Raw genomic sequence first — 125,052 nt, 5'->3', positions numbered from 1 at the left:
GCACCTGGCAAGCCCTGGTGGTCACCTCTCCAACTTTTATCCAGGCTCAAACCTGCTTGGCTTCCAACGTCCGATGGAATTGGGCGCATGTTGTGTGATGTGGTAATAGGCTTCGGGCATAGCCTTAAACAGGCCCAATCTCGCCACTGTTCTGCAGTGAGAACATTCACAGGCTTCAGGATGACAAATCAGATGTGTCTGGCACAGCAATCATCCAAGGCGCTCATGGCTGGGCCAGGTCTACTCAGAGAGAGCAGAGCAGTTGATCCCTTTAGCTACCACCATGGATCCAACTTTCCCTTAAAAAAATACTTTTCATCTCAATGCGCTCTCAGCTGGTTTTAAATATAAAGCACTTTTTATGGCAAACACTTAATAATGGACTCTTCTGAAAAATGGTCCTGAGGCTCAATGATGTTTTCGTATGTAAATATAGGACACTTACTCACATTAAATAAACGTATTGATCGATTGAATTCTGTTAAGGCCTTGACTTACTCATCATCATCTGCCATGATCAATCCTCTGCTGGATGAGGACGTCCACAAACCATTGCCACCTCTCGAGGTCCCATAATCTAACAATCCACCAAGCATCTGCACACGAGCTAAATCCATTGCTCCTTCTCTCCACTTCATGTTCTCTCAGACACGTTCCCTCCCTTGTCCGCTGATACTGCATTAGTCTCAATCACCGGTCATCATTCGTACGAGTGACAAGTTCTGTCCTAGGCCAGTCTCCTTAACAGTCTGCTTGCAGCCAGCTATTGTTATCTCTTGTGTAGTGCGCAATGTATTCTTGTTAAGCGTGTGGGCTCTGGGTGTCTATCTGGAATGGTTGCTGGTGCTAACGGAGTGATGAGCAGATGCTGTTGGGGGTGTCGTGCCGCGCTGAAGGCCTCGCGTGTGCCCATGTGCCGCCGTCCTCTTTGTGGCCAGGACGCCGAGGAACGTCGTTCCTGTGTGCTGCTCCCGCCGCGGCCATCGCCACGACTGCTGAGCCGTGTGACGAATGGTGGCAGGAGTGATGGCTGGGCTTGCACGGAGGCAACGTGAGCTCCACGTGTTGCACCTGTAACATGGCCGTCTAAGCAGCAGTCCAGGTGAGACCCTCACCAGTGTCATATTAGTAATAATTTGTATCGCCATCATCAGGGCTTAATATTTTTACTGCATAGTTTCTGGGTCGCTGGTAGACTGGAGGAGGCACGGGACATGTCGTAGCCAGAGCCATAGTGAGAGGTATCCTGGATGCAGACATTTTACCTGGGTCGCTAAGCCATCATGTAATTTGTAAGAGGCTGATACTAGTGACATTGTTTCACCAAACGCAGGTGCTACTGGTATATGTGTGTTTCACCGTGTGTCCTGCATTATATACTGAGCTTTAATCGCGATTTACAATCAAAGCCAAGAGGCCATCGATGTCACCGCTACTCGCCATTTCTTTCTGCCGTCTGCCACATTCCGCAGATCTAAAGCCGAGAGCGGTGCTCCAAGGTTCTTTGTTACATCTCCCACCGTCTGGTTTTTGGCCTCCCCCTTGGCTGCCGACCTCTGGGTGTCACTCTGATGCCCATCTTGGTCACCTGCCCTCCTGAACCCTGCACACATGTCCCACCCATGGCCACCTCATCTGATCACATCGACAACGCCTTGTTGAACTTTCAAGTTGCTTATCTAGCCCTTCCGTGACATTCCTAGCCCTTCCGTGACATTCCTAGCATTGTCCTCAAGCACCTGCATTGTACAGGCAGAAGTTCATTAAGTAGTTTTATTGTTGAAGTTTGGCTCTGTAACTCACGGAGTAACACAGACGTTACCCCTGCCTCAACTACTCTTATAACACTAAAGCTGACATCTCTGTCCTTTGCAGAACCATTTTATTCACAAATCACCTCAACCACAAAGGCCACAGAATTCACAATCCTTATTATCGGCAAATATGGATCCCTGAGTCTGGCATTAATTCCGCGCTTTGTATTCGAGAAATGCTGCTGTCTTGTAATGGTCAGCACACCAGCCTTGCAACACAAAGGTCGTCGGTCCACCCTCCACTCCCCCCCGCGCCCTGCCACTGTCTACGCGGCAGTGCAATTGTGTACACCACAGTCGGTCAGCAGGTGATGTGTGGTGGGGTAAAATGTCGATATTCTCACCTTCTCTAAGACATCTGGCCAGCGGGGAAGAGTAGACGAAACATACCTTCTCAGGAGGGCTCTCCTCGAGTGTTCTCCTGCAAGCAGTGGCACGAGCCAGCCACTGCAGGGCTCTATACCTTCATTGAAGCGTCATTTTCCTTTCACGTCGCCCTGGTCACACCGCCCTCGAGTCGCTCCTCCCGAGCCGTCATCGTGTCTCGGCTGAGTGGTGGAGTGGTTGCTCAGCTCCCCCGGTGGCCGTGTTTGTCTGTGGGCAGTAGTGGCAGGATAGGCTGAAGCAGGACACGGCCACCGTCCCATTGCGTGATTGATGCACGGGGTCATATTAATAGACGATTAATTTTTGCCGCATCTTAAGTTTCCGGGCGTTTCCGATGGCGTCCTTGTCGGTGGGGCCTCCGTGGCTACCATCATCCTGGTGAATCGCCGTGCCGCGTGGCTCGTGGGCCTCGTCTGAGACGTTGGAACGGGTGAGCCGGGGCCTGACGGGGGCAGCCGGGACGTGGTCGGGACGGTTCGTGCGTCCGTGGTTTTGTAAACGCGACGCAGTCGCTCCGGCCCAGCGCCGCACGGCGCACATCAGTCACGCCTTGTCACGGATCGGCAGGGACATGTTTTTGTTAAGACAACATTCGTTACAGCTGGATCCGCGGCTGGGAAGGTAACTTTGAGAAGAGAGCTACTGATTACTCCTTATATTTGTATATCGTGTTTTGTAGGAATATAATATTGCGTTATGTCGTATTGATTGTCGCTCATATGACGAATGACATTTTGTACGTTAATTATTCGGTAAAAAATTACATTCGACTGTTATCCATTTCTTCGACCCCTTTTACAAATGGCAGCTGTCCAAACACTCTGAAGTCGCGAGATTCCCTGCCAGCCACGCCATGCGTGACACGGCTGGTGCTGGCAGGAACCTCCTGGTTACACCAGCCCACAGGGGATTATTGTGTCCGTCCGTCGTGCAGGGAAGGGCTGGGAGGGTGGGGAGGGGCTGGGTGGGGAGGGGCAGGGTGGGGGGTGGGAGGGGAGGGTGGGGCTGGGTAGGGAGGGTGGGGAGGGGAGGGTGGGGAGGGGCTGGGCGGGGAGGGGCTGTGTGGAGGGTGGGAGGGGTGGGGCTGGGTGGGGAGGGGCTGGTCAACCCGTGGTGCCCTTATAAAACTCAACGTTTAACCTACTCACGCCGGCTGGTGCCCGCCCTCACAGTCGGCCATATTTGCGGAATACAGCACGCCGCCGTTGACCCTGGCCATTGACCGAGCAACCCAACGTGTTCCGACCAGCTCCCTCCGCAGGAGGAATGTGTTAATGACTTGACCAAGACCTGTCCATCACCTCCCGTCAAGTGGCATCCATGGCAACGAAGCTGTGGCTTTTCTGCAACAATATTCGTGTAATACGATTAGCCAAGCAATGGAATGGACAGTGGGTAGAGTAATCTCTTGCATGATGGGATATCCCAACTCTCTGATGAACTCAAAACATTTGTCAACAACACTATGTCTTTGAAAATATCTATATAATGGGGAACGTTTCAAGCAATGGCCCATCTTTATCGCACATACATAAGCCAGCGAGATAATGAGTAATAAGAGGTCGGGACTGTACTTTATACCATGGTGCCTGATTAAATATCTTTTTATTAAATGTATCTTAACTTGGCATACGAATAATGACCTATTAGTAGCTATTGGGTAACATACACACCCGTCAATAAGCAAGAAGTATGACTACTAAATAAACTAATTTATATTAAAAGCACAATAATTTTTTTTGTAATTGCATATCATATTGCATTGTGGGAAGATTGTTTTGTGTGGGCACAAGGCACAATCCACTTGGCAACGCGTTCCTGGGCCCGGTGACGTTATCGTCACCACAGACGTGGGAGGGGGCGTGGTCTATCGTGGTCGCGTGCACAGCCGCCCAGGTTGACGTTACAAACACACACACACAAACATATACACAACACACACACAGACACGCACACAAAGATAAAGACAAAGATCCCCCGTATAGCCTTAACAGACTGTAGGGGCAAGTGCTGTTAGCGAGCACCTATGAAGGCCAGAACGGTACACGAGGGGGTGGGTGGCCAGCACCACGCCCGACCGCCTTTGTCTCCCCAGTGACGATGTTTACACACCTCACCAGGTACTCATTTGAGGCTGAGTCGACCTAGGGGAGGCCGGGACCGGTTCAGATAATCGTCACTGGTGTTGGCCGTGAGCGGGAATCGAACTCGTGTCGCCAGGTTCATAGCGCACCGCTACACTACCGCTCCCCACACACACGCACACATACACACATACACAAACACACACAGACACACGAACACACGCGCACGTGTGTGCGTATGTGTGTATCCCTTCTCAATCCACTGCTAGATGAGGGCCTCGCCACTCCATGCTGGGCATTTTGGTTATTGGACGAGACTTCACCATGCTGGCCATTGTGGTTTGGCGAAGCTAAGGAACCATAGATGTGGCAGCATAGTACAGTTCAACAATGTAATTTGATGGCCTGCCCTGCAAACTGCCTGTGACAACCTGACTTGTATGATGGTCGCCCATCTGAACATTATCCTGGCGCAACGTTGCTTAGCTCCACAGATCGTATGGGTTTGGGAGTATTCCGGGTGAATTCGTACGTGCTGTAAGTTACACGAATTAAAATTGATTCTTTCACTCACGATTCAGGCGTCGATTCATTAATTTTATAATCCAGATATTCTAATGGTTCAAATAAGACTGAACATTCTAGAGAGACATTACAACAATGGCTTACAATACAATGCAATGTGGATTTACATTGTGTCTAAATGCGAATGCATCTCAAGATGCTGTACAGAAACAATGGGCATATTCATCTCATCGAGGCAGTAAGTCACAGGCACAGGGGAAGAGGAAGATATTTTGCCTGAACTTGAATAGGGGCAGAGAGTCAGCATGGACTGCTGTGGGTAGGGAGTTGCAGACTGGGAGCAGCAGATGAAAAGTACAAAATAAGACAAAGGAATAGGCTATTCTTGAATCAAAAGTGTTGTATTGCTTTCTGCCCTGTCTCCTGTCTGCTCATAGACCCGTGAAGGGTCTGCCGGTGAGCAGAGTGGGTCCGCCGCGTTTGATGCGGAAAATTCACGATGGGGTTCGTGGCCGTTTTCTCGCTCGTTCGCTCGCACCACAACTTTTGGCAATTGCCCGCCGTTTGAGAGAACCTCTTGACCTTTTGCTTCAGCGGTATTGTGTGTTTAAACTTGGATTTAATTCCCCGGGGAAATCTCTTTAGATTGTTAGAGGACAAATAACGGGAAATCTGCGAGCAATGCGGCCTTTTGTTGATTGCTGGAGAAGACTCCACCCGCTTCCTCCTCTCGGCGCTGCGAGGAGACATCATCGCCACGCGCCCCTCGCTCGCTTGGCAGCGGGCCCCCTCCGCTGCCGCTGCCGCCGCCTCCGCTGCCGCTGCCGCCGCCTCCGCTGCCGCTGCCGCCGCCTCCGCTGCCGCTGCCGCCGCCTCCGCTGCCGCCGCCTCCGCTGCCGCCGCCGCCGCCTCCGCTGCCGCTGCTGCGGTGTAGTGGAGACATTTTGTGCTGGGTAGCGGCGGCGCGTGCTCGTGCGTAGGTGGCTTCTGGAGCAGCGTTTCTCGGGTGTGTGTGTCCGTGCATCTGTGTGTCCGTGCATCTGTGTGTCAATGCAGGCATGTGTTGACAGCAGCATGGAAACTGCCTTTACGGGTGATTTAAGACTCCACAGTGCTTTGTTGATCCCCAGATGGATGAAAGCTTCCCCATGCTGTCAGCCATCAGGGTAGTTTGATGATACTTCATTAGAGCAGTCAGTGCGAGTTGGTGATGAGAGGCACCGTGATCCAGTTCAGACATCACTCGCTGCTGATGGTCGCCATGGCCGGGAATCGAACCCAGGTTGCTGGGTTCATAGCATTGTGAGCTAATAGCTGTGCCATCGCTCTGACCTTTGGTGACCTTTCCCTTTGTTGTAAGTCAACGTCTCAGGGTCACGGCTAACATAACGTACCCTCAGCAGTGCTGCCCACAGTCATGCCGTACTCCCCTCCAGCATCACGAGAGTTATGTTCAAAAGTCACAGATAGTTATTTATTTATAGCCAAGCGAAACCCAACGAGATAACAGATCTCCTTTGAAAGGGGGGGCTGGGGTGGTAGAAGGTATATTGCACAAGAGGGAGCATCAGCTGATGATATTGCTATTCTCAGGAGGGTGCTCTTGTTTTTGGATGTTTGGCCAATTCTGTCAGTGAGTGTTCAATTTCGTGGAGGAGCAAATCAGTGCATACAAGGAGGTAATCCTCAAAGCTTCACACAGATGGATTCAACAGTCCATTGTTATACTGCTATCTACCGGGAAACTTGGGGCGATTACGTTGACTGGGTTTCTTATCATTGCCTCCTTGCGTGGGATTTTATTTTAAAGTTTTTTGGGGTATTCTACCCCAGTTCTATCCCAATTGTGCTACCGACATTACATTGTCACAAGATGCGGTACTCTTGTAAGGAAATGGCCCAATGAAGCAGATATCACAGAGCTACCTCTCAGATCCCTTCCAGCGACCTCTGGTCTGCAAAGTAGAGGGCAGCACCTTCCAACTGCATATGAGACTGAGGTTCACTGCAACAATCAAATTGACACTATAATTCTAAGAGCTTGGATTTAGCAATTGAAGAGCAGAACTAAATAAATGTGAATTTGTGTCAATACTTGAGGACCCCGTTTAATCACAGGCAACTGAATCCTGGATTCGAATCCAGGATCTCAGCAGTGCCAGCTCAACGCTCTGACCACTGGTCCACTTGGTCGCCTCTCCTTGTGTAGGATTCTAATTGTGAGCCAAGGGGCCGTCCTTCACTGGTTGTCTCCTGGCTGCAGACTCGATTGCCCTTCGGTCTAAAGTCTCACTTGTCTCGACCTAATCTCAATCTGCTCACGACCTGCCCGATTAGATACGGTGGTAGTATTGTCAAATGTGTGTTTTCATTGTTAAATATTAAACACCTGGCATGCTTATATTTTAACGTGCTTATGAAATGTATTCCCATTCGACCACTGATAGTGGGGAAACGTGCACCCATTGGGGGGTGGTGTAAGCCAGGGTCCACCACCAGACTTCCCCGGCAGAACCGACGTAACTTGGTTACGTGACGCAGCGGTGTTTCCCTTTGCCGTTTTGAAGCAGCTCGAGCGAAAGAAACAGTAATCACTGGAGTTGTCAGTCGGAGAAAGAGTCATAAGCTGGTGTCATCGTTCCAAACAAGAACATGTTGGCCTCGGCCTGTGTACTGAAGGCACTCCCTTTAGTCCATGAGCCCAGCCCAGATGCCTCCTCACTCGTCGGTGCCACCTGTGATGGCAGTTCTTTGGGGCAGTGGCTCTCCGAGTTTGGTTCACGGATCACTGGCGGTCCGCGACGATTCTCCAGGTGGTCCGCGAGCTGATGTAGATGCAGGTTGATCTGTAAATAATGGCAATGTTTTTACCTTTTGTTTCGGACATTAATTCGTGTTTTACTTATGGTATTTAATTTTTAAAATAAGTTAGGTAAACTCCCCTCTTCAATCAAAATCAGAGTATTTATTTATACTGGAGGAATCCGATGAGCTATAAAGTCTTGACTTAAAAGTTTCGTGACTGCAGGAATTCATATTGCATGGTTCTTTCATCTCAAAACCTTTATAAACAGCTTGCCCTCAGAGGCTAACCTCCCTGTTCCTGATGACGACCGCTTGTGTTGCGATCGAAACGTCGTGATATTTAAATTATTTTTTATTCACTTATTTTCATTTTTATTATTTTATTGTTATTATTTTTTATTTTATCTACGTGACTTTACCGAAAGAACCATAGAATAGCTATAAAGTCCTTTTTCAGAGATGTCCAGTAGGGGCGGGTCAGAACGTTACAACAACAAACAATACAAAACATGTTCGGAGCGCAAAGTATCCGAAAGTAAAAAAAATCACTAAACATTTTTTTTCAAATAAAACTAAACAATGTTTTTTTTAATCTTACTTGGTAAGGCCCACTGAGCTATAAACTTCCTTTACAGAAGCAGCCTGGCCATGAATTATAGCTCAACGAAGTGGCTTCGCACGTGGAAATTTATAGCCACAAAATAATCTAAATTCTCTAAACACACGTTTCTAAATGTGGAGAGAAAAACCAGAGGGCCAGGAGAAAAAATACACGCAACCATGTGTAAAAAACGTGTTTTTGTTCCTGTAATATAACTCATATAATCTTTGGTTCTTTCGGTAAAGGCACGTAGGTATCAAATAAAATAAATCACGACGTTTCGGGCGCAACACAAGCGTCCATAATCAGGTGGGAAAGCATGGTCTGCTGTTGAGGCAGAGTGTTTTAAAAAGAAAGAACCAAAGAGTATGGATTCCTGCAGTCACAAAAGCTTCAAATAACTCATATAGTACGAGTGGTATTTAGAGAGACAAGTGAAGGGTAGGAGGCTGGGTGGTTTGCTGAAACGTTTGCACAGATGTGGCCACAGCGGTGTTGGGCAATGAGCTGTGCGTTGATTTCATTATTAGCGATGTGGTTGCAGAACCAATTGCACAGGTGCGGTCTCGGCTTAAGACCCTTGCAGACATAGTCACCGTGAAACTCTCCTGTCATACACTACTCCTGTAATTCGTGTCCCCAATTGCTCTGTAAATTCCCCTGATATCCGAGGATGGTATGTCCTATTATGTAGAGCCTGATGATCTGATTATTTCAGTCATCGATTCCTCTACCGATTTTCGATTTGATTACTCGACTAATCGGATAACACGAAAATAGTTATGGGGAAAAACTCTGACATCTGTTCTACCCACGTGTGCCGCTGAACGGGAGTTGATGGGCGGGGCTCGGCAACGCAATCGGCATCATTAGCCGTGTCCCGCTGTGCATGGCTTGGAGTGGGTTTCATGCAGCAGTATGTCTGGGTGACCATCGTTTTAAAAGAGGCCTGAGTAGTCGATCACAAACACGGTCGATTGTAATTCGTAGCTGATTATTTGATATAATCAACCGATTGTGCTGGCTGGTCTCTTATATGTGTAGTGACATCGCAGACGTCACTGTGTGGTGCCGGCCCTAGAGGGGCTCTGTGAGCGCTGATCGAGAGCGCCGAGTGGCACCACGCTCGGCGTGCAGTGCTGTCCCCTATAGGAGGGGGTGTGAGGGTGCCGGCCATGAACGGGGTTAATGTAGGCCATGGCACTCTGGTTGACCCCAGAAGGCACGTGACGGGTAAGATCTACACAGGGGCCCCAAGCGGGGGCAAGGGGTGGTCACGTGTCGGGGCGAGATCCTGCTAGAGGATTCGAGAAGGTGGTCGTGGCCAAGGGCAGGGCCAGCCACGACCAGTGAGGATATAAGCCGGGTCCCCAGAGGGACCGGTGTGCAGCGTTGCTGTTGTTATCCTGAAGATGTATGTTCTACGTCCGAGAAGAGTCACCAACACGTGGACCTGGACCCAAGCCGGGGTCCTGTCCGTTGCAGCTACTCCCAGTGTGATTAGTGTAGTGAGCCTGGTGGTCCACCACCATAGGTTGTTATCTGGTAAAGGGGCAGTTGCCCCTTTGTGTTGGTATCAAAAAATGTGTTGCCTCCAAGGAGTATCTCTGCGACTCAGTTGAACTCACTGCAACTGGTGCCGGAAGTGGCGAAACGCTATTTTACTTAGCTAGCCATTTAGACAATGTCTACGCGGTGCAGACTACGTCCCAGGACGTCAGACGACGAAGATGAAGATCTTATCCCCAAATCAGCCCCGGGGATGGCGACCCCGGAGGATGGAGGTGAAGCGCTGCCGGCGCAGCAGAGCGCCGGCCGGGCACGCAACAGCTCGATGCCGGCAGGGAGGGAGCACACGCCTGCCTCGCAGAGCTGCTCCTGGCTACGGCGTCCATCCTCGCGGAGCTCCACCCCGCGGAGCCAGCGGTGGAGAAGGGAGCAGCGGAGCGGCGCAGCCCCCCCCCCCTTATCTATGCCCCACCCCTCTCTATCCTCCTGCCGCCGATCTCCCCCTTGTCTCATGCGCAGCAGTCGTTTATGACTCTTGGGCTACGCCCATTTCTTCCCTTTGGAAGCAGCCTGCATCAGCAGCTTGCCTCCTCCTACCTTATATAACCTCTTGTTGCAGCAGCTCTTTCTCCTTCGTCAGCAGTTCTCCTGCTGTGTTGGTCTCACCGGATGACGGTTGCTTGTGTTGCGATCGAAACGTCGTGATCTATTATTTTTATACCTCCGTGACTTCACCGAAAGAACCAAAGAGTATCTTAAAACCTGTTTTATTGCCAGAAAGGGTAAAACTGTTATCATTGTTTTTCATACTTTGATACTGGCAAATAATGTTCCATGATATGTGGGAGAGCTGCTCAGATGTGAGAGTGTGTCGGCCTGTGGAGGAGGGTTGACTGCAGCTGCCATATTTAGGTTAATTATAAAGGTTAATTATAATTTTATTACGATGCTTGTTTACTCAGGAGAGCCTCACCGTGTATCAAGACTAGTTTGTCATGAAGGTCCTCTCAGGTTTTCACAGTAGGGGATGATGTTGCTATGTGCAATCCCAATTACGCAATTTTAAGGAAAATTGGAAGCATTGGAATGTTTTGCCAAGACTAGATACGTTATGTTTTAGCTATGGGAGGAAACTGGATAACCCAGAGTTGCACCCATGCAGACCGGGGAGAACATACAAACTCAACACAGAAAGGCACCCGAGTCGGGAATCGAACCCAAAAACTTTTTGCTGAGGCACAAGTGTTAACACTGCGCCACCCTGCCACCCATTTGGAAAATCAAAACACTGAAGCCACGTGCGATGAAACAATGTGCCGACTGTACTCGGGGTTCCGTCCCGGGAGCTCCGTCTTGGCGCCAGGTTCTCACAAAACGAGGTAAACTCTTACACACAGTCAGCTGTTTGTGATGGCCACAGACTTTTACATAAACACTTGGACGTTCACCAATTACGTGTTTTGTTACAACAACAAAAATAATAACTTTCACTTGCTAAAATATTTCTTCAAAACCTGTGCTGTAGAGCCCTGCTCTAAACAGAGGTAGTGTGCGTTCTGGACAATGCGGTGTGTGTGGCGCAGTGCAGCTGTGGACGACTGTTGTGGCGATGTGCGACGGTGGTGCTGCCTGTGCTCTATTTGTGCCGTGTGTACGCATTGCGCGCAATTGTTCAGCTGTCCGTGCCAACACCGCGCATGGCTGCTGTTTCTCTCGTGTGTCCACAAAGGGCCGGTGCTCCATCGTTCGCGAGAGGAGCGATCTATGTACGTACTTACGTTGCTGTATCTATGTACGTACTTACGTTGCTGTGTCTATGTACGTACTTACGTTGCTGTATCACACTGTCGGCGATGCGCACAGTCGTCACAATCTGGGGTCACGATTCAATTCCAGAATGTATTCTTCGTGGTTGTCTTGATATTAACGTTTAGTTTTTTTTTCTTGAATGAAAATTCCCATTGGTACGTTTTTGCTGTCGCTCCGGTAGCCTAAAGGGCAACAGGGTGGCGGCGCAAGTGGTAACGCTCGCGCCGAACAGCAAGAAGGGTTCGATTCCTGGCTTATGCGCCTTACTCTGTGGAGTTTGTAGCTTCTCCCCCTGTTTTGCGTGGGGTTCCTCCGGGTTCTACCCATAGCTAAAACACACACACACAATGTAACCGGTATTAGCCAAGCATTCCAATGCTGAAAATGTACCTCTAAATTTCTCAATGCCCCCAGAAAACTTGGCAGGACACTCCTGACAAAGAATCTTGACATTCAGTAAAGCTATTCAGGATGAATATATAATTCTTATTTACGGTAACATTTGCTTTTATATAATTTCTTTATCCCAAATTATAAATTCTCTTGCACGATGCAAGTCGCATATTGTTACACTAGAATCATGATAATCAAATAAAATGCAGTCGCATTTAGACGGGAAGTAAATCTAAATGCTTTTATACTAAACACATGAAACATTTATTGGTCAGCTGTTTGTGCCGAAAAACGGGAATTCTGGAGCCACAACATGCGTTGGCTTAAGGCTGGTGTTCATCATTCACCGGAGGAAGGTTTTATTATGCGATGATTCCCTTTGTCTGCACCGCGATGTGGCGAGATTAAGCCCCGCACGGGAGAAGATGAGAAGGACAGATGCAAGTGCTGCCTGACACGCGCTACTCCCGTGAAACATGCAGGGCCGAGCTGCTGGCAGGATGCCCTCTCCCGTCTCCTCGCCACTCAACACCACCAGAGCGAGTGGGTGGGATGGCGAGCGAACGCTTTCTAATCAACTCCCGAGGAGCAACGCTCACTGCCGTGATTAGCAGTGATGAGAATCCGAGGCGGCGGTGGCGGCGATCGAAACCAGAGAAGGCCTTGGGACAGGGGTCGCCACTCGCGGCACGTAAATGGGAGTGCCTCGCTTGACAAGCGGACTGACGCACTCCCTTAACGAGGGATTCCACGGGCCCCGCAGCTCCGGTCGGGGGGCGGGGGGCACGTCCCGTGTTTGCATGGCTGGCGATCAGGGCAGCTATTTCTATGGGCACGCGGACGCGCATGTGACCCGCGTGACCCGTCTCTCCGATGGGCGCGTGGCCCAGTGCGCATCTCGAGAAATGGGAAACGTGTGGACAAAGGAGCATCGCTGTGTTTGTGCGCCGTGCCTGTCTTGGCTAGAGTGGCGGGGGTGTTGCGTGGAGGCACGCGTCTCTGATCGCTTGTTTGGTTAATGGCACGTCCTGGAGCTCGGGTTTGCTCCTGGTGATCTGCGCGAAAGCACTCTTACTTTTTTTCGCGTTTTACTTACATTGGGTTTGGTGGAGGACTCCAGCAATAACATCCTCCTGGCAGCAGAGGGGAAAACAAAAAACCTCTGCCTTATTAATACACTGTTACTTAAACACTCCACCACGGATTGTTCGTTTCAGGAAAAAACAGAGAGTGAGTGGACTGCACGGGATTGGGGTGCGTGGAGAGAAGGGATTGGCAGCGAGAGGGGCGCACGGCCACCAAGTGCTGGCGCTGGGGGAATGAATGGGATTCACCAGACCTGAATTACTAGAAACAATGACTTCGCTTCATTTCGATTTTCAATTTCTAATTTCATGCAGTTATTCCTCCGATTACCGTTTGTTGCATTTTATTTTATTTGCTTGGCTTTTCTTATTTTGGTGACCACCCAGGTCGCTCTTGCAAATTAGACTCCTATCCTAGTCTCTCGAGTTCTTATCTGGTCACACAAACTTGACTTTACTTATTCGAATCAAAACATGGTCATATAAACTGATTCACTTATTACTTATAAAACAAATGTAACTGTCTGTGATTGCATGGAATATGTCACTTGTAGCTTGCTTAGAATTCATATCTAGCTATGTGAATGAATGAGTGGGTGGGTTAGTGAGTTAGTTAGGGAGTGATTATGTAATTGAATGAGCAAATGTGTGCATTCACAATTGAGCGGGTGAGTGGATTTGCGAGCAGGTAAGTGAGTGGGTGGGTGGATTAGTGAGTCAGTTGGTGACTGAGTGATTGGGTGGGTGGGCGTGCATATTAATGTGTGGATGGGTAGCTTAGTAGGTAAGTTGGTGACTGAATATGTGGGTTTATTCATAAGCGAGTTGGTGACTGAGTAAATTAATGGGTGGGTGGGCAGGTGAGCGAGTGGGTGAGTGCACACAGCGACTGGGGTTCCCTGTGTGAGATGCGTGCGTGTCTTGAGTGAACGCTGCTCTTGTGCTGTGCAAAGGCAGCGGTGTTTGTTTAAGAGCTGCCTGTAAGGGTGGAAATGCCTTAGTAAAACAACTTCCTTATAGCTGTAAAAATTTTATATTCACATTTCCCTTCATTTAATCCCAGCTGCGAGTGTGCTGGGATGCTGGCGTTTCGCCCGCTGGACATCGGGATTCGTTAGGCTGCCCCAGCTGACCCCCCGGTGGGTAGGGGGCACACGGGAGCTGGGAACGGGGTCAAAGGTCAAGCTGGTTGGCCCCGATGACAGCCCACCACTGCATGAGAGCCTCCCCATGCTGTGTGGGTTGTGGGGGTTATATGGCCATACTTCATCACGGGTTGGTGAAGGCAAAGAGTGTAGATGATGGAACATAATACAGTACAGCAATGGAATTTTCGGAAATGGCCTCTGTTGACAACATAGCCCCGCAGCAGTCCATAACACCCGTGGTGCATGGCGGTCACTCATCCAAGCGCTATCTCGGCTCAGCCTGCTTCGGATGCCTTCTGGGTCATTTGGTCACATGAATCGAGTGTGAATTGAATAGCTCGAGTGTATGGATGGGAATAGAGTGAGATGAGAGGGGAGAAGTTGGAGAGTGTGTGGAGTGGAGTTGAGTGAGATGAGAGTGGAGAGTTAGGCAGGGGTGAGGCTATGGAGGACCTTGAAGGTGGCGAGTGGGATCTTGAAAATTACCCTAATTGTGGAGGGATGGGAGTGTTGGGGGGACCTGGTCTCCTGCCATCGTCCCACCCACGCTGCCGTGCAGGGGAGGGGCGTCGAGCGTGTGATCACGACGACCTGCATTCAATTCCCCTCGTTCCAATAGCGGTCGTTAAATGATCGTACCAAGCGATAACAATCTCCAAGTGTGCACTGTGTCCTGCACACTCGATCCCTTTGGAATCTAATTTCAGATTACCGTAGCAACATACAGCGCGTTACTGCATGCTAAGCACACGCAATCACGGTGGGTGTAATCTGTATGACCTGCTAGGAACACTGCGCAGGCTGCTGCTGCATGGGATACGCTGTGGGGCCCAGAGGGCAGTTCACCAAAATCTAGTGTTGTACTCTACTTCTATGCTTCCCCATCTATGCTCTCCGCCTGTACCGGAGAGAGGGGAGAGTGGTTTGAGTACGTTTTGAGAGGGGAAAGAGGGGTGTGAATAGAGAGAGAGAGAGAGCGGCCAGCGGGGATGGTAGGGAGAGAGTGGTGAGCGGGGAGTGAGCTTGGAGAGAGGGTGAGCAGAGGGGTGAGCGAGGGCACGAAGAAACCCTCATTAGCAGGGGCGCTGGGACCTGGCAGACGACACTGGGGGCCCTGCCAACGTCACTCCTCATTCACTGCCCTCGGGCCTCTAGAGGTCATTATAATTCTTGCTGCGCAACGCTATTAATGAATCATTGTTTAACGTTTGTGGTAAAAAACGAGAGTTCTCTGTCCCTGAATACAAGTCAAGACGTCAGCCAAGAAACCATCCACCGAGCGGTGGTGTTGTGTCCCCTGTGTGTATGCAGTGTTGGGTAAAAGGGAGTCTGTTTTGCTGATGGGGAAAAAATAGATTGTATTTATTAATTGTCCAAGAAAAGTGATGCCTACGTTTTGTGAATCATTCTTGGGTCAAACGGCTGCAGGCTGGGATTCTACTGCTTGAAGAGAAGTTTCCCACTTGCTTAAGTGAGACGGCAACATTGACCGTTGCAAAAGGTTATGGTTGTTTTATATTTAGGGAAATAGCTTTCCTACTGATTTACAATAAAAACTGGATTTTACACATGACTTAAGGGAACATTTTGAATGTGAGGCAATGTTCCGAGTTGGTTTAGAATCCCAGGCGGTTGGAGCGCTTTCAGTCTGGGGTTTAGCCGCCCATGATTCGACTAGATGCTCAAGTGTGGCGAGTTGATGACCTCAGCCCAGAGACCAATAATTTCACAAAAACACGAAGTTAAATTTGATTTTCACTTCAATTTGCGAGCATTTCTGCTCTGAAAATGTTAATAGTTTAGATTGAATGCCGTATCCTCTGTGCAGGGCGTGTGTGGACAAAAGAGGCCACTTGAATGCTTATCAGAAGTTGTTCTGTGATATCTCCTTCCTCGGACTGTTCTCTAGCACAGCATGATACATTGCGCTGCGAGTGTTCCAAAGTGATACTGCAGCTTGTGGCATGACGCCATTAACACAGTGGGGATTGACTTGGGAAATAGATGTTTTTACTGTAATTGTGGACTTCAGATTTGCTTTCTTGCTGAAGGTGGTTTCTTGAGGTCATCTCTGGGCAAGGAGGTGCTCCACGATCGTCTTTCCGCCTGTCAGACACAAAATCTCGCATAGGCAATGGGCACGTGGGCCGATCGCCCTGACTTGGAGTCTCCAGGCTCTGGTAAAGCCACTTGTTCAAATCTGGCAAACGTGCGGCTGGAGTTTCTCGATTTTGGGAATGTGCCCTCGGTGGCTACACACCGCGCTCTGAGCTGCCACTTTGCCAGCGCAGAGTGTTTGAAGTCGAGCACGGAGAGCTACACTTTCGCTCCAGTTCTTGGATGCCGTGTGTCATGATGTCATGCGGAACGTAAAGGTTCCTTTTTTCTTAAACTGCAGCAAAGCCAACAGCTGGTGCTGATGTAAGTGATGTTTTCCACGGAGCGGGCTGCGGAGCAAAACACGAGTATTTTCCCCACGCGCGGGAAGGAACTCGCGCCGCGCCACACTAAGATGCCGCGGAACCCTGCGCCGCCGCAGAGATTGCCCAGGAAATCTTAATCACATGACAGCACTTACAGCCTGAGACGCTGGTGGAGGAGGGGCCACCGTGCCTGCGAGCGAGGGCAAAGTCTGAGGCACACTCAACTGAGCGGAATTGCTGATGAGACTTCACACAAAATCCCCACGCTGGAGCACGGCGTGGCTATCAGAGCCGTGCCAGGTGCTGTGTAATACGCGCACACACACAGGTTCCGCACAATGAGACATTGTGCGCTTAAGAAATTTACCCTATTTAGCAGTCTTGGCACACGTGTGCCTGCGGGGTTTATATTTACTGCGCGTGTATATATATTTTTTCCGCCGTCTCGTCTGGCAGGTCGGCGTGGTGAAGGCGGCGGCGGTGCTGGGACACGGCGTTGCGCCCTCACAACTGAGCCGGGGTGGCCTTCATCATCGACGTCGCTGAGAGAGAGAGGATCTCCCGACCTGGACACAGCAGCCATGGAGGCCAGCAACCGCTCTCCACAGCCGGCGCTCAAGTACGAGCAGACTCTGGTACGTGCCGAGCCCACCGCGAACGTACTCGCCGCTGGTGCGGGGGGCCAGCGGTCGTCCTCCCCGCCGCTACGTTGGCTTGCGAGCGTGCTCGGTGACCGCACGGGCTGATGCTGACACTCATGTAAGGATCCTGGCAGCTTTAGCCTGGGAGCAGTTTTAATTTTGCTTTGTGAGGTCCCGCTGCTGCTGTGTCTGGTGAAGATGTTGTTAATGCTGCTACTGCCGCCACCTCTTGAGCAGCTGTAGGGAAATCCTACGTGCTGGAGACGGTTGGTCCAGTATTGGAGCGACGCGACACGTCGAGTGCGCATGCCGAGGCAGGTGGGAGATGTTGCCTGTTCCTGTGCCACGATCTGCCTTCAACATGGTGCCCATTGGACTACAGTTATTTCTGAACACATGACCGCGCTGGTGGCTGCATGTGTTGATGTGTTGCATAATCACTGCTTTTTTTTATTATTATGCTGCAACCTTCTTCTTCGTCATTATGGCGTTTCTGTCATTCCTGTGGGGCCAGCCTTACTGTTCTTCTTTCTCCACACACTTCTGTCCCGTGCCATCATCTCCACATCCACTCCACACTCCGTCACATGCTGGACTCAGCACCTCAAACCACCTATCCCAAGGCCTGCCTCTCGGTCTCACCCTGGTACTGCTAATGGACAAATCGTTCTTGCTGTACCATCATTCATATCTTCATCATTATTGTCACAATTGTATGTTTTGATTTTGTTTTTATTCATTGTTTTGTTTTATAAATACAAGCACCCGGCATTCTTAGAATGTTTTTGGCTTCTGGATTCAGTGAAAATTCCAAAGTCCCCGGAGACCTCAACTAGGGCACCCTAATGATCACGATTCCCCCCGCACCGTCCACAGTAGAAGCATTCAGATTATAACAAGAAGCGGCACGGCAGCGTGAACCTGTGTAAACCCTGCGCAGCGCTCGCATTGTGGGATTGCGAGGGATCAAAGGGGCTTGTGACTGCGCACCCGGGGTCGTGGGGGAGACAACGGGAGACACGACGCTGTCCAGAGACGCCCCGTGCACCGCTTGGGAACGCGAGCCTAGGGGGCAATACCTTGGGTCGGCTTGTAAACGCGACGGCTTAAACTGCTGCGTGTGTTCGGGCTGCACGGCATCGTGGGAAGGGACCACAGTTCCATGTGGTCTGCGCAGACCTCACAAGCACGCACGCATCTGTGCAAAGCAGCATAACATGACCATGTGGTATGGATGCCCACGACGGGGAGAAGGCAACGAGGGACCATAAAAGTGCACGGATGGAGCAAACCGAACAGAAGTAACTCTGTAGACATTACCCAACCACAGATGCGACACAAGACTGTTTATATAGAGTTATTCATTTTTGTAGTGAGTCCAACTGAGTCGCAAACGTTGTCTTTGGAGCAACACTATTTATTTCACCAACTCAACACACAACATAACTGGGGCTGGCTCCGCCCCTCGCCCCGCCCACCTTCCAGATCTCTCGAGCTCTTTCCCGAAGGCTCCCGAGAGCTCCTTTATACCACGTGACCGTCCAGCGGCTCCCGTCCACCGGTGGCCCCCCTGCAATATCATCCGGTCACGTGTCGGCAGGTCAACCGGCGTATCATGCCCCAAGGTAACCCTGGCTGGCTGACGCTCCCTCTCGCTCCCTCACCGGGAGCCCGCACCGCACGCTGCTCGCGGTGCCTCCGTGCTGACCAGCGCTCACCCAAGCCCCGCTAGGGCTGGTACTACGCCCAGTAACCGGGCTGCGCATAATGACAGCACATTATCCGCCGTGGCTTCGTAAGCCCGGCACCACACAGTGACGTTCACAGTCGCTACATATATATAGACCCACTCATAGAGTCAGTGTCTGTGAAGTATGCAAATTGCTGTGCAGCCAGCATTGGTCACATTAGTCACATGCAAACACATTCACTTTTCCTGCTATGGTTTTTGAACTCGGTCAGCTGTCATCAGTGTTTGTAGCAATGGCCATCATGGGTGTTTTGCATGGGTGGGCTTTCTCTTGCCCTGAAGCATTCTCTTTCCCTGGAGATAATCTTTGCCTAGTTTTCTTAATGCCATAAAAAAATGTTGAACAATCCTCGCTTAGTGACATCATTGGGTGGATTCAACTTCTGACAAAATCGCCAAAGCAAAGTCGTTTTGGCGATTTTGTCCCATGGCTGGTGATGCATGCACTCCAAGCATCGGGGATATTTACGCACGACAAGATGAGACTGTGGCCCCACACAGTTTCAAGTGGAATTGAGGTTGTGCCACATAGATAAATGTGACCCGCTATTCACAACGACTTGTCATAGTGACGATCTGTCACACAATAATACTCCCAGTTTCCTAAGCAAGCTCAATTCAGCGTGGTTGGCATTGACTCCTGGTGCAAGGAATGAAACGGGGGCCATGCCTGACTGATTTTCTACGCTCTTCATTTCCTGGTGAATGGGTCATTCCGACTTGTGGCCTCCAGTGCAGTTGCACCACGTGCCGCCTGCACACTGGCTGTGCCACTTGTCGCATGGAAACCGAGCGAGCTGGCTTCCCGTTTTGCCAAGGGAGCGACTCCTGCATCTCGCTCAAACGTCCACATGTGACAATGTCGCCCGCCACTGCGTAGGCAGAGTGGGAGGGCAGAGGCTTGAGCGTTCATAACTCATGCCCACGCAAAATAATGTTTTCACGCATAAAGAGAGAGAGAGAGATTGGTGGAATATGCCGGCCAAGTAGACAACAGCATGCTTATGAGCGAAGACATCTCCCACATCTGGTTTGTGTTTCCCGTTGTTGGAAGCATTTCCCGTAGGAAATTAGTGCATGGCGAAGCGGCGGCAGTGGCGGTGCGCGGATTTGTCTCGCGCGCAGACATCGCTCATGGCGCCACGCGGGTCTCAGCAAGAAGGTTAACGCTGCACCGGGCAGTCTAGAGCTCCTCCATGTGGAGGACCTTCCACCATTGGTGCCACAAGCCAGCGATTATAACACTGCACCTTTAGTTGCTTTACTTCTTCACCGATTCCACGCGGCTGGAGCTCGAGATCGCTTGGCTGAGCGACGTGGGAAATTTTACTCTCATGAGTGATCGATGGGTGGAGTGGTGGTGCCACGGTTAGCGCAATGCGCTATGCAGCCGTCAGTCCGAGTTTGATTCCCGGCCAGGGAAAACATCCGTGGCTACTGATGAATGAACTACTCCTGTGTCCCCCCCACTTCTCCGACCCATACTGAGCAGTGCGGCGAAGTATGGTCAACCATCATGAAGGGGAGGCCTTCATCCAGCAGTGGATTGAAAAAGCGCCATCTTCTTCTATTAGCTTGACCTTTGCTAATAACACGCAACAACTTAATTTTATATCTTAGAACAAAGTAGAATCTTGACATTGACCCCATTGAAGGGGTCAATGTGGTAATTATGAGTAAATGATGACTAAATGTGTTTTTTTGTCCACTATAAAGAGCAATTCATGGCAAACAGAGATGAACAGCACTTGTTCTGGGAGGCCTTGACTTTTGCAGTTTGACCCCAATCTGTGCTTAGATAACCTTATTGTGCACATGACTGTCGCACAGCGTCTTGATAAGCGATTGCGTTTGGCTGCTTGTAAATCCTGATTGCCCTCACATTTCATTGTATGCTCACCAAAGACACGATACCCGGTCAAACGTGCACTCAACTGCCTTGATGTGTGTGTGCGTGCATGTGAGTGCATGTGTGCGTGCGTGCGTGCGTGTGACTACGTGCGCGAATATGGCCACCAACCCCCTTGTGTGCTATGCCATGCTTCATGGGTGCTTATTAACAGCATTTGCCCCAACGGACTGTTCAACGTTGCATGGGGTATTTTTGTATGTGGGTGTGTGAATGTGTGGGTGAGTATGTGGGTGTGTGAATGTGTGGGTGAGTATGTGGGTGTGCGACTGTAACAACTACAGGGGCATCTCACTCCTCAGTGTGCCGGGTAAGGTCCTGGCAAGGATTATTCAACATCGCCTTGCTAGGCACGCTGAGGAGAGGCTTGCGGAGCCCCAATGCGGTTTCAGGAAAGGGCGGTCCTGCACAGATGCCATATTTTCTGTCCGTCTGCTACAGCAGAGGTGTAGGGAATTCCAAAAAGACCTACATATCTGCTTTATTGACCTGGTCAAGGCCTATGATACCATCAGTAGGACTGGGCTCTGGGTTGTTCTTCGTGCTTTCGGAGTCCCTGACCCTCTGCTCACGATCATTAAGGACCTTCATGATGGTGAGCGGGCCCGGGTAAAACTACGTGGCCGGGAGTCGGAGCCTTTCCCTGTACACCTTGGGGTGCGACAGGGATGTCCTCTGGCTCCCACATTATTTAACATCTATTTCGATTGCGTAGTTCGTGAAGCCTTCAATAGCTGTACCGGGGGAATTTCCATTTGGTACAGATATAATGGGAGGCTGATCGACGCCCGGGTGCGATCAAGGGATGGCTCCCTATTGGTCAACCACGTTATGTATGCCGATGATTTGGTAATAGCTGCTCATTCAGAAGAGGAGTTGGAGACGCTGCTGCTGAGACTGGAGCGTGCCACTAAGAGGTGGGGCCTTACCATCAGCCCCACCAAAACTAAGCACCTGCCTGGGTATTTTGTACCATCGGACACTCCACCCCCACAACTCCCAATTGGTGATGGGGCAGTTGTGGAGAGAGTGGAGAGTTTCCCATACCTGGGCAGTGTGCTTATGACCGGCTCCAGTTTATCAGCAGAGGTCTCACTCCGAATCAGTCGAGCGGCAATATCTTTTCATCGGTTGCGTAACGCTGTGTGGAAGCTACCTGGTCTGTCGCTCCGCACGAAGCTTCAGGTCTTCTCGGCCACGGTCATTCCCTCTCTTCTCTACGCTTGCGAAACGTGGACCCCCCTAGTGGAGCATCTTCGCCGGTTGGAAACATTTAGGCTGGCCTGCCTACGATCCATCCGTGTGTGAATGTGTGGGTGAGTGTGTGAGTGCGCCAGTGGTTTATGAACTGCTCGACGATTTTAGCCACCTGGGTTCATTTCCCTGTCATAACCATCATTGGAAACTGGTATCTTAACTGTGGTGGGTTTTCTCTAGGACAAGTCGGCTCAGGTAAAGGTGGTTGGGTGTGGTGCTGGCCACTCTGCCCACTTGTTTGCCATGCCGGAATCTTGTTTGCCATGCCAATCTCAACAGGAGCTTGCCAGTCGCACTTACTCTATAGCCTCTATCGCTGTATGGGGCCTGTGAGTATTTGTACGTGTGCCAGTTATTCGATTGGCAGTGTCGCGTGTGTTGGGATAAAGTGTGGGTACTCCCACTTCTCTAAAGAAGTCCAGTCAGTGAAGGAGTGTAGGCCAAATACCCTATAAAGGCCTCTCTAGAGATTCTCTCCAGTGGAGTCTCTTCCCCCAGCAGTGGCGTGAACAAACTATGTCAGGGCTGCCCATTTACCTTTAACTCCTGTTCAGGCAGCACAGACCTTTGGCCAGCATTCTACAAGGGTCGTGTGAGAGGGGTGGCTGGGCTCGGACCTTCAGCGTGAGAGGGGCACTCTGTCACGTGCGCAAGTAGGTGTTACCTACTCGTGCACAGGCGTCAGGATTGGGATTGAATCCACCAGGCGAGGGAGATGGATAACATCTCTTACCACTACATCTCCTACAGTCCTGCTCAATAATAATCCACCCAGCACCTGCACACGAGCTGATTTCATCGCTCATCTCCAGAGTGGATATCCTCTCAGCGTGTTTTTTCTCTTAGCTGCCAATCGATTGATCGTTTTGGAAATGTGATCATGGGGAGCAATATCACATCAGTTTTACCATTATTACTTCCATATAATTCCTGCATGGGGGAAGGGCTACCCCTCCCCACCGACAGCCGTGCGTGCAGACACGGCGGGAGGGGGGCGTCCCGAGCCGTGGCTGCGGAGCAGCGCCACGCCGGGAGCTGCACCGCACGCTGTCCCGCCAACCTGACTCCTGCGGCGGGGCGGACTCCCGGCGGTTGCTCTGCCCGTGGCGGCAGCGGGGGGGGGGGGGGGCTGGAGCGGGGGGGAAGTGGGGGGGGGAGCCCACCCCGCGCTGTCCTCAAAAACAATGGGCCGTTCGCCGCCCTCGCGGGGGCCACACAATAATAAAACCCCGGCGAGGAGCGACGCCGCCACGGCCCCACACCGGCGGTGACCTGGCAGCCCACCGGGACGTGACACAATAAACTCGGTGCACGGCAAGCGCAGCGCCAGCACCGGGGAGCCGCGGGTCTTCGAGCCACGAGCGTTGCCCAGCGGCGGCAGCGGCGGCCGCGAGCGGTGCCGGCGGCGGTCGCGCGGCGGTCATCGATAACCGCGGCGTTCGCGGCGGTGGCGCTTCCCACCATTTCCCAGCACCGCCGAGCGGCGGTGGCTGCGAGCGGGCTCTCCTTGATGGACGGCGTGGCATCGCCTGCGCGCCGCAGGGATGCGTGAGCGTCTCGGCTGGTGGTGGTCGGTGGCCGAGCCGCGTGGCGGCAAAATGTCCAAGGTGTACGCGCTCGAGCTGCTGGGGCAGCAGGACTCGGGCTCCGAGTCTCAGGTGCGACTCGAGTACTGGCTCTGCCTGGACGGGCGCGACGCGAGGTCTCCCTTCCCGGCCGCCGCGGTGGTGGCACGCCAGCCCCTCGTGAGTAGTGTCAATAGTGCCTGCCGCCCGCCGGCACTCGGCCCTGTGTGACCTGCCGGGGCGAGCGCCGGGAATTGGCATCTGTGTTTGGGTGGCAATAATTGATTTACACCGAGGTCTGGTGGCATTGCGTTGAACTTTTATCACAGTTTGCGGCAGTGTCGATAGGCAATTGCGCGGGTGACTCGGATTGTGCTGTGTAGCGAGTGCTGTAGAGCTGCCATGGAAAGGAGCTGTGATCGTGACGGTGTAGCCTGGCTGCTCTGTTCATGCTACGCTCATACCAGACCGGTGACAGATGGCCAGAGAGATATAGACAGACAGGGGGCCGAAGATAGATAGACAAATAACCTCATTATAACAAGGTGAGAGACCGGCGGGATAAGACTTTTTAAAAGAGGCCTAGAGCACAATGAAGACAGGAAACAAATGCCGATATTAAACAGTTGATGCAGGATTCATGAAATTAACTCGCACATGAAACGGACAGATTCTACATGTTCACTAAACAAAGGAGGTCAGAGACAAATAAAATGCAAGATCGAATAAATACATAATATTTGTAAGAAATATATAAAAATGTAAAATACTAATTAAACATAAATACAAGATATTAAATTTTGTAACATTCAGATTCAAACGGGGTAACATTGTAAGATTTGGTTAGATATTCAGAGTAGTAATTATTATGAATTGTTATGCTTTTTTACCCAGGAAAGATTGAGTCTCAAGACATTTTTTTCTGGAGGGTCCTGCCAAAGTTTGACAGTAAGGAGCGATGTTGCGGTCTTGTGTAATCCCAGTTGATTAACTTTCAGTCGATGTTTCAGCATTGGGAGGCCAACGTGAGTTCCACTTTGTGCTTGTTTAGCTTAAGAGTTGTGTATTAAGAATGTGAATTCATTGGGACCCGAGTTCCAACCCTGCGATAAAAGCAGGTTAATTAACGCGTAGGCTTTTGCGACCAATATTATCCATAATGGAGATTTCTGGGTTAGATCGCGGAAATATAAATGTGTCATTAAACCCGCCACCAGCAGACACAGCCAATTAGTAAGGGTTTGTCACGTAAGCAAAACATGCCAATTCGTCACTAGTTCAGCACTAACCGGTGTGTTGGAGAGTAAACCCACAACATTTACAATTCGAGTACGACGTTTCGCCGGTAATTACAACCGGCCTCATCAGGCGAGAACCAAAATTGTGGAGAAATCCTCCTGTTTCGGTTAAAATAGAGGGATAGATGTGATAAATAAATGGGGTTTACGTGATAAACTTTACTAATTGGCTGTGTCTGGTGGTGGCGGGTTTAGCAACACATTTATATTTACAACATTTAATCCAAAAATATATATTATGTATAAACTAGGTTATATTTCATAGTATAAGCTGTGCAGCAAGAATAAGTGCCCTCTTGTGGTTAGGGCAGGAGAGGCAAGTGAAGGGACATCTCTTGAGCTGGTTCTGTGCGGCCGTTCCACATCGAACGCCATTACCACTACCGCCATCATCGTCATCATCAACGCGTATGACCAAAGCACCTGGAATGCATCCGATCTCATCAGATCTCGTAAGGCAAACGGTGTTGAGCCTGGATTGTTCTTGGATGGGTGATCACCGTAGATATCACAGTTGTGATAGGCTGCTGCAGGCTACATTGTCTGCAGAGGATAGTGCAACAAAAACCATTGTTGTACTGCACTATGCTCAAATATCTATGCTGCTCACTTTCAGCTGCCCACACTGAACAGCACGGTGAAGTATGATCAAATAACTTCCATAACTCATGCGGTATTGGCAGACCTCATTCAACTGCAGACTGACATTAGGTCTGTACATGTAGACCATCATCATCACCGTCAGTTGCAGTAGCTATCATCTACCCACTGCTAGATGAAGGCCTCCCCCATGCCATCACCATTTATGCTTGTTACATACTCGCATGCATGCATTTCAGATGTGGCTTTTACTGCGTGTGTAGTTTATGCAGGATGTGTCATTCTTGATGTGAATTTATCCACGGACACGGCCAGGTCAAACAACCGCCGTTGGCGGCCGTGCCAGGTACAACACCGCCAATGGACCTGGAGGAAACGCACCAAGGTAGCTATTGAATCAGCCACCCAGCATAATGCAGCCATTGAAACGTGACGGCCAAGTATAATGAAGCTGTTGTCGTGAAACTTAGGTACAATGGCCGCTCCTGGCAAAGGTTGCGGCCTTAACATTGTGCACAGCTGCTTGGTGGCGGCTGAGGGTCTCAGATGGCACCCCTAGTTGTGGCATATGGCTGAGGCTAATACATTTGTGCTAGACTCAAAACAGGGACACATGGTGAGCTTGGAGCACCTCCGTCAGTCCCTCCCACTTTTACAGAGCCACGCCAACTCGACCATGGCTCCACCAAGGAGGTGAGTGGCCTCTTCTCTCTTTCTGACGTCTTCGTGCCCACTGCTCATTAGCCCCACTCAACTCCTCTGCCAGCCCCTCCCACTACCCATATAGACCCGCCCATTACTCAAGTAGCCCTGTCCACTACCTGAGTAGCAAAAGCTTCACAGGGGTACATAAATCTGTAATTGAATGCTTGTCAGCATTCAGGGCCTGTAGCGGTCTCCCAATGCAGCACTGCAGGGGGAGTTTTCTGCCTTTGCTGGAGAGGTTTGGGATGTCCTGGGGAGACCTGGGGTGTGTAGGGAGGTCTGGGATGTGCCTCGGAGACCTGGGTTGTCCTGGGGGGACCTGTGATGTATAGGGAGACCTGGGATGTGTTGGGAGGTCTGGGATGTCTTGGGGAGACCTTGGATGTGTAGGGAGACCTGAAATGTCCTGGAGAGATCTGGGTTGAGCAGGGAGGTCTGACGTGCTGGGGGTTTTAAATTGTGCTCGGGAGTCCTGGGATGTGCAATGGGAACTGGGAGAGCTGTGCTGCCTGTCTGGGTTCTCCGTCCGTCGCACGCGCGAGGGGCGCTGCTCAGTCTGCCTCGCTTCCTGAGCACGGGGAAGCTAACAATGGCTCCTCATGTTATTCCCAAACAGAGTTTTCCCCACCGTGTTGTGACTGCTCCACCAAGCGGGGATGTGCCGCCGGCGTGCGCGGGATTATTGTTCGGGGGAAGCTGCTGAAGAATTCTCGTGGTGTTTGTGCTGCGGCGGTCGCTGTAGCTGGTTTTGCGGTTCTTATTGCGAGATAATCACGCTGTGTTTTCCCCTGAAAACGAAACCACGCTTTGTTAGTGTTGCCTGTCATTGATTTGCATTTGCGGCTTGTGTGTAAAGTATCAACAAAGCTGGTTAAACAAAACAAATGCGATGTTTTTATCAGCGCATTGCACATTCCTCTCTGCCCCGGGGACCACGATTTATGTAGAAACTCATGACATGGGGGATTGTAGTGCCGATGCGCCTGTACACAGGGGCTCCATGACATCCCAGTCGTGTCGGTGCCCTCGTGCTGGCAGCAGCGCTATCCTCAAGAATAGTAACGGAGTAGTAGCCAAGAGATTGAGCTCATCCAAGAGGACGTCCAACTCAGAAGATGGAGTGTTGAAATCAGAAGCAGAATCAGAATCTTTATCTATCCTGGAGAAATCGGATGAGCTTCGAAGATCTTTTTCACAGATGTCCAGTAGGGGTGGGTGAGAATGTTACAACAGCAAACAACACAAACAACAGCAAACAATACAAACAACGTAAACAACGATTGGAGTGCAAAGTATAGGAAAGTTAAACAAATCACTAAAAATAGTTACGTTAAATAGATAAAGTATATAAGTACAAATTGCAAAAGTATATACATTCTTGTGGATGTTTCAACAATAAATGCAAGCTTGGGCAAAGCAGCAAGACAACAACAACAGTCCCAGACCACAGCAAGACTACCACACTCCCTCAATAAAATTGCACATTAAAAATGTAATATCGATAGATGGGTAATTATCAAAGTTACAAATCACATTGGCAAACGTGGTTGCATGCAGCACTAACCTTCTGCTTCATGATATTTTCCCAAGGAAGATTTACGATGTTAAGGGAGGAAACAAGTTTGTCGTTCCAAAACATTGGCGCTGCAATGGCAAAGGCTTTGTCACCTATTCCAATTCTCGTTCTTGGAATAGTTAACAGGCAATTAGATGGACGTCTTGGATTTCTTGGGTTGGACAGTGGGGTTCATGAAAAAGCGAAGTATAGTGCAAATTTGCCAATAAGGAATGTATAGATAAACAGGGCCCATTGTGAAATCAGCTCGTGTGCAGGTGGGGGGGCTCGTTTGCAGGTGCTTTGGGGGGGGGGTTATAACGTTGCAGGACCATGAGAGGTGCTAGCCCCTTGGAGAGGCCTTGAGCCAACAGTTGATTGGCCGTTGGCTGATGATAATAAAGCTCAGCCAATGTTAAACAAGCAGCTGTTAAACGCTAAACAGAACAAGTGGGGTTTGTTGCCTCACATGCATTCTGCCCTGGCTCTCACACCCTACCTATATATTATACAAACGTTTGTGTAATGACTGAGATTCGTATTGGGGGGTGCAGGGGGTGAGCCCTCAGCCCCCTGCACCCCCCCTACCCACACGGCTCGAATCGGCATCGTCTCCCTGCAGCGCCGGGCACACGCATCCTCCACGCATTTTATCGTGCGGAGGAATTTGCAGTTCACTTTTGTTGTAAAGCATGCGACTAGAGGTGCTCCGCTGGGGGCGGGCGGTGGGACAGGAATAGCGCTTTATGAAGAGGAATACTTTGTAAACATGTGTAAACAGAGCCTTGGAGGATCAGCGGGACCCCGGGGAGGAGAGGGTTATAAGCGGAGGCTGTAAGTGGAGCCCCTCCTTGCAGGAAGTGCGCTCTGCATGGGTCGCTATCTCTCTGTGCTCTCTTCCAACCTGCGCTGGCGAAATTGAAATAAACCGTCGCGACGAGGAAGGAAGAATCCCCTCGACCCCCACGACGCGGTGCCGCCCATGTGACTGTTTACCCTGGACACCCGAGCAATCGAGACGTTTTGTAACAAGTGAATATTCACCTGCATTGCTGCTCTGGAGTCAGGAGCTGACTCACGTAAACGCGCTCTAGTTTAGTTATTTGGCACCTGCACCTCCAGGTGGCCTACAGATGTAGCTTTTTGTCCCACGAAGGAGAGGACTTGCTGGTCACATAACCTCGTCGTCGCCCCTTCTGTGCCGGCGATGACGATGCGTCGAGAGAACATCGACGTACGCCATCCTTCAAATGGAGCCGCCGAGCCCGTTTCCCTCAGCGGCATCTCTCGCAATGAGTAGACCATTGTGTTCTGGTGACTCGGCCAAAAGTCTGTGAAAAAAATCACGCAGGGCTGAATGATGGCACAGAGCCTCCTGGCAAAACCCAAATGAAGGAGCAAAGATAAAGAGAGAGAAAGAGAGGAAGGAGCCTTGGGGTTTCACTACGTTTCATCTGCGGCTCTGCGGTAGAGGGAATGTGCGCAGAACGCCCGCTCTGCGGAGATGAATGCTGCTGTGGACAATGGGCTCCTGTAACACTGGCACTCGGCCGAGCTGTGGCTGGCACGCAGAGAGGAAATCAAGCGACGTTAACTTGAGCCGAATGCTTTGACGTGGGGTAACTCCCGACTTGAGAGCAGCGACGCAGGTGAACGGGTTTCTGCGTCTCCGCTTGATTAGGTCGATACAGTATTATGGCAATACAATGCGGATTTATATCGTCAGCAGTATCAGCCATTGCCAATCCACTGCTGGATGAAGGCCTCCCCAAGTCAGTGTCATAGCTCAAGTTTCTGCTGTATAACAATCCACTCAGCACTTGCATAGGAGCTGATTCCATCGCTCAAACCCCTCCATGGACGTCCTTTCTGATGCGTTCTATATTTGGCTGCCACTATGTCACTATTCTTGACCATTGGCCATCATCCTTTTTGGCAGCTTGTCCTGCCCAAGCCCGCTTCTTTAAAATGCAATCGCATCTCAAGGTGCTGTACAGAAACAGTGGGTGTGTTTATTTTCCAGAGAGAGGGAGCAGTGGTCGCTTACAGGTGGAGGAGAAGAGGAACGTCTTGAGTCTGGACTTGAACAGAGCCAGGAAGTAGACAGCACGGATGGCAATGTGGGAAGTCTGCTCCAGTCGATGGGGGCAACAGCCCGACACAGAGGACTTCACTTGGGAGTTTCTTTGTGTTGGCTTTGAACATCCCTGATGCTGTTGTCTGTGGGTGTCATGCACGTGTGGCCGATGGAGGCCGTGGCGTTGGGTGTATTGAGGGGGGATGCACGACGCCACTCTTGCTCTGGCGGTGCTGTCTGTGTGAGCCATCCATTTGCTCCGGCAGCCTCACAGTCTCAGTTCGACCGCAGCTCAGATTTCACTCGAGTCTCCTCCGCCTTACGGCGCCACAGACAGAGGCTCGCACAATTGCTGCGTGCGCGATTCCGCCGTTGGCCCGTCGCCACGGATAGGAATTGTTTGAGTAAAGGAAGGCTTTAACAAAGCGGTATTTAATTCTCACTATGGGAAATCCACAACAAAAGGCTCCGCACACTCACTCTCACCTGTTGAAGGCCCGGCCCTCGGAGTCCTGCCAGCCGTCAGAGGCCGCCACTCGTAACAGAACCACGCCGTCTTTGCCCACCCCTTTGTTTGCAGCGTTTTGTCTGCGGAGGACATTTCTAATTAAAAATGGAGAGGCATGGCCCTGCTGGCTTGCGCCACTTCCCGTCGTATGGCCACCGCTATAGTCAGCTCCAGAGGCCCTCTAGAGGGTCTTTGGGTTATTCCTCAACACTGGAAAGATGTCTTGGAACAGGTGGGAGTACCCACACTTTGCCCCACCACATGCGACTGCCGATAGACGGATCTACTGTGTATCCTTCAAATGTATTCTTCAGTATACGTATGTATGTTGAACTTCTTTCACACCGTACGTAGCCAACCATGCCAATCGGAGGTGCGGGGGAAGGACAACAAACTAAAGGCAAAAAACTGTCCTATAGAAACGAGTGGCTTCCTAACATCGGAAGAGCATTCCAGACGGCCGCAGAAGCGCATCTGAACATTCCAAAGCTGCTGCGAGGATGACCAGAGTTCGCATGATGGTTTATGCTCCTTGACGAGATCAGCAAGTGGTGTTGTTGCGTTGCAGCGCAGAACGCGGTCACATTGCATTGGGCGTTGATATGACGTGAAGAGGGGAAAATGCTGTCCAATGGAGGTCGTGGGTTCCATCTCAACCCTGACGCCTGTATATTTGGAGTTTGCATGTTCTCCCCGTGGTCGTGCGGATTTTTCTCCGGGTCCTCCGGTTTTTTCCTCCACATGTAGAATCAAACATACATTTATCTTAATCGGCTGCTATACATTTCCACGTGATAAGCGACTTCGTTCAGTTATCATTTGTGTCCAGGTCGCTTCTGAAAAAGAGCTATATAGCTCGGTGGACCCTACCTGGTAAAATGCAAAATATTGTTTTAACATAGAGCAGAAGGCGTGAGGTGTGGTGGTGTGGTGCATGGTGCCCTGTGCTACAAACGCAGTATACGCCCGAGTTCGATCCCTAACGATATCGCGCGATAACCACGCACGGACCTGTGGCCCTGCAGGGAGCTTACAACAACCACGGCTATTCATCGCGTCCCTCACAGGGGCAGGAGGACAAGCGAGGGAGATGCGCATAGTTCAGCTGGAGGGGTTGAACAGGGTTATTGTCAGCAACACCGCTCCGATGTTTTGTGTCACTGGGTTTGACCGGGAGTTGTTCGGCATGGTGATCGATGTTTCACTTGAAGTGCTTCGGTTCTTCAGTTCCTCAAGAAGATCCCAGCATGTGGAGTGAAGCGTCAGATATCATGCGAAACCGCATGCGGTATGAGCCAATGACACATGGGAGAGCTGCCCAGTTATGTCAGGGTCTCGTAGTCAACATAGAATTATCATGCTTGTTTATCCAGGTGAGCCTCACGGAGTCTCAAGACTTTTTGTCAGGAGGGTCCTGCCAAGTTTTAGTGGTCATGGCCAATGTTGTTGTTTGTAATCCAAATTGAGTACCTGTAATTTGCAGGTAATTTTTCAGTCGTGGGTGGTTTTTCCAAAACCAGTAACATTGTGTGGGTTTTTGTCACTATGGGAGGAAACAGGAGAGCCCGGAGGAGACCCATACAAAACATGCGTAGAACCTAGAAACTCCACACAGAAAGGCGCCCGAGTTGGACATCAAACCCAGCATGAGTGTTACCACTAAGATACCCTGCCCAAATACACATCAGGAAATTGTAATGCCCTCATATAGTGGGGTTAATTCAGGGCTCCATATACGGTTAAATTGAGATATTGATTAATCTCTGGAACCAGACGAGAGACTTAGAAAGCTTTCCCCGCATGCTGCGCTGTTAGTGAGGCTGGTGCTGGGCCACACTCTGAGAGACTTCACAACTTTGACTGTGGGAGAAATTGAACCTGATAGCGGGACCCCGGGGTCCCGAATAAACGGAAGTAGAAATCGTAATTAATTTATTTACTTTTGTTGACTCCGTCCCACCGCGCACATAAACGCCGCGACCCGCCTGGCGCGGATCGTTCTGTTGTCATGTCGTGTCCAAGAGCAGCAACAGCGAGGACGAATGCGCATAAGAGCTGAACAAGTGAATGCTCTCCATGCTCGGTATGGGAAGGATCATAAGTCTTATCCAAAGCTTCTCAAACTGCCTACACGACTTAAGTCTTTTATCTGTCACCACGGTATGCATGATACAGCGAAACTGATCTGTTATGTTCATTATTATTTGTGACCTACCAATTTCTGCAGCCAGGATCAATCGATGACAAATCCTATTACCTGCAGATATTTAACAGATGAGCTGTGTTGCACCATTAATTCCTCCTGTTTGATAATGTTTCTCTTGTCCGTATGCATCTGTGCAGATAGGGTTTTTTTGCGGCGTGTGTTCACAAATCCACACTGAGAAACACGATGATTGACAGAAGGGTGTAAATAATTTTTTCAATAGTGTATTTAAATAGAGGTACTCCAGGTAAGTAGTGTTCAGTTTTAAAGGCCTAGTTTAATAAGACAACTCTTGCCACCATCCTTCAAACCCATTTGCGAAAAAGAGCAAAGTTTTTATTTACATTATAATATACTGTTTATGCGAGAGCCGGGGGCTCATGGGACCCATGTGTCCCGCCATAAGGTTCAATTGCTGTTCGTGAGCAGCATCTCTGATGACCGGCACGGTGCACCAGGGGATGGTGCGGTGAACAATGTGCTGACTCCACACACGCCGCACGAGGGCGACTGTCGGGAGTCCACCGGGAACAGTCGTGACCGTGGCGTGGGAGGGTGGCAGTGTGTGTGTGTACTTGGGATGTGCGTATATGGGTGTGTATGTGGGTTGAGCAGTGGCGCAGAGGTTAGCTGCAAACCCGACGACCCGTGTTCTATTCCCGCTCGTGCCCAATAACAGCAGAGAATATTTTAACCGGTCCTGGGCCTCCCCTAGGTTGGTTTAGCCTTAAATGAGTACTCAATGCGATGTTTAAACATCAACACTGGGGAGACAAAGGCAACCGGGCATGGTGTTGCCAACTCCCCTACTTATTTGCCGTGACCACCTTCATAGGTAGCATATGTTATAAAGAGTATGGATTCCTGCAGTCACGAAAGCTTCAAATCAAGATTATAAAGGTCCCCTTTATAACATATGCTACAGGCCCCGCAATAGCTTAATCCGGCACTGGACGGAGTGGCGGTGGCGTCTTCGAAGAAGCAGTAGACCCAAGTAATAATGATTTAAACAAAAAATCCTTGTTTTTAAAATATCTTTTCATGTTTTCTCAATGTTCTCCCAGTGGCGCTAATCGGCATCACATTACAATTAGACGAAGGATCCTTGAGAATCGCTCAGGGAGCAGTGCAACCCTTCGTGTTACAGGCCACAGAAGTAGATGTGACAGAGCTACCTCTGAGATACCATCAAGTGAAGACAAATTGTCGAAAAAAACAAACTGGCGGCCTGTGCGCCAGTGCGCCAGTGCGCCAGTGCGTCGGTGCTCGCTTGCTGTTCATCGAGGGGTTTCCGGGTGAAAGGATTGAAATGTGCTGAATTCAAACAGAGAGATCGGATCACAACCGACATGGCTTGAGACAAGTAAATTATTTCTGCATCTAGGTAATAACTCAAATGGAATGTTAGTTGAAACACAGATAACAAAGCCTTAAATATAACGCTTTGGCATTGAAAGAGAAATTGTTATACATTTTAGATATTATTTTGAGATGCCACTCGGTCTGCATTAAGAGTTGAGAGATCCCTCAAGCTCGGTAACCACTGGCTGTGGCTTAGAGATTCGGCTTTGTAGAATATAAAAATTGGCAGTGAAATGCATTCTCACTCCCGTGCTGGTCTCCTCTGGCCCTGCTCTCCGGAGTAGGCAGCGTGTTCTGTGCAGTGGTGATGCTGGGACAGATGCAGCGGAGGAAAGTCTCAGGATGAGACACCATATGCGTTACTGTGCACGGCCGCAAGTTTTGGTTTCATATTTTACCGTATCGTATTTTACTGTCTCCTAGTTTAGCCCTATCCTAGTTTACCGTATCATAGTTTACAATATTATATTTTACCGTATCGTATTTTACTGTCTCCTAGTTTAGCCCTATCGTAGTTTACCATATCATAGTTTACAATATTATATTTTACCGTATCCTATTTTACTGTCTCCTAGTTTAGCCCTATCCTAGTTTACCGTATCATTGTTTACAAGATTATTTTTTACCATATCCTATTTTACTTTCTCCTAGTTTAGCCCTATCCTTGTTTACCGTATCATAGTTTGCAATATTATATTTTACCGTATCCTGTATTACCGTATCCTATTTTACCGTCCCAAATGATGAAGTCCACGCGGGTCGCAGAAAGCAGGCGCATGACATTTCTGCTTGTGGTGTGCATGGTTTTCTCGGAGCACTCTCCGCGCGTTCGCGATCTCCCTGCCACGGGCGGGTGTGGCACACGCGGGGTGACCGATCGGAAGCAGATTCACGCCGCGTGACTTGGTGCTGTCCATGCCAAGATACGCCCCGCGCCATCCGACACCTTCCCCGCATGCAGCTCGCCGGCGCATGGCGCCCCACCGAAGCAGAATCTCTGGGCTCTGGCTCTTGGTTGAGCGACCCTTGGCTACAGATCCAGGAGATCATCTCACTGAGGAAGGAGAGGGATAGGCGAGGGAGGTGGTGGCACAAAGTAATAGGATGATGCCTGTATGTCTGTAGTGTCTCTAAATTTCCACGTGATAAGCAACTTCATTGAGCTATCATTTGTGGCCAGGTCGCTTCTGAAAAAGAGCTACATAGCTCAGTGGGCCTTACCTGGTAAAATAAAACGTTTTGTTTCATTACCGCAATGGTAATTATGAAAGTGGGTCTGCCGGATGTAACAGGATCAGTGAGATATTCCCAAGGAGATCTGCCACCAGGGTTGACTGAGATGATCAATGTGAAGGATTTTGCCTGAGTAGAGAGAGACCAAGAGAGGAAATTCAAGGTGCCTACTTTGAGAGAAAGAGTAGCCATCATCTGCTCACTTATAATGGTGTTGGCTGTTCGAAATTTCACACCATTTTCTCAAAGCCAGACTCACTCCTGCGATAATCAGACACCAACGTAACTCCCGTGAACACGGCTACCCGGCGCTGGAGAAGGTAGCCGAGGCGTGCGATGCCTGCCCGGGGGGGGGGGCCTGTGTGTCTCCTGGAGAGGTGCGCATGGCCGTAGGTAAGTGTCGCATTAACCAGGCCACGTCCGTAAAGCTGGCGGGCCACAGCCACGTGCCTGGGGGAAGTGATGGTGGCGCACGGAGGCTGTGACGCTGTCCGATTGCAGGCTCGGTGTATCCTGACAGGGCGACGCAGTGCCAGGAAATATAATTAGCTCATCATTAGACCTGAGAGCCGATGGCCACTGCTCCTGTTACGGGACGCCTTGAAGCGGCTGGGCTTCATGCGGGCGCTTTCCCGGCATACTCATCGTCTCTCGCCGGCCACAACAGCGGCAGCAGCAGCAGCGTGAGGGCGCATGGGGCCGAGCGCTGGAGCTGGCCATGGTGACGCAGGGCAGGTAGCAGCGAGGGCTGCCCCCGCCTGCCCGGCAGCACAGATGTGATAGCCAGACGGCCGCATCTTGTCGCTCAGAATAGCTCTGAAATCCATACCTTGCCATCTGAGTGAGTCTCTGGCACTCGCTGTACCTGGATTAGCCGCATTGGCGGAGCAGTGCATGCACCACGGAGAGTGAGGAGGAGGCGAGACGTGCGGAGACATGCGAAGAGGCAACTCCACCGCGCCGCGCTCACTACGGTGGTGAGCGGCCGGGAGCCACCTGGGGGCCATCATGGTGCAGCCCGACGGCCTTCCATGATGGCTACGGGGGCCGGCGTTGAAGAGATAGAGCGGTGGGCACGCGGCGAGGAGAGCGGAGAGGAGGAGGAGGATGGAGCAGCGGTGCGCTCGGTGAGTGAGTGTCCCCGGTGCTAACGGCTCTCACGTGCATGCGTGTCTGCGTGCGTGTTTGCTCGTGGAGTTGTGCATGTGCGTTCATATGAGCATGTCTATGTGCATGTGTGTGTGTGTGAGAGTACGTGTGCATGCGTGTGTGCGTGCATGTGTTCATGGGGGCCGTAGTGTCGCGGTTAGCGCGCTGCGCTCCGAACCTCGCGACCTGAGTTCGATTCCCGCTCACGGCCAACACCAGTGACGATTATCTAATCTGGTCCTGGGCCTCCCCCAGGTCGACTCAGCCTCAAATAAGTACCTGGTGCAATGTGTAAACATTGGCACGTGATGTACATACATTATATATGTTGATTAACTGTGAATAACCCAACCAATAATCGATATCCATTGTAATTTATATTAACCCCTCCCCTTTGGTCTTAGAGGGATAAATGGGATAAATACATTGAGTTTCCACGACAAACCTTCCTAATTGGCTGTGTCGGGTGGTGGCTGGTTTAACGACACATTTATATTTATGTGATCTAACCCAAAAAAGCCTCTATTATGAATAATATTGGTCGCGAAAGCCTACGTGTTAAACTGGGTGTGATGTTGTGATTGGTGGTTAAACACAGCATGGATGGGACAAAACAGTGGCTGGTATAGACCAAGTCCTCAATATGGGAGGAGAAATCAACGAGTGAAGTTCACAAGAACATGAAAAGTCCACAGGAACATGAATGTATAGATGCAAGTGTGTAAGTTGAACTTCTTTTCCATTTTACGTCGCCAACCATCCTAATGGTATTAGTGATAGAAGAGCAATGAGGCGACTGAGCGCCGCCTGTGCGTGACAGAGCGAAGTGAATCACTGAGCCTGAGTAATACATGTGGCTGCATATTTTTCAAATTTTTTTAAATTTTTAAGTTTTCAGAAAATGTGGAATTTTCCTTCTTTAGGCAGAAGTGGAGAGAGCCCAAAGCGCCGCTCGGGTTTGGAACTTCACCGTCTCATGCACCTCCTCTCATCGTGCTCCCATTGTCTCGTGCTTAGTGTCTGACGGGTGCCTCATTGTCAGAGGAAACAATATCGCCTATTCATTACAACACAAATGAAAGCATCATTGTTTGATAGATTTCTGCAAGCCTTCTGTGTTGTGTTCTTAAATAATTTCCTGTAATTAATTCTCTCAGTCATGTTATTGTGTCATCAGCAAGTCTCACATGGTATGTTTGTGCTTTTATTTAGCCACTCCAATTTTTGGAGAGAAAAAAAAATCGAGTGTCGTTTGTGATTAACGTCGACAAAAGTGTGGCTCCTTGACTGACCCCTTCTAACCCCTTCTAACCAGGGTCAAATCAACTGATTCATTGGTGATGCCGCTGCTGCATTGGCACAAGTACAAATAATACTAACTCAACACCTTCATCAGTCATACTTTGGCCTTAAAAATAAAAGTATATTTATCTTACCTTCTATCTAATATGTGCGTTGAGTTAATGTATGATTAATAATTAGTTTGTTTTGAGTTAGATCATCGTGTAGTCGGTGTGATGTCAGCGTTAACCCCCACCACCACCCAGTGCAGAGCCAATCGTGGCGTCTCGCGAGGGCAGACGCCCCAATTGCGTTGGGTTTGCAGCAAACCACCGGATTGTTGAAGAGTGAGCAACATGTTTTAGTTTTTATTTATTACAGCCAGCATCATCAGGTTTATACAAAGCTCAGCTCTTGCGTGCGTTTGTGTTTTGCTCTCGATAAATATGAGATAAACAGAGTTGTGTACAATAAGTTCGTTTAACGTTTGAAGATGTCTGTCAGAGAGGCACAACTGGGAAACACATTGTATGGAGTGCGAACACTGAGGGCTATATTGAAGTCGGGCCGGGATTTGCGTGATGACGTGTAGATGTGGACATGAGCAGCTTGGAGTACTTTTGTAAAGCTGAACTGAATGAAGATGAACAAATCGATGTGCCCAACGGTGAAAGTGTTTAATGAGTGTGCATTACCTTCTTTGACATATGGATTAGAAATAATTTAATTGACAAAATACATGGTACAAAAGCTGAAAAGTTTGCAACGAAGTGTGGAGAGGTACATCCTCAGAATGACAGTAAGAGGTAGAGAGAGGGGCATGTGGATCCGAGAACGTGTGCACCGTCATCACTTCATATTGCCAGTTCGGAGGCATCATATTGGGCAGGAGACGTCATGTCTAGAAGGGATTAGTTCGTTTTTATTATGCTTGTTTACCCAGGAAAACCTTTTTTTCAGGAGGGTCCTGCCAAGTTTTTGCAGTAGCAGGCAATGGTTGTTATGTAAATCCCGATTGAGTAATTTGCGGAATAGTTTCTAAAGCTTGGTAAATTTGGACCGTGACACTGGCACACAATGGCCTACCCTTGCGAATGACGTCATGGGGATCATTAGCATTCACTGTGAAGCAGACGGCGCTCAGTATCAGATGGTTCATCAGGGTGGCAGCTAGATTCAAAACGCGAACCTCTGCAACAAACAGAGCGCGTTACCTCTGGGCCATGACATTTGCTCGTGTGCCGGAGCTGGATGGATCGTTACATCGCTGCAACACGGGCGGCAGTGAGAGGCCTTCATCCAGCAGTGGCTCCATCACGGCCGATAATGATTGAAAGTAGAAGTGATTTTTACAATGCATCAACAAACGATTAACTTCTCACAGCCCCTTTGAGAAACCATTAAGCGTAAAACGTTAGGAATTTGAGTTTAAAACTCAGAATGGCTGCGCCAGTCAGAGCCCGCGTGAATACCCAGGCCGGCCTTTCTCCTCGTGTGAGCAGCGCTCTCAAGGGAGTGCGTGCGTGTGACACATCCCATGCGCGAGCTTCAGCCATCCCATTCAGCGCGCCTTCTAATGTAACGACGTCAGAATCCAACGAGAGGAGAAAATGCGCTTGCCGGGCTTCCCATGATAATGGAGCGATGCGAGCATTTCTTGTTGCAGACACGCGTCCCTCTGTGGCTGCGCTTTGTGAGCGTGAGCTCGAGTCTCCTCGTTTAAGGAGCCAGCAGCCCCTGCGGTAGCGTGCGAAGCAGAGAGTGCGTGCCCCAGGCAAGGCAGAGGGTGTCAATTTACTAACACAACTTAATTCCTTATCAAATTATTATTTCAACGCTGCTCACACACTGAGACATGGTAAAACACAATGTGTCTGATCGCAAAAACTTCACATGCACTGTCTCTCACCGTGTTTGTGAACATAAGGCAGATCTGAAACACGGTAGGACCAACACTTGGGCCGTGACTGATCATTGTTTTAATGCGGTGGGCTCACACGAAATTTATTTCTCTAAGACGAAGGTACTTTGAAGCCATCCATATGTATAGACAGACACATTTTCAACTGAGAAGATGGGTACAAACTGAGCAATCATTGGAAGGACGTTATTAACCAGTTTAAGTCATAAGTGGCTGTGATGTTTCCATCCTACCTTTCGATGTTAGTAGTTATTTTCGTTACATTAACAGATTAAATTTCTAAATGTCTCACTCACACAGCCACCGTTGCTCGTTTTCCTCGATGGTGGCTCTCCGATCTTACATTTACATGCCAATTGTTCACTTTAACATGACTAGCCCTGCCCACTTCGCTTTTGACACGGGCTACACCCATTGCAAACCTTTAAAACAGCCTGCCTCAGCAGCTTTCCCGCTGATGACGATTGCTTGTGTTGCGATCGACACGTCGTAGTTTTTTGTTATTCTTTGTTATTTTCTTTGAACCTATCTACGTGACTTTACCAAAAGTACCAAGAATAATAACAAGAAAATACATACTATTCTCCATAAGTTAAGATCTGTATGTTGCACTTTTTTTTCCATCATCATCAGCAGCAGCCATAGCCAATTCAACGAAGGCCTTCCCAAGTCACTGCCACTTCTCGTGATTCTGCAATGTGATAATCCACTGCACACAAACTTCTCACTTCATCTCCTCGGTGGAATGTTTCTATTACCTTGTCCGAACAGTCATATGTAGACCCGAAAACAGAGTGCATGGTTAAGACACATGGACGCTACAGAACACCAACATCTATTGTGGACTCAGAACTCTTGCCCCATTTCCGTGGCCACTCGGAATGTCAGCCCAGGTACAGCCGAGTTCTGGCTCAGGATCAGCACCAGTGCCCAGGTCTGGGTCACCACACCCCATGAGCTGCAGAGGCACCCATGGGCCCAGCTTCTCCCCGACGTCCCTCTTCTTTCTTCCTGCCCTCCGTGGCTGGATTGCAGTGGGATCTGGACAGCGATCTTCAACAAAATGTAGTTTAAGGTCGGCATAGGTTGGGTTAGTCTAATATTAGATACAATCTTCAGTTGAAGCTTCGTGACTGCAGGAATCCATACTCTCTGGTTCTTTCGGTAAAGTCACGTAGACTGAAAAAATAATGAAATAAAAGTATGTTTTATTTTATTATTTCCATTCTACGTGACTTTACCGAAATAACCAAGAAGATTAATCCCTGCAGTCACGAAAGCTTTAAATCGAAAAGTAAACACGACGTTTCAGTCGCAACACAAGCGTCCGTCTTCAGGTGTGCGACCAAAACGTCGTATTTTCTTTTATTTCATTATTTTTTCTGTCTACGTGACTTTACCGAAAAAAAAAAATTTTTGGACTTTTCTACTGTGTAACCTTAACACAGACTGGGAGTTGAACAAAATGAGTGGCAGAATCTTGCTTCGGCATTCACCCCGTGATGTCACATCTGCTTGTGAGATCGTGGAACGGTTTGGAAACCCAGGGGCCCGTTTCTGGAACTGCAATGGGACCACTGTGGGCATGCTGGGCCACCATGGAGATTTCGGTCCTCAGACCCAGCCTGGTGCTGGCATTTTACCAACTTGCTTCTCCAAACCATAGCAATGAGGCCTGAGATACAGACAAGGATAGTAGTCTTAGTTTGTGAGTTCAGGGCCAAATTATTGGCGTTTGTTGAGATTAAGCCTTGATCCGTTGCATTACTCAGCTACTTTACACTGGACCTTACACAGGCAACACACAGGACATCACCTCTTCACATATTCAGCTACTCACGTTGAATTTTTAACGTGCAGTGAATTATAATATAAATAAAAATGTATAGCCCTTTGACAATCCACTGCTATATGAAGGCCTCCCTCTGCCATTTTGGTTTTAGGTGTTGTTTGACCATACTTCCCCATGCTGGTTAGTGTGGGTTGGTGAAGCGGCCACCCAGAACCGCTTTTTATACCACTGATCACTGGTGTTATCCGTGGCCAAATATGTAACTCAGAACACGGAGTTCACAGTGCAGTAGTTATGGCGAATGCCAATGGTAGTGCATTATCTAGAGACGCGAATACATCAAAGTCGTACATCTCGTCACATTTGAAAATGACATAACACTCATCGTTAATGTTGCGTTAAGCTCATGTCAGTTGCAGGCTACACTTGTCTTTGTGTTTGCGAACGTGCAAATGCGTTATTAAATCTTAAACAATAAACCTTCAACTATCTTCATGAGTGGGTTCATCTTCGTAAAGGGTCTCCCCATCTTCATTCTGAGTTCATGACGCTTGCAGTCCATAAAATCTGGATGCTTCCGTGGCTTGTAACGAAACAGAACATAATACTTAATTGGAAAAACAGTCAATGTTTATTTTTGGTGTTTAGGAAACTTGGCCGTGGGCGGTTTGCGATGCGCGCTGGTCACGCGGGAGTGGGGGTAATGTATTGATAGCGAATCGGTTTTAAATAGTTGGGTCGTGCCATCCGCCGTGCTGGTGCTGAGCATGAACCAAAGTGGTCCTCCACTTTTGATTGATCGCGGTGCATTGCTGTTTTTTCCCCGTAAATAGAGCCATTTGTATTTTAAAACAACATGTCCATGTGTGTAATACACGTTGGGAACGGTGGTATCGTGGTCAACGCACTGTGCTACGAATTCAGCGATCTGTGTGATTCCCGCTTACAACCAATAAGACTGATGAATAGCACCTCCGATTAGCATGGTTGGCTACATATGGTGCGAAAGAAGTTCAACATACATATTCATATTTTACAAGTCCCGAGCCTCCCCTAGGTCGACTCATCCTTAATTGGGTGCCTGGTATGGTGTGTAAACATCAGTACTGGGGAGACAAATGTGCTGGCCACCCACCCCTTTGTCAACCATGCTGGACTGCATACGTGCTCACGAACAGCCCTTGCCCCACAGTATGTTAAAGGCAACATGAGGGATCATTGTCTTTGTGTAATATATACCTGCATGTGTACACACAAATATACCCATGTATATATACACACAGACATAGACATATTGCTCAGGATGGCTATCCAGCCCAAAGGTGGAGTTTTGCTTTTCCTGTCTGAAAAAGAATTGTTTTAAATTTCACGTTCAAGTCAGTGCCAGTTTTGATATTGTAACATATACACGGTCATTGTCTAGGTAACATAATTAAAGCCCAGCACGCAGAAGCTTGTAAGTTAATGACTACATTACATAAGAGTGTTTTTTCAGCTTTCATGGTTTCTTAGTGTTCATACTCAGCAGGCTGGTTTAATAGATGTAACCGCCGCGTCTGACGTACCTGCCTGTTCCTTGACCACGCGTGCCGTATGTATATATGTTGTGCTGATGTTAGCTGGATGCGTGTGATCGACTAAGAAGCAACAATTGCACTCAATACTATGAGCATATAGGAAATAATTAGCACTGCCATACGACAAAACGATATCGAGTAGTCCGACGTTTCAGGTAATTGTCAACCATGCTGGACTTCAGATTCCAAAGAACACAGGATGAGATGTTACCAGGCCTTTAACTTTCCAGGTAGCTGGGTGTTGTCGATGGACTGTAGGCTACTACTTAAGACCAGGAGCAAGTGAGGGCTTCACTATTCTGGCAAATTGCCCGATGATGCTGGATGTAAATACCAGCGAAACGTCGTGCTACTAAAACATTGTAAATGTTGTGGATTCACTCTTCAACACACCGGTGGGCTAAAGCAGTGAACTATTTGTCTTTTGTCAACGTGACATTTTTTTACTGATTGGACGTGTCGGGTGGTGGAGGGTTACGACACATTTATAAATAACGCGATCTAACCCAAAAACTTTATTATGATTACAGTAGTCTTTTTGGTTAAACGGCGTCTGTATTCCATATTTCTTCTCATGATCGTTAATGTACAAATAGTTTACCCATTCGTAAACTTCAAACGTGAAGTAAACCATGAGAATGCACTAATAAACCAATTCGAAATAAAAGTAACATATTTTGTTGTGTGTTCAAGTAGCCGGGCAGTACTTTTTATGAAAAGTCAACATTAGCGTTTCCTGGAGGTCACCGTTGCGAACGTGCGCTGGGCATTAATCGGTGAGCGCGTTCACGCAAGGTGGCCGCGGGCTCGAGCAGGGGGGAGACATTGTTCGTTTTGTTCGTTTTGTTGGTCGCGCCCGCGGTGCCCGTCCTGGGCCCCCTGCACGCCCTCGCACCGCGGCAGCTCTAATTGTTTATTGCGCTATTCTTAATTCTTTAGCCCTCGCTCGCCCCAAACAATGATCTGTTTGGGGAAAGCAAAGGAACAAAGACGCGCGTAATCGCGGTCGTCCTGGAAATGCCCGCATAAACCCGCGTCGGGCCGCTGTGAGCGCCGTCGCCGTGTAATTGTCGTCTAACAGCAGGGGCATTGTTCTGCCGAAAATTGCGAGGAAGCGCACCTCCCTGTCCTTCAAGAGCGCAGGCGCGCACTGCTTGAAAACGACTCTGCAGGGCCAAGGGGCTGGCACCTAATGAGGCCTCACCTCCACGGGTGGGGGGCACACGGAAGCTCACTGAGAACCCTCGCTTTCCGTCCTAGTCGGGGGAGACATTTCGGCAGGTGAATAACGGGAGCATGTGAGAGCCAAATTTAGCGCGAGTGAGCGGCGCGCTCACCGACGCGCTCACCGACGCCTGGCAGCGCAGATGCGGGGAGAGCTGCTCACACCGTGGTGGCTGTTCGTCTGAGGAGCCGCTGCCCGTGCTGTGTCTTCTGATCGCCAACGCTTTTTAGCTGCGAAGTTTCGGCGGTAGAGGCTGCGCTGTGTTTCATTTTCGACGCTCGCCATCTGAGATTGATTGATCGCGGGCAGCCGTGTCGTACGGCAACTCGCGATCGATGATAACCCTGCGATGGGCAGTGCTGGGCGCGCACCAGACTCATCACCACAGCTCAAGCAAAGTACTCCTGGAAATGAGTTTTAAAACTCCATGAGGTTGTATTTCATAAAGAGGATTGCTCTTTACCAACTGATGATTTTACACTTTGTATGTATGTTGAACTTTTTTTGCAAGGTACGTAGCCAACCGTGCTATTCGTGAGTCCCTAATCCAGAGAAAGACAATATATTTTGCGAGTGTAGGCCATAGTAATGTTTCTGTTGGATGTAGCTCAGGACGCAGCTATTTAACCAAACACCATCTTCATTTAAATCACAAGTAAAAATAACTGAGAGCTCTGGACTGATTTTGCTCTAGACTGAGCTCTGCTTTGGACTGATTTCTTAATTTAACCGTGTGATTGCCCGCTGAGATTAATTTCTTGCTCCAGGGAGGCACGAGTAAGGCACAGTTATTTTTATTTGTGATTGAAATGAAGATGGTGTTTGGTTAAATAGCTGCATCATGAGCTACGTCCACCTCCAAGAGAAACATTACTATGGCCTACACTCGCAAAATATATTGTCTTTCTCTGGATTAGGGACTCACGAATAGCACGGTTGGCAACGTACATTGCAGAGTAGAGCTCTGGACTGATTTTGGTTCATGTTTATTATAAACAGCAAAAATCCTTCGCTGTGATGGCGATTAGTGCCATTGCTGGTGGTGAAGGCAATTGCTCCTTTTCTCTGATTACTGCACTAACTGCACTAACAGATACCGTGTTCAGCAGCATGCAGATGGTACCCTGGCTGGCTTGGCACTGTGCCATATTTTGTGACAACGGTGACAGCACCGACTTCGTTCACGTAAACTCGGCTCATTTACACAGCCGCCCTGGTGGCTTCGAGGCCAGTGCAATGGTCCAACAGTGCTGAAGTGAGGGTTCGCATCCGGGTTTCAGCTGTACATGAGAAAAACCAGGTCCTCAAGTGTAACGACTCGATTGTCTGAGCCTTAACACCGATGACCGTACTAAAACCATCTCATTTAAGTTGGTTTTAAACACAATTTTGCCAAATTCCACGTCTGAGAATTAAAATAATCGGGTTGACTGCAACTTACGGCTGAGTGGCATGCCACAGCGCAGTGACCAGAGCCACACACCACGTCACGGCAGTTTAAGCCAAACTCTCGTTCGTGGGATTATTTCATCATGTTTCAAGTTTATTTAGTTTAGCTAGCTGTGAACTTAAGTTACCAGGATCGTCTCATTTGCAAGGGTGACCTCGGTCACCAAAATTATAAAAGCTGAACAAATAAACTAAAGTACATCAACAAAGAAAATTGTTATCAGAACAATGAGAGCTGTGTCGTGTGATAAATCGAAATATTGCAGAAACATAAATCAATGTTAAATAATAACATTCCTATGCAGGAGAGAAAGTTTGTGTAGGGATCTTCTGCCCATGGGGGTTAGGTAAGAGGCCGCTCGGATGGATTACATTTCTCTAACACATGATGCAACACCGATAGCACAACAGGACTAAAATTGGAAGATTTGCTTAATTTTTAAATAAGTAAATTTAATTAAGTTAGCAAAAAAAGGAATGAAAACAACATCGACATTCCCGGTCAGTGCCGCCTTGAGAGGAATAAGACTGACCACGTGCTGCTGTCCCGCTCATTAAAACATCCTTCCGACGACTCCGAATAGGGGAAAGGGAGACAGGGGGGGGTTAGAGACCACAGCAAGGGGATTCGCCAGGAGAGAGCTGGAGTGTGGAGGATGTGAAACAGCGATGGGGATCTGCGAGACGATGGCGGTGTGGTTATTCCATCGCAGGATCGTGAGAGGTGCGGTGGCTTGGGAAGGCCTTCATCCAGCAGTGGGTTGACCATAGCTGATGATGATAACCCTGATGATGAGTATTTAAGGTTTCGCACAATACAGTGATTGACCTTGATTACGTGTTTTATTGTATTGTGAGTGTAACTTCTGTCTCCTTTCATAGAGAGCTGGTTAGCCTCCATGGGCTTTCATCTGGCTTTAACTAAGCATACTAATTAAATAATGAGACGGTGTTTTACTTCGATTTCCCGTGCCACGAAACTACTTCTGCACGTGAGAACACTGGGCCCATCTCACACCGCGGCTCACCACCCACACCACGAGTGCTACGCCGCTCGTGGCGATGAGTTGGGGGCGTCCGGGTCAGAGGGTGGCACTCCCCGCAGCGAGCGTGACTCTCCGCTGGCCGAGACCGAGGGAGCAGGGGCTGAAGTGGCAGCCCCGTTGCCTCGGGGCAACGGGGCTGCCGCCGCCGCCGCTATTAATAGCTCAGCAAAGGCCACTGTGCCCGTGGGAGTTTCTTCCGGCGGGTGCCGGGAACTTGACCTTTCCTCCGCCGCTGTGTTTCCATTCCCGGCGAATACCTTTAGTGGAAGTGCGCGCTTTAAACAAAACACAACAAGGCTGACGCGCTGGCTTGAAGAGTCACGTGCGGAGGGTGAACAGAGGCAGCCCCGAGAGTCACGGACTTCGAGCACAGGGCTGCTGACGCTACCGCCATCATCACCATTGCCATTGTTACTGTCATTATTGTGATCATCTTCAATTATTGCCATCATAATTAATTCGTAATATCATCATCAAACTATTAATCATCAAAACTGTCATCATCTATCAGTCAATCATCACCATCATGATATCATCAAATGGAATTTGAAACCAGTGTCCGGTTGCATAAAACACCACCAGTACTTCGTTTTGTCCTTTAAAATAGTCCAAATTAATGGGGATTATCCCTTTCTGTGTTTTATACAAGAGGGCATAGACAGTTGTGGTTACAAACAGGCACCCACACTCGGCTACCTTGAGCAGCCTCAGAGTCTCGAGGGGTGTGCACCCGTTGCCTTCGCAAACCCATAGATGGGGTTGGATGTCAAAAGTCGAGGTTTCCCACACACGATCTCATAGCGTCAATGGGTATCACCATCAAATCAGTGCCTGCGGAATCCCATTAATCTCTCGCAGCCATTATTAGACTACAAATAAAACTCGGTGTTCTTGCCTCTCAGCCAAGATGCTTCTGTAAAGTTCTCACCAAACTCACCCCCACCACGCCAGCCACATCATCACTTGTGGCAGCAGTAACAGCAGCAGATAGAGCAGCAGACACAGCAGCTGTAGCAGCAGATGTAGAAACAGCAGACAGCATCAGTAGACACAGCAGTAGCGGTAGCAGCAGCAGACAGTAGCAGAAAAAGCAGCAGCAATAGTAACAGCCTCCACAGCCACAGCAGCAGCATCGGTGGTTACCACGCCAGCGGCATTTTAGACAGAGAGATTGCCTCTCATTCCTGAGAAGTGTATTTCTCAAGTAAGAGCTCTGAGTGACTGCACTGGCTTGCCACTCTGCAAGGCTCACATCGCCACAGAGACCCCCTCTGTGGCGATGATGGGGCCCTGCTGGCTGCATGCGCGGACACCGCACTCAGACGACCGGGTTGAGGGACACGTGACCATGGCGGGATATTTGCGAAAATGAGCGGTGAGCGCTGCGCAACCACAACGCACCGAGAAGTGGCCATACCATACTAATGTGCTTGCTCGCTCATTCGTTGGCTCGCTCGCTTGGAATTCCCACAGCGGAATCCACTCCAGACGTGAGCGGGCACGGTGCCGCGAGCGCACGGGGTGACTTTCACGTGGCCCCGTGCATCCCGGGGTAATCGGCCAGCGCTGGGACTCGTCGAGAAAATTCCGGCACACGGCCGGCGCGCCCACAGAGGTGGCTCCCATCGTGCCGGGAGGAGCGCGCCAGCCGCGGTGCAGCGAGCGAGCGAGGCCCTTGGCATGGGTGCCCGTTTCTGCGCGGTGCGCCGCGTGACGGATGGTGCCAAGGGCTCACTTGAGAGATACGATGACTCTCAAGAGCTTGCACGCCGTTAGCAAAGCAGGACGCTGACAGCATGTGCCGGTTTTACAAGCATTGTGCGGTTAGACGGGCTGTGTACGCACACGCAAAGCAAGGGTACTTGCATCTCTACAAGGAGAACGTGTGAGGTCGGCCAGGAGTGCACGAGGGATGTTTGGCGCGTTTAACTCTGTACGAAGTGCGTTCCGCCGTCGAGGTTATATCACGCGTGCACACCGCCGACGCCACTTAATTGAGCACTTTTTAATCTGAGTTGGTCTGCTGACCTTATTGTGCACTGCGGTTGAGATTTCGGAGATGCATCAAATGTAGGAGGCAGTGCCAGGTCTCACCTGGTCTGCGATCCCCAGAGAAATTGGCCACTTTGCTACTTCGTCTGAATGTCTTGGATCAAACAAATGAACGAGGAGTGTAATTTGGTGTAAAACGATGGGACGATGGAAGCCCTTTGTTTCTGGGAGTGAGGGGGTGTGAGCACCGGCACGATGGCCTCTCCGCACAGCCGCGCTCCCCGCTCTCGGACACCACTGACGCACTCGCATTCCTACCGCCCCTGCCTTGGATGGGCTCCAGTTCTTTTTATAGGTAAAATTGGTAATTTTTCTTGCAAATTCTGTTATTGGTCACGTCCAGAGCACAGGGCTGCACTTCCCAACAAGCAGACTGCTTCCTCCCAGATACTTCTCCTTGCTGAGCCCTCATTGGGCCTCGACGTGGTCCCGGAGACCTTCCCATATTTAATTTTTCCCAGTTGGACAGAAAACATTCTTTATTGTTTTATTCGGTGGTTTTCGAGCTTCCTGTACTTGTTTGAAAAAAAAAATCCACTGTTTTGATTATGGGTCGAGGCTGAGCATTTTTCATAAATGGGCTCTGCTGGGCTGCACTGTGGGAATGGCGAACCGTCACGGGGAGCGTCGAGGATGGGCCTCCACACTGCCACCGCCGCAGTGGTGGTGTTGGCGGCGCTGGCGGCGATTGGACGGGGGTCGCGTGCCCCCTCTTGGGTCATGCCCCCTGCCGCAGCCCTCGCGGCCGGGACACCGTCGCTCGGAGCCGTGAGTACGACACGCGGCGTCGCCCCCGCTCCTGCCGAGCGACGCGGGCCGCCGTCAGGTGAACGAAAGCACGTCCCTGGGAGGGCGGTGTCCTGGGCACCTGCTCTCAAGGGCCGCGTAAACTTGTGCAATACGCTTCCGAATAATGTGCAGATGCAGAATTAGATTAGCGGCATTAGCCTTAAGCTGTCTAACCCATTTAAGTGTTCCTTGTGTGTGTTTGATAAGTATGTTAATGCTGGAATTTTATGAATGTGTTATTGTTACCTTGGTATTGTGCGTTCCCTTTTAGATTTGGTAAAGCACGTGCATCTGCGTTGCGTAATAAGTGCGTTATGTTGAGAAGAGGGCAAGCTCAACAGGTTTTTAAGTTCATGAGATCGCCCCGTTCATAACCCTATGATGACATGAGTTCACTCTGTCGCTAGGCAGGAAGGAGAGAAATTCTCCATTCACATGCTTCTATTTCTTCTGCATATAAATAATCATTGCTGTGAAATTGATATAATAATGTCAAAAATATGTGCATGTATATACAATATTGAGTATTATTTCTAAATATAGCAATCAATCGTTAGGGTGCCACTCAAAATTCATGTTTTTTTTTTCAAGGTCACGCCTGGTTTAATTTGTTTACTCGTGAAACTGAAGCCCTTGCAAGTTTAAAGACAATCCCTCAATATTTTATGGTTGCTGAAAGGAGCAAAAAATGCATTTCAGTCAAGACACACTCATAATAGAGGCACATATGTAGAGGAGAGGTGGAGGAGGAGAGTCCTTGGCAACTTGTAGTGGCTATGAACAGAGGAGAGGTGGAGAGTCCTAAACATTACCACCTGTCACCAGTCATCACTCGTTACCATTTGTTACCAGTCGTCACCAGTCGTTACCCATCACCAGTCGTTACCAGTTGTTACCAGTCGTTACCCATCACCAGTCGTTACCAGTTACCAGTCGTTACCAGTTGTTACCAGTCGTTACCCATTACCAGTTGTTACCAGTCTTCACCAAATTTAGACTTAAAACTTTCGTGACTGCAAGAATTCATATTCTTGGTTTTTTCGATTAAGTCACGTAAATAGAAAATAAAAATAATAAAATAAAAGTAAAATGTTCTATTAAAATAATGAAATAAAAATAATAAATTGAAAATAATAAAAGCAAAAAACCTACAATAAAAATAAATTTCTTAAAGGTTTTAAAAAATATAGTAAAATAAAAAAAAGTCACCAGTCGTCACCCGCGATCACTCGTCCGTCTAGAGGCCGACCGAAACTGAGTTTCTGGTTTCGGCCAAAACCGGCCAAAACCGAAACCAGACCGAAAGTAAAAAAATTTACTTTCGGCCGAAACTGAAGCCGAAACCGAAAGTTTAACTTCACTTTCGACCGAAACAGAAAGGTACATAACCGAAGTTACCGAACACAAGATTTATGAATTATGTCATGATGCAATGCTACTTTAATTAAAAAGAAATCTAGAACTATTCATTCAGAGCTTGCAGTAAGAGTTGCTAAATATCAAATCTTTAGGTGTTACTTGCTTAGTAATTATATCCAAACAAACGAATATTGTAGTTAAGAAACAACAGTTTTTACGCATTCAGCCAGACAGGCTGCCGTCTGTTGACCGGTCGTATATACATTAGCAGACTGTGGTTGCGGCTGTAACCTCGCTCCCAAGCTGTTGCTGCTGACGTGTGTGTGTGTTTGCAGCCTATCGCATTGGATTGTCTAGCGCCGACTGACCGGCCGATAGGCAGAGTGAAAGTTTCAGTTTCATTTATTAGGTATAGCCCTGTGAGCCATTCGGCTCTTGAATCGGGTGCAACTGCAACAAACAAAAAAACTTGAACAAGAAAACATCTTAAAGTGATTATGTGACTATGTGCAAACATAAAATCTAAGAAAAGACAGCAAAATATTGCAGAAAAAGCACCGTACACCAACGCTGTGTGCAAAAATCCCAGTGGGATGCAAGTCAAACAACAACAACAACCACAAGACAACTTAGATTAAGACCACCAGTCTAACTCCGCACAACATATAAAGCCATAAAAGCAATGTAACAGTGTTCATAGGAACTGTGACCGAATTTTCACAATAAACGACATAAACAACATGTACCACCAAACCCTGCAGCCATAGCTGGCTGCATGAGTCACTCCACAACAGCAGAAGCATCAGTCGGAGTATCAAACATTTTCAATGCACCTTTAAGATCAGCACACTAAATCAAAACACAGATCATACTTTGCAGCGGTCATCCGGAGCGAAACATTTTATTTTATTTTAGGCCACTGAATAGCAGTGGCAGCTAGGGGTGTACAACTCCTCTAGAGCAATTTTGAGTGAAGATCTCATAGGTAGTGATTCAAGTTGCAGTTTATTGGCAATATCATTCCAGACCCTGGGGGCATCAATAGCAAAGGCTCTTCCTGATAGATGTAGCACTAGCATTATATTCTAAAAATAGATCTTCAGTTGATGAATGACCGAAAGTCAATATCAATCCGAAACCAGACCGAAAGTAAAACATTTACTTTCGGCCGAAACCGAAAGTATACCAAAAGAGGCTATTTGCCAACTTTCGGCGCCGAAACCGAATTTCGGTCGGCCTCTACATCCGTCACCTATTACCACTCGTCACCAGCCATCACTCGTTACCAGTCGTCACCCGTTAACCCTATCGATGGGATGATGAATGGCATACAATCCCTCGCTTTCTCTTAGCCTTGTCTCTCTCCATGTCTATGTTGTCTCTCTCTCTGTATATGTGTCTCTCTCCGAGCTAGAATTCATTCACACCTGATGACGGTTGCTTGTGTTGCAATTGAAACGTCATATTCTATTACTTATTTTATTTTATTTCCACGTGACTTTAACGATGACTATGTTTTAGGCCCAGACTGAGCTGCGCTCAAAATGGACAGCAGCAGCATCGGCCAATCGGGGGAGCCTCAACAAAACTAACATGGCTGCTTTAGCATTGTGAAGAATTTGACCACGTGGCCATAAGTGGCCAATCAGGAATCTGTGACAAAATTCTTGACTTAAAGCTTTTGTGACTGCAGGAATTCATGTTCTTTGGGTCTTTCGGTGGCTTTACAAAAAGACCCAAAGAATATGTGACAAAATGTTTTGCGTATACATCCATTGCTGGATGAAGGTCTTCCCATGCCATGCGAGTTGTGAGTTTATTGACAAACCATACTCCGCTGATCAGCCCAGGTTGTTGTGAAGCTGGCAGGATAGGCGTGGGAGCATAGTACTGTACAATGGCAGGTTTTGCTGCACTGCCTTATATTGCCCATGTCATCTGCTACCTGCCTGCAATACACGATGATTATGATGATGACCGACGATGATGATGGTTACAACAATGATGACGATGGCATTGGTGATGAAGATGCTGACGATGAGGCCCTCGTGTGCATGTGCAGATGTATGGGAGGTACACGCAGGAGCTGGGAGAATTCGCAAAGACGGAGGCGGCACGGATCCGCGTGAACGACGCCCGGCGTGACAAGCGGCAGCTGCGGACGCGACATAGCAAGGAGCACGACACGCCACGATGGAGACGTGAGTCACACACGCACGCACACGTACATACGTCCATGGACGTACAAAACAAAGACCCCCCCCCATATAGCCTTTAACAAACCGTTGAGGCAAGTGCTGTTGGTGGCTGGCACCTGTGTAGACTGGCACGGCACAGGCCCCTGGCCGGCTTTATCTCTCCATTGTTTATATTTACACACTGCACCAGAAACTCATTTAAGGCCTAGTCCACCTAGGGGAGGCTCAGGACCAGTTAAAATATTCACCGCTGTTATCTGTCATCAGCAGAAATCGAACTCGGATTGCTGGGTTTGTAGTGCAGTACGCTAACTTTTACACGGATGCACATAGATGTACATATACAAACACATGCGACAAGGAAATCTGGAAGCTCCAGTACAGATGTGAGCCACTGACATGAGGTTGAATTGAGACAATTATATAAACCCATGTGCTTTTGTATTTTATTGCTCCATCTTTAAAAAGCTCCACATGGATCTTGCCTTTAGGTCAGGTGATTGTAGGCTACAGAATTTACAGAGCAGGGCCGGACTTATTTTTTCAAGGTGTGAGACCGTCACTCTTCGTGTACACGATGACAATACCGCTGCGCACCGAGGCTGCCGTTGGGCCAGCCTCTCCGGCAGTCAACGTGAACCGTGACGCGCATGGCGATCGCCGGGCGGGTCACGATTCGCGCCATTCAACGGGAATCTCAGCTTGCGGAGCTGTTTTTTTGCAATGCAGGAAGCGCCCCGGCAAAAACACAGGGAGCCATGTGCTCAAAATAAATGTACGGGCAGGATTAATGGACGTATCCTGTTGCTGTGGAGCCATGGTGTTTCTGGACGTGTTTGTGACACCAGCTCGGAGTGCCGGCAGTGCACCTCGCCGCTGTGCGATGCTATTTCTAACGCTACGCACACAGCCACTCACGCCGATCCAGAACTTTATTGAAGCAGCAAGTCGTTATGTGACACTGGCAGAGTTCAGATAGAAATATTAACGCCACTTACCGACAGACAAAGGGTAAAGGTGGGAGTGACGGCTCGGTGGTTAGCGTACCACACTTTGAACACGCCGAGTTAGATTCCCTACCATGCCTACCACTGGAAGTGAGTGACATCTAAACTTTGTTCTAGGTCTTCCACATTCACCAGCCCGCACTGGTGAAGAATGGTCAAACAAACCCCACGACTGAGACTGTGTGGGAAGACCTACATCCAGCTCTGAGTTGTCAATGGAGCGCAAGTTATCTCTCTGTGTAAATGTAACTTCCCTATTCTCCTGTGCAATGATGGCACCGACTCTGAGCAGGCAAGTGCCTCGTCAGAGGATGGCACACATCATGGCACTCGAGCCAGATCACTATCCTCTTACTCATTGTAATGCAACGTCGATGCAGTAGCTGGCTGGTGGTGGCGGTGCACGCCAGTAATCCAGCTCAAAGTTGAATTTCGATTTAAAGCTTTCGTGACTGCAGGGATTCATCCTCTTGGTTCTTTCGGTAAAGTCACGTAGAGAATTGTTTTATTATGTTTTATTTTTATTATTTTATTACTTCCCTTCTACGTGACTTTACCGAAAGAACCAAGAGGACAGCTCAAAGTTGTGAAACTCCCTTCCTGTGCGTGTCGAGGAGGTACCATACCCAGGCTCGACAGCGGAAGGCAATACGGCAAGTGGACTATCGGCATCAGGTAGGTTAAAATAAAACAAATACATTAAATCACGACGTTTCGGAGGCAACACAAGCTTCCGTCTTCAGGTGAAACCGTCACAGCAAAATTGCTGTATCAAGTGAAGATAAGTCCCAAGAGACCCGACCTTATATGTACTGGTTGAGGGGGGAGGAGCCAGGATGGGCCGCGGGAGAGGAGGGGTTGTGAGATGGTCAGTACGGCTGCTGGAACTGAGCCTTTGTCATGTAGATGGCAGAAGTAGATAAGCAAGCTAGGGTTAAGCCGCCTTTTGTTATGCTGCTGGGTGGGTAAAATTCAAAGCAGGCCACCAGCATGTGAAAAAAGAAGCTAAACATGATAAACAACGTGTGGTGATGTTGATGGTGGTGCGTGGAGCTGGGGGTAACAGACTGGTAATATGGATATGTTTAAGAAGATACATCTAAACTGGCTGTCTATCAGTAAACTGCACGGTAACTAAAGTTTAACTTGGTTAATTACATCTTTACAATGATTGCTCAATCTGAATCCATCATCTCGGTTGAAGTTATGCAGTTTACTGATAGCCAGTTTTGTTTTTATCATGTTTAGCTTCTTTTTTCACACGCTGGTGGCCTGCTTTGGATTTATTTGTTTTCTTTTAACCTACGTGACATTACCAAAAAAACCAAAGAGTATGAATTCTTGCAGTCACGAAAGCTTCAAATCTAGAATGATCGGCATCAGTTTCTATCTTTCTGGGGCTAGAGTGTTGTGTGGATGTTCTCCAGGTGCTCCGGTTTTCTGCAGTTGTATAAAAACACATCAATTGGCTAAAACATCTTAAAATAAAAACCTAATGAAGCAGGACCATCCTGAAAAAGAGTACTGCGACTCAGTATGGCTCTCCGTGATATAAAAAGTAAATTATATTTATTTCAGGTATCCAAACTGCAATTTGAAAGTCTTATTTTCTCATTTTATGAAGTTTAATCCTTGTGATGGACAACCTGGTTACACACAGTCTAGGTATGTGCCTACCTGTGACACCATCAGCCAAATCACAGACGAGGCCATGAGCAGCGATTTAATATAACCGAGCGCAGCATGGTTACAGTGTGGAGCTTGCTGTGGTTAATGTGGCGGTGCTGACATTGAGCCGGATTAGCGTGCAAGGGCATTGTTCCTGAGGAATTCTACCGCTCGACGCGGCTGGTGTGGCGGCCCGTGTCCACCTCCTGGGTCGAGACACGCGCAGTGGTGACTCGAGGTTCCAGGTTGAGGGGGCTACATTCTCCACTCGATGTGAGTCTATGGGTCTCGATGTGAGTTCATGGGTCTCTGTGTGAGTCACTGGGTCCCTTTGAGGGAGCGCTGATGATGAAGCCACTGCCAGCATATTGCAGTTACTCAATTACTCCACCTGCATGACACGTTTTCACCTGAGACTGGAAATTCCAGGGTACAGTTCATAACCTCCTCAGCCTGGAGTCCCGAGATGCGAGTGTGCCACCTAACCAGGCCCTGCGGGCGAGATACACCTCAGAGTTCAATCAGAAAACCCGAGGCATTTTCATACAGCTTGTTATTATTCTCAGAAAGCCTCATAGAGTCTCATGACTCATTTTCAGGAGGATCCTGCTAAGTTTTCGCAGAGGGAGATAATGATTGCTGCTATGTATATTCAAATTGAGTAATTTACAGGTTACTGTGACATCACACAATGGCCTACTCTTGGAAATGACGTCATGGGATCTTTAACGTCCACTGCGCTGCTGACGATGCATGTCTTCATGTTTAATTCAATGCCTGCAGTGTTAAGAAGGTAGCCACTGGGTTCTACAACAAGCGGCGACCGCGCTTCCCCTGGGAAATGTGGGAGCGCATAAACGTGGGCTGTACAAGTGCATGAGGAATTCCCAGCCTGGCTTGCTCCATGTGTTCCTTGAGATGCAACTTCAATTGTATTTAGAGGTTGTATGTGTGCTGAGTGTCATGTGAATCCTGTGTACTTGCTGTGAGGTTTCAGGTAGGGGGTTTATGTGATGTGTGTGTAGTGGTGTAACTTTGTCCACTCGGTTTGGGAACTGGAGTCTGCGCGGTGGCATTGCACAGGGGTGAACGGCCGTGGCCCTCCAGTGGGTTTTCTTGACGTGGTGCATCTGAAAGATTAATCGTAACTTGTTGGCAGTCAGTTTGAGAGTAGTTGAGTAAAATTACAAGCATTAACAATGTTTCACTGTTCTCATAGGAAACAATTGAGGAATGAATACAGTCCACATCTTGATATAGCAATTAATTTATTTGGAAAAATATAATTAATTTACACATGAAACAACGCTATTCACGAGGCCATCATATCTGGCACACTCATAGTCTGAGTGTTTCTAGGCTGCACAAATCAGAACCTGAAGTTATTTAACTGATTGCTGACACAGGGCTGCAGTAAATAAGCATTTGTCACAACTGGATTAAGTAAAGCTTCCAAAGCTTTCCATAAACAAACTCTCTCCTCTCATTGTCTCGTGTACCCAATCCTCATCTGCACCCACGCCTCGAACTACCACCTGTAACTGCACAATCAAGGTGTCCACCTCTGGGGGTCGATCCCTCCGATCTGGAAAGGCTGCTGGGATAAAAAGTTCAGTCAATCACCATGGGTGTGTAAGCGAGCCATTGGAAGCGGTTCAACTCCCCATGGAGTTGAACCGCGTGTGTCTCTGTTTGTCTCTGTGTGAGTCTCTCTCTCTGCTTGTGTGTCTGTCTGTCTGTATGTCTCCGTGTCTATGTTTTGTCTTTCTCTCAAATTTAGCAATCTTTGGAAGAACGTAATCAACCAGCCAGCATTGGTATAAACATGGGCATTTTCGTTCCTTTGTTCTATCATGTGTATCAGACCTCCCCTCCCCCTCTCTGTCCATTGTGTTGGCGTGTGCAGCAACCGCGTCCAAGCCGTCGTCCATTTTTTTGCCCCCCCCCCTCCGGCCCCTCTCCCTCCAGATACGTTCCATTCATTGGCTACCACATTCTGATGAGCCCCCCCCTCTCCTCCCCCCTTCAACTTGCTTATAAGGGATTACATCTTGAATCATTGCCTCACTTGATGCAGCTAATCTGGCTGTGACGGTCCCACCTGATGACGGAGACTTGTGTTGCCTCCGAAACGTCGTGATTTTTGTTTTATTTTATTTTATTTTCATTAATTTTGATGTTTTACCTACGTGACTTTACCGAAAAAACCTAAGAATATGGGGTGTTGACTGTTGTGTTGGCCGACTCTCTGTGTTGTATTGCATTATATTCCTAAGTTTACTATGTTTGTTTTCTCATTCATTTGTACCTTATTATGGTTGCTTGTGTTGCAATCGAAACGTCGTATTCTATTATTATTTTATTTAATTTATTTCTACATTACTTTACCGAAAGAACCAAAGAGTTATCCCCATGGAATCTCCGGTACGGCACAAGGGCTGCGTCACAGAGGCCACGGCACTTCCGCAGTCGCACGCGTCGCGCAGAGTCGGTTTTAAGAACCTGTCGTCCCACCTGAAGTGAGCGGCTTGCTCGCGAGGTCGAGTCCGGGATCTCTGGTGGGGGGGGGGGGGCGGCGGGAACGCAGATCGGAGACGGATCGGAGCTCCGAGGCTCCGGCTCGGACTGCGCATACCCTGGCTTGCTGGAGACCTGTAAACAGCCAGAGCATTCCTCCCCCACTTATTTTAGAACAATTACACGCACAGCCCGTACCGGGCGTCCTGCGCCGCGTCGGCGCGGGGGTCGCGAACCCGGCCGCTCGGCGTGCCTCCCCGCCGCCGCTGCCACGGTGGGGTAGGGCGGCCGCGCTGGCGGTGCCAGCCAATGCGACCGAGTTTCGACAGGTCCCGGCCGCATCGCGCCGCTCGCTCTCGCGCGTTCGCCCTGTGTTCCCGCCAGAGCCCAGGCGCTCGTCCGCACCGCCGTCGTCCTCGCCGCAAATATCGACGCCGCGTAGCCACCAGAGACGGGCACGGCGGCGTGTCTGGGGGATGCGGTGTGCGCGGGCCGGAGGTGAGCGGCCGTGCGTGCGCGGGGGAGGGAGGGATTGAGGGAACGGCGGCGGAGGTTGGGTCGGCGGGCCATGCTCCTCCGGCTGCCGGCACTCGTCCTGCTCAGAGTGCTCATGTGTCACGATGCCCAGCGCACGCCCAGCAGAGGTGAGCGACACGTGCGGGTCACGTGCGTGTGCGGTGCGCAGGTGGCTCCGAGTGGGAGACTGCACAGGCGGTTCAACAGGCGGTGCGTGTATGTCTGTTCAGGTGCCTGTGGTTAAGAGGGGTGTGTGTCTTAAGAATATATGTGCATGTGTGTTCAGGTGTACACTTGCCCCAACAGTCTGTTCGAGGATATACGTGGGACCTTTGTCAGGTGTTTGTGTGTTAAACAGGTGTCTATAGTTAGGAGGGGTGCTTGTGTAAGGTCTATATTTAGTAGGTGTCTGTGTGTGTTCACGACGTGTCCACAATGTGTGTGGATTGATAGGAGGTGTGTGTGTGTGTGTGAGCTGTGCTTGGGAGTTACATGTGCTGGAGGTGCATCTGTTCAGCAGACACATGTGTTCAAAAGTTTATGAGTTGTATTTGTCAGTAATGTGAATATTTTCAGGTTTCTGCGTTTGTGAGGTGTGTGTGTTCAGGTGCTATCTGGGTTCATGAGGAGTGGGTCTGTGTGTGTATGTATAGTAAGTGCCGGCATTCATAGGTGCTCACTGACTATACTTGCCCCACCAGCCTGTGTAGGTTACACAGGGAACATTTGTCTTTGTGTAGGAGGTTCCACTTCTCGCTTTTAATCCATCACGCTGCTGAAGTCGTTACTTCCTTTATTATTAGCACCCACAGAAAACAGAGAGGTCCCTTCCCTACAGCGACTAGCAGTTCACCAGCATTGATTTATGAAATTCTAACTGCTGATGAGACACTGCATATCAAATACCGGTCCAGAATTTTGCTTGTATTGAATCAATGCTGCTGAAATTATGCACTTACAGAATGCCATTGGGTTGTGGAAGAGATGTTTGTATCATTTTGCATGGACTCGGATATGTGCAGGAGACAGGTTGTCTTCTTATCTATGCTGCCACTTGGTTCTCAGCACCCACGCTCGTGCTTGTCTTGTTTCGTGTTAGCCTTCATGATTCAGTTGCCTAGCATACCCAGGGCTCACTGTTGTTACCAGTCAACACAAACTCAACACGAATGTCAATAACACCATGTCTTTAAAATAAAAAAATATATAAAATCAGTGACGTTTCTGGCATTGGCCCTTCATCATAGAACATAAATGTGCTACGAATAATGGTGGTTGCTTGTGCACCACTGCCAACACAGACAGCATCATAAAATAAGTTGTTAGCAGTCTGTTTGGTTTCAGGTGATTTACTTAAACAGTACATTTTCGCAGAAACAACAATAATCGTGAAAACAGAAGCAGCTGAAAGAGAAGGTGAGCGGGCAGCTCAGGGGACTCACACTTTCCCAGCTGATCTTCCGAAGCAACAGCGCCGAGCTGCCATCTCGCACTCCATCCCGAGATTAAAGCGCATTCTCGAGTGCAGATCGAAATCCGAGACTGCAGCAAAGTCTCAGTCGCACGATTCATATTAACACTTAATTCCTACAAGCGCAGCTCACTACAACCTCAATGGCCGATACACAAGTGGTTGACCTGCTCGCAGGGCAAGCCAGCGGCTGGCTGACATGCGAAGGTTGCCGATGCGAGGCATGCTTGTATAATAACGCCGCCGCCGCCGGGCCAGGCCACGGCGACGCGTGTGTGTCCACTGTTGTGCGTGGCTCGCCAGTGGAAACAATGCGAGCTATGACATGTCGCGAGTCACGCGTGTCGCGTTGCGTGCGCCACGATGTGGCCACGATCCTTGTCTCGTGCTGTGAGGAGCAGAGCGTGCACAATTCCACGCAGACAAATTTGTGTAAGCGCCGCCGAAAAGTTCATCAGGCAAAAAGGTGCGTGTGAGCTCCAAACAAATAAGATCTGTCATCTTACTATAATGGAGATGAGGACCATTAGGGTCCTACATTTTCTAGTCATGATAATTATGCTTTGTAAGAGATGATGTCTACAGAGCAAATGGCAATAAGTTGTCCCAATGTGCTGTCGTGCCATCTACCGTAATATAGCAGCCACGGGTTGACTCTATTGAGTTGGTGCTTTAACATGGGGCTGTGTGTATTATTACACACGATTATTTCACGTGACATACAAAGCATGATGGCAGAACCGATCCTTTTGCCGACTAGAAATCACCAGTGGCATGCACATAACGTAGCCATTCTCCGGTGCATGGTTTTGTTTACCAGTGGGAGATGTTCGCGCCCATCTCTGTGACGCAGATTCGCCGCATTGTCAACTTTTATGCGGGGGGAAGGCTCGGTAACCGACCTGCATCTCACAGCGCACACCCACTTATGGCTCACTTCCCATAGGAATGGGGCCCACTTATGGCTCACTTCCCATAGGAATGGGGCCCACTTATGGCTCACTTCCCATAGGATTGGGGCCCACTTATGGCTCGCTTCCCATAGGAATGGGGCCCACTTATGGCTCACTTCCCATAGGATTGGGGCCCACTTATGGCTCGCTTCCCATAGGAATGGGGCCCACTTATGGATATTTTTCTGCATTTTCACGGCCATTGGAAAGCAGACCCAGTCTGTGCCGGCTGTTCTGTATTAGACCTGTGTCTGTGTGTGTCTGTATTGAACCTGTGTCTGTGTGTGTGTCTCTGTGTGTGTGTGTGTCTGTGTGTCTGTGTATCTGTATGAGACCTGTGTGTGTGTCTGTGTGTGTGTCTGTATTAGACCTGTGTCTGTGTGTGTGTCTGTGTGTGTGTGTCTGTGTGTGTGTGTCTGTGTGTGTGTGTGTTTCTGTGTGTATGTCTGTGTGTGTGTGTGTGTCTGTATGAGACCTGTGTCTGTGTGTGTGTGTGTGTGTGTCTGTATTAGACCTGTGTCTGTGTGTGTGTCTGTGTGTGTGTGTCTGTGTGTGTTTGCATTAGACCTGTGTCTGTGTGTGTGTCTGTGTGTGTGTCTGTATTAGACCTGTGTCTGTGTGTGTGTCTGTGTGTGTGTCTGTGTGTGTGTGTGTCTCTATGTGTGTGTCTGTGTGTGTGTGTGTGTCTGTATGAGACCTGTGTCTGTGTCTGTGTGTGTGTCTGTATTAGACCTGTGTCTGTGTGTGTGTCTGTGTGTGTGTGTGTCTGTGTATGTGTCTGTGTGTGTGTGTTTGTGTGTGTGTCTGTGTGTGTGTGTCTGGTGGGGCCTTACCATCAGCCCCTCCAAAACTAAGCACCTGCCTGGGTATTTTGTACCATCGGACACTCCACCCCCACAACTCCCAATTGGTGATGGGGCAGTTGTGGAGAGAGTGGAGAGTTTCCCATACCTGGGCAGTGTGCTTATGACCGGCTCCAGTTTATCAGCAGAGGTCTCACTCCGTATCAGTCGAGCGGCAATATCTTTTCATCGGTTGCGTAACGCTATGTGGAAGCTACCTGGTCTATCGCTCCGCACGAAGCTTCAGGTCTTCTCGGCCACGGTCATTCCCTCCCTTCTCTACGCTTGCGAAACGTGGACCCCCTAGTGGAGCATCTTCGCCGGTTGGAAACATTTAGGCTGGCCTGCCTACGATCCATCCTGGGTTTAACCAGGCTGGATTGTGTGAGGAGCTCACAAGTCCTTGAAAGATCTGGGCAAAGTCCCATCGGTGAGCTCCTCCGGCAGGCAAGGCTGCGTTGGCTGGGTCATGTAGCCCGCATGCCCAGCCACCGCATGCCTAAACAGCTTTTGTTCGGCCGGATCGAGGGGGCTAAACGGGCGCGCACGGGCTAGAGAAGAGATGGAGTGATGTGGTACAGGAGGACGTGGAGCTGAGTGGACTTGCCGATGACTGGTACCAGCGGTGTCAAGATCGGCCTCAGTGGAGGAGGCTCGTGAAGGACGCTACTGGGCAGTTGGAGGCAGTCGCCCTCCAACAACAACGGAGGGCGGAGGAGCGACGCTCACAACAACGAGCGGAGCGCCGGGTGGCTAAAGCACAGCAAGTTGGTACAGTAGGGGGCACAGGTGGTGCATCAGCCAGTCATCTCGGTCATCTCGGTCAGTCGACCCGTGGCACCTGGGTCTGCCCCGTGACCTCCTGCCAGCGGGCGTTCGACACTTCACGTGGCCTCAAGGTGCACATGGCCTGGCACAAGGGTCGTGGTGACGTCACCGCCACTTAGTGGCGAATGGCGGTTGTTGTTGTTGTTGTGTGTCTCTGTGTGTCTGCATTAGACCTGTGTCTGTGTGTGTGTCTGTGTGTGTGTCTGTATTAGACCTGTGTCTGTGTGTGTATCTGTGTGTGTGTGTCTGTGTGTGTCTGCATTAGACCTGTGTCTGTGTGTGTGTCTGTGTGTGTGTCTGTATCTTCGCCGGTTGGAAACATTTAGGCTGGCCTGCCTACGATCCATCCTGGGTTTTACCAGGCTGGATTGTGTGAGGAGCTCACAAATCCTTGAAAATCTGGGCAAAGTCCCATCGGTGAGCTCCTCCGGCAGGCAAGGCTGCATTGGCTGGGTCATGTAGCTCGCATGCCCAGCCACCGCATGCCTAAACAGCTTTTGTTCGGCCGGATCGAGGGGGCTGAACGGGCGCGCACGGGCTAGAGAAGAGATGGAGTGATGTGGTACAGGAGGACGTGGAGCTGAGTGGACTTGCCGATGACTGGTACCAGCGGTGTCAAGATCGGCCTCTGTGGAGGAGGCTCGTGAAGGACGCTACTGGGCAGTTGGAGGCAGTCGCCCTCCCACAACAACAGAGGGCGGAGGAGCGATGCTCACAACAACGAGTGGAGCGCCGGGTAGCTAAAGCACAGCAAGTTGGTACAGTAGGGGGCACAGGTGGTGCAGCAGCCAGTCATCTCGGTCATCTCGGTCAGTCGACCCGTGGCACCTGGGTCTGCCCCGTGACCTCCTGCCAGCGGGCGTTCGACACTTCACGTGGCCTCAAGGTGCACTTGGCCTGGCACAAGCGTCGTGGTGATGTCACCACCACTTAGTGGCGAATGGCGGTTGTTGTTGTTGTGTCTGTATGAGACGTGTGTCTGTGTGTGTGTCTGTATTGGACCTGTGTCTCTGTATAGGTTTTGTATCAAATCTCAGGGGATCTGACGTTATTTGTGCCTGTGCTACTCCACTGGGCCTGCGTGTGGAGGCCGGGCCTTGCGGGATGGTGCAGGTGACAGTGCACGCGGTGGCTGAGCTTGCCTATCTCTCGAGGTTTTCATAGCGCATGTTCCAGTCGATCCAGCAGGTTTTGACAACCGGCTCACATTTTCGTGAGAGGCAGTAACACAAGCCACCGGTGCGGGGGGATCTGGGCGACGTGGGTTGGTGAGCAAGAGGTGTGAGCCATGACGGGATGCATCTGCTCGTCCAAAACTACTTTTCCTGGTGCTGTCGTTCCACAGCCGAAGCCTGCCTTTGAATGCAATGTCGAGATGGTGAGGGATCCCCTGGGGATTCACCCTCGGCCACAACTGGTGTCAGAGGATTTCAGTTCACTAGGAACAAATATTTCTTCTCATTTCTGGTATTTTTCCCACTCGTGTGTGATCTGCCTCCCTGCTCATGTCTCTGCACTCACTCCCGTCCTGTGCCATCATCTCCACATCCACTGCGAAATCTTTCACACCCTGGTCTCGCCACCTCGAATCACCTCTCTCTAGGCCTGCTTCTCGGTCTCTGCCCTAGTGCGTCCACGTTCATTGCCTTTAATCTTCAAAGATGGTTATTCTATCTTCTTACGACATCTCTCCCTAGCCACCTGAGTCGACCTTCATATCATCTGCGATGGGCACTGCAGATTTTTAAGGGATTTTTGGGGCCGTCATCCTGCTAGGCCCCATATACATACAGTGTTGTTACAGGTGTCGTTGTCGTTGCAGAATTTTGAGATGTATTGGAAACATTTGTTGAAATCCCACTTGATTTAAGTGTTCCTTCTTTGACCACAGAGTTATGTCTTTACCAAGCCGGCTGCAGCAGCTCCAGCAGTGAAGTTTGCCCCAGCACAGGCCCCAATTAACCCCGACACCACAGACAGTGACACACACGAACCGTGTGAAGTGGTGACACTGCACCGTTTGAATTTGAGCAAGGGGGATTGTGTCGAACATAAGATTGTATTTGACAGGAGATTGTGTTTGGCACTGGAGCCAGCAGCTCGTGGCGGAGTCCTGATCTCCATCCCAAAATAGAAGAGTGGGATCGTGAATGTGCCACGCTGGGCCATGTGTCATCGTTTCACTGCCACCGACGAAGTCTCTCTCTACAATAACTCGACCATGCTAGGAGTGTTTTCGTCTTTACCTGTAACACCTGGGTTTCAGCGCAAAGTCCTCAGCATTGGGTGAAGGAGAATGAAGTGCGTGTGTTTGTGATGAGTTTTATTTTTCATGCGCATTAGCGGGGAGCGGACTGAAACCTTGGGCTCACTGTGTTGGAGAAGTCGATTTTACGTTGGGTGATTGTCATCCAGCGTCTCAGCAGGTGGATGAATCCTCTCATGGATAAAGCATCAGCCCCCTGAGCCAAGAGCAAAGAGCCGAAGGGTTTTTTTACTTGGTAAATCAGAAGGTCAACTGACTGACGAATGAAAATGTAAGTATTTTTTTTTAGATATTTATTATGTTATCAACCACAGTTCTCCACCGTAGCCCATGAATAAGTCTGCTTCATAAAGAAAAGCGTCACGGTGCCACAGCTCAAGTTCACTCGCTCGCCTTCTCGAGTCGGGATGTTCTCTCCACGGCGCTCCGCACACGTTCAGCTCGTGCCACCGGCCAGACGCGGCCAATGCTCCTTTCACCACCGTAGGGGATTAGGGGATTAGCTGTTTGATTTGATTGGAGCAACGCGATTCATGAAGCTATCAATTATGTTGCAATGGGAGATTAAAATATAAAAAGGAGGTAAATGTTTTTGCGAGCTTATTAAAAAATAAATCCAGAACGCTGAGAGGGAAGTGCACGTGGCGTGAGGCGGAGTGAGCAGGCCCCCAGGCTCCAGCGAGCGAGGAGCCAAGGAGCACTTCGAGTGGCTCTCGAGAGATGCGTGACGTACAGGCGACGATGGGCAGCCCAGCAAAGCAGTGCAACTTGCAAGTTGATGTATAACCACGTGAGAACTCTAAGACACCAGGGTAGAGTCTCAATTGCAAGAGTGACCCGAGTCACCACAATGACAAAAGAAAAACAAAAATTACAGCAAAGATGCAAATATAAATCAGAGCCATCGGTGGAAAAAAAAAATGTATCATTAGCGCAAGTCGGCTCGGGCAGATTATTTTTAAACTGCTAATAGCAGAATTACAAATAAAGTTCGTGAAACATTAAACAGATATACGGTGACGGGGACATATGTCAAATGCAATTGCAAATTAAGTTATCATAAAGAATCAGTAGTTCATTTAGATGGGAAAAGTGTGAACAGTGAAAGTGTAAAGGAACTGATAATTGGTTTTTACCCTTCTATCTGGCAACAAAACTGACACCTTTTTACAAGGAGTCATGTCTGCATAGACCGCAATACCTGCAGTCATAATACAAACAAACGACATAACTCTGATAATGTGCACTGTCCTTGAAGTTGATTGGTCCACACCCGAGACAGCTTTCCTTAGAGCCTAGTCTCACATGGGTTGGACCAGATGACGCCAAAGGCGCCTTTTGGCGTCATCTGGTCCAACCCATGTGAGCCAATCAACTTCAAGGACAGTGCACATTTTCAGAGTTATGTTCTTTTGTTTGTATTATGACTGCAGGTATTGCGGTCTATGCAAACATGACTCCTTGTAAAAAGGTGTCAGTTTTGTTGCCAGATAGAAGGGTAAAAAACCAAATATCATATTTTTACTAGCAAATGAGGTTCCCATAGTGTAAAGAACTGTCAAAACTCCCAAGAGCAATGGGAAGATGAGACGAAAATTAATCGTATTACTACGTAACATCCATCTTCCATAATATATGTTTTTGGGTCAGATCGCCTAAATATAAATGTGTCTTTAAACCCGCCACCACGCGACATAGCCAATTACTAAGGTTTGTCACGTAAACAGAACATGCCAATTACTGAACCCACGACATGTGGGCTTACTTTCCAACACACCGGTGTGCTGAACTTGTAACTAGTTGGCATGTTTTGTCTACGTGACAAACCTTACTAATTGGCTGTATCGAATGGTGGTGGGTTTAACGACACATTTTTTATGCGATCAAACCCAAAAAGCCTCTTATGGATAATATTGCTCGCGAAAGCCTATGTGTTAAACTGAGCATCCATTTTAAATAACTGCACTTATTAATTAATTGTGGACTCGGTCACTAGACCGACGATGTCCTCATGTCAACTGTGTCCAATCACCACTCTGCAGGCCACAGTAACGCTTTCACTCACCCACCCACCACACTGCAGGTCACCACACCTCTCTCTGCTTCTTCCCTTGCTCTGCTCTGCTTTGGAATTCCCTCCACACACCATATCTTTTACGCGAGCTCTTATAACAGTAACCTTGCTTATTTCAAGAAACGTGTTACAATCTTAACTATCACAAATCTGAAGGTGCTGTTTGTTGCTGGTCACTTAATGTTTTGGCCCTTTAGGCCTGTGATCCGTAACCCTGTTTAAAAAATAATAAAAATTATACTTCCATTGAGCTACATTTTAGATATGGAGTCAGGGTAAAGTTCAAACGTAATTGTATTTATAACCGAGCGGGGAACCCATGTTTCTATGAGTGAGCTACTTCCTGGCTGTGTCATAGCCCCAACCACAACCTAGAATCATCCCTGAAACCAGTATCATTTATATTTATTGCTGTGTAAATACAATCACGCAAGTTTGACATTCAACAAAGAATGGCAGGCTCAGTAAGCTGTCACGATGTGGTCAAATAAAGAATGCAGATTGTGTCAATTAAGCACATCCATTGCACGGAGCCGAGCGTTTTAGGTTCAAAAGGCCCTGGGGATGCTAACGAATCAATTCAAGTGAAACATCAAGGATACTTAAGCATTGATTCTCAAACACAAACCAAAAACTTTGATCGCATCTATCGATGGCGCTGTTTTATGACAGAAAACATTCATGAGGCAAAAAATTGCATGCAAAGAATTACGGTGCACGTTTGTAAGTGGTTGTGCAGTCAATACTTACAATGCAGCCAACACATACAGCTTGAACACTGCCATATAACAGATGTCATCAATGGGCTGATGTTTCAGGCAATGGCCCTTCTTCAGGGCAGAGAAAGTGACTGATTTGTAACTGGGGGGGGCGGGGGGGTGGCACACTTAACAATGTTAATGATCGGGCGGTGAGGCAGCCCAGCGCAAGCACGTTCGCTGCTTGTTGCAAAGGTGCACAGCTTGAATATAGCAGCCGCCCTGGTTCTTCATGTGTGTGTACTAACAGTAGAAACACTCCGCGCCGTCTGCTTCATATTGGACGTGAAACATTCCTGTGACGTTATTCGCAAGAGTAGGCCAAATTCGAAAAATTAACCACACATGATTCAATTTCAATATAAAGGCAGCCCCCGAGTTACGTAAGACCGAATTACGGAAATTCTCCCATAAATGATGTTCTTAAAAATCAATATGCGGAAATGCTTGCGTTAGATACGTAAGCGCAAATAGTACAGCGTGGTGAGGTTGCAGATGAATACCACTCAACCAGACGCCGCCTTCACCGAGCCTGAGCTTCACGAGGATTAAGGTAAATGGATTTTTTTGTAGTGTTACGTAAATCTTTCCTTTTGTAGCATTGCGTAGTTTGTTTTCTAAGCTTAGAACTCTCTTTTTCCGCCATGTTTATATTGCTAGCTTTCTTAATTTAAAGTTTATTTAATGAGTCATTTACTGTATGTACTGTGTATGTGTGTGTGTATGTGTGGGTAGGCATGGGTAAAGCTACGTGGCCAGGAGTCAGAGCCATTTTCTGTTCACCTTGGGGTGCGACAGGGATGTCCTCTGGCTCACACATTATTTAACATCATCTCTAACCACGTAGTTCGAGAAGCTTTCCATGGCTATACTGGAGTAAATTCCATCTGGTACAGATACAATGGGAGGCTGATCTATGCCCGGGTGCGGTCGAAGGATGGTTCCCTATTGGTCAACCACGTTATGTATGCCGATGATCTGATGATTGCTGCTCAGAGGAGCAGTTGGAGGCGCTGCTGCTGAGCCTGGAGTGTGCCACTGAGAGGTGGAGTCTTAACATCGGCCCCACCAAAACTAAGCACCTGCCTGGGTATTTTAAGCCCCTCAGCTCCCGATTGGTGAAGCAGTTGCGGAGAGAGTGGAGATTTTCCCATACCTGGGCAGTGTGCTGATGACCAGCTCATGTTTGACAGCAGAGGTTTTATCTTTTCATCGGCTGCGTCATGCTGTGCGGAAGCTACCTGGTCTGTCACTCCGCACGAAGCTGCAGAGGAGGAGGATCGTGACGAACGCTACTGGGCAGTTGGAGGCAGTCGCCCTCCAACAACAACTGAGTACAAAGGAGTGACGCTCACAACAACGAACGGAGCACCGGGCGGCTAAAATACAGCAAGTTGGCACAGTCGGGGGGCACAGGTGGTGCATCGGCCAGTTATCTCATTCAGCGAACCCATGGCAGCTGGGTGTGTCCCGTGACCTCCTGCCAGCGGGCATTAGAGACTCTTCACGTGGCCCCAAAGTGCACATGGCCTGGCACAGGTGCCGTGGTGGTGTCACTATCACTTAGTGGTGTTGTTGTTGTGAATCTAGGCCGAGCCTAATGCACGGTAAACGAACATTCGGAAGTGACTGCTTTCTGTTAATGTATGTTAAAATGTTTCGTGGTATTCATAAACAATTGGATACAGTACATGTTCCACGAGTTAAATTATGGGTAGTGTTAGGGTAGATATTCTACGAAATGAAAGAATCATAGAAAGTGCAGAGCGCATGTACACCGATACGATGCAGGTAGCGATAGGAAACGGACGACAGCGTGATATGGTACTGAGAGAAAACGGTAGGGGAGGCAGAACTATTTCTGGATATGGGTTTTCATCTTGATTTCGGGGGGAAATTGGTCAGTTTCTGACATACAGAAAATTCGGGTTACGGATCGTACTCGGGAGCCTAACCCTTCCATAACCCAGGGACTGCCTGTACATCGCAGAAATCATCACCTCCCAAATGCGGAAACTTTGCAAGAAAAAAAAGGCATGAGACTCGGTGAGGCTTTTTGAGGTAAACATGCTAAATAACAATTCACATGCATGTATTCCCATTTGCAGCTTAGTTAATAAGCCAATTCGGTGTTGATTAATTATACAACCTCTGATTTATGTGCATTACTCCCACATCTGTCGTTACTTTCGTATGTTCTCAGGTAGTGGAATCGTTAGTTGTCCCAGGGCAGTTACAGTGAGGGAAAAAAGTATTTGATCCCCTGCTGATTTTGTATGTTTTCCCACTGACAAAGAAATGATCAGTCTATCATTTTAATGTTAGGTTTATTTGAACAGGGAGAGACAGAATAACAACAACAAAATCCAGAAAAACGCATGTCAAAAATTTTATAAATTGATTTGCATTTTAATGAGGGAAATAAGTATTTGACCCCTCTGCAAAACATGACTTAGTACTTGGTGGCGAAACCCTTGTTGGCAATCACAGAGGTCAGACGTTTATTGTAGTTGGTCACCAGGTTTGCACACATCTCAGGAGGGATTTTGTCCCACTCCTCTTTGCAAATCTTCTCCAAGTCATTAAGGTTTCGAGGTTCACGTTTGGCAACTCGAACCTTGAGCTCCCTCCACAGATTTTCTATGGGATTAAGGTCTGGAGACTGGCTAGGCCACTCTAGGACCTGAATGTGCTTCTTCTTGAGCCACTCCTTTGTTGCCTTGGCCGTGTATTTTGGGTCATTGTCATGCTTGAATACCTATCCACGACCCATTTTCAATGCCCTGGCTGAGAGAAGGAGGTTCTCACCCAAGATTTGACGGTACATGGCCCCGTCCATCGTCCCTTTGATGCGGTGAAGTTGTCCTGTTCCCTTAGCAGAAAAACACCCCAAAAGCATAATGTTTCCACCTCCATGTTTGACGGTGGGGATGGTGTTTTTGGGGTTATAGGCAGCATTCCTTCTCCTCCAAACACGGCGAGTTGAGTTGATGCCAAAGAACTCCATTTTGGTCTCATCTGACCACAACACTTTCACCCAGTTGTCCTGTGAATCATTCAGATGTTCATTAGCAAACTTCAGACGGGCATGTATATGTGCTTTCTTGAGCAGGGGGACCTTGCGGGCGCTGCAGGATTTCAGTCCTTCATGGCGTAGTGTGTTACCAACTGTTTTATTGGTGACTATGGTCCCAGCTGCCTTGAGATCATTGACAAGATCCTCCCGTGTAGTTTTGGGCTGATTCCTCACCGTTATCATGATCATTGCAACTCCACGAGGTGAGATCTTGCATGGAGCCCCAGGCCCAGGGAGATTGACAGTTCATTTGTGTTTCTTCCATTTGCGAATAATCACACCAACTGTTGTCACCTTCTCACCAAGCTGCTTGGCGATGGTCTTGTAGCCCATTCCAGCCTTGTGCAAGTCAGCAATCTTGTCCCTGATATCCTTGGAGAGCTCTTTGTTCTTGGCCATGGTGGAGAGTTTGGAATCTGATTGATTGCTTCTGTGAACAGGTGTCTTTTATACAGGTAACACGCTGAGATTAGGAGCACTTCCTTTAAGAGTGTGTTCCTAATCTCAACTCGTTACCTGTGTAAAAGACACCTGGGAGACAGACATATTTTTGATTGAGAGGGGGTCAAATACTTATTTTCCTCATTAAAATGCAAATCAATTTATAACATTTTTGACATGCGTTTTTCTGGATTTTTGTGTTGTTATTCTGTCTCTCACTGTTCAAATAAACCTACCATTAAAATGATAGACTGATCATTTCTTTGTCAGTGGGCAAACGTACAACATCAGCAGGGGATCAAATACTGTTTTCCCTTACTGTACGTCGTCGGTTTCAGTGATCCTAAACGCCGCGGTGCATGCGAGCGATGCGCGCTGCGCCCGTGCCCTCCGCATCCCCAATGCCCTCGCACTTCCAGCTATGCGCCCCATCTTGCAGTTGCCACAGAGAGCATCGCATCGCACGGCGCGTCGCTGTTTACGCCACCTGGCCCTGTGCGTCTCCATCGCGCACGCTCCCCGAGGGGGGGCCCGGGCATCGAGCGTCATCGCGCGATGTATCACGAGTCTGCTCGATCGACGGAGAGGCCTCATGCCGGGCCCATTCCACTCGCTACTCTGCATTACTCCCCCAAGGTCGTGCCGACACATGTTTGCGCGGATTCCCTATTGTGCTACGCTTGGCAGTGCGCTGGCTTTGTCACTTTGCATGGCTCAGTTATCTGACACCGTGCTGCCTCCTCGACTTTGTGCTACCACATTTTTAAACTTGAGCGTGGACGACAGGGCACGTAGTGTCGAGGCAAGGCAACATCCTTCCTCGGCAAGGATAGGCGAGTGTTCTGGAACGGAAGAACACCCTCGGGGTGTTGCTTACTCGTCAATGTGTAGCGTACAGGCTGTCACATCTCATGAGGCCGTTGTAAGTTATCAAGCGACCTGGTGATGTTTGTGTGAGCGAGCATCCCTCCCGTGTATTTCTGGGGTTGAGTAAAGAGGAGGGCTCGTGTTGCAAAGTTTTTATGACCTTTGGGGAAGGGGACTCAGTGCTGATTGTGGAGACCAGAGACTGTGACTCTTCATGCGGCAGGGAAGAGGAAACGTTGGAGCAGGGAGAGAGGGTGGAGAGGGGGTGGAGAGATACATTGTGAGGGTAGAGGTGCAGATGCAGACGCCGTTTCGCAGGGAGAGACAGTCACAGGCACCGCCCTTTCTGGATCTGGCAAGCGGAAGGTGCCAATAGCAAGGTGCTGAGTGGGATCAACGGAATTAGATGCGATGACCTCGTAACCCTGACCGTGCGTGCCCGTGTCACTCGTGTGCAGAGTGTGATTGGCCGGTCCTGGGCAGAGGTGACAACTCATCGCTTCTCATGGCGCTGCTGGGTTGGTTAAATTTCCCACCGAGTTGGCATTTCCACGTGCTGCTGAACTTGGTGAAAGGAAAGGAAATCTTTCGGGGCTTTGATTACCGCTGCTAATGAGTGTTTGCAGAGAGCGGATTCCGCTCACCTCAAGCGACCTGGTGAGGATTTGGATTAATCGACCGCGTGTTTATGAGGTTGCTTAGAAATGCGAAAAAAACCCAATAATGACATGGAAGCGGGCAGATTAGGTCGACGTCCCTGTGCCAGGTTAGGTGCAGCAGCATCATTGTCAGAGTTCCCTCCATAGTGCCACAGAAGCCTGCGAGGGAAAACGTGGGCGAGGTTGCAGATTATGAAAGTTTGCCAGTGGCAAATATAACTCGCTCCTGATGTTAGCTGTGGCTGGGAATCTAACCGACATTGCCAGGTTTATAGCAGTGCACCGGTGCCACCACTCCACACGCCTGTATGTGTGTCTGCGGTTTCTGTATAGAAATTACATAAAGACTTTGTGACATCACGTGCAAGAGCATACCTTTGTGTGCCAGTGTTCAAGCACAAGTCACAGATTTGAAGATCACAAACACTTGTTTGTTTTTGTAATGACCTCGTCTCACTGCGTGCCCGCCCAATCGAGTAGAGGACATTCGCCGCTAAGCGAAGCGCGACCTCTTCGCTGTGCACGGCACCCCCGCTGGCCACCTGTGACGCGGCTTCTGCCACCACTGGCGGAAAATGTCACGTCGGTCTCACGTCGGTGAAGGGGAGGACAGGAAATGATAGTGAGACGATTGTCTTCTGTTCATGAAACAAAGCGGTGATGCAACGGGGCGGGAGACGTCTGGTGGCTCTGTGCGCCGTGCCGCCTGGCTCTCCGAGTCCTACGTGTGCGCGTGTGCGTGCGCGCACGTGCTTGTTATGCAGGAGCATTGTTTTTGATGGGGGGAGACAGGGTGGAGTTTGGGTTGTAAATGTCGTCGCGCGCTCACACTTGGCGTAACATATCTGCCGCGCCTCGAATTCTGGAAATTAAACAAAACGGGTAAAATGAGCACGTATGTTCTGATAAATGACGGCCATCCAGGGAATCGCGTTTTGTCCAGAACACAATGCCGCATCCTGCTTTTGTGCCACGTGCTCGCGTCGAACACGGTGCAGCACATCATGGTTTTCATTATTTTCGTTCTGACAAAACCCGTCCGGGTTTCCAGTGGTGGTCTTTGAACGCTGTGTCGTATTCCTGCTCGCGATGGGCTCGAGTCAGGCTATGGCTCACGTAGTCTCGCACTTGGGAGATTGTTGTATTATTTTATATTTTTTGTGACTTTTTACCGCAAGTTCAATCACAATTGCGCCATTGGGACCAGTACACCGAGCGAAGAGTTTCTCTCCGGATGTTGCGGAATCGCCTATTTCTTTGTGGCCAAAGCCAAAAGTGACATCACTAGTCTTCACCTGGAATCCTACAATGCCATGGCTTACATAACTTCTCTTTGAGCGAGTCGTTTGGGAATCGTCAAGTTAAAATTGAAATGTCTACAAGCACGATTACAACACAGTTCTGTGGAGCCATGAGTGAGTGTTCTGTGACTATCACATTCAAGCACGGCCTCCCATGTAGGTCACCTTCACCAACCTGCACTGCACTGGGGAGTGTGGGTTGGTGAAGGCGGGGAGCATGGAAGTATAGTACACTAATAGATTTTGTTGCACTGCCCTCTGATGCTCACAACCCCAAAGCCTATAATACCTGTTTTGCATGGTGATCCAAGCACTATAGAGTCTCAATGCAGTTTCAATTCCGAAATCTGACAAAGTCAGATGCATATCAGGCGATTTTCTCTAGGTCGTACGTACACACACATGGATACACGCACGCATGTGTATACATACGTACCTATCAATCTTAACACAGTGTTATAAAAAGCAATTCTTCATCGCCACCTCTATAGGAGTATTCTTAGTGAGGGCCTTGTTTGCCAACGTAGCCTGGGCGCCTCCTTGCTTGCAAGCTCCAAGAGGCCAGTTATCTGACTTTGCTGTATAAATCCGGTCCTGCAGTGTCCCTTTCATGACAATACCACAGAGATACCACTTCATGCCTTAAGTATCTCACCCAACAGAGGCCCTCAACGGGGTCTTCGCCAGGCCCTGTGGCCACCTCAAGGCCCGCGATGCAGCCCCACGCCCTAACGTGAGAGTGGGGTACCTCGCAGGAGGTACACGCAGCTGATGCCAGCAGCTGATGCCAGTATGAGCCCCTGGGTAATAGACACGATGACAATGCTGTGCAACGCGACCCGCGACCCAAAGCCACTCACTTCGCTATGCCGAGGGCACCGAGTGGTGGTCCACGGTGACCGAGTGAGAACCCGGTTTCACAGCCAGGTCCTCCACGGTGCCAGGGCAGGGCTCTGATGTGGGGGAGGCGTCACTCTTCTTGGGGATGCAGCTTCGTCCGATGCTCACGAATTCGGGTTAGGGCCTTGGGGAGGTGGATCGCAGTATGAGTAAGGAGTAGAAGTTTTGTTCGGGTTAGGATCGGAGTTCCGAGTGGATTTTTTTTCCACGTGGGTGTTCATCGGGTTAGGGTTAAGAGTACGGTTAAGTTTGTCGTGAAGGGTTGTGTGACATTACGATTAAGAATGATGGCTAGACTGTTGCTGGGTTACGGTGAGGGCTATAGTCACGAGGTTTGTGTGAGTGTAGGGGTGTTACGGAGGGGCTGTATACAATGGGATCAGATGGGAAAGAAACACAGTGGGCGTGGCTATGTCGGTGCACGGGCAGGTGCTCCCAGCGACGTCCGCATCGGGCAGCCTGGGGGGCTGACTCGGAGCTGGGATCCCCCGGGGCCCCACCCCTCAGCGGGGGGTTTGGTATAAAAGGGGATGAGCTGGAGGGCTCGGGGAGATATGTTAAGCTAAACCAGTGAAGACCGAAGATCGTCCAGATAGAGCCCTGGACTCCCCTGGATCGCCGCCCTTATCAGGGCCGCACAGGACCGAGCCAGCGGCGTGGTCCCGAGAGCCAGAGCCGGTGCTCTTATCAGAGCTGGTCTGGAACTCCGGGTACCGTAAGCCCGACTTACCAGTGTCGGGCCAGATAGCCTCCCCTAGCCCGTTAGTGGAGGACTAAGAGGTAGGTTAGGCATAGCTAGCAAGTGTATCCCCAGCTAGCCGGGTGAGGGGGCCGATACAACTGACGCGGAATAAATACGTGTGCCTCCAACCCCGGCGTCCAAGAGTCCTCAACGATATTACATCTGGTGACAGAAGTGAACAACCACGAACATGGACACACGCCGGACAGCTCGAGCCAGGGTACCGGAGGCGGAGGACACCGATGCAGTTGTGGAGCACGAGACGGCTGAAAAAGGCATCGAGCAGCCGGGGCCGGATGCATCCACACCGCAGCATTGGGATGGGGGAGATCCGTCGACAGATGGACTGAGGCAGGCTCACGCAAAACTGGCGGAGCTGCTGTACGCTGCTGCCGCCACGCTGGAACAGATCACACGGCTGGGGGCTGGTGGACCGCCACGGGGCGACGACAGCCGACGACCAGTGCGCCTTCCCGCCATTTCGACGGAGCCCGACTTCGAATCTCCCGCCATCGCCGCAGCAGCTGCTGAGGGCGTGGCCGGCCTGAGCCTCGCGTCCGACGTCGGACTTACAGTGGCTGCCGCGTCATCACCAGCGGACAGAGCGTCACCACTGGTGCGACCGGCGATGCCATCCGTCGTTCGCGCCGAAGCCGAGCAGAGTGACGGTGACAACGGAGAGCGACCTTCCACGGCGGCCGCTGCGTTGCACCAACGGCTACTTCCACTCAAGGAGTTTGTTGGCGAGGATGGCGACTGGGGCAGCTTCCAGCGGCGCTTCCTCGTGCACCAGGAAATGGCGCAGTGGACAGATGCCGAGGCTCTCCGCGCGCTGCCGGCGCTCCTCGACAGCGACGCCCTCGCCACTCTTACATCGGCGTCGAAGGACAAACGCTCCACGCTGCAGATGGCACTGCAGCTGCTGGCTGCAGTCTACGGACCACCGTCGGACTGCAGGCAGCTCTTTTATGATCGCCAGCGAGGTGCAAAGGAGTCGCCCCTGGCGTATCGTACGAGTCTCCTGGCACTAGCAAAGACGGCCTTCCCACGAATGGACAACGAAGGCGTGGACGCTATGGTAACCGAGAAGATCCTCCTGCTGGCGGACGACTTAGACATCGTCGTCGTGGCACAGGACGACGCAGAAATGTGTTCCCTCCAGGCTGCACGACTCCTCCACGCCAACCTACTCTCGCAGCGACGGAAGGCCAGCAAGGCAGCGACCGGGCGTGCTGTGGCTGCAGCCACACTCCCGGCGGAGGAAATTTGCGCCGTCGATCGTCAACTGCAGCAGAGAGCGGGAGTACGGGCGGGCCGGGACGGGTCGTGCCGCCTCGACCATCCATCGTCGTTGCCAGCGCTTCTGCGCTGTTACAATTGCGGCATCCGGGGCCATGTCGCCTCGGGGTGCCGCTCTCCTCGGCAGCGCGGGACGACGCCTCGACAGGACGCCGGCCCTCCTCCCAAGCTCCATCAACATAACCCGGCGAGTCGCGGCACCCCTCATGTTTGGCCCACGCACACACCCGTCACACACTCGCACACCGCAGCGAACGGGGGGCCGACATTGCACACCGTCGCGCCAACACGCACCACTGTGGGGACTCATATCGAACCCAGCCAGTGGTCCGTGTTGGCCCATCGCGTTGTGGCCGCATCGTCGGGGTCGTCAGCCGTTGTGGAGCACATCGACGGGGTTGAGGTGCGCATGCTGGTCGATACGGGAGCATCAGCGACCATCATTTCAGAACTAATTTACAATATTCTTCCTGTCCAGAGCCGTCCTTTGCTGCCCGTTAACGTTCCATTCTATGCTGCTAACGGGGGCTCACTTGGCATCATTGGACAAATTCGAGCGCAAATTTGTATCGGTGATATCAAATTATCTGGCCCGATTTTTGTTTCTTCCTCACTGGCGGTTCCGTGCCTGCTGGGGACGGACTTCCTGGGCAAAATGCCGATTCGTATTTTGATCGACCAGGGCTGCATTGAGCTCCCGTCGGGCCGACGCATGGCGTTTCTGCCGTCCCCCGCTGCGGGTCGGACGGCGTTCGCGACGGTACCGGCGTTCGTCGATAGAACGGTACGCGTACCGCCGGGGGCACAAATGTTGGTGCCTCTTAAACTTCGTCGGCCCTTCGCTAAAGGCATTGGGGACCAGGGGGTTCTGCTGGGGCCGTCTAGGGCCGAGGTTAGCGGACCTCATTTAATTCCGGCCCAGACCATCGTTAAAGGGGACGGGATCCTTTCATCGCGGTCCTCAATGTGGGGTCGCAGACGGTGGTGGTTCCACAGGGGACCGTGCTTGCTCACGCAACGCCGGTGCCCTGTGAGGAACCCGTCGCGAATCACGTAAGCACTGTCCCTCTGCCGCGACCACATTCGGACAGCGATGAAGGGTGGCTCGAGGCGCTTTGTGCGGGATCGACGGACCTGTCGGATTTAGAGCGTCAAAAGCTTAAAACACTGCTGCGTGAATTTTCCGACGTTTTCAGTCGTAACAAATTTGATTTGGGCTGTACTCATCTGCTGCGTCACCATATTGATACAGGTGACAGCGCGCCAATACGCCAGAATCCTTTTCGGTTAAGTCCCGCCGAAAAGGACCATGTCAAATCGGCCGTTGATGACATGTTAGCCGCCGACATCATTTCTCCCTCTACCAGCCCTTGGGGAGCGCCGATCGTCCTGGTTAAGAAACAGGACAGCTCGTTGCGGTTTTGCGTCGATTTTCGTCGCCTCAACTAAATTTCTGTTGCCGACGCATACCCGCTCCCACGGATGGACGAATCACTTGACGCCTTGGCGGGAGCGCGATTCTTCTCCACATTGGATTTGCTTTCGGGATTCTGGCAGCTTCCTCTGGACGATGATTCAAAGCCTAAAACTGCATTCCGTACACCGCACGGCCTGTTCCAATTCAACCGGTTGCCGATGGGACTCCACTCAGCGCCGGCAACTTTCCAGCGATTGATGGAATTGGTTTTGGCTGGATTGCAATGGGACTCGTGCTTGATTTATTTGGATGACGTTATCGTCTTTAGCAAAACATTTGACGAACATCTCCAGAGGTTGCGGGCGGTTTTCCTCAAAATGCGGGCTGCTAATTTGAAATTTAAACCCCAAAAATGTCATCTGTTACGCGAGTCTGTGCGTTATTTGGGACATATCGTCGGACGCTCAGGTATTGCTACCGATCCCGCCAAAACGCAGTGCGTCAGCTCCTGGCCGACTCCCACCTCTGTGGGAGAGGTCAGGAGTTTCGTTGGATTCGCCGTCGTATTACCGACGGTTTTTCGCGGATTTTGCGACAATTGCGAAGCCCCTACACGCTTTGACGTCAAAGGGGGTCCGGTTTCATTGGGGACAGGAGGAGGAGGCTGCTTTTCGCTCCCTTCGGGACGCTCTGGTAAAAGCTCCTCCCTTGGTTTACCCCGATTTTTCTAAACCCTTTTTGCTCGACACCGATGCGAGCAACACGGGTATTGGGGGCGTGCTTTCCCAGGTGGTTGACGGCGTAGAACGGGTAGTCGCGTACGGTAGTCGGGTGTTGTCTCCAGCGGAGCAAAGATATTGTGTCACCCGTCGGGAACTGTTGGCAATTGTCAATTTCATCCAACAGTACCGCCTGTATCTGTACGGCCGGCGTTTCACCGTCCGCACAGATCATGCGGCACTACAGTACGCCCTGCGAGTTCAACAACCATCGGGACAATTGTCTCGATGGTTGGAGATTCTCCAGGACTTTGATTTTGAAACTACGTACCGTAAGGGCGTTCGCCACACCAATGCGGACGCTCTGTCGCGCATGCCAACCACCTCCGAATGCGCATGCCTCCTGGGGTCGGGACGTTGCAGGCCTCCGGGTCAGATATCCGTTCCGGTCTTGGCGGCCGCCGACGACGCAGCGTCAATGACGAATTCGATCGCGCAACAGGGAAAAGATTCCCTGTTGGGGTTGCCTGTCACTGAATGGGGGCGCCTCCAGATGGAGGATACCTCCCTCCTCGCGTTGCGTCGTCGCGTCGGGGGTGCTGGGCGGGGGAGGGGTGATGCCGACTCATGGGAAATGGTCCAGGGTATGCTAATGCATTGGGACGGGAGATCCCATCGACACCGGCTGGTGGTCACTTCTGTGTTGCGGGGTAAGGTGGTGTGGGCCGCTCATGAGCGCCTCCTCCACCTGGGGACCCAAAAGACCCTCGCCTTGCTCCAGCTTGATTTTTTTTGGCCGGGCATGACAAGGGATGTCGCGGATCTGTTGGGGTCATGCCCTCGGTGTGCGCAACGGAAACCACCAGCACGGGAGTCTAACCCGCCTTTGCAATCTATCAAAGTCTCCAGAGTCAACGAGCTTGTCGCGCTGGATATTCTGGGCCCATTACCCGCCACCCCCAGGGGCAATAGATATTTGTTGACCGGTGTGGAATACTTTACGCGCTGGCCTCTGGCCTGGCCCCTTGCCAACCAGTCGGCAGCAGCCATCGTGGAGGCCTTTGTCCAGGGATACGTCCTGGACAAAGGTGCTCCGGAGCGGCTGCTGACCGACCAGGGCAAAAATTTTTCCGGCAAACTACTCCAACAAGTCTGTGAGCTCCTGGGCACGAAAAAAATTCATACCTCCCCGTATCACCCGCAAACTGACGGGATGGTCGAGCGTCTGCATCGAACCATCACGTCGATGTTGTCACAGCAGGTTTCGGACTCACAGACCGATTGGGACCTGCAAATTCAAGGGGTCTTGGCAGCATATAGAATGGCCCCCCATGCGGCAACGGGATTTTCCCCATTCTTCCTGATGTATGGCCGCGAACCTGACCCGCCTGTTCGGGCCCAGCTGCAGATCCCCGCGCCGCAGGGTAAAACTAAATTTGCCGACCATGTTAAATTTAATCTTGCTAAATTAACAGAGGCACGGGATGCTGCCATGCAAAATTCCGACCTCCGTCAGAAAGCTAATGAGAGGCTCAGACTGGGTCGGGCGCACGTGCTGCAGTGGAAGCCGGGGGACAAGGCATGGCTGCACTGTCCACAGGTACCACTCGCGACCTCCTCTAAACTGGTGCGGCCGTGGCGGGGCCCTGTGGAGGTGGTTGAGGTTTTGCGGCCTCAGTGCGTACGCATTAAAACCCTTCATTGCGGTACGAATTCCCACTTCACACACGCGTGGCCAAACATGTGGGGGGTCGACCGACTCACAGGGTCCGTCTCCGCTGCTCTCACCTAACGTGTTGCCGGCTGTCCCGCCCCCAGGTGCACCAGGAGGGACGGACTCACGCCCGACAACCCCTCCTGGGGATGCCGAGGGTCTCGCGGCATCAAAAAGACACTCACTCGGAGACGGACAGTTGCCACCCGACAGTCCGCCATCCGGGGTTGCCCCGTGTGAAGGGCCCGCTGCAAGAACGCGCGCAAAAATGCGCAGACTTTTGTGAGGGCCGGAGAAATGTACATATGTTGTGTTCATTGTGTGTTGTGTGGGTGATGTGGTTCCTGCACACTGGATTGTACATATGTTGTGTTCATTGTGTGTTGTGTGTGTGGTGTGTTCTCCTACATATTGGATATAGGGTGCTCTTACGGTATTCGTATTTATTCAGGGGGGGTGCGCCGGGTTAATTCTCTTCTTGCTGTTGCGGTTCTTGTTGGTGTTCTTGTTATTGTTATTGTTGAAATAAAATTGTGAGGCACACGCGGGTTCAAGGGGTAAATACACTTTTATTGTTGTTTTTTTGCAGCCGGGACGGCTGCGAGCTGTACAGGGGGGGGTGATGTAGGGGTGTTACGGAGGGGCTGTATACAATGGGATCAGATGGGAAAGAAACACAGTGGGCGTGGCTATGTCGGTGCACGGGCAGGTGCTCCCAGCGACGTCCGCATCGGGCAGCCTGGGGGGCTGACTCGGAGCTGGGATCCCCCGGGGCACCACCCCTCAGCGGGGGGTTTGGTATAAAAGGGGATGAGCCGGAGGGCTCGGGGAGATATGTTAAGCTAAACCAGTGAAGACCGAAGATCGTCCAGATAGAGCCCTGGACTCCCCTGGATCGCCGCCCTTATCAGGGCCGCACAGGACCGAGCCAGCGGCGTGGTCTCGAGAGCCAGAGCCGGTGCTCTTATCAGAGCTGGTCTGGGACTCCGGGTACCGTAAGCCCGACTTACCAGTGTCGGACCAGATAGCCTCCCCTAGCCCGTTAGTGGAGGACTAGGAGGTAGGTTAGGCATAGCTAGCAAGTGTATCCCCAGCTAGCCGGGTGAGGGGGCCGATACCCCCTCCAGTGTTGTATGTCCGTGATTGTGCCAACTGACGCGGAATAAATACGTGTGCCTCCAACTCCGGCGTCCAAGAGTCCTCAACGATATTACATGAGTATAGGGTGTGGCTGGGTCGCTATTATGGTCGTGTGTGTGGCGGCAAGATGACCAAGTGGTGCACGTTCCCCAGGTTCCGTGTGCAGATCCCAGCTACGGAAGTGCCTCGTATCGCGCATCGGCGAGGACTGGATCTTCCTGCTGCTTCTCGGCCTTGTCATGGCGCTAGTCAGCTGGGTCATGGACTTTGCCATCTCTAAGAGTCTACAGGGTGAGTACGAAAGTGGGCGCGGGCTTACTCTGCTACTCACTCGCTCACCAGCTCACCCACATATGCATCTGCCCACCAACTCCCCTAACTTCTTGCCGCTTGCTCGCCTGCTCACCAAACACCCAAATGCGTGTCCGCCAGCTTATCTGTTCTCCTACCTGTCCATATTCTTGCCCATTAACCCCCTGCTTGCCCAATCGCTTGTCAGCAAGCTCAGCTGCTTGATCACCTGCACACCTACTTGCTCATCTACCTGTCTCCTCCTACCAGCCCATCTCTTGCTGGGCCGGAGAGATGAGAAATGATTTGCCGCGGCATCACCGGTTGTGCCACGCGTGTCTCCGTGTGCAGCTCACATCTGGATGTTCCGGCAGCTTGACAACAACGTGATGCTGCAGTATCTGGCGTGGGTCACCTACCCCGTGGTGCTCATCACCTTCTCCGCCGGATTCTGCCAGATCGTCTCGCCGCAGGCTGTTGGTCAGTGCGCTGGGACATGGGTGGGGGTTTGAATCCCAGGCTTCTGGTAGCGGCACGAGTATTGGTAGCACGTGGGCGATTGCCACACATAGCAGGTGCTCTACGCTGTGGGGCTACGTGGTGGGCAGCATTGTTGTACTCTACTTCTATGCTCCTGTGTCTACACTCCCCACCTTCACCAACCCCCACTGACCAACGTGGTGAAGTATGGGGTAGGTTTATTAAAGTGGGCGTGACGAAGCTCAGGTTTGTTTTTATATAATTTGTCGTTGCTGTAGTTGAGCCGTGTGCGGTGGTGGCGGTGCACAGCTCTGATCCAGCTTTTTAAAGGCGAGGGGTTGGTGGATGAAGGAGAGATTCATGAAACGTCCAAGGCCACGAAGCTTCCAGCTCGCCATGAGATGGCAGTACAGCAAGTGGGTTCGTGGGGCCAGCTGTGCAGACCTACGAGTGCTGCCCTCTCGTATGTGTGGGGTTTCTCCAGGGCACCAGTTTTCTCCCTTGAGGTGAGGTCTTTCCCATATAAAAACACTCCTTGGAATGGAATTTGACAAACATTCCAATGGAAGACTCTCTTTCCTGGATAAATAAATCATATTACTAATATCAATCAAATATTGGAGATGATATTCTTTGGGTCTTTCGGAGATGATGTGAGCTGGGAGTTGGTGAGTACTGGAGGTGATGTGTGATTGACGACGTGGGGAGTATTGGAGGTGGTGTGTAATGGAGAAGACGTGTGATGAAGGATTTCCCGCACCTCCAATTAGCACGGGTGGTTCGTAGAGTGCAAAAGAAGCTCAACATAGGTACATTGAGTGCGGGGTGGATGTGCAGTGGGTGCACTGTGAGTTCCAACAGTGCCCCACACAGCATGGGAATCATTGACAAGATTTTATGTTTTCATATTTTTAATTGCAATTCTTCTTCAGAATATATTTGCTTTTTAACTTGTACGTATGTCATTGTTTGTTGTAGGTGGCGATGATTGCCGCTATGTGTATTATCCCAATTTTGTAATTTTGCAGGTGATTTTTTTCTTTTGTTAAATGTGGACCCTACGCAGGCCTACTCTTGCGAATAAACGTCAGGGGATTTTTAACGTCTACTGTGAAGCGTAGTGTTGTTGTTGTTATTGCTCCCATAGTATTGACCAGGGCGGCCGTTGGAATTAGAACCATGAACCTCTACAACAAGCGGCGAATGTGTTAGGGCTAGGCTGCGTCACCGCCCCCATGTAACGTGGAGTGGCATGCGGATCGCTCCCAGGCTCCGGGATCCCTGAGATGAAGACGATCCTGCGGGGTGTGGTGCTCAAGGAGTACCTCACTCTCAAGACGTTTGTGGCCAAGGTGGTCGGCCTCTCCTGCTCCCTGGGCAGCAACATGCCGCTCGGCAAGGAGGTGAGGCCAATGGGTCGCGTGCCCGGCCAGCGGGCGACCGCACGGAACTGTGGGACTCGGGGGTGGCTCATGGCAGCACTGGTACAGAGGGCAGCAGATGACACCGTCGGTACAGGAGGGGCACATGGCACCATTGATATAGGGCAAGGATCTTCAATTCCATTTTCCCATGAGCCACGTAAGATCATGGTGTAACCAACGTGCATAATGTACATTAAATACACTACAATATATTATGTTGTACAAAATGTATATTCAATGACTAAAAGGCTGTTATACAGTGTAATGGGACAAGCGTTGACAGGGTGACGTGGTGAGGGGAAGCACGGGACCCATGAAGTGTAATAAGGGCGGAGGCAGGGCCAGGTGCGGTGAGCGAGAGTTCCGGAATAGGGGCGTGGCCGGGGCGTGCGAGGGACCGGACCTGGGGGCTGTCGTCGCCTTGGAATGGGTCGTCCTCATCATCCTGGGGTGGGCGCCGTGTAGTCTGATGGTGTCTCTGAGAGCTACATCACATACATTATAAAAACACACTTGAAACACTGAGCGTGCAGAGTGCTGCACCAGGCACATCGCCGAACGTCGTTGCGAGCGCCTTTAAATTGACCGATCACGCCGCTGTTAAGCCACACGACAGATAGCGAGGGAGGAGGCGGTAGAGGATGAGTGAGGATTGACGCGTGACCGCGGAGCGATGCGCGGCAGCTGCAGCCACAGCTGTGTTGGGATCGGATGATGTTGAGACGACGCGGGGCACAGCGCTTAGCTGTCGGGACCTCGATAATCAACTTTCCAGCACCAGCTGCCAGATGCTGGAGCTCTTTCCACTGCATAGCTCTGCCTCACTACTTCCAGCACACATCTGTACAGAACTCGTTAATACAGCACCAATACAAAGCTCATTAATAAAAGGCTCACGAATACAGCACGTATCAACACAGCACTAATACCATGCAAACTAATACAGCACTGGCAAATACAGCACTCCCCGAGGCAGTGATAATACAGAAATAACTCATACAAAGCTCACGAATACAACAGTCACTAATAAAAAGCTCGCTGGTACAGCACTTGAATGTCCCTGATCCCGTCAGATATTGGAAGTTAAGCAGGATTGAGCCTGGATATCTCTTGGTCCCATGACCACCATCACACATGGACACATTGTCATAGGCTGCTACTGCTGGGACACGTGGTAAGCCGCATTATTGTACTGTCCTGTGCCCCCCATCGATGCACATCACATAACGGTGGACTGACACCCGGGCCTGTGCTCGTCTCGCCAGGTGCTGTGCCGATGTCGTTGTCGTGTCTCGCTGACGAACCTTTTTCTCTCCATTGTGTCCGCAGGGCCCCTTTGTTCATGTCGCCAGCGTGTGCGCCACGCTGCTCAGTAAATTCATGTCGTTTTTCGGCGGCATCTACCAGGTGAGCTCGCCCACCGTGTGTCAGGTTAACCCGACGTGAGCGCCGACCCCCCCCCCCCCCAGCATCAGCTTGCATAACTCTGGACGGTCCACGTAAATGAGCCCACTCCAGACAGCGAGAAGCCCCATCAGGTCGTAAAACTGTGTGCGCAGCACAAGAGCAAATGTATTCTACTACTCAAGGTATCGTAGGTGATACCCACAAAGCCATGCAAGCCGTGTCAGGGAGTTTACCGATTGACAGCGGTAGCCACGTGGTGACGACTGCCTGCCTGCTGTGCGCACGCGTGCTCATGTGCAAACAGCTCAGTGTCCCAAGGACTGAAGCGTGCCACGAGATGTCTGTCTGGACGCTGTAACAAGTCATTATTGCGTTAACGTGTGTGTTGCTGCTGCCTGTGAGCGCACGCTTGTGAATGTTGTGGGGGCGTCGTTACTGAGCACACGGATGGGAAGCTCATTCATCACAGCTGTACTGATGATTTGAAACAATAAAATGGCCACACCTGCAGTTGGAGCTGGTGATCTGCTTAGGGCAGAGAGCTTAACGAAGCAGGCGGAACAAATATAACATTCAATGTAAACGAGACGGTGCAAACTTCATCTCGTGCAAACAACGGCACAGCCAATACAAATTGGACATACAAAATGAAACAAAAAATGTATTCATATTCTTTGGGTCTTTCGGTAAAGTCACGTAGATAGATTTTTAAAAAATGAAATAAACCAAAAACTACGACGTTTCGATCACAACACAAGGGATCGTCATCAGGAAGAACCTATCTACGTGACTTTACCGAAAGACCCAAATAATATGAATTCCTGCAGTCACGAAAGCTTTAAGTCAAGAAAAAAGTTATTATTTTTGTAATTGAATTACTACCCCAAATGTGACCACTCATGGACTCGCTGGCTGGGAGATCCTGTTCACGCGCTAGTTGGGCACATTCCACGTGTGGACCACGGCGGCTCTCCTCCAGTCCAGGAGACGGAAGAGGATGAAACTGTGACTCTTGCGCAGTTCGAACCCCATCCTCGCAGATGTCTAACCCACACTTGCCGGTGCGTTGTTCGCGATGGCGACCTGTCGTCGTCCTTTTCAACGAGGGCATGCATCTTCCATCACCCGCTATCTGGCCGAACCTCTCCGGCGAACGCACGGCGTCCGCGCGCCATGAAACACGGTGATAACTTCACGGCCGATGACTCCTCCGATTCCTCGAGCACACACGGAGCGGGGCCCGTGCCAGCGGACGCCGCTGTGCGGCGCGAACGCTTGCCCCATGTCGGGCTGTGGCCGCTTGGTGGCGCGGCTTTGTGCAAGCATGCACCCGAGCCAACGCGTTCGCCAGCTGCTGCCGCGCCGCTGTTAAATTAGGAGTGTCAACGATACGAGAGTGCGTGTGGCGCACACCCAGCTCGGGGGTTAAAATAAACTTTTCGCTTGAGTTTTGTAAACAGTTTCGCTGCGAATAGAAAATAAATAGCGCTGAGTGCCCTGTTTAATTAAATAGAGCAATTGTTTCACCTAGTGCCTGGATTTTATAAGGTGCAGCAGCTGCAGCTCACGTGATTTAAATGGCTCCGTTTCACAGCCAGAGAAGTTTCTTGAAAATGCGAATGAACCGCAGGGTACATCCCGCGGCTGTCGGCAACGCATTGATGCGGCGCCGCTGCTGGCACGAGGGTGCGGGCAGTGGAGGCCGAGCTCCTTCACCCTTGTTAGGGGCTTAATGACAGCGCAGTCCTTTTCACATGACAGCCCTGGGCATCTCTCTGAGGACACGATAATGCAATACCCGGGCTATTGGCAGCCTCGCCGCCACAGCCCGTGGCAGGTGCGCTTGTCGTGGTGATACAATAGCGATGCAACTCCGCGGTCGTTGCACGGTTAAGCGATTGTAGCAGTGCACCTAAGCCGGGGAGAGAGCGTGCGAGAGCGAAACAGAGAAAGTGGCGCTGCTGGTGAACGTGAGGTGCAGCCTCTCGGTTTCCTGGGGTGAAATTTCATTAGCGCGCATCCTGCTGTCGCCGTGTTTGGAGCTGTGCACGGAAATAGCTGGCACCGTGCTGGCCAGTGGGGCCTTAAATATACCGCTAAAACGACCGCCGTGTAAATATCGGTCAGCCTCAGCATTTCTCAAAAGAAATATTCGTGGATGGCGGTGCTGGCATCCGTCTTGATAGTGCTCTTCGGCAGCGATCACTTCCCAGTCTCTGCTTTCATTACGATATTTTAAAATTATTTCCATAATTGTTTCCCCCAAAGGTGAGAGTATGTAAATTAAATTACGCATCTTATTCCTGTTGAGTGAAATGATTCATTTAAGCATTTTAAAATGAGCAGTCCTTGAGGCAGTTTGAGGAGGCCTTGACATGGTCATAGCATCACCCCACACCTGGGGCCAGCCTCATCTATCCCCCCTTGCCACAGGAGCCCCTGTAGTCTGCGAGGGCCCTCGGTGATCTACGAGTGTTGATGTAGAGGTGGGCAGTTCATTTATGAGCACTTATTTCTGACTCGCTAGAGCAGCAAAAGTAAGCGATACCAGCAGTTGAACCCAAGATTAATCGTGAGTCTCGGGTTCTGTCAGAGTGTCTTCGCACCTAATATTATCTTTTCACTCTGTCGTGTGATATTTCATATATTTGAACTTTTCACATATTTGGGACATCAAATTAAGCGTAATCGTTGTTGGCGTGGGCTATTTAGGTCTGCATTCTCAAGCAGTCCTACTGTGCCTTGTATTCGTAGATCAAGACAATCTCGATTAAGCTTCATAGAATATCAGAACACGTGTTAGCAAGTACCTATTAACGATTGAATTGGGCACAGAGCCAAGCGCTATCCAGACTCATTGATAATGTTCATTATAACGCCGCCCTCATTTTTGGCAGAGTCAACCTCGGAGAGGCTCAGATGCCTTTTGTATACAATATCACCTTTGGCAATGTGTGTGTCCAGAGATCGAACCCTGGTTTGCCGGCATTGCAGCGTAGTGCAACTTACTTTGTGGCTCAGCAGTAGAGCACGCGGCTCGCAATACCACTTTGTGGGGAAGTCAATAGTGATTGTCCTATGGATAGATTCGTCCCTGTCATAAGGATACTGAATTTCCCACTCCTAGCTCAGGGTTGTAAACAGGAGATGGGCACTGCCTCATTGCTCATCAGCAAATCACGACCACCACTACCAAGTGCTCTTAAATCTGCTCTGTTGATCACGTGTCTCAGAGCGACCGCTTCTCCAGGCAGCTGGAGTCATCACCTCGACGCGACTCTGTGCGTCCACAGTGGGAACTGCCCCTTCCCCGTGCTCTCCCAATGCCTTTAAAAGCAATTACCCGCGGATTCTGTAGCCACGGCAACTTAAGCACGGCTAAACCAACCTCGGCAAAATGTTTTGACACATTTTCAGCGAATTAAGGACATGGCTGATGAAGCTTTGAGCGCGGAGGAAATGAAATGAAGACCGTGTTACATAATGTGTACCGTCAGACATCTGGGCACCTGCTCCGTAGCACGGTGCTGTGACTGGAGAGACCGTCGCGCCCTCACTGGCCGGGCTGTGACGTTGCCGTGATGTCACCTCTTGGCCGACTTGCAATGCGACTTGGATCTGAGTGTCAATGTGCACCCCTTATTGCCGATGCACCACTGGATGAGGTCCTCCCCACGCTGTGTGTGCCCTGGAGGCTATCTGATGATACTTCACCACAATGGTCGGTGCGGTTTGGTGAATTCTGGGAGTGTAGAGGTGGGAGTATAGAAGTACAGTTCAACAATTTATTTTGCTGCAATGCCGTCTGCAGACCACAACGTAGCACTGCAGCCCACAAAACTGTCATGCATGGCAGTCGCCCAGCCAAACGCTATCCAGACTCAATCTTCTTAACTTCCTAGACCGGACGAGATAGGATACATTCTGGATGATTTGGTTAAAGTCTTTCGTCTGTACGGCAGTGTTTAATTTACAACACAGCTTGGGGTTCGTGTGACAGCATCGACGGCTGCAGGAGTCCAATGCGGTGCATCTTGTACATCGCGCGGTCGCGCCGGTTCCGGCTGTGAGCGTTCACCCGAGCAGCGTGTGCCCGAGCGTCTAGCCAGTGCCGCGGGCCAAGGCATGTGCTCGCGTACTCGAGTGCACACAGAAAGATTTGCCGGAGGAACAGGGCATTCTGTCTCCTTCCCCTCTGATCCTGACGCTCTGCGGATTAAGATCCACGCGGGGGTCACGCCAGGAACACTAATAACGTTAGCAGCAGCAGGATTAGCGCCTGTGCCAACGTCAATGCTTTGCTTGCAGAAAGAAAGGGACTTAGGTCAATTTTATTTGTTTAACTAGAGACCAGGATCAGTCTCATTTGCACGAGTGGCTTGGGTCATCAACATGACTAAATCAAAAGAAATAAACGACAGCAATAAAGAAAATAGAAATCAGTGCAAAAATAACTGCGTCACATGAGAAATTGGCGCATGATTTATGCGTTTTCACCAGAAGCACCCTACTCAGTGACGTCCCGAAAAAACACAGCGGCAGAATTTGTGACAGGAAAGATGACAATAATGGTCATGTTCAAATAGGGAGTGAGTCTGTTGAGAGGGGGTCTCTGTTGAGAGGGCATCTATTGAGAGTGTGTCTCTGTTGAGTGTATGTCTTGAGTTTACTCGTCATTTGAGTTGTTTTGTCAAATGGATTAGCTTTCATAATTATAAAAAAAAACTAACTGCATTCATTCATAGCCAAAATGAATGTCTTTTTTCCAGCGCTTAATCAAACAAGATCTCCCAGGCACAGTCTCGAAATGGTCAGACAAGTAATGTAATAGAGTGTTGAAAGCAGCCCTGTGTGTGTTTGTTAAACGCCGGCACACACGAGCGCGTGACCAGCCGAGAGAGACGAAGACTGCCGATTGGCCGAGACGCAACAGGCGCCCGTGCCTGTGGGGCCATTTTACTTGTTCTGCCTCTCCCACTGAATTCTAAAGTAATTAAAATTAAGTGACATTCATATTTTGTAATTTTCGTTTTCATTGTTCATAAATATCCTTTAAAAGTATATATTTGTTTAATCTAGGGGTCATAGCACTGAGCTGGCACTGCTGAGTTTCTGGGCTCGAATCCAGGTTTGAGCCACCAGGGATCAAACTGAGTCGGAGGTTGATGGTCTCAGCCTGGTCACAATTCACTGTGCACGAATTCACATTATAATGTATTAACTTCGACTTTTTACTGAATTTTGCAAACATTCCAGCTTTGAGAATTTTAACTGTCAATGAAAGTCAACATGTGAGTTTGTTTGTGATTGTGCACCACTACCAACACAGCCTTACCAAATACACTATTTATCTTTAAATGTCAAGTTTGACTGACATACAATGAAAAATTCTGTGGCAGGGCACGTGGGAAAATGTGGATAAGAGATCTTTCTAAGGGATCTCAGAAGGGTAATGCAGTGCTCTGTGAGAGTTCTCAGTGGACACCTCGCCATATGCCGAGAGCACACCTGGAATAAAATAGGGAAACAGACACAACGCTAACAGTTGTGTGAGTGGGGCTCACATTAAACCATCGCGTGCTGCAAGAGGCCACGCGCCACGTGGGCAGGCACACGTATCGGGCACGGCCACTCTCCCGTTAAAGTGTTAGTGATGCACAGTGTAGACTGCTATTCACACACACACTGTAGACTATTGCATCGATTGTTCCTTGGCTATTTTTCTACGGTTCTGACAGCTGCTGCCCAGCGCCGGTAATCTGACATGGTGCCATTGCGTGAGTGAGTGTGCTTGTGTGTGTGCAGTAATGGCTTGCTGTGTGGCTTTGCTGCCTCTAACCCCGCATGCGTGTGTGCTGTTGCCCCGGTGCGGCCATGTCGGCGCTGGTGCCCGTTGCCGGGGTGTGGGCCACAGAACGAGTCGCGGCACATTGAGATGCTGGCGGCCGCCTGCGCCGTGGGCGTTGGCTGCAGCTTTGCCGCCCCTGTCGGAGGCAAGTCCTGGGTGGCTCGGCCGCCATCTTCCTGAGTGATCATCGGGGTCAGGGGTCACGGCTCACGATACTAACCCACTCGCTTTCCACTGAGCCGTGTTACACTGGAAATAGTGCGATGTCGGTTCATTATAGCAATGTTAAAACACGGAGCCGACGATGTCTCAATTTACATCTTTGGTGGCCTCGCCTAGATTTAACCAATTCAAGTGTAGTTTGGTTTATGGTCTCATCCTGGTCACCTTTGACTGCACACACAAAAAATATATATTAAAGTGGATTTTGTTATCCCAATCTGAAGCAAGGCGAACGAGCTCTTCACATGGCAATAAGCAGCATCGAGTTATGCTTGTGGGGGGGGGCGTGAATGGAGAGACCCTAATTGAAATGGTCTCTGTTACTCAACATAACAGGAGGCTCTGTCGCCTGTGGGAGTCATTAGAATGGAATGCGATTTTTTACAAAATCCCACGACCCTCAATTTTAAAAACGACTAACCTCGATTGCTGATGGAATCCAAAAACACGACATAAAAAAAAATGTCACTCTGCAGCAACCCCACGGCTCCGTCTCAAGCGAGTGTACCTCCACCCTTTGCGTCAGGAGCGTCGCCTCCTCCTTCTACTCTGCGCCGTTTGTCCTCTGTGTCCTCTATCGCCTTAACCTCGACGTGTGTTTCCAGAGGTCTCCCGTTCACCCTGTCGCTAACCCCTCCTTGCTGGTGGCGCGGCGGCCCCCTGGGCCCCTCGTGGCCTCACGCTCCTCCACTGTCCCTGCGCTGTGCTCTCTGTCCTCCCCACGGCTGCCGGGGTAGAGGCCCACGTGCCTGCCCGATGCCCTCACTGTGAGCTGTGCCGTCGGAGTGGGCTGTTGCTTCGGCACGCCCCTCGGAGGCAAGTTTACTCGCACGGCGCACACTCTCACCGCTGTACGTGGACGAGGGGAGGAATGGGGGGGAAGGCGTAGTACGTACGACGAGTGTGCGGGCAGATCATTAACCCATGCGCCCTGTGGCCTCGTCTTCACACGTCAGATTAATTTATATCCAGGGCATCATTTCAACCTGAACAGAGCCTGGAATGCTGACCCGGGAAAGAGTTTAGCGATGCGTCCATCTCGCCTCATTTTATATTTTACATGTGCAAACCTGTTAATATGGATAGGTGTACCCTGTTACTACTGTGCTCGTGCCTTATGCCGACAATCCAAGCCCAGCCCAGTAGCGTTCTAAAAAATACCGAGTGAGAATGGAGCCCTGCTTTTGCCCATGTTCTACACCTGCATGCTTTCCTCGTATTACGTTTAGTCAGCATCAAAGCGCAGAGTTAAGCATTGTTTACATTCACATCGACTATGTTTACTTTGTTCATCATGATCTCGCACTTCCAATTCACACGGTTGGCGACGTACAATGCGAAAAAAGTTCAATATACATACATCTCCACTTCTTTTGATGGTGTATTATGTAATATTCTGTTAATACCAGTAATTTTAACACGTAGGTTTTCGCGACCAATAATATCCATCATAAGTTTTTTGGGTTAGATCGTGTAAATATAAATGTCTTTAAACCCGCCACCGCCCGATACAGCCAATTAGTAAGGTTTGTTACGTCAACAAAACATGCCACTTCGTTACTACTTCAGCACACGAGCGTTTGGGAGAGTAAACCCACGACATTTGTTATTCGAGTACAACGTTTTGCTGGTGATTACAACCAGCTTTAATATGTAAGTAGCCAGCATTCTGGAGATGTTTTCCTGTTTCGGTCTTAAATAGACTAAAGGTGATGTCATCACTGTGAGTCTATGGATCATGTTAATTTGAGAATATGCAGTATCTATTATTGGATTGGTTATTCATAGTTAATAAACATATAGTGGAATGCTTTTATGTTTAGTTTGTTGTCCTACCCCGCACCTCCGATGAGCACGCTCAGGCCACGCACGCCACGAAGGAAGCTCAACTCACCTCCATACATATTATGTTGATCTGAGAATATTGTGACCAACCTTACTAATTGGCTTTGTCAGGTGGTGGGGGGTTAACTACACATTTATATTCTTGGTTCTTTCGGTAAAGTCACGTAGAAGGGAAATAATAAATATTAAAATATTTTTCGTTTAATATTTTTATTATTTTATTATTTCCCTTCTACGTGACTTTATCGAAAGAACCAAGAATATGCATCCTTGCAGTCACGAAAGCTTTAAATCAAAATAACCCGGAAAAACCTTTATTATGGATAATACCAGTCCTTAAAATTATTCATCCAGATCAGGCTCTCAGAGTTTCAAGACTCTCTTTCTTGGGCCCAGCAATTGCGACGTTTGGCCAATCATCTTTGAAGGAGTTGCTTTGCGTTTGGGAGGGAAATTGAGTACTCTGAAAATACTGACCATGCGTACGAGGGGTTAATGCGCGAATTCCTGGCTATTAAGCTAAGCAATCACTCCAGACATAATCATTGTTATTACCTTTAAACCTCTTGCTCCAATGCATTGTTCAGCAGAGAAAGCCACCTCACCATTTATTTTCAGCAGCAGCAGCAGCCATGGTCACCGACTGCTCCCACACACGAGCTCATTCCATCGCTCCATCTCCGTGGTGGACATCCTCTCGGATGCATTTCATTCGTCGGGCATTACCAGGGCCACCTTGCAGCTGTAATCGTCTCACGAGAGTCTCCCGGTCCCTGATGCCCGCGAGGAGTGGGCTCCGTTCCACTGCCAGAAAACCTCCAGGAGACACGATTAGGGGCTCTCAGTGGGCAGAGCTCAGGCTAGGGTGAACACACAACACCAACACACAGTTGTATAGCAACCTGGATGTAGGGCAGTCTATGTCACACGGGCAAGTGTGGCCAAGTGTGTGAAGATGTATGCAGGGGTGAATGTGTGAGTATATATGTGTGGATGTATGTAGAGGTGTGGCTGTATGTAGTGGTGTGGGTTTATGTAAAAGTGTGGCGTAGCAGCCGGCGCGCTAGAAAAAGGCAGCCAGGCGTGGTGTTGGCCACCCACCACCTCGTATACCGTGCTGGCCTTCAAAGGTGCTCGCAAACAGCACTTGCCCCAAAAGTCTGTTAAGGCTATACAGGGGATCTTTGTCCTTGTATATAAAGGTGTGGGTGCATGTAGAGGTGTGGATGTGCGTGTGGCTGGATGAGTGCACCTGACGCCTCGTCTCCCCGGCAGGTGTGCTCTTCAGCATCGAAGTGACATCCACCTACTTTGCCGTGAGGAATTACTGGCGCGGCTTCTTCGCCGCCACCATCAGCGCGTTCATCTTCCGCGTGCTGGCCGTGTGGAACAACGACGCCGGTCAGTGGCGCTGTTGCGACGCTCGCGGACGAGCACGAGAACGCGAGCCGGGCGCGGCCGCCGGCACGAGTGTCCCCCCACCGAGGGCAGCGCGCGGCCACCCCCGTTGATCGCCGTGTTGTCTCCGCAGAGACCATCACTGCGCTCTTCAAGACCAACTTCAGGATCGACTTTCCATTCGACCTGCAGGAGCTGCCGGCCTTCGTGGTGATCGGGTGCGCGCCTCACCCTGTCTGCTCGCACTCAGCGACACAAACACTCGCGTGCCGCCGCTAATGCTCATCGTGCAGCACCTTGCCTGAAGGATCCTGTTGCCCTGCACGAGCGCGGTCCACGCAAACTTGGGGCCGAGGGTGAAGAGCCTGTGGTGGTGATAGGGTTATAATGAGAGTGTTGCTGCTGGGTGGGTTGTTGTGTTGGTGACAGTATTGTGGTGCAAGTGTAGTAAGACCGAATTAGGTGCACACACACGCAGCTTGGAGGCAACACTATTTATTAAACGGTAAGTAATATAACACTGTACATAAGGTGGTGACCACCTTCCTCAACTCACTAACACTCTGGAACACGACACAGACTGGACCAGGCAGGCAACGGCCTGCCTGGCCCAGGACGACGACTCGGGACTTGACGACCGGTGATGTCTTCACTTTGGAGTACAGTACAACAGCCTCGCTCTGCGTTCACACCACGCTTATATCTGGGTTGGCATGGCTGGCTCCGCCCCGGCGTGGCTGGCTCTCTTCAGGCCACGCCTCCCTTCCCAGGACACGCCTCACTTCCCCCACCTCTGGGAAGGTCCGGATCCCTCCAGCACGTGACCCCCCAGGCACCCCCTTGGGGCCCCCAGCCCTCGTACAGGCCGACACAGTAGTGACCATTCTATGTCACTACATCACCCCCCCCTGTATAAACACACAGCCGTCCCCGGCTGTAACACAACTGTGAAAAATCGAAAAGGTGTGCCTCCGAACCAGCAACATCAATAAATGACCGGCGACCGATAAGAAATACAATCACGTAATATATACAGAATCGACGAGGGTAAAAGGGAACCGCATAGAAAACGGGGAATTAACAACGGCGTCACAACCAGTAGCACACGTCGGCCATATCGGGGGGGGAATTTCCATGTTACCACCCCACCGCCTTTCCGACGCGGCGTCACAACCAGCAGCATGCGTCGGCCATATCGGTGGGATTTTAACCCAGTCTCTCTCCAAGACTCGCATCGCAGCATATAGCTGTACCGACCGAGCTGAGATGACCCAGTCTCTCTCCAAGACTCGCATCGCAGCATATAGCTGTACCGACCGAGCTGAGACGACCCAGTCTCTCTCCAAGACTCGCATCGCAGCATATAGCTGTACCGACCAAGCTGAGACGACCCATCGTTCACTCACTGGACAACATGCACCCTAACAACTGAGGGATACAGTCTCAACGTAACAGGACAACTCCACCTGAACCTTACGAATCTCCAGCCCACTGTTTCAACGCGCCTCGGAGGGTCTCAACCTCCGAGCCGTCAGGTCAAGCTGTCAGCCATAGCATGACGGGACCACACTCCCCGAGCCATGTGAGCGCACAGCCCACAAGGCTAGACAAGCCACAGAGTGTCTCGATCTCCGGGCTGTCAGGTCAAGCCGTCAGACACAGCATGACGGGACCACACTCCCCGAGCCATGTGAGCGCACAGCCCACTAGGCTAGACAAGCCACGGAGTGTCTCGATCTCCGGGCTGTCAGGTCAAGCCGTCAGCCATTGCATGACGGGACCACACTCTCCGAGCCATGTGAGCGCACAGCCCACTAGGCTAGACATGCCACGGAGTGTTTCAATCTCCGGGCTGTCAGGTCAAGCCGTCAGCCATTGCATGACGGGACCACACTCTCCGAGCCCTGTGAGCGCACAGCCCACTAGGCTAGACATACCACGGAGTGTTTCAATCTCCGGGCTGTCAGGTCAAGCCGTCAGCCATTGCATGACGGGACCACACTCTCCGAGCCCTGTGAGCGCACAGCCCACTAGGCTAGACATACCACGGAGTGTTTCAATCTCCGGGCTGTCAGGTCAAGCCGTCAGCCATAGCATGACGGGACCACAACGTTCATGTTAGACACGCAACTCTCACTGGGCCATCCTGGTCAGGACCTGCGCCCCAAGATAGGTGACAGCCAGCAGCACAATTCCAAATCCCTGGCAGCATGTCACCATCGCAATTTAACACGATCACAACACATACAATTTGAATTATGATCCCCCACAGAACTGATCCAATGCCGAACAGGTACGCACAATTTGTGACGATCCCGAATATTCAATGGTCACAACAATACACCTCACATCCCGTATCCGTACACATCATCTCCGAGACTCGCATTGCAGCATGCAGCTGTACCAACCGAGTGGAGAGAGCAACGCAATTTGACGGCAATTAACGGAAACGCACCCCCGATCCACGTAGAACACAAGGAGCATTCCCGCACAAAAGACATCATCTGTGCAACAACGGACAGGAACCAACCAGTGAGTTTGAAACAAACCGAACCTGTCATTTCAAAATCCCCTTCAACATTAACCATGGGACTCAGGGCATTCGAATTTTGAGAGCAAAAAAAAACTAGACACAAACGTCCAAAATCGCCGAATTGATTAATACAGTATATGCAGTATACGAAGTTCGTACAGTCAATCATTTGGCGCAATGCTCCATCCAGTCCCCACATATAAACAACAACAATCCTAGACAACCGCAACAACAAACCAATCCTAAACCCCTACGCCAAGCATCAAAAACGCCACACAGCAACACACCACAACACCAAGCACCCAACTAACATCCCTATGAATAGCAAACCAAAAGCCCTAAGCCAACCTCTTCCTGGCCACAACATCACAACAACAATATAACACCAAATAACACTCGCACAAGCCAAAATGCAAAAAGAACAGAGGGAAAAACCGTCCGCGAGGAACACAAAACCGGAGAGTCAAACTGAAAAAGTCCCTCCCAGCAGTGTCTCCAACGTCGAAACCCTCTCTTCAATCACGGGCCCCTCTCGCTCTCACCACCGATGCCCTCCCCCGCTCTTCTTACTTCAATGTGGGGACGGAGGCCCGTAATCACAGGGCTGCAGCGGCGCGCCGCCAGGCCGGCGCAGCACACAAGGCGCAAAAGGCGGGAACGCCGCCACCGCGAAACCACTGCTGCGGTGAAAATGGCGGGAACGCGGCTGTGGGAAGTGCGGGAACGCCAACACGTTGAAATGGCGGGAACGCCGCCGCCGCGGGAACGCTGGCACGTAAAAAAATGGCGGGAACGGCGGCACGTTGAAGTGGCGGGAACCGCCGGCATGGTGCAAATGGCGGGAACGCCGGCACTGTGAAACTGGCGGGAACGCCGCCGCAGTGAAATGGCAGGAACGCCGGCACCGCCGAAACGGCGCGAACGCCACAGCTGCGTCATCTTGCAATTTCGCCATCACTCACCAACACCCGGCCACTCCCTTGCCACCAGCAGCTGGTCGAGTTGACGAGCGACGTCGCTCCAACTCGCCGTCGATGGCGACCAGCCCGGGCCCGCAGCCTCCTCCCATGCAGGCTGCAGTCGCCCATCCCCCGGGGCACACCACCGGGGCCCCGGACTCCGGGGTCGTCGCAGGGAGAGGCCAGGTGCAACCCACACCGTCCATCCGCACCTCCGGTTGGGTCTTGCACTTCGCTGCCAGCTTTTACACCATGGCAGCGAAGGGTACAGCTTCTTCAAATTAATCAGCGAAAGTTCGATAACCACTTCTACACCAAATGTAGTAAGACCGAATTAGGTGCACACACACGCAGCTTGGAGGCAACACTATTTATTAAACGGTAAGTAATATAACACTGTACATAAGGTGGTAACCACCTTCCTCAACTCACTAACACTCTGGAACACGACACAGACTGGACCAGGCAGGCAACGGCCTGCCTGGCCCAGGACGACGACTCGGGACTTGACGACCGATGATGTCTTCACTTTGGAGTACAGTACAACAGCCTTGCTCTGCGTTCACACCACGCTTATATCTGGTTTGGCGTGGCTGGCTCCGCCCCGGTGTGGCTGGCTCTCTTCAGGCCACGCCTCCCTTCCCAGGACACGCCTCACTTCCCCCACCTCTGGGAAGGTCCGGATCCCTCCAGCACGTGACCCCCCAGGCACCCCCTTGGGGCCCCCAGCCCTCGTACAGGCCGACACAGTAGTGACCATTCTATGTCACTACACAAGCATTGTGTTGGTGAGTGTAGTGTTGGCAAGAGTATTGTAGTAAGTGTGTTCTGACAGTAAGTGTTGCGTTAGTGAGCTTGTTGCGGTCAGAATGTTGCATTGAGAGTGTTGTGTTGGCGAGTGTTCTGTCGGTGAGTGTATGTTGTGGTAAGTGTGTTGTGATTGAGTGTTGAGCTGGAGAGAGTGTTGCGGTGAGCCTGGTGAGGGCGCGGTGCTGAAGCTGCGGCTGTGTCTACGCTAGGATCTCGTGTGGTCTGGTCGGCGCGCTCTTCGTTTACTTCAACCGTAGGATCGTCCTCTTCTTCCGAAGGAACAAGGCCATCAACAAGTTCTTCATGAAAAAGTGAGGCCTTCATTTTCCGCACTGATACCTGGTCCTCCCAGTCATTGCCGGGGAAACACTGTTGTCTCAATTGTCTTTGAAATATGTGACCTATACATTCGTCCACATTACAGTACGTTAGAATGTACGCTTCCAGGTTGTGTGGCCAGTGTGAAAGAGTAGCTCTTTAATACAATCTAGAGGGGCTCTCTAGTGCTTCCTCGAGTGGAGGTCCCTCTGCCAGCAATGGCGTGAGCCAGCAATTGCAGGGCTGTACCTTTACCTATACTAGAGAGCGTCTCTGCTCATGGGGCAGTTGATCCAGATTATACGATTTTGGTTTGCGTGCTGACCGCCATGCTAGCACTGTCACATGCATGCACGTATGCATTCAGTCATGCAATAGTACCTGCTATTCACCACTAAGTCGTGGTGAAATTACCACAGCGTCACGAACTCGGTGACGCAAAGTTAGCGCACTGCGCCACTGCCCTGCAATTCTGTCTACGTACACATACACACATGCATACGGATGCACGAGAACGTACGCGCGTATGAGAATGCGTGAGTAAAGGCGGTTCCGTTGCGTGTGTGTCTCAGGCGCCTGCTCTTCCCGGCCACCGTCACGTTCATCATCGCCACACTCACCTTCCCACCTGGGTTCGGACAGTTCATGGCAGGAGAAGTAAGATACTCGGTTCCTCTCCGTCCAATCAGCATCGAGGACTGAGCTGAGCGAGTGCTGGGCCAAGGCTGGCAAACGCCTTCAACTGCCTCCCATCTTGAATCAGTCTCGCCGCTATGGAGGATCATGGTCTTTTGTTTGGGATCTTTTGTAGCTATGTCTCTCCATCTGATTCTCGACCTTCCTGCGTTCCTCGTTCCCTCTCCTCGCACGTGTCGTGCCAAACATTGGTTTAGTTCTGCGTGTGTGTGTGTCAGCTGGGGCTCCGTGTGTAAACTACGGGCATCTGTGTGAGCAAAGTTCATAATAACGTGATGCTTGGGCCCAACCCCTATGGAGTAAAGTGTGTTTCAGGCACGTGTGAGTCTCATATCTGTGTGTGAATGTACCTCTTTGTGTGTCTCTCTGTCTCTCTCTTTGTGGGTCTCTTTGTGTATATCTTTATCTTTGTATCTGTGTGTGTCACTGTCTTTGTGTCTCTATTTGTGTGTGAGTGTATATGTGTGTCTCGTATTTTGGGTATTTTGCGTCATCAGACACCACACCACCACGACTCCCAATTGGTAATGGGGCAGTTGTGAAGAGAGTGGAGAGTTTTCCATACCTGGGCAGTGTGCTTATGACTGGCTCTGGTTTGACAGCAGAGGTCTCACTCCGAATCAGCCGAGCGGCATTATCTTCTCGGCAATGGTCATGCCCTCCCTTCTCTATGATTGTGAAACGTGGACCCCCCTAATGGAATATATTTGCCGGTTAGAAACATTTTGACTGCCCTGCCTGTGAGTTCCATCCTTGAAAGATATGGACAAAGTCTCATCAATGTGCTCCTCTGGCAGGCAAGACTACGTTGGCTGGGTCATGTAGCCCGACAGAGGGGGCTAAATGGGCATGGTACGGACTGGAGAAGTGATGGAGTGATGTGGCACAGGAGGATGTGGACCTGAGTGGACTTGCCGATGACTGGTACCAGCGGTGTCAAGATCGGCCTTAGTGGAGGAGGCTCGTGTAGGATGCTACTGGGCAGTTGGAGGCAGCCGCCCTCCAGCAACAACTGGGGGCAGAGGAGCGATGCTCACAACAACGAGCAAAGTGCCGGGTGGCTAAAGCACAGAAAGTTGGCACAGTAGGGGGCACAGGTGGTGCATCAGCCAGTCATCTCAGTCAGGCAACCCATGGCACCTGGGTCTATCCCGTGACCTGCCAGCAGGAATTCCACACTTCACGTGGCCTTAACGTTCACATAGCCTGGCACAAGCGCTGTGGTGGCGTCACCGCCACTTAGTGGCGAACGGCGGTTATTGTTTTTGTGAATCTCGTGGCTGGTGTGACCACAATCCCTTCCCATCCTCACTGCACACGTCTCTAGCATAGGACGCTGTTGCTTTGGACTGTGGGGGGTGATGGGGGACGATGGGAGGCAATGGAAGGTGATGGGGGCATTCAGGGGTGATGGGGGGGCGATGGGGGCGGCTGTAGGGGTGTGGTGCGAGTGACGCCCATGCCGTGCGCTGTGCCTTGACAGCTGACGCAGAGGGAGATCATCAACACGCTGTTCGACAACCGCACGTGGGTGAAGGAGGGCGTCGCGCACGAGTTCGACCTCCTGGACAATGCCAGCCACTGGAAGCACCCGAACGCCAATGTCTTCATCATTCTTTTAGTCTTCATCATCATGAAGGTGCCACTGCGATGAGGTTTCACGACCCAGGCGCTGTCCCGGGCTCCTCCAGGACCCCACGTCTATGCACACTGAGGAGGCCAGGAGATGGCAGAGCAGCATGAATTCTTGAATGTATATGTATGAAGCTTCGAGTGTTACCCTCATGGGCGTGGTGCGTTTTATCTGGGTTCCCCGGGCTTTTTCTGTCATGAAGCCAAACTCTAATTCATGGAATTGGTAAAAAAAAACAATATAGCAGAACCCTCCTGAAGGGTTAGATTGCTCATAGTCTTGCAACATGACACGGTGTTGGCACATCGTGCAATGTTATTGTGTGTTACGCTATGCATTTGTGCTGCACTATTCTCCCCTGCGTGGTGTGTGCTATTGTCCTGTGCTGTGCTCTGATGTGCTCTGAGCTGTCTTTTTCTGGGCTGGCATATGTTGTGCTCTGCTATAGTCTATTGCGCTGTGTTGTACTGTGCTATAGTTTGATGTGCTGGTCTCTGTTGTGCTGTGCTGCTGTTGTTGGGGCTGATAGCAGCCACCCTTCTCTGTGCCCCAGTTTTGGATGAGTGCCCTGGCAACCACGATGCCTGTGCCGTGTGGATCATTCATGCCCGTGTTCGTCATCGGTAAGTGATTCCGCGGCCTACACGAACGTCTTCTCCTCATTGCTCGCCACCGTGCCTTTTATAGCTTCCGCACATCTCTCTGTGTATATCTGGTGCATGTGTTCCCGTGCATCTTAAAGCAATCCCGAGTGTCTTGATGTGTTCCCGTGTGCCCACATGCCTCCTATATCTGCGTGTATCTCTGGGCCTCTTGCGTGCATCACGGTGTGTCTCCGTGCCTCTCCATGCCTCTCCATGGCTCTCTGTGCAGCCTTCACTCAACTTCCGTTCCCCCGTGCAGGAGCTGCCTTCGGCCGCCTCGTTGGAGAAACCATGGCTTCCTGGTTCCCGGACGGAATCCACTCCGAGGACAAGGTCTACCACATTGTACCAGGCGGCTACGCCGTCGTAGGTGTGTACATGCACGTGCCTACTAGGTTATCACACAAAAACAAGGATCCCCCATGCAGCATCCATAGACTTTGGGGGCAAGTGTCGTTGGCGAGCACTTGTGAGGCCGGCACGACGCACAAGGGCGTGGTTTGGCTGTAATTCCGACTACCTTTGTCTCTCTGGTGCTGATGTATATACACTGCACCAGGTAGTCATGTAAGGCTGATTCAACTGGGGGGAGGCCCAGGACTGGTTCAGATAATTGTTTTTGGCTGTGAGCGGGAAACAAATTCAGGTGGTCTCTCTTCGAACGTGTGTCGATAGACAAGTGTGCCCGCATGCAAGACCGTGCCTGTGTGTGCAGGAGCGGCGGCGCTCACGGGCGCCGTGACACACACCGTGTCCACGTCAGTGATCGTGTTCGAGCTCACGGGGCAGATCTCGCACATCCTGCCTGTGCTCATCGCTGTCATCCTCGCCAATGCCGTGGCGCAGGCGCTGCAGCCCTCACTCTACGACAGCGTCATCCTTATCAAGAAGCTGCCGTACCTGCCCGATCTGGGCTGGGGGAACACAGAGTGAGCGCGCGTGTATAACATCACTGGTTTGGTGATGAGCATAACATAACAACACCATTAACCACTAAGTGCTGGCGATGTCACCATGGCGATTGTGCCAGGCTAGGTGTACTTCGAGGCCACGTGGAGTGTGGGAGGCTCATTATTAGGAGATCACAAGACAAACACCTCTTTTGGGTTGATTGAATGAGATTACTGGCAGATACACCACCTGCGGTCCTTGCTGTGTCACCTTGGTGTGATTTAGCAACCCAGCATTCCGCTCATTGTTGTGAGCATTGTTCTGCCTTCTGTTGTTGCCAGACAGTTATTGGCTCCACCTAACCAGTAGTGTCCCTTCACAAGCCTCCTCCACGGAGGAGTAACTGCACCAGTCATGTAGTGACATAATACATGTCCTACTTCATCAGTGTAACAACTGCCCTCCGCGTGTAACTGCAGAGGTGCTGGAGGGTGGATCGCGAGGGAACTCTGGAGCCATGATCATCCCCGATCGTCCTCGACTTGGAGGATGCGTAGTCCCCGTGCTGCACCCGTGTAGCCATTATTACGCGAGAGTAACCGAAACGTTTTGACTGCACCGCGCAGGACGTACAACATCTTTGTGGAGGACATCATGGTGCGCGACGTGTGCTTCATCTCGTACGTGTGCAAGTACCGCGACCTCAAGGAGCTGCTGTGCAGCTCCAGCCTCAAGTCCTTCCCACTTGTTGACTCGTCTGGTGAGCTGGGCCTCAGGGCCGGGCCCCACAAAGGCCACCGCCAACGTCACCGACTCGTTAAAACAGAAGCCGCCTTACATACTTCAAAGAGTCACGAGATGTCACTAGATAGACCTTCTGAAACATTTTACCACTTGACATTTTACTAGGTGTTAAACACAGTAAACAGATGCAGAATTCTTAACACGCACCTGCGATCACTCTTGAATGCTAACCATCGAACAGAGATGGTTACTGCATCGCGTGCTTTCTGATGCATTTTGCGGACGCTCTTCCTTCCAATATTAGGAAGCGACTGAAGAAATGCACTTTTAAATCTCCATTGAAAACTAATTTCTTTAGAACTGCTTTTTGTGTTTAGTTTGTTGTAATTCCCCCGGATCTCCATTTAGCACAGTTGGCTACGTATGGTGAAAAAGAATTTCAACATACATACATACATAGGCAGAATGTCCTCATCCCAGAACGTCGCTAGATTTGTCGTGAATCGCTTTGACAAAATTTGTTGCTATGGAATACAAAAAGGTCACGAGATTAAGCGATATAAATGCTAAGTTGGCAACTCTGTCCTCCAGTGTCCTGGCAGTGTGGGGTGAGTTCATTTTGGGATCCGTATGTCCCCCGCGTGTCCTCCGCATGTCCCCACCTGCAGACTCGATGATCCTGCTGGGCTCGGTGGAGCGCAGCGAGCTGCAGGTGCTGCTGGACCGGCAGGCCGGCCGTGACCGCAGGCTGCAGCATCTGGAGCGTCGCTCCCTCACACCCACCACTACTGCCGCCGCCTCCGCCAGCGCTGCCCCCAACAAAGCACTCAACGGCGCTGTGCTGAGCATCAACGATGATGGCAAGACCCTGCAGGTGGGGCCGAGCATTGGGGGGTTTTCTTCTTTTGTATCATGGCAGCGTTGATCAGCAAGGTTTATACGAGTCTGTAATGAAGTGTCTGTAGTTATTTAGTGTATCCAGAGACCATGCAGTGCCATGTGTCTTCATGGGTATATTTCATCCCCTGCTTAAATAAAGGATATAGCAACCATATGTTCAGTGGACAGCTTCAGAAGTAGTCTGGTAAACAAGTTCAAGTGTATTTGTTTAACCAGATGAGAACTCAAGATACTAGGATAGCCACATTAGCAAGAGTGAACTGGAGTGACCTGAACATTTGAACTGCTGCTGGAGAATGACCAAATCGGACAGTGGTGTACTATGTGGTAAATAAATGTAGATACATATTCACAAGTTGATTCATTGACTTACATAAAACAAATCCATAGACTTACATAGACACCCAATTACTTATTTAGAGACCTACTGACTTAAATAGATAGTTCTTATTTCATGTCGTGGTGGGTTTGACGATTAAACTTTTCTACGTTCATGTCGAGGTTAGTGAGAGCCAGTGAACGTCTTTAGGGGTAGTCTGGATAATGTTTTAAGCGCTGCAGGTGAATGATTGAAGCAGGCAAGTCGCACACAATGTTGCTGTCATGCACAAACGACTCATGTTGTGGGACACTTTGCTGCCCACCTCCCACCTCCCATGAGCAGAGCACGAATGGGAAACCACTCAAATCGGCGATGAAGCAAACGCCCAACACACTTTCAGCACAGGCCTTGGAGAGGAGGGCAGGTACAGAGTGGCGGAACACCGCACAACACAACATGCCCAACCCTCGGCCGACGTTGCGATTTTATCGTGCAAAACTTTGTTAGGCTCTGCAAGCCCATCCTGTGCTAAACACTGCAACTTCGTTGCTTTTAGTTCAGGATGCAGTCATGAGTCACTTAGCCATGAAATTCAGGACTGTGTCTGTGTAACAAATCAGAGGCTGGGAGGCCCGAGGCCTGCCCTCCCCTCTCGCCTAGGTGGCCTGGCCCAGAAAGCCTGGCAGGAGATGTATGCAAGGAAATGTACCTCCTTGGTTGATGAAAAAACAAAATTACTTTCCAGACATTTGAGATACAGATTATCGCAGTGTCACACATACAAATTCAGCCATGATGAGCCAGCATGCGACCATGTCACCCTGTAACATGGTCATAATGTGTGGTATGGTTTTGATAGGAATGCTGTGGCATGGTGTGACGTGGCATGACATGGTGTTTTGTGGTATGCTGTGTTGAGTGGTTGGTGTGGCATGGTGTTTTATGGTATTGCGGATGTGGTGTTTCGTATTTTGTTGTGACGTGGTGTGCTATGGTGTGATGCTATAGGGCAGGAGAGCCCACGAGTTGCTCTAAACACCATCTTCTGCTCGAGTCCCAGTGAGGATGAGACCGAGGCAGAGGTAGGAGACACCAGATCCCTCAATACAGGCAACTCACTACAAACGCAATACAGACTACAGACACCTCACCACAGATTCATCACTCTAGATATACGATGCTGAGCTCCACATACTTCCCACCTACTGCCTCACTCCAGACACTTCACTGCAAACTCTTCACTCCATCATTGTAAATTGCTATGCCTATTATGTTACATTTACATTAATAGGTTGAAGAGTGTCTCGCTCATAATTGAGACATTTAACTGTACACTCCGCACAGAATCCTCTGATCACAGAGCCACACACAGAGGAGGCCCTCTCCGTGAACCGATTCCTCTGTCACAGTGAAGTGCTGCTTATAACAGTAGAGTCGACAATTTTTAATAAAGTACACTTCATCTTCACCGCATTCCAAGACACTATGGCGCACTCCAGACAACACCATCATCATTATTTATCTTGCGCCCACCCGTGCAGTAAAGCGACACGTGATACACATGTACTGCACACATAGCATTGACCCGATGTCGCCGCTGCTGTGGAGTTGCTTGCTCACCAACGCCGTGGGCTGGTGAGTGACGATGCAGCCTCATGACAAGGCCCGGACGCCTTGTCGCGTGGGAAGCGGGCATCTGTGGTGCGGGGCGCATGGTGGCGTGTGTTAAAAGAGTGCTGTACACTGCCGTGTCTCTCCTCTCCAAAGAGCTCCACCAAATGTGAGACCCTCGAAAGCCGAAAACAAAAACGGGTCAAAATATATGTCGTGGTAAGTGGCCTCTGCCCAGAGTGGCGGACGGAGCTTGCTTGTGGAGTGATTCTAGTTTGTTATTGTAACACTAAGACTAAGGCTGCCAATGTCTCTATGCATTGTGATTCTCGCTAATGCATACGCCAACGTAGATCCGCACTGCCCTCATCCTGTCGCCATGTCCCCTCTCCTCGTGCGGTGGGGTGTCCACTGTTCGGCCTGCATAGGGTAGCACTGACCGAAATATAAATGCAAACAGAACATGAAATGGAGGCAATGCGCAGGCGGTGGGGTTAGGGGAAGCATTAGAGTCAGGGGTAGATCTGGTGCAAGTGGCTGGTTGGCTGGTTGGTTGGGTAGTGTCAAGGGTAGTCGTAATATTAGTAGTATTGGTGGCTGGTTGGCTTCACAGTTTGAGTAAGTGGTAGGGATATGGTGAGTGCAAGGACCAAACAATACGAGTTTGCAATGCTCAGAATTTTCTTTGCATGGCCACGTTTCGTTTGTGGAGTTCACAGGAACGGCAGCCACGCCTTGGCCACTCACACATTAGCTCATTAGCACTCAGGCGTGGGCATGAGGTACAGCATGGATATAGGGCACACTACAATGTACAGGTCCCACTATGAACATGTGTGAAATAAATATATCAAAAGGGTAATATATTAGAAATACCACATTTAACATTAGGCAGTGAGAGCATGAATATCGGTGAAGTTGTGGTGCTGAAGCAGTTTCTGTCACGATAACCAGAGTATTCTTGTGAGCTAGTCGTGGTTGATAGTAATCATCAGCTGTTACTAACGATCCGCATACAGAGAGGACAGTGAGACTGTCCATATACATTCTAGATTTGAAGCTTTCGTGACTGCAAGGATTCATATTCTTAGGTTTTTTCGGTAAAGTCACGTAGGTTAAAAATTGAAATTAAAATTAATAAAAGTAAAATAAAAATAAAAAATCACGACGTTTCGGAGGCAACACAAGCTTCCATCTTCAGGTGGAACCGTCATAGCCACGACAGCTGTATCAAGTAAATGAGAGATTACAAAAGCTACCACTCCGTATATATAATGGTTGAGGGGGGAAGGGCATGGAAAGGCACGCTTTTTATTAATATGGTAAGGTGAGGCTTAAGACTAAGAATAGACTGCATAACAAAAGACTGAGCCTTTGTTATGGAGAAGTGCGGTTTGTGACTAACGCCTAGCCTACATAACAAAAGTGTGAAAAAGAAAAAACTAAAACCTGGTAAAACAAAACTGGCTGTCTATCAGTAACCTGTAATAGTTGTCTGTCAAATAAGATGGTCCAAATAAGTGTAGTTAAATCTTGTTTGCATGGTTAATCACATCTTTCCAATGATTACTCAGTTTGTAACCATCATCATGGTTGAAATTATGTCTGTGTTTGTATATTTGTATGGCTTCGTGTACAAACCTTTGATGGTAGCCAGGAGGTTTGCAGAGCACCTTGGTCTCGGAAAGACAATTTCATGAGAGCCCACAGAGTTGTAGCAATGATCGGCCACGGCCGAAGAATCAGTTCTGCCGTGTTTCAGATCTGACTTGTGCTCGCGGACACGATCAGAAACATGACGTTTCGTTTCTCCAATGTAGCAATCACCACAACTGTAACTCAGTTTGTAGACTCCAGGATACTGTAAGTCAAGAACGACATCCTTCACAGATGGAATCAGATCACGGATTTTATGCACTGTACTGAATCGGACTTGGATCTTATGTTTGTTTAGAATTTTGGAGATCTTTTTGGTCACGCCTGCTATGTATGGTAACGTGATAGTTTTGGTCGGAGTTTCATGTGGCTGTTTCTGTATGGTGGGAGAAACAGCTTGGCGGATGGTGCGGTCAGAGTATCCGTTCATCCTAAGGGCCCGATGTACATGTCTTAATTCACCGGCCAGGTAGTGTTGGTCAGAAATGCCATGGGCTCTGTGGTATAGCGTTTTGATGAGAGAATTCTTTTGAGATGGTGGTGGTGGGAATCCGGTTTCAAGTAGGAATCTGTGTGGGTGGCTTTCCTGTAAACAGAATGTCCCAAGGATCCGGCAGGTCTCCTCTCAAAACAGAATATCCAAGAATGGTAGTTTACCATCTTTCTCCACTTCCATGGTGAATCTGATGGATGGGTGTCTGGAATTGATGTGGTCCAAGAAGTGGTTCAATGCTGGGAGGCCATGTGGCCAGATGACGAAAATGTCATCCACATACCTCTTCCACAGGGAAGGATGCAGGGTGAATGTCTGGATGGCGTTTGATTCAAACTTTTCCATGAACATGTTGGCTATCACTGGTGACAAGGGGGAGCCCATAGGAGTACCCTCATTCTGTTTGTAGAAGGTGCCATTCCAGGTAAAATAGGTGTTGGTGAGGCAATGCCTAACCAGTGCAGGTACATCAGAATTCAATCCATGTTGGACTAAGTCCTCAATTATTGTTAGGGTGTCCGGTACTGGGACTTTGGTAAACAGAGATACTACATCAAAACTGACGAGGATGTCATCAGGAGATAGTACCATGTCCTTAACCATCACAGGCAAGACCTCTTCGGCAGTACTCAACTCAACCCAATTAGTCTCTATGGTTAAGGACATGGTACTATCTCCTGATGACATCCTCGTCAGTTTTGATGTAGTATCTCTGTTTACCAAAGTCCCAGTACCGGACACCCTAACAATAATTTAGGACTTAGTCCAACATGGATTGAATTCTGATGTACCTGCGCTGGTTAGGCATTGCCTCACCGACACCTATTTTACTTGGAATGGCACCTTCTACAAACAGAATGAGGGTACCCCTATGGTCTCCCCCTTGTCACCAGTGATAGCCAACATGTTCATGGAAAAGTTTGAATCAGACGCCATCCAGACATCCACCCTGCGTCCTTCCCTGTGGAAGAGGTATGTGGATGACACTTTCGTCATCTGGCCACATGGCCTCCCAGCATTGAACCACTTCTTGGACCACATCAATTCCAGACACCCATCCATCAGATTCACCATGGAAGTGGAGAAAGATGGTAAACTACCATTCTTGGATATTCTGTTTGAGAGGAGACCTGACGGATCCTTGGGACATCCTGTCTACAGGAAAGCCACCCACACAGATTCCTACTTGAAACCGGATTCCCACCACCACCCATCTCAAAAGAATTCTCTCATCAAAACGCTATACCACAGAGCCCATGGCATTTCTGACCAACACCACCTGGCCGGTGAATTTAGACATGTACATCGGGCCCTTAGGATGAACGGATACTCTGACCGCACCATCCGCCAAGCTGTTTCTCCCACCATACAGAAACAGCCACATGAAACTCCGACCAAAACTATCACGTTACCATACATAGCAGGCGTGACCAAAAAGATCTCCAAAATTCTAAACAAACATAAGATCCAAGTCCGATTCAGTACAGTGCATAAAATCCGTGATCTGATTCCATCTGTGAAGGATGTCGTTCCTGACTTACAGTATCCTGGAGTCTACAAACTGAGTTGCAGTTGTGGTGATTGCTACATTGGAGAAACGAAACGTCATGTTTCTGATCGTGTCCGCGAGCACAAGTCAGATCTGAAACAAGGCAGAATTGATTCTTCGGCCGTGGCCGATCATTGCTACAACTCTGTGGGCTTTAATGAAATTGTCTTTTCCGAGACCAAGGTGCTCTGCAAACCTCCTGGCTACCATCAAAGGTTTGTACACGAAGCCATACAAATATACAAACACAGACATAATTTCAACCGTGATGATGGTTACAAACTGAGTAATCATTGGAAAGATGTGATTAACCATGCAAAAAAGATTTAACTACACTTATTTGGACCATCTTATTTGACAGACAACTATTACAGGTTACTGATAGACAGCCAGTTTTGTTTTACCAGGTTTTAGTTTTTTCTTTTTTCACACTTTTGTTATGTAGGCTAGGCGTTAGTCACAAACCGCACCTCTCCATAACAAAGGCTCGGTTTTTTGTTATGCAGTCTATTCTTAGTCTTAAGCCTCACCTTACCATATTAATAAAAAGCGTGCCTTTCTGGGCCCTTCCCCCCTCAACCATTATATATACGGAGTGGTAGCTCTTGTAATCTCTCATTTACTTGATACAGCTGTCGTGGCTGTGACGGTTCCACCTGAAGACGGAAGCTTGTGTTGCCTCCGAAACATCGTGATTTTTTATTTTAATTTAACTTTTATTAATTTTAATTGAAATTTTTTACCTACGTGACTTTACCGAAAAAACCTAAGAATATGTCCATATACACAGTGCACACTGATGTGAAGACAGGTGTATGTGGGTTACACACTTGTATGTTGAACTTCTTTCGCACCGTACCTAGCTAACCATGCTAACATACACAGGTACAGATGCCTTCAGTGTTGACTTAAACAGAGAGAGAAACATGGCAAGGAGAGGCCACTCCAGATTTAAGAGCTGTAGCGGAAAAAACAGCATCCTCCCTGATTTGTGACAGTAGTTTCTGCAAGAGGAAGTGAGGGGGGTGGGAGAATTGGAGGAAATTGGATCAGAGGTAAAAGCTTTTAAAGGTAGGAGGAAGGACTTTGCAGAAGTGGGAGATGACTGCCACTCAGAATCATTTGTGATAACTTTTATCCCTGGTAATCATTATTGATTACTGGCAGTGGAAGCAGTGAGAGTGCTGAGCGAATGAGGAGCATGTCAGTCGTGTAGCTATCGAGTGTGCAGGCAGTACAATTGGGTGAATAAGGGTGGATATTGGACAGAGGGCCTCATTCCAGTGATTGCACTCGGGCCCATTCGAAGCACGCTGCGTCACTGGGAGTGTCCGGGTCCTGGGAGGCTGAACGTGGACACCTCACCAAAACTTGCTATGGCCTCCGTATCCCCCACGGCACTCGGCACTAACCCAGCCGGAACGGCCCCTCTGCTATCACTAACCACTCCGCGTCCTGCCGCCACCACCAGCAGCAGCATGGAAGCACAACACTAGGCTGCACTTGCTTCTGGAAACGTGTTTCCCTGCTGCGTAACAGCTGCAAGTGTGGAGATAGAGAATGGATTGGTGGTGCAGAATGTGTGCCCACTTAAGAGCATATGTCTCATCATCATAGGAACACACTCCTCAAGTCCAGTTTATACTATTTGGATTTACACAGCATCTAAATGCGAACGCGTCTCAATTGACAGAAATTTCAGCTGTCTCTTAAGGGATGTGACAAATCTCATCACATGACCACAATGGAAAAATAACTGCAAGTGAATCCTGGATTTCAAAAGAGGTTTGTGATGTGAAATGCAGCTTGTAAACTGAAAACCACAGCAAGCAGAAGTGAAACACTTTTCCAGATTCAGTGGCTGCCTGGTGTTCTGAGTTATGCCCACTGGCTGATGCCTGCAGTTCTCTCCCACAGACACAACACAGAGCCGGCATTAAAATATAATGGGGAAGATCCTGTTAGTCCTTTCTCTTCTCTTCCGGTCTCTGATGTCTAAATGCTGCTGACGGAGGAATCTATATGATCCCCCAGACGGCAGTAGGGCCGCACTTCATGTTAGGGAATGAACAAGGTGTGATATCGTAGATGTTTCACTCGATATTTTTTATTTTTGTGCTATATGCAAGTACCCAGAATGCACCGTTCACACGAGTGAGGGGGTCTCCTTGTTGGTGTGCTAAATAACTCTCAGAGCTGGGCTAGGTGACATTCAGTGAAATATGTTTTTTGGCATTGTGCAGTCATTGTAACCATAAGAGCACCTGCACATGAGGCCCTGGCTGAAACTCATGTGGAATCCCAGGATTTGCAACCAGGGTTTCATTATTGCTGACTAAGCATACTGACATGGGTATTAGCGTCAGCCCACGAAGTCAACTGGCCTCCTCTTAAACATTTTACATTTGTTTTGATACAATATGATAAGAAACTTGCCTCTTGTTTTTGCTGCTCCGTAGCATAGTGCGTTGCCGTGTGACTTGGTGTAGCGTGGTGTGGCGTGATACGGTGTGTCTGGTGCACCAGTATAGTGCGGTGTAGCGCAGCCAGGGCACGGTATTGTTCTGGCCTGGAGTTGCGTAATTTAACAGTGCAACGAAGACATTTTTTACCTGTGATATTGTTGCTGATTGTTTTTTATTCTATCACTGTGCGTTGTCTTGTTCTGTCTTGTTTGTTCCATCAGCCTAAAGTCACATATATATTTTTCAATCATAAAAAGTAGATTTTTGTCAGCTGTGATCAGATGCATGCACTGCGAGTGATGAAGTGATACATATTACATGCTTACAAATCACTCTGACCATGCAAACTGGCCCTGTTGCAGGCTCTTCAATAATGGTGGTTAATGGTGATAGTGGTGATGTGTGGAGTGGGGGCGTTAGCAGTGGTTGTAGGACAGGCTGAGCGAGAAAAGTTTCAAAGGACCTTCACGGTGCAGTATTTCTCACTGAATAGAGAGGCTGCTCACCCACCACCCCCACACATTAACAATAGCTCAGTCTTAACGCTGGCCCCCATCATGCACGCCATTCAGCATACTGCTGGGTACCGCTGGTTAACATATTTTGCCACCTGTGCCACTGCTGGGCATCGCTGCGTCCCCACTGCCACTCCTGCAGTAAAAATAACAGAGCTCGGCTTCGCCACCGCTTCTACCTGCAAAACAAGCCTTGGCTCCTGCCATCTCCACCATGCTCTGACGTCCCCTCTGTGTATTTATATCAGCAGCCCTATTCTACCAGTTCTTCTGCCACTCAGATGACAAGTTCGCAGTTCAAGTCTGTGTCCATATGCCAAGTGGGCCTCGTGTGCAGTTGTCAGTAACCTACCTGAGACCATCATTCTCCACACATCTCTTGAGCCAACCAGCACTGTCACTTCTCAAACTATAATTTAGGCAGTTGGCCACATGAGTTGGACAGGCGAGGCAGGGTGAATGCAGCAATAGAGCAGGCTGAACAAGAGTGAACTGGGCGCCCTTCATACAGCGTTGATCGTGGTGACATGTGTAAGTGGTCTTGTGAGCATGGTTTTCTCTTTAGTCCATATGCCACAGTAATTTAAAACCAGTTGTGGTCACTATGTCATATTGTTGTATACTGCACGGCTTATCTTCATACGCCTCAGTCCCAGAGGCATCTTCCACTCTCAAGTTTGTGTTTTTGTCCTAGAGGTCAGGCTTCGGCTTTGTTCAACAAGGCCCAGGTCTAGACCTTGGCCTAAATGAAGGCATTGCAATTTAAGCCATATTATTCATCCAGTATCCTTTACTTAAACAAATGAGAGTTTTTTTAAGATACTACTTGCTGTATATAATGTGCAGTACATTTTAAATCACAATTGATGAAAATTATTTTCCTATGAAATGATTCTGTGAAACAATTGTCAAAGCCTTGGCCTTTCTATTGATTTTGCGATCTTACACTGGAATCGTTTTTTTTGCCCTCATGGGCCCTGGATTGTCCATAACACAGAGTTACACACCTGCACCAAATGCGCACGGTCAGTGATGGTGCTGTACAATGACAGTGTAATGCCCGTGATGGAGGTTGTGATGTTGGTGTAATGTCTGTTATGTTGGTATAATGCTTTGCAATGTTAAATGTAATATACGTATGATGCAATGATAGTGTAATGTATGAGGGCATGATGTAATTTGATGTTGGTTTGGTGCCGTGTGATGTTGAGTGATATTGGTGTGATGTGAATATGGTACTGCTGCCATGTCGTGTGATAGCAGTATGACGTATGATGTGGATATGATGTCGTGTGATGTTAAGGGGGTGTGATATCATGCGATGTCAGGTGGACTCGGAATTAGGAATGACTACGGCACATCTCTTCACAGGAGGAGCCAGAAGTGGATTCCATGACTGAGATGGAGGTGAGAGCTCATTACAGGAACAAGAGATAATGACTCTTTGGCTGAGTCCAGGAGTACACCTGCTGGGTTTACAGCTCAATCTATTACATTAAGTGATTCAATGTCGTTTTGTTTGGAAAATGGATGACAAAGGCAGTCGTTTATTTCATTAGAATATTGATCCTACATTCAAACATAAAATATATATATATATTTAGTTTTCTAAATGCATTTAGGAAGTGGCAACTGAATTTTTATTTCAAAATAAGCTATACTTGACATCCAATCACAGTTATAAGGAGGACAAACGTCAAAACAGCACGTGGACCCCAACACACTGCCCCAGCAGCGGCTGCTTATGGAAAAAAAACAATTTTGGAGAATGGTAAAAGTTACCGAGAAAATTTTTATTTGGAGTGAGCCGCATTGTTCCTCTTGCTTCTCGATGGAAACCCGATTCGTCACCGCCACGCTTGTCTCGGCAGGTGGAGGAGTGGGAGGAGCAGCAGTTGGACGAGATGGTGGAGTTTGACTTCTGCAGGATCGACCCATCCCCATTCCAGCTCGTGGAGCGCACGTCGCTGCACAAGGTGGGCCCTGGTCAGATTTGCGCTTAATCTGAGTTCATTCACTGTGAACGCGAGGCTCCCTCAGTGCCGTCACATGGCCTTTTATTAACCTGGTGGGGCCCGATTCGCATACATTGTCTATTTCACAAGGGAGACCTGGCCACCATGTTGTAATTGTTTTTTTTTTCTTTTTTTGTCTCGTCCAATTTGATCTCAATTGTGCAATCGGCGTCATGGCATAAGACGAAGAATCCATTTGGATCTCGCATATCAGTACTGCACGCTCCTTGCGTCCCACAGTGTTAGTAATTTGTGAATGACACCACCATGGACTTGCTCTCACAAGCAACTCACACCGATGCATCCTGCAAAGAAGAGTCATTAAATTGAGATTTTGCAAATTCTTCATGTCACAAGACAAAGTATCTACTCGGACCTCTTGCAGAGCAGGGGCACTCTTTTACAAAATGGCCCACCGAAGCAGATATCACAGAACTACTTCTGAGATCCCTTTAAGTGACCTCTTATCCGTACTAAGGAGCAGCACTTTGTTGCCCACCCTGCTACAGAGTAATTTTCATATCCATCAACTGTCCAAAAGATTATTCAGGTTCCCCTGTTTTACTCTCTTGTTCTGTCATGCAGTGAGTTGTATCAGCCCAGTCACTGTACTTGAAAGTGAGCAAGCGGACGGGGGAGCTGGTGGGCATGTAAGTGGTGAAGTAAGAGTCACGTGTCTTGCAGACCCACACACTCTTCTCTCTGCTGGGTCTCAGCCGAGCGTACGTGACCAGCATTGGCAAGCTCGTGGGCGTCGTTGCCCTTCCGGAGGTATGACATGCCAACTGGCACATTCACACAGATATACACACAAATACCTGGTGCGGTGTGTAAACGTCAGCACTGAGACAAAAGTGGCGGACGAATGTTCTGACCTTTATAGATGCTCACTACCAGAGCTTTTTCGAAGAACTTACGTGGGCAACATGGGGGTCTTTGTACATTCGTTTGCATGTATGTACCGCGTGTGTGTGTGTAGCTGCAGAAGGCAATTGAGGGCTCGGTAGTGACGGGGAAGGGCCTGCGCCTGCACCCGCCACTCGCCATGTTCCGTCGGGCTAGTACCAGCATGAGCGGCGATCCCGAGGCCACCGACAACCACCGGCTGTGGGAGCGGCGGCCGAGCTGCGCCGTGCACATCGACTCCCCGCTCACCGAAACCGATGAGCAGTCTGTGTGAGGGCTGGGCCTGGGATGCAGGGAGAGCGCCGCTGTGGTGCAGAGAGAGTGGGGTCAGGCACCGGCACACTTCACATGGAGCCTTCAGTGGGGCCGCGGGCCATCGTAGACATGAAGTCGTGTGCAGCCCCACCACGGCAGGATGTCTGGAGCCATCGCCGCACACCTGGAAGGCACTTTAAATTCTGCAGACTACCCCCTCGATTCTGGGACAATGGCTGGAGATTGACGCTCGCAAGATTTTTTTTTTATAACAAGAGAAAAGCGGTGCTCGTAACTCAATTCGTCCTCTGCGTGTGAGAATCACCGACCATCCTGGAGGTCCGGCTGGGCATGGTCGGGTGTTTTCTGAATCCGGTGTGGCCCAGGAAGACGCCACCGCCTTCGTCGCTCGGCTTCTGACCTCGTGTGCAATGGCCGACTCAGTGGCACCCAGCCCCGAACACTGTGCACTCCATAGGTGGGCGATATGGCGCCAGTGCGCCCACTCAATTCCTTCCAACCAATACTAAAAACATTAAAAAGAGTAACATCAGCAGTAATATCAGTAACCCGCACATGTAAATGAAACTTGCGTTTTGTACAACCCTTTCCCCTCCTCTACGGCAAAGCGTCGTTGCCTGTCATGGGCCTTTTCCGTGGTGCCCTGGTCCCCACGAAGCGTGTAGCTTCCTCCTCCTCCCCCCCCCGTATCTATGTTTCTGCGACGTTGTACGTCGTGTTTGTCGCATTCAGGGTCTGTCTCGTGTTGGGATCAGACTGAGAGATTGGGAGGCAACACCCCAACACCACGTCATGCAGGCAGCGGCTGCCAGCGCCGGCTATGAATGTTAACCACTGACAAGGACTACTCGAATAACTCAGGGTCAAAATAGTTTCTCAGAGGCGTCAATGCTGGATACTGCACTGTTTAACCATATCTTATGTTACGTCGTATTGTACTACATGGAATATTGCATTGTATGATAATATCAAGCACTTTTTAATTGTAAGCGTATCATTTTGTAATCATGGAACCTCTGACTACAAATGTTGTTGGGATCAGTTTTCACGTCATGTCTGGCTCTTGAGTGGATTCTATTTTTTTACATCACCAATGACGTGCGATCACACTGAGGGAGGAGAGGCCACAAGGTGAAGAGGCGTCAATATTCCCACGACTTACAGGAGGCAGAGACTCGCACCGTATCCTTGTGGAATATCCCGGAAGACCCCACACACATCCCCTTCAATTGGGGTCTCTTCACTTGCTGTCCATATTCTTGCCAGGTCGAGAATATTCAGTGTGTGTCGTCATCCAGTGTTCTTTGTTTGGTCAGGATTAGGGTTAGTTACAATAGTGTAGTTATTTTTTTACATTTAGTCGTAGGTAAAACCAAAGGGTGTGCCAAGAGCATGGAGAGATGCATGCTTCAAATTACACTCCGAGACAGGAGCACGTGGATTAGAGGACATACACAGGTAACTAACATCACAACTATTAAGGGGTACGTGGGTTTGGGCAGGATATGTTTCTAAAAGGAACGGTGGTCAAGAAAAATAATAACGGAGTAGCAGATTTGTGCCAGAAAGGTGCCATGTGTGTCAAGTAAAAATAAAATTAACATGACTTGTCAAGGAATGGTACGTTCGTGCAGGAGCTAGATGGATTGTTGCATCGTGGGACCAGAAGGGATGGTGTTGGCTTTGAGGGGCCTTGATCCAGCAGTGGCTTTATTATACCCGATGATGAGGACAATGTCCTCGGTGTACTGGACATGCAAGTGGGTACGATGTAGGTATGTGTGAGCATATAGCGTTTGTAAGGGGCGAGTCGGTGAGAGTGAGTGGAGGGTGGGGGTGTGAGTGGCTGTGTATATTGATATGAAATAACCCAGCATCTCATGGTGGTTCTTTAGGAAACTGTCCATGCAGAACCTCATGTCACGTGCTTGCATTCACGTGGTATAGTATGTACGTTTGTGTGTTGTTTATTGTTGTGGGGAGCGGTAGCGTAATGCACTACAAACCCGACGATAATCGTTCGATTTCCATGCGACCAAGGCCGGTCACCCACCCTTTCGTGTGCCGTGCCGGCCTTCATAGGTGCTCGTGAGCTGCACATCCTTCGCCCGTCTGTTTCAGGCCTCTCCACATAAATACCACTTCATCCCGTCAGCCACACGACCTTCTGAGAGTGCATTTCTTCAGCGGCATTAATTCAACACAAGCAACACCCTGGGCGGGCTTTGACACTCGGTGTCTCATGAGCAGTAATGACTCGCTTGCACTAACACTGGTGGTCTGCCAGATGTTATTGGCAGGGACCCACTATGTGAGATGAGTCCAATTTCAGCACAGGACTTGGGTCTGGCCCTGCTGTCACTGCAGTGCACGGATACGTGGCGCCCTCTTGTGAGTGAATCTATGGCTACAGATCTTTGGGTGAAGCTGCCTTGGCAGCCGTGCACGGACGCAATAAATATAAAAACTCAACATATTCGTCAATAACCCAGTGGCATTGAAAGAACGCATACAGGCGACGTTTCGGGCATGGGCCCTTCTGTCCGAACCTGCAGCTCGGCACTTCATCAGCGAGGACGATGCCCCGAGTGGTTATGGTAAAGGTGGTAATGGGACCTGACCCATTGAAGAAGGATGGCTCCATATCGTTTTGGCTTGTCAGATTCACTTCTGCAGCCGTCTGGAATGTTCTTCCTTCCGATATTAGGAAGTCACTGGAGCTACGTATTTTTTTAAAATCCAGATTGAAAATGAATTTTCTTTAGAACTGCTTTTTATGCTTAGTTTGTTGATCTTCCCCCACACCTCCGATGTGCATGTACGGTGTAAAAGAAGTTCAACATACACACCAACATGGACACTCGCTAAATAACCTAACCATCATGGACACTCGCTAAATAACCTAACCATCATGGACACTCGCTAAATAACCTAACCAACATGGACACTCGCTAAATAACCTAACCAACATGGACACTCGCTAAATAACCTAACCATCATGGATACTCGCTAAATAACCAAAACATCATGGACACTCGCTAAATAACCTAACCATCATCGACACTCGATAAATAACCTAACCATCATGGACACTCGCTAAATAATCTAACCATCATGGACACTCGCTAAATACCCTACCCATCATGGACACTCGCTAAATAACCTAACCATCATGGACACTCGCTAAATAACCTTACCATCATGGACACTCGCTAAATAACTTAACCATCATGGACACTCGCTAAATAACCTAACCAACATGGACACTCGCTAAATAACCTAACCATCATGGACACTAGCTCAACAAATTTACCAACTAGGTGCTGTAACGCCACCGTGTGGTCACGTGGTACAACTGCAGTGCCTGTCGCGGTGACAGCAGCAGTGGCGCTGTGCGGCGTCTTCACGGCTTCATCGCAGCCAACCCGCTTGGGACTAACGCCAGGACGCCGCAGCAGCAGCGACTCACAACTGCGGGGAACGCGCGGTGTGACGTCTGACAGCGGCAACTGCTGGCGAACTGTGTTGGCCTACACTGCACATGTCCACCACATAGCAGACTTCACCACGAATTGAATGCTTGTGGTAGTAAATCTTGACTTGTGGTACTGCACTTGTCCACCAGAGGGCACACGTAACACGTCAAGCACCGGGAAAAAAAACTAAACTCTGTGGCCGATTTGCACCGCAATTTTTTATTTCTTCACGGATTTTCAAGTAACATACTACTGCATTGACATCCCAAGCTGTCCCATACGTTTACACCGTTGCATATTTGGTGAACAACGGTGCTGAAATAGTGAAACACACTGCATTCCCAAACAGTGCGCTTCAAATCGGCAGCAATCACACCCATCATTGACTTCAATGCAAACTGCGCCCCGGTTCCACAAGTCACACAAGCAAGTGAGGTGTGCCCTTCGACTCTACTCGACAGAGTCGCGCCATATACAATTCAACTCATCTCGCTGAGACGCGTTTAAAGGCATATCAATTAGGGTTAGGAATTGGGGTTAGGGGTTAGGATTAGGGGTTCGGGTTAGGGTTATGGTTAGGGTGCGGGTTAGAGTTATGGTTAGCGGTTTAGGTTAGGGTTAGGGGTTAAGTTTAGGGTTAGGGGCGAGGGTTTAGGTTAAGGGATTAGGGTTATGGCTGAGGGTTAGGGTTGGGGTAGTTAGGATTAGGGCACCTATGCAGTTTTATGCCAAAATCATCCAAATTTTCATAGCTACATTTTCCAAGAAAGAGTGAATTCCTCCCTTTTGTTTAGCATTAGTATGCTATATATTGCATTAAAAGTAGGATATTTCACCATGAACATTTCATGTAAAAAGAAGCAAATCGGCATACTAACCTCTGCCGTTTTTGTCCACAATTGGCCACATTTTTACAGTTTTATTGGACAAAAGTTAATTCATCCATTGTATTTACCCTTAGTATGCTATGTATTAGATTAAAAGTGGAAAATTTTAGGACTAAATGTTCATCCCTCTCCCACCATGCCCCACACCCCACATGCCACCTCCGCCTCGCTTCCGAACGTCGCCACCGCCCACCGCGACACCCACGCGCCCTCCCGACATTCGCTCGTGCGCATAGGCGAACGCCCTGCTTAAGGTACCGTCGGCCTACGTCGAGGCCTACGTGGAGGCCTACATAGAGGCCTACGTCGGGGCCCACGTGGAGGCCTACATAGAGGCCTACGTCGGGGCCCACGTCGAGGCCCACGTGGGGGCCTACATAGAGGCCTACGTCGGGGCCTACGTCGAGGCCCACGTGGAGGCCTACATAGAGGCCTACGTGGAGGCCTACATAGAGGCCTACGTCGGGGCCCACGTCGAGGCCCACGTGGGGGCCTACATAGAAGCCTACGTCGGGGCCTACGTCGAGGCCTACTTCGAGGCCTACGTCGGGGCCTACGTCGAGGCCTACTTCGAGGCCTACGTCGGGGCCCACGTGGGGGCCTACGTGGGGGCCTACGTCGAGGCCTACGTGGAGGGTGCTCGTCAATGGAAGCAGAACAATGAAGCTGATGGGCCAAACATCTCGCCTCTCCACGTCCACATCACGCAACTATTCGGCCTCGGCGCCTCCAGGCCGCACGCCCGCTGCTGCTCTGCTGTAGTACACACAGCTGCGGCTGCTTCGTGTATGACTCCTGCAACTGCAGTTGGGTCGGCTGCAGCTGCTACAGCAGCTACAACAACAACAACAGCAGCTGCAACAACAACAGCAGCTGCAACAACAACAGCAGCTGCAACAACAACAGCAGCTGCAACAACAACAGCAGCTGCAACAACAACAGCAGCTGCAACAACAACAGCAGCTGCAACAACAACAGCAGCTGCAACAACAACATCAGCTGCAACAACAACAGCAGCTGCAACAACAACAGCAGCTGCAACAACAACAGCAGCTGCAACAACAACATCAGCTGCAACAACAACAGCAGCTGCAACAACAACAGCAGCTGCAACAACAACAGCAGCTGCAACAACAACAGCAGCTGCAACAACAACAGCAGCTGCAACAACAACAGCAGCTGCAACAACAACAGCAGCTGCAACAACAACAGCAGCTGCAACAACAACAGCAGCAAGATGGCGGCGGCGTGTGCGGCCGTGTGTGCGTTGTGCTGCATGGGTGTGGGCTGTGCGTGAGAGTGGTTGAGGGTGAGCTGCGTGTGTGTGTTTAAATTTAGTGTTTTAAAGATGTCAATTCACCTGCTGTGTATCTTACTACTGTCCCTCCCGGCCATATCTAGTGCCACACTCAACTCTACAAACGGCTACCCGCGTTACTTCGCGTCAATACTTATTGCTAAATTTGCCACTACACCTGCTAATGAAACAACTTATAGACACTTCTACACTCCATCATTGTATCCTTTTAAACCCTATCTTTGTCCCATTACTTCACCAGCACTCCTTCCAAACTTCATTCTGCTCTTAAAAATAACACCATCTGCGAGCTGCTGCTATTCGTCCAAGGTTCGTCGCTCTTCATCCTTTCACAGAAAATACCTGTGCAAACTATTAATTCTACTTTTCTTATTTCTGGGTGGTATTGAGCTTCATCCTGGCCCAAATGTAAAGAACTCATATAATTCTGTAGATTTTTCTGGCAGAAAAGGTGTTGGTGTTCTACATGTCAACATCAGAGGGCTTTTGATTAAATTAAGTCAACTAAAACTAGAAGTAGCAAATCTTGACCCGGACATATTTTGCCTAACAGAAACATTTCTCACTCCTGCCGTCAATGACTTGCAGATTACGATTGACAACTACAACCTTTTTCGGCTTGACCGAGGATCTAAAGGAGGTGGAATTGCCATCTATGTTCGTAATACTATTGCATGTTCACCAGCTCACTCCTTGTTTAAAAAATGTTGCTTTGAAGGTCTGGCTCTCAGAATAACTCTCCCTAATAATCAACACATATTGGTAGTGTGCTGCTATAGACCGCCTAGTGGTAAGGATGTTGAAGCTGCATCTGCACTGAGAGAGCTTCTTGGGGGCCTCCCTAAAGGTGAAATAGTTTTAGTGGGTGATCCAAATTGGAATTGGCTAAACCCGCCGGCCGTGGCCACAAATTTTGCAGATGAATTTAACCTGTTTCAATTAATAAATGTCCCCACAAGACCCAACCTAAAAAATCCGGGACAGTCATCTCTGCTTGACGTCCTATTGACAAATGCCCCTCACAATTTCGCACTGACTGGTGTTTTAGGTAATAACCTTAGTGATCACTCCTTCATTTTTGGGGTGAGATCATCAGCCAGACACAAAGCCCCCCCTAAATTGGTTGAGAAGCACTCCATGAGACACTTCAGCATACAGGCATTTACTAATGATGTGCTTCACTCGGATATTGACAAGGTCTGTGATATTCCAAACCTGACTACGGCTTGGGAGACCTTCAGGTACACGTTTCTACAAATTCTTAACAAACATGCTCCGTTGGTTAAATTTAAAACTAAAGGCAATCGTCCACCATGGTTTGATCCTTTTATTACAAAACTCATGAAAACTAGAGACAAGGCTTGGGCATGTGCTCAGAAAAGTAATTTGGTTAATGACTGGCTAGAATACAGGATTTTAAGGAATAGATGCGTCAAAAAAATACGGCATGCAAAAAATGACTACTTCTCTTCTACTCTCCTTGAATCTCATGGAAATGCCAGGATTTTCTGGAAAACAATCAAATGTATCGAAAAGGCATCCAAAATAGATCATCTGCCCGTTCAGCTTAACCGAAATGGGGAATATTTTTCAGATCCCCAAAAAATAGTTGACAATTTTAACCTTCATTTTTCTGAAGCTGGTACCCTATTTGATAATCTATTGGGAGTCACCCCTGCTCATGCAAATTCCTACACCCCTATCCAAACATTAAGCGAATTTAGTTTTCAGCCAATCCACGAAAGTAATGTTCTGAAACAACTGTCCTTCCTCAAAGGGTCCTCCTCTACCGGAGCAGATAGTATTCCCGTCTTTGCTCTACTAAGTGTTGGTCACCTAATATACAAACCTATAGCCCATATTTTCAACCTGTCCATCAAAGAAGCATCAGTTCCTCTAGAATGGAAACATTCCTATGTTCGTCCACTTCACAAAGGGGGCCCTAAAGATGATCCAAATAACTACCGACCTATCTCAATTTTGTCCCCGTTGATGAAAATTTTTGAAAAATTATTGAACTACCAAATTATCAGTTTCCTGTCCGCCAACAATCTATTACATCTAAAACAATCTGGGTTCCGAAAAAAATACAGCACCACATCTGCTGCATTAGACTCTATGAATCACATTTACAGTAGCCTTGATAATAAGCAGTACTGCGCCTGTCTTTTTCTTGACTTGTCCAAAGCTTTTGATACAGTAGACCACAACATCCTGCTTAGTAAAATAAGTTGCCTCGGTTTTTCCGAAAACACAGT

The 125,052-nt window shown here is 49.7% G+C and overlaps 1 protein-coding gene across 3 annotated transcripts; it reads left to right on the top strand.

Annotated features, from left to right (window-relative positions):
- The first annotated feature begins 16,819 nt into the window (after positions 1–16,819).
- LOC144730639 (chloride channel protein 2-like) lies at positions 16,820–118,727 on the top strand. 3 transcript variants are annotated; one of them, XM_078611280.1, is made up of 25 exons: positions 16,820–16,883; positions 17,040–17,218; positions 52,952–53,090; positions 82,416–82,553; positions 82,905–83,033; positions 84,303–84,436; positions 85,787–85,864; positions 91,779–91,857; positions 95,055–95,180; positions 95,311–95,395; positions 99,689–99,790; positions 100,370–100,454; positions 101,977–102,132; positions 102,680–102,749; positions 103,030–103,140; positions 103,486–103,699; positions 104,288–104,421; positions 105,074–105,279; positions 105,970–106,051; positions 106,636–106,709; positions 107,395–107,457; positions 115,288–115,323; positions 115,788–115,892; positions 116,616–116,702; positions 116,911–118,727. In XM_078611280.1, the coding sequence occupies exons 2-25, from the start codon at positions 17,165–17,167 to the stop codon at positions 117,109–117,111; spliced, it is 2,688 nt and encodes an 895-aa protein (XP_078467406.1). In that variant the 5' UTR covers positions 16,820–16,883; positions 17,040–17,164; the 3' UTR covers positions 117,112–118,727. The 3 variants fall into 3 exon arrangements, with proteins under 3 accessions (XP_078467406.1, XP_078467407.1, XP_078467408.1); XM_078611281.1 differs by lacking the exon at positions 107,395–107,457; XM_078611282.1 differs by lacking the exons at positions 107,395–107,457; positions 116,616–116,702; positions 116,911–118,727 and having other exon boundaries at positions 115,245–115,323; positions 115,788–115,877.
- The last annotated feature ends 6,325 nt before the right edge of the window (positions 118,728–125,052 follow it).

Source organism: Lampetra planeri, chromosome 36 (genome assembly GCF_965212315.1).
Source record: "Lampetra planeri chromosome 36, kcLamPlan1.2.h2, whole genome shotgun sequence".
Taxonomy (NCBI): domain Eukaryota; kingdom Metazoa; phylum Chordata; class Hyperoartia; order Petromyzontiformes; family Petromyzontidae; genus Lampetra; species Lampetra planeri.
This window is presented reverse-complemented; position numbering and strand designations above follow the sequence as displayed.

Bases quoted from the DNA above. Each gene is read 5' to 3' on its own strand.
- LOC144730639 (XM_078611280.1), top strand. From the start codon at position 17,165: ATGGAGGCCAGCAACCGCTCTCCACAGCCGGCGCTCAAGTACGAGCAG. The intron at 85,865-91,778 runs GTGAGCTCGCCC...TGTGGGCCACAG, and splicing joins TTTTCGGCGGCATCTACCAG to AACGAGTCGCGGCACATTGA. The intron at 95,181-95,310 runs GTCAGTGGCGCT...TTGTCTCCGCAG, and splicing joins CGTGTGGAACAACGACGCCG to AGACCATCACTGCGCTCTTC.